At 38.6% G+C, this 140,047-nt stretch overlaps 7 protein-coding genes and 1 long non-coding RNA gene across 12 annotated transcripts; 2 read left to right on the top strand and 6 right to left on the bottom strand.

Moving 5' to 3' along the window:
- Positions 1 to 1,942: 1,942 nt before the first annotated feature.
- npm1a (nucleophosmin 1a) lies at positions 1,943 to 8,270 on the bottom strand. The gene is made up of 11 exons (XM_063014133.1): positions 8,168 to 8,270; positions 6,594 to 6,673; positions 6,361 to 6,480; positions 6,186 to 6,279; positions 5,683 to 5,786; positions 3,950 to 3,996; positions 3,758 to 3,824; positions 3,544 to 3,624; positions 2,766 to 2,894; positions 2,482 to 2,556; positions 1,943 to 2,396 (listed from the first exon to the last, which is right to left on the bottom strand). Exons 1-11 carry the CDS (start codon positions 8,202 to 8,204, stop codon positions 2,349 to 2,351), a joined length of 882 nt encoding a protein of 293 aa, XP_062870203.1. The 5' UTR covers positions 8,205 to 8,270; the 3' UTR covers positions 1,943 to 2,348.
- Positions 8,271 to 11,773: 3,503 nt separating this feature from the next.
- On the bottom strand, positions 11,774 to 28,939 carry kcnip1b (Kv channel interacting protein 1 b). Of its 2 annotated transcripts, none has more exons than XM_063013710.1 (8): positions 28,778 to 28,939; positions 16,232 to 16,356; positions 15,809 to 15,878; positions 15,549 to 15,619; positions 14,867 to 14,974; positions 14,391 to 14,495; positions 14,209 to 14,271; positions 11,774 to 13,538 (listed from the first exon to the last, which is right to left on the bottom strand). In XM_063013710.1, the coding sequence occupies exons 1-8, from the start codon at positions 28,842 to 28,844 to the stop codon at positions 13,491 to 13,493; spliced, it is 657 nt and encodes a 218-aa protein (XP_062869780.1). In that variant the 5' UTR covers positions 28,845 to 28,939; the 3' UTR covers positions 11,774 to 13,490. The 2 variants fall into 2 exon arrangements, with proteins under 2 accessions (XP_062869780.1, XP_062869781.1); XM_063013711.1 differs by lacking the exon at positions 28,778 to 28,939 and adding an exon at positions 22,124 to 22,284.
- A 25,546-nt stretch (positions 28,940 to 54,485) lies between these two features.
- Positions 54,486 to 70,166, top strand: LOC134332360 (protein mono-ADP-ribosyltransferase PARP14-like). 2 transcript variants are annotated; one of them, XM_063013983.1, is made up of 17 exons: positions 54,486 to 54,667; positions 55,961 to 56,082; positions 57,135 to 57,177; positions 58,661 to 58,876; positions 58,978 to 59,205; positions 59,303 to 61,734; positions 61,854 to 62,099; positions 62,500 to 62,721; positions 62,809 to 62,923; positions 65,833 to 65,982; positions 66,126 to 66,188; positions 66,274 to 66,456; positions 66,570 to 66,776; positions 66,864 to 67,490; positions 67,827 to 67,963; positions 68,554 to 68,728; positions 69,199 to 70,166. In XM_063013983.1, exons 1-17 carry the CDS (start codon positions 54,493 to 54,495, stop codon positions 69,480 to 69,482), a joined length of 5,625 nt encoding a protein of 1,874 aa, XP_062870053.1. In that variant the 5' UTR covers positions 54,486 to 54,492; the 3' UTR covers positions 69,483 to 70,166. The 2 variants fall into 2 exon arrangements, with proteins under 2 accessions (XP_062870053.1, XP_062870054.1); XM_063013984.1 differs by having other exon boundaries at positions 69,202 to 70,166.
- A 2,486-nt stretch (positions 70,167 to 72,652) lies between these two features.
- Positions 72,653 to 73,797, bottom strand: hrh2b (histamine receptor H2b). The gene is made up of 2 exons (XM_063014720.1): positions 73,177 to 73,797; positions 72,653 to 73,045 (listed from the first exon to the last, which is right to left on the bottom strand). The coding sequence occupies exons 1-2, from the start codon at positions 73,795 to 73,797 to the stop codon at positions 72,653 to 72,655; spliced, it is 1,014 nt and encodes a 337-aa protein (XP_062870790.1).
- A 14,825-nt stretch (positions 73,798 to 88,622) lies between these two features.
- LOC134332524 (uncharacterized) lies at positions 88,623 to 98,436 on the bottom strand. Of its 2 annotated transcripts, XM_063014202.1 has the most exons (3): positions 97,324 to 98,436; positions 92,377 to 92,451; positions 88,623 to 89,284 (listed from the first exon to the last, which is right to left on the bottom strand). In XM_063014202.1, exons 1-3 carry the CDS (start codon positions 98,367 to 98,369, stop codon positions 89,038 to 89,040), a joined length of 1,368 nt encoding a protein of 455 aa, XP_062870272.1. In that variant the 5' UTR covers positions 98,370 to 98,436; the 3' UTR covers positions 88,623 to 89,037. The 2 variants fall into 2 exon arrangements, 1 of the variants encoding a protein (XP_062870272.1); XR_010015259.1 differs by lacking the exons at positions 92,377 to 92,451; positions 97,324 to 98,436 and adding an exon at positions 91,425 to 91,673.
- Positions 98,372 to 104,250, bottom strand: LOC134332888 (uncharacterized). The gene is made up of 3 exons (XM_063014721.1): positions 103,909 to 104,250; positions 98,444 to 99,780; positions 98,372 to 98,400 (listed from the first exon to the last, which is right to left on the bottom strand). The coding sequence occupies exons 2-3, from the start codon at positions 99,702 to 99,704 to the stop codon at positions 98,372 to 98,374; spliced, it is 1,290 nt and encodes a 429-aa protein (XP_062870791.1). The 5' UTR covers positions 99,705 to 99,780; positions 103,909 to 104,250.
- Positions 104,251 to 108,739: 4,489 nt separating this feature from the next.
- Positions 108,740 to 110,064, bottom strand: LOC134332117 (uncharacterized). Its single transcript, XR_010015214.1, has 2 exons — positions 109,982 to 110,064; positions 108,740 to 108,919 (listed from the first exon to the last, which is right to left on the bottom strand). It is a non-coding gene; the product is annotated as an uncharacterized LOC134332117 (long non-coding RNA).
- Positions 110,065 to 111,088: 1,024 nt separating this feature from the next.
- Positions 111,089 to 114,287, top strand: cbln17 (cerebellin 17). 2 transcript variants are annotated; one of them, XM_063014181.1, is made up of 4 exons: positions 111,089 to 111,333; positions 112,329 to 112,391; positions 112,846 to 112,974; positions 113,765 to 114,287. In XM_063014181.1, the coding sequence occupies exons 1-4, from the start codon at positions 111,111 to 111,113 to the stop codon at positions 114,037 to 114,039; spliced, it is 690 nt and encodes a 229-aa protein (XP_062870251.1). In that variant the 5' UTR covers positions 111,089 to 111,110; the 3' UTR covers positions 114,040 to 114,287. The 2 variants fall into 2 exon arrangements, with proteins under 2 accessions (XP_062870251.1, XP_062870252.1); XM_063014182.1 differs by lacking the exon at positions 112,329 to 112,391.
- Positions 114,288 to 140,047: the final 25,760 nt, after the last annotated feature.

A 140,047-nucleotide genomic window follows, 5' to 3' on the forward strand; every position in this document is an offset into this window, starting at 1 on the left:
GGCCCTTGATCATGAGGGCCCCTGCTATGGGGCCCTTGACTTCCATAGAAGTCGTTTACCATGGCTCCTTGACTTTCTAGGGACCTACAAATTGCCAGGCAAGCTACCATATTTCATAACAGACGTTTTGTTGCAAATATGCGATTCAGCGATTCAACTCTTTGCCCAGGGGCCCAGACTATCCTTAATCCATCCTTGGTCAGAGGTCATTAAAAAATAAACAGTTTTCATGAATTGATTGCCACAGCCCCCTAAACTTTACATCCCCCTGGGATTATAAACTGCTGGCAAGAAAAAAAAAAAGCACCCAGTCCTGTGTTTGATCATAAATCTAGGCCGGATTAAGGGGCTGAATTTTAGACTAATCACAAACGCAGAGAATTTACCAGTTACAAGCAATCACCATGTAGGCTGGCCATTTAAGTGTCCCTATAGAATTTCCTACACCAACATATTAATGTTGTTGTCTGAATAATTAAAACAGCAATTTTTCACACACCAAAAAACTCTTTAAAGAGTTTTCAAAAATCATAGAAATCCCTAGATACGTCTCTGATAAGTGTACGTTATGTACACCTTTAATATACTGTATATTGGATTTAAAAAATGCCCCCACTTTCTTCACTATTAAGAAATAATGAGCCTCCCTTGATATTTACATTTTCGGCATTTAGTAGACGCTTTTATCCAAAGCGACTTACAATTATGAGTGAACACATTTTTTGAGCAATTGAGGGTTAAGGGCCTTGCTCAGGGGCCCAACAGTAGCAACCTGGTAGTCGTGGGGCTTGAACCGGCAATCTTCAGATTACTAGTCCACTACCTTAACCACTGAGCTACCAGCTCAGTGACCTCAGGATAAAAATAAAAAACACCTACCATACAAATGGTTTGAAATGTTTGAAAGCATTTAGACATTGAAATCTACAATTATTTATTATAAATGCTAGCTGATTACAAATTCAACGAATAGCATGGAGCATGAACTGAAGTGCTCTGAAGAGATATGTTGCTTATGAGCACAACATAAGACTTTAACTCTGCAAAATCAGGGTTTATGTTCTTTTAATTCATGCATTTCCTTTCATGTGAGACTCGTAAAATGACTGTACAGTGAGGAGGTTGTGATAGATTTGTAACTTATATAGATGGTTAATAAAACGTTGTTAATGCATCTACACGAGGGTGTGTTACACATTGTAATTCATATGTAAATAGCAAAAATGTAATTAAAACCTTTTTTGGATTCTAAACCTTTCTGCTCTTGTATTGTTCTTTATTCGTCACTTCTCTACAATGAGAACGGAGCCCAGAATGCACGCCGCAGCACAGAAGCACTTAAAGCCCAGCCCAGATAAACCAAAGCTCCTATGGGATCATAAACATGTCCGCCGATACCCCCATGCTGCCCCCGTCCGAGTGCTGACTCCTGAGGAACTCACCCACTCCAAAGGAGATGAGTGGAGGTAAATGGAAAACTGTCCATTACGAAACGATTTAATGTTAAAATCTTGACAAGGTGAATCTAGAGTCCCGCAGTAAAGCTCGCTGGACATTTAACAGCTGACAGACACCATTAATAAACACTCAGCAATCTGGCTAATCCATACCGGAAAACCTCTGACCCCCAACATCCCACCACTGATAGCCCAACTAGACCACGATGACATCATTTAGACGGGGTGCTGCCTTAGACTAAACAAGCATTGGTTTCAGCGCCATCTACTGGCAAACAAGTAGAACACCACACAACAAAACAAAAGCATAATTGTTAAAACTTTATCCCAAGCAGGATCTTCTGATAAATAAATTAACAGCACAATAAGAAAATTATTTCTTCTTTGCATTGTCCTAATTGGATATACTTAATTCACCTGTGCACTATGGAAACCATGGCTTCACCTCAAGGCTGGATACATAGTAGGCACTTTTAAAACCATAGTATTTTTTCAAAACACTTTAATTGTTGCACAGTAAAAGTTATATTGCAAAAACACAACAGACGAGCTGTATGTCAATACTTGGAAACAGAACACCTTTACTCAAAAGGACCTTCAAACAGGAGCATGTTACAGTTTACAAAGCCTCAGAAAAACTGGCTAGAGCTTTTAAAATAGAACCAAAAATTGGAATAAAAAGGGAAAACGTGCTCCAGCGCTCCCTCAGTGAGAAACATACTGATTCTGAGCTGCAGCAGGTCAGAACCAAAAAGGTGGAGACAGTTCGACAGAGTAGGCTCAATAATGTCATAACTCTAAAAGGAATGGCACGGATTGTACAGGCGAACTCAAAGGGTTATAAAACAAAAAAAAAAGGGGGGGGGGGATAATTTAACAAAATAAAATGCTTCATTTCTTCTCCACAGTCTGTTTCCACTTCCACAGCTCATCAACCACCTGTGGAGACGAAATGGTTAGAAGTGATGTAAACGGTCATCATGTAAATCGTAATCATCTCTATAGAATAAAGGTAAATAAATACCTTTGCATCAGTAACTTTGAAACCGTTTTTCACATAGTTCTCAAATTTAGGCTGAAGTTTGGGTAGCGTCACACCCTGCAAAAAATAACCAAAAAATTATCAACTCAATCTAGCCTCACATGTTGATTTTTACACTGAAAACAGAACCTAGATATGCCTACTGGTAGTCATGTTAGAATCACATGCTTAAACAAAACCAAGGCAGATTCCCTTTCAAAAGCTAAAAAAACAAAACTCCACATGAGACACCTCTACAATATTAAAAAAAAAAACGCAAAACAAACCTTTTCTATGCTCGCCATGAGTCTCGCCTTAATCTCAGTAATGCTGAGAGGTGCCTGTGGGGTTTTGGGCGTCTTCGGGCTCTTGGGCGTCTGTAATTTATTGTCCTTACCGGCAACTGGTGTCTTGTTCTGGCAGAACAGAAATTCATAGGCATTAATAAGCATTATACCCGAATGCTTCACATGATAAAGTGCTTAAAAATTCTATCCACAAAGTGAAGTCAGTGATGTTAAAGCAACACTAAGCTGAAAATTTCCCTGTAGTTATCTGTACTGTAGAACTTTGCTCTGATGGCGTTCACCTGTTGGCATGAATGGAGAATGTGTTTAATTGAAGCTCTTGATCCACAGAATGAGCAATTGGGGGCCTGGTCTCCTTTTAGCAAGTATGTATGGGTCAATTTGGTGCGTCCTATGTGTATATACATTGTTCATCATTTTTTGGGGTTTTTATGGTAGGGTGGATTTCGTAAAGTTTGTTGGTGGTATGAGTTTCCAGGCTGCTGAGGTGTATGCTTTTATAACTGATTGGATTATAATTAAAGATTGGATGGCGAATAGAAGCATTGTTGGATCAGGGATAATACGGCTTGCTTTGCTGTCAAGTCCACTTGCTCATTCCCTTTAAGGCCACAGTGTCCTGGGATTCAGCAGAAATTTATGTCGTGGCCAAGAGTTGAGAACCCCCAATTTAATATGAAAAAGCAGAACACACACATTGACATCAGCCCTTTCCTACACAAGGTTATGTCAACGGCGATGCTAGCTGTTTTTGTACCTGTTTAGCTGCTGGTGTGTTGGCTTTGGGTCCTTTGCCATTCTGAGCAGGAGTCTGAGGTTTGGCTGCAGGTTTCTTGGCCTGAGAAAAAAGAAAAAAAAAAATTTAATTAATTTTTTTTTAAACACCTTTAACTTTACAACAGCTGATGGCAGATTAGCTTCCACTACATGTAGCTCCACTAGTATAATGCACACTGCACTGAAGTCGTTACCTTCACAGGTGTCTCCTCTTCACTCTCTTCCTCATCCTCCTCCTCATCATCGTCATCCACATCCTCCCTGAAAGAGAAATCCAGATGTTTAGGCCTATTTATTTTAGGAGATCTAACATTAAGCTCAAGATCCCTGCCTGAAAATAACTTGATAAGTTACAAGATAACTACAAGTTCTGGAATCACACATACTCATCCTCATCCTCTTCATCATCCTCCTCTTCCATCTTTATCTTTTTCTGCACAATGGAAAAAAGAAAATTACACAATTTAAACATGTTATTTGACTGAGCCAGTTGTTCACAGTTTAGTAAGAACTTAATCTAGAAACACCTACATAGCAATTAAAAAAAAACATTCATTTTTCTCACACCCCCCTCTATGTCCATAAATAGTAAAATACGTAAGCGTAAAAAACGCTCACACCAGCTAGATGATCTCCTTTAGCCCTCATGACTGACTGAAATATGCTGATGCGTGTATGATATATTTTGGAATGTGAAAGCACCGCTTTTTCAGAGGTCAGAGCCAAGCAGCTCTGTAACTAAGCAAAGTGGCAAAAAAGTACAACAGTGCTACGTAGAAGTATGGTGCATTAGATTGGATCATATGATTCTAGATGATGATGCTGATGATAGCTGGGATTTATTGCCACGTCAGCACGATTACGGCTATATACGTGGCATGTCAAGTTTCTGGTTCATATAATGGTGACAATGTTTTTAAAGAGCAGGGTACGGCTTGGTACTCCCATCATTTCCTTTATTACATAAGGTGTACTAGTTTGACGTGTGTTAAGTAATTATGTATTTTCCCTGGTGAGGTCTTATCTAAGAAATCTTATCTGCACGGAAGTGTTGCTGTCTTTGTAGCTGCAGGGTAGGGCATTCGATCAGTATGTGTTTAATTGTCAGGGTCTCGTTGCAGTTTTGACAGGTAGGGGGTTCGTCTCCTGTATGCGTTTGTGCGTCAATTGGGAGAGTTGGGAGAGCCTATGCGCAACCTTGTGTGGATAACTTGATGATGTCAGTTCTCCATCTTGTAACCTATTGGTTTTATGTTAGGTTTGATATGATTCTAGAAGGTCAAATCTCATCCAACACTGATGCATGATTTAAAGCACAAATATAAGGGCAAGCCATAGCCTAGTGGTTAAGGCACAGGACTAGTAATCCAAAGGTTGCTGGTTCAAGCCCTACCACTGCTAGGTTGCTGCTGTTGGGCCCTTGAGCAAGGCCCTTAACCCTCAGTTGTAAGTCGCTTTGGATAAAGGCGTCTGCTAAATGCTGAAAATGTAAATGTATATGATGAGTATTAGGTGTCAGACTAGGATGGACCGTCAGAGTAGAACCACATTACAGCAAATGATGGAGCAGGAGCATGATGTGAATGATCCCTAATATTAATAATATAACAATCCTTAATTTAAATAAGATGCAGTGTAAAAATTCATACTAAAACTATTGCCAACTATGTACTCACTCACTGACTAGTTTACAATACTCAAAATGCACACAACAGTGCTAATCAATGCAAAACTCACAACAATTGGGCACTTGAAACATTCAGTGCTCCACAATTATCAGTAATCCAAAAGCAGTGGTTTGTTTAGGGGCAGATCTTTTTTTGTAAACAATCTGCTGCTCCAGCCAGTTCACTTCAGTTACAGTTAAAAATGTCCACACAGGGCAATCTGAATACGCATTTGCTTGGCCCACAGACCAAATCCACAACTCTGCTCAAACCCACTTGCATTTTAGCCACATGGTGTCACAAAGTTCTTGTCTAGAATTCTGAACACTAAGGCTACAGTAACGTGTGTCAAAACCCCTTTGTGCTGCTGTGCTATTGTTTCCAGGATACTTAAGATTTTAAGTTTGCCACTTAGTCACACAAACAGCAGAAAGCAGTGAAATTTGCCTTACTGATGGTTTTGCGCTGCCAGGTGCTGCCCTTTTAACAGATGTCCTCATATCCTCCTCTTCCACCTCCTCATCCTCTTCATCAAAAGACTGATCTCCACTCACCACTACACAGGAGGGGAAAAAAGTTCAGTCTGTAAGTGAAGCAAAGCCATGGAGCTTGATACAAACAGTCGTGTATAAGCATAGGTCTAAAAACATGTATGTTTACAAGCACTGAATTAGAAAAACAAGAAATTACTACAAAAATCTGAAGGTCGGGTTTAGCCAGTCAGTAATCTGAACTGGCAGTGTGAATCGTTACTTTTTCCTCTCTCAATGTATTAGTTAAGTTTATCCACTGCCTGCACCACCACCGTGCTGTTGAGAAGAGCCACAGACCATCACAAGCTTCCTCCAACATGCGGACAGTCACTGGCCCCTTCTTCTTGCGGGCCAGACCGCTTTATAGCATAAGATAGCCCCGCAATGCTATTCCATGAAACATCCACCCTGCAGGTACTTACTGATAAGGTGCTGCCCGCTGATGTAGACTGGACCAGAACCGGTTCTAAGACGGAAAACCACAGGAGGGCTGACCTCGAATCCACCCACACACACCTGAAACAGTAAACAATTGAATAAATCCAGTTCTGGCAGAGAGATATGATGCTGCTTCAGCAAAAAAAAACATGAACTTACACTGGGTAGAGAGGACGGCTTTAGTGTGGCCAGCACAGCTTTAACCTTCTGACCTTCTGAGTCCTGACCCTCAACTTCCACAACATTCAGCTCATCTTTGGTGGAGGGATCTACACATGCCTGAAAAGACAAAATGAGGTACAGGTTTTCTTTTTGCTACTTATGCTTGACATTTGTGAATATGATTTTATCTCCTATAACCGTAAATTGTTGTTCAAACACCAGACACTTACCATACGAATGGACAGCTGATGTTCGAAGTCATCATCCTCTGGGTTGAAGGTGACCTCCTTTCCTTGCTTCAGTTCACAGCCTGTGACATGGTTAGATACATTAAGCAATGTAAGTTACCTACTTAATGGACAGTAAAAATGGTCTCAAAGCTGATGCTTCACATGAAAATATCCACAGTTTGGTAATATGTCATGCTCTCACAGTGACAAGAAGATTGCAGAGTAATATTTGCAATAAAAAAAGCAAAATCTTGCCAAATAATGCTCACACAAATTTGAGGTTATGTTATTTAAAAATATTTTTTTCCCACGTCTTCTGGGTATTACGCTTCTCTCACATCTACCAAAAATAGACAAAGGTGGACTGGATGCTCAAAATGATCTCAACTTAAGTGGGTAAGTTTGTGTTGTCCCATCATGGACTGGCACCCTGTCCATAAAATATTGCTGCCTTGCATCCAGTGGTTTTGATGTGGCACCAGACACCGGCGAGGGGGGCGCAGTGGTAGCCTAGTGGGTAGGGCTTTGGGCTATCAACCGGAAGACAGGCAGTTCAAAACCAGGCTCTGCTATGCAGCCACTGTTGGGTCCTTGAGCAAGGCCCTTAACCCTAACTGCTCCAGGGGCACCGTACGATGGCTGACCCTGCGCTCTGACCCCAGCTCCCAAACAAGCTGGGATATGCGAAGAAAAAATTTCATTGTACTGTACATCTGTATAAGTATATATGACAAATAAAGCATATCTTTTTGAGGAGTCAGAGACCACTGATCATACTTAAAATAAGTTTTTTTTTTTTTTCCCTTGAGAAATCATCCCTGGTAAAAACAGCACCTTACAAATAGCTGCATGATTATTCTATTTCGCCAAAAATACATAATTTTATGACCTCTTTTTAAACAGCAATACCAAGGGTGCAAGTTCCTAAATCCTTCAGTGCATGCACCATAAAGTATAAAAATCAACACGTTATATTCATTGTTTTGTTTAATATAATATTTTTATAAACTAGCAATTTCGTGAGATGCCATTTGTCATCTTCGACCCAGCTTTAAAGGTGCCAATACCAATAAATTTATAATGAACAATAATGGTTCGTTTTGGCGAAACAGTCATTAATAAAGAAAGAAAACAGTAACTGGTGCCTCTGATGGAAGAGAAACATCTGGCCTCTAAAGCTACAGGAGAGATGAGATCAATGCTGCAGTGTTTTACTACCCAGGCCATGTGCGCCATTTTGGGCTTGTAGAGCACACGTGGGTACGCATGTAACCATACTAGCACAAGTTAACATGCAAACACAGCACACTTTAATACACAGACTTCTGAACATATTGATCATTCATATTTGTATATGTATTATTCACAATTATACACACGTGACGTAGCAATGCTGGCTAGTAACGTCAACCACTAAAGCTGTAATGTTATCCGGCTAAGCTAACGGTATCAGAGGAAAGACATGAACTTTCACCACGTTAATAAACTCATTATTTTACCACCTACGGTACACAACAGTCGGCCAATAAGACAGATTTAAGCATTATTTAAAGATAAAAACATCTAATAATCACCGTAAATGAAAGTCTGAGGACCCATCTGGTCTTCCATTTTCCCTCTTATTGTTGGAGGTGCGTGCAAACTGGACCTGCTATAGCGCGCGAGAAAGACCACGCGCTTCAGCGATGCACTATTCACGCGCAACCTCACGGGCGGGGCTGAGCGAGCCTAAGGTTTGACCAATCAGGAACCGGGAAGATAAGAAAGAGGCGGTACAGAAATGATGTCTGAAGTAATGGGGTTTCTCCTTATTCCTTTCTGCAGAAGAATATTGTTTATCAATTCATTAACTGATTCATTTACTTCTTTCACTTGTCCCTTGACCTGGTTAGGGTCGTGGGTGTCCGGGTCAACCTGGAAAAACTGGAATGTATTTTGAACTGGGCGCCAACCCATTGCAAAGTGACAGACTAATACATTTACCTTGTAACTAACTTACTCACCCAACTTGAGGCAACCAACAGAGTGGTTAAATAGTTCAATAATGTATAAATTGCAGTTCACCAAAAACTGGAAATAACGTCATATTTAAAGGAAAACAGTAGGGCTGGGTGATATGACCAAAAATTTGTATCACGGTATTTCTGACGGTTTCACGGTATGTTTTATATTTTTTTGTATGACTGGAACTTTTTATATGTCTGTGGCTTATTCTTCTGTCATAAGTACATAGAATATAAAAAGTTTATAATAAAGCAATAAGCCACGAGAGGCCGTGCGTTACTGCGATTTTATCACGGGGAAGGTTGTTTAAAATCATAGCAGTAACTCACGGTCTCGAGTGGCTTATTGCTTTTATAAAACGGCGGTCAACATAAAATATAATAAAATACAACAATGTTCAATTTATACATGTTTTTATTTACAAAAACACTTACAAAAAGCATTCTTCCGCGACGCAAGGTAGTTCGATTAACAGTGTTGCTAGGCAACATGAGGGCGAACATAACATTAACTTTTTCTTTTCAGTGGCGTATTAATATGGAATGATGTGAGGCGGTCATAGGTGTGCGTTTATCGGGGATTTTACAACGGCTTCGAACGCGGCTCAGCCAATCAGATTTTAGGACCGGAACTATCCGTTTTATAATGAAGGTTTTGAGTACTATAAGCTGTGCTTGGTCCCATGAAATGACACAATATAAGATGGAATCAATACACAAGAAACAGTTGCAATAAATAAAAATTTTATTGTTTATTTTGACTGGTCTGTTGTAGAAAAGTGGACAACTTTATATATATTCGCTTGCAGTTCACTTATAACGTTGATTTAGCAACTGACCTGAGATATTTTCACCCCGTAAAACACACCTAAATTTCACTGTTTTAATTATTGCTCTGAAAGCTTCTTTCTTGACTTCATTTCTTTGGCAGGTTCTTCAGGTGCACATTTGGTCTTCCTCTCTTCATCCTCCATCTGTTTTGTTTATTTTTTTCACCATATCGAGGAAACCACTGTCATGCTAACGGTACCTGGCTAACTCATGAGCTGTATCTAATCTGCACAGCGCTCCATAGTGCTTTTAGCAGCTAACAATTTTATATGAATTGCTGCCTACTGAAGCCTACAGCTGTTATATTAACTATGCTACGGTATTTTAAAAATCCATACAGTATGAGGAATTTGTCTGGAAAATCATGCCACCACGACAAACAAGAACAAACAGCATCAAAGTTTTCTTGTCTGGTGGAAATCTTTCGGTCCAGTAATTGCTTTGTCATATAACACTAACCAATAAGAGGAATTTTACCAGATGAACCCTGTGCCCTTACATTATTCCTTGCAACTTGTCTAAAATAATGTACAGTATACAGTGTATCACAGAAGTGAGTACACCCCTCACATTTCTGCAGATATTTAAGTATATCTTTTCATGGGACAACACTGACAAAATGACACTTTGACACAATGAAAAGTAGTCTGTGTGCAGCTTATATAACAGTGTAAATTTATTCTTCCCTCAAAATAACTCAATATACAGCCATTAATGTCTAAACCACTGGTAACAAAAGTGAGTACACCCCTTATTGAAAGTTCCTGAAGTGTCAATATTTTGTGTGGCCACCATTATTTCCCAGAACTGCCTTAACTCTCCTGGGCATGGAGTTTACCAGAGCTTCACAGGTTGCCACTGGAATGCTTTTCCACTCCTCCATGACGACATCACGGAGCTGGCGGATATTCGAGACTTTGTGCTCCTCCACCTTCCGCTTGAGGATGCCCCAAAGATGTTCTATTGGGTTTAGGTCTGGAGACATGCTTGGCCAGTCCATCACCTTTACCCTCAGCCTCTTCAATAAAGCAGTGGTCGTCTTAGAGGTGTGTTTGGGGTCATTATCATGCTGGAACACTGCCCTGCGACCCAGTTTCCGGAGGGAGGGGATCATGCTCTGCTTCAGTATTTCACAGTACATATTGGAGTTCATGTGTCCCTCAATGAAATGTAACTCCCCAACACCTGCTGCACTCATGCAGCCCCAGACCATGGCATTCCCACCACCATGCTTGACTGTAGGCATGACACACTTATCTTTGTACTCCTCACCTGATTGCCGCCACACATGCTTGAGACCATCTGAACCAAACAAATTAATCTTGGTCTCATCAGACCATAGGACATGGTTCCAGTAATCCATGTCCTTTGTTGACATGTCTTCAGCAAACTGTTTGCGGGCTTTCTTGTGTAGAGACTTCAGAAGAGGCTTCCTTCTGGGGTGACAGCCATGCAGACCAATTTGATGTAGTGTGCGGCGTATGGTCTGAGCACTGACAGGCTGACCCCCCACCTTTTCAATCTCTGCAGCAATGCTGACAGCACTCCTGCGCCTATCTTTCAAAGACAGCAGTTGGATGTGACGCTGAGCATGTGCACTCAGCTTCTTTGGACAACCAACGCAAGGTCTGTTCTGAGTGGATCCTGCTCTTTTAAAACGCTGGATGATCTTGGCCACTGTGCTGCAGCTCAGTTTCAGGGTGTTGGCAATCTTCTTGTAGTCTTGGCCATCTTCATGTAGCGCAACAATTCGTCTTTTAAGATCCTCAGAGAGTTATTTGCAATGAGGTGCCATGTTGGAACTTTCAGTGACCAGTATGAGAGAGTGTGAGAGCTGTACTACTAAATTGAACACACCTGCTCCCTATGCACACCTGAGACCTAGTAACACTAACAAATCACATGACATTTTGGAGGGAAAATGACAAGCAGTGCTCAATTTGGACATTTAGGGGTGTAATCTCTTAGGGGTGTACTCACTTTTGTTGCCGGTGGTTTAGACATTAATGGCTGTATATTGAGTTATTTTGAGGGAAGAATAAATTTACACTGTTATATAAGCTGCACACAGACTACTTTTCATTGTGTCAAAGTGTCATTTTGTCAGTGTTGTCCCATGAAAAGATATACTTAAATATCTGCAGAAATGTGAGGGGTGTACTCACTTTTGTGATACACTGTATATTGTTACACGTTTATGAAATTTAGTTGTAGGTACCAAAGACAGCCACTAGGAGTACAACTACAATTACTGACAAATGAGAGTTCTGCGAGAAAGCTTATACTAATAGTAATCAATGAGGCATACACTTCTACATAGTAAATGACCACAAAGAGAATCGGTAATGTTCTTGTATATTAATTTTAATAAATCAACAAGCATAAGTTAAGCACTGTACAAGAGTAGAAGTTTTTAAAGACCTGCTTCAGTCTGTCTGGTTCATTGTAGATTTTTTCCCCCTTTGAGTTATAATGGAAGTATTTCAGTATAAAATACTTATAACAATTCATATTTTAATTACATTTACACTGAGAGCTGGATTGTCACTTGGTAAAATTAAGCAAAGATTAATACACACATTTAAGATTAATGACACACTGAAACACATACATGTGAAGTCAAACATTAACATACACTAGTAAGGAACATGTATTTCATTGTGATCTTTTGGTTTCAGTAATTTCTGAAATTGTTTCTGTGACAATTCTTTAGTATGTTATAATGAAAGGTTTTGGCTCAAAAATATTCAAGCAACTTAACTTACTGATTAATTTGTTGGTGTAGAAAGTTACATAATGTCTTTTTTAGATAATTGTGGCAATTATCTATTTCTCAAAGTAAAAAACTGTCAGTTTATGCTATAAAAAAAATCACAAAAACAGGTCTGCTATAAATCAGAAGATGCTGGGACATGCTGATTCTCATCCAGTCAGGCCAGATTTACATTATTATGGCTTTAGAAGCTGCTGTGCAAGAATAAAGCCCCTAAAAATGTTCTTCAAGAATGAGATGACAGTTGACATAATCTCTTGCACAGGTGACCAGTTTTTTTATGAACCTGTCTGGGGATTATTTGTGGGTTATGGAAACAGTTGAAGTGTAGTTGAAGTAAATTTTTTATTTAAGTGTCATTTAATGATTTTGTCCCTGAGAACTTTAGAAGGTTCCTTCATTTTCACCATGACTAAACCAGGTGCACTTTTTATTTGCAGCATTTAAAACTTGACTTAGTGTATATTATAGTGTATTTTTAAATATATAATTGTTTCCACTTATGAATACTTTTTATTTTTGTGAATAAAAATTAAATAAGACTTAATAAAGGAAAAACTAAGAGTGGCTGATTACTTGTTTCCTCTTACTGTTACAGACAAACTGAGACAAACCAGACTAACCATACACAAACAACAACAAGACAAGTAGACAAAACATTTTCCACATATCCTAACTGTAATAAATACACTATTAATTAAAATATCAGGCTTTATATTACACACAATAATTCAAGTAAACTGAGAAAAGCAGATCGGCTGGTTAAACATGCAAATTGAGCAGGGTCCGGCTTCTGTGATGCAGTTCATGTTCTTTACCGCTAGATGGCAGCCTTCATTCTTATATCAAGAATCAATGCTAGCGTCTGCAGACTTTTTAATTAGATTCTATTTATATTATTATTAATATTTATATAACTCTTTATGTGCATTCTCGAAGAACTTCCTTTTAACCCAGAGTTTCACAGTTGGCACTCACTGGCACCCAGCAAATGGCTAAGTGCTATAGTGGCAGATAAAAGCAGAACTGTGTGTGATTACAAATATTTTAATTTAATAAAATATTTGTAAACTGTATTAATTTGCCAAAAATTAAGAAGTTGGCGTGTTGGTCTGATCTTCAGACTTTATGCAGTTATAGTAGAAGTTTGATATGCAGAAATCTAGGTAATCCTCAGGATGCTAGCTGTAATGGTGTTAGCTTGTGGCTAATTGAGTTTAAGCTTACATCCTTGTAAACATTTCAGAAATAATGAGCATATATTTATAGAGATTTGCTCTCTGTTAGGGTCTACATCACGTTTTCAAAGAGCTGCATGGAACTCATCATGGTTTCATCCTAAATGGAAATAAAGAAAGAAAATTAAGATTTCATTACATTAAAGAAATAATTTATTACATTGTACATACATTACAAATTGTAACAAGGTGTATTTACATCAACTGAGGGGAAATCAGTTAGCATGATCATTAGACAATAACCAGGATGTGTTAAAATCTCATTAAAAGTCAGTGTACCATTGTGGTAATGGTTGTTAATTCAGGCAGCACTGTGCATAGTTGGAGCTCGTAGAATAAAGCCTATCCAAATTGAACAACAGCTAGGGTTTTAAAACATTATCCAGCTTTCCCCATCAATCATTATCTATCTCCAGCCATCACTATCAAACACCAACATTTGGCATTAAATACCATTCAACACTGGTAGGTAAAAAGAATGGGCCTGTAACTGTATGCATATAAAATAAGACTTATGATTGTCTGCCACTCAAAGTCTACAGCTCATAGTCTGGAGTGGTGATGAAGGCAGAGGAGTTACAGTTGAGAAATTGAAAACAACTAGACTAGAACATTCACACTTATTTTTAAAATGTCTACAATTATTGACACATTTGAATGTCATAATAATTACAAACAAGATTAATAGATCAATAAATTTGTTCAGTTGAAAAACTTAAAAAAGTCTATGTGCTATGGCCTTAAGAATGCTAGTGTAAATTGGTATGTACCTCCTGGCATGCTAGGACGAACTCTTCCAACGTCACAACTCCATCTTTGTTCTTGTCCATTTTCTGTAGGATAAAAGCAATAGAATCATTAATAGTACACATTCTATGTTACAAGTTCATGGTATTTGTACAACAAACAGATGAGCAGTGAAGGCCCAGTGTTTTACGTAAATAATACAAACCTGGAAGAAAGTATCCACATGCTGCCTGGCTACATTTCCTTTTAGAGCAGGATACGTGTACTTTCCCATCATATCATAGATGGCCTGCACAATCTCTGTCATCTCCTGTTATATGAGCACAGAAAAGTAGAGCACAGGAGTTGAATCTTCAGTTGAATGTTATACTTTATTGTTAACCAAGGTTTGCCCCAAGGATCTGTTCTCAGTCCACTCATCTTTATTATAATTATAATAATAATTATTATTATATCTATAGTCATGATCTCAGCTTTAACTGATATGCTCTTTGACTGTAAATGTCAATTATGGAATTTAAAATTATTTTAACCTCTTCTCTCAGTGTTGATAGGAATAAACAATACTGATAAAAACAGAAGTCCAAAAGCCAACAGAGAAGCATTCTGTCTAAAGTTGTATAGTAAGAATAAATGATTTTTGATGCATCAAACATGAGGATCAAATACTTTATCACAAACCTCTTTGTTGATTAATCCATCTTTGTTGATGTCATATAGATGAAAGGTCCACTCAAGCTTGTCTCTGACTGATCCTCTCAGGAGAATGGACAGACCCATCACAAAATCCTAACACAGATCGTATAAACCAAAGATCGTATACACTCATATCAGTCATACAAGGTACAAACTGTAATCCAGAAAATCAATACAAAGTCAATACAAAAACATAATAATTGATATTTTTTATTATGTCTTATAAATTTTTAAGGCAAAAATCTTTGTCATTTATTTGTTTGTTTATTAGGATTTTAACACGGAGGGAACATGCAAACTCCACACAGAAAGGACCTGGACCGCCACACCTGGGGATCGAACCCAGGACCTTCTTGCTGTGAGGCTACAGTGCTACCCACTAAGCCACCATGCCGTGTCATTCATTTGCTATGCAAGTCTTTAGCTGAGCAACACTTTGGGAACATGTTGCAGACATCAGTTTCATAAAGGGGATGTATACACACAAAATATAATGAAGTTTATATGTAAAACAATAAACGTTGTCTTTGTACAGGTCAAAGTAAAGGTACCAGTCATTGGTTACTGTTTGTATTAGCATTTTATGTCCTATCCCACAACTGAGGATTGTACAGTATATATGAATAATAATGTGTACTATAATATAGTCTAATGTTTGTGTTTGTACCTCAAACTTTATGGAGCCGTTATTTGTTGTGTCGAATGCGTTGAACAGATAGTGTGCATATGTACTGGCATCTGGAATAAAGAGAACAAAAACATTTTTTTGGGGGGGGGGAGTGTGTATTCCAATCATTCAGTTACAGAAAAAGAACAGTTGCCAAAATCTTTTAAATCACAAGACTGCAATGCCATACATGTATCTTGCAACAGTATGTAAACTTTTGATCTCAATTGTACCATAGTTTGAATTTTTCTAGACTGTACCTCCATGAGGGAAGAACTGAGAATAGATGTGCTTAAACGTCTCCTCATTCACCACCCCACTCGGACACTCCTGCACATCAAACATGAAACAAAATATAGTGTATCATGCTGGGGTTTAAAGAAAACGCTAGTTTCCAAGGGTTGACTGTGTGAGTCTAAAAACAACATACTTCTGCAGGTGCTCATAGCATCAGATGACCTTGTGTATTAACTGTGTTAGTTACATAATGCAGTGTAGGTTAAAGGACTGTGAAAGTCTGTAAGTGTAGAAAGTCAGTCGATTTTTTGCTGTTACTAAGGTAAATGTAAAGTTCCAGACATTGTCTAACATCAAAATATCCATTAAATTTAAAAAAACAAAATAGTTTGTTTTTACTTTTTTTATGATCACATGGCCTTCAGGCCTGATGTGTCAGTGCTTACGTTCTTAAAGCCACGGTAGAGGACTTGCAGTTCCTGCTTGGTGAAGTTTGTTTGTGCTTCGAGCTGCTCAAGCCCCTCGGGGCGGTGACACACCATTGTCATCTCCAACTCATCGTCTAGCTTATCTGCAATGAGCAATTGAGAGAGAGAGAAAGCTGAAGTCAGTTCTGGTGGCACATGTACAAACTTTGACTATAACTAGATTCTTTCAACTGAAGCTGTTTACAACTACAGCAACTTGGCAGAGGTGGGGCTTAAACCAGCACCCTTCGGATCACTAGTCCCTAGTAGACATCTTAATCCAGAATCCCCCCAGAAACTCCCAAGCACAATGGCAGCAAAGGCAATTTTTTAAAATTATCTCTGAAAATAAAAGCAGAAGGAAGGTAATTGAATGAAAGATGGGAAAGTGAACACAAGTTTGTGCCTCAAGAAGTAAAACCGGTACGTCTCTTGTGTTATGAGGCCGTGTCTGTGGTAAAGGAGTACAATATAAATGTAGATATACGTTATAAATATACAGTATAAATTTAACACAGAATTTAGCCTCCAAGAAAAACAACAAATTGTCCAAGACTTAAAAGGCAGACTGCAGTCACAGCAGGATACATTACAGTCGGCTCTTTGAGGGCCACCTAATGCAGATGTGACCCTGTGTGAAAATGAGTTTGGCACCCCTGCTTTAAATGAAGTACTTAACATTTTGCAGACGCCTTTATCCAAAGCGACTTACATTGCAGTTATAGTATACAGTCTGAGCAACTGAGGGTAAAGGGTCTTGCTCAAGGACCCAACAACTGACACCTGGCAGTAGTGGGGCTTGAACCAGCAACCTTCTGATTACTAGTCCAGTACCTTAACCACTAGGCTACAGCTACAGTTACAGTTGCAAGATGCAGCGAATAAAACAGAAAAAAAAATTATGCAGGATTTTAAGGTAGCAGGATATTTTGTTAATTCAGAGGAAGGTGTTCAGGACAGGGAAAGATAGAGATGAATGATCTGCTGTGGCAACAAGAGCTGCCAAAAGAAGAAGAAGATTGATTTTTTAATGCTTCCTTCCACTACTTAGTTTAAATTGCTGCTTAGTTACTTTAGTTTTTGTAGCCACGAATATTGCTTCTTTTACTAGCTTTGTATTTTGGTAGCTCAGTGGTTACAGTTGCAATCAAAATTATTTAACTGTGATTGCAAACTAGGTTTATTAGCAAAAAATGTACAAACTTACAGCTGTTTGCAATAAACAAATCAATAAGAACAATTTAAATAGCTCAACACAACTAACATAACAAGTGATTTCTCCAAATTCAACACAAAATGGCACTTTAATGATTACCCTGAGCAAGATGATTTACCCCCAGCTGCATTCATTGTATCATAAACAATTTGAGTCACTTCAGGGGAAAGATGTGTGTGTTATAAATGTGAAAGATTTATCTTTGGAACATTTTCATTCCCTACAGCCAAAAACAGTCTTTACTGATTTCCCCACAGATTTCAACAGAAGTCATTGCTTCTTAGATGTAGTCCTTTTTCTCTGAGCAAGTCTTTCATTGAATCTTTTATTTTATTACACACACACACACACACACACACACACACACACACACACACACACACACACACACACACACACAAACACAATAGCCTGCAGGTTTGACAGTAGCTGTGTCAGCAGTGCTAAAATAAAGCAGAAAAAAAGAAGTACAGAAGAAAATCAGACTGAATTCAAACTGCTATCTGCTGTGAATCTAATAAAGATCTGATTTATTTATATATTAGGATTTTTTAAGATGCTGTTTTACACATTGGTTACAATACTGACAGGTTACACATGATTCATCAGTTCAAGTTCGAGGCCTTAGTTGCAGGCAATTTTTCATTCATTCATTCCTTCATTCCTTCATTGTCTATTTTACCTCAGTGGGTACAATTCACTGAGCAAAAGTTAGGAAACACAGTGGACAGGTTGACAGTCCATCACAGGGCAAACACGCACACACACACACACACACACACACACACACACACATTCACCCCTCCAACTGGGGATCAAACCCAGGACCTTCTGGCTGAAGCATAGTGACTGTCATTCTTTACAAATCACACTGTTACCTCTCTATCACCCTGTCTGAGTCTGCCAGTCTCACCCTGTACACATAATTCACTTTTATACATCATTCATGTATTTCTATTAACCGCTTTATCCAGCTCTGGACTGTGGTTAGTCTTGTGCCACCTATAAATACTGAAAGCAACTCAGGAAAACATCCCAGAAGACACACTTATAGGTAATCTGGGTCAGCAAATCTACCATCTTTATGTTTGTGAAGGACCTGAAGAAAACTCACACAGAATGTGGAAAAACTCCTCAAAGACAGTGACCTGACGTGAGGATCAAACCCTGTTCACAACACCTATGTTGCTGTGCGTAACCCACTCATTCAGATGTGACACCATGCCGTTATTAATAGTTAATACACATTATGCTTGTTTCTATTGGTTTCTTTATGGGTGGCCAGGGTTTTACCCTGTGACCAGGGTTCATGGCTGACCCTGAACAGGTTTGGGTTGCCACTGTGACTCTGCCCAGGAAGAAGAGATTAGTAAAAATAAATGAATGACTAAATAAATAAATGAATGATAATTTGTGCATAAGTGTGGTTTACCAGCTCTCAGTTCAATTAATACCAACATTTACATCTTTTCTCATCTCTGACAGTTCAAGTTTATTTCTGCTCTCATGTTTAATCCCTTCAACTGCATCTCTCAGCTTGTGTTTCCATAGAGACGATGCCGGCAACAGTGACATCCACAGTCAGTAAATAATCATCGCAAACACAGCTGGGAAAGTCAGTAATGAGGAGCAACACTGCAGGGGTCATGCTAAACCCCTAAATCATCATGTCTGATGTTCATCACTGATCAAAGTTCATTCATCATCTCAGATGTACAGTCATTTTTTTTCTATTACCAGATCATCATCATGATGAGTACATGATTTCTCCATTATCTGGATATGTTAACCCTGGGTATGTGGTTTTTTTTTATTATACATGACTACTGATGATTTATACATGACCGCTGATGTAACTGAAACAATAGGATGAGAATGTATTAGAAGAAAAGGTAAATTTATCGTGAGCTCAAAAATAATGGTCAAGGTTTCATTCATTTTATCATTTTTATCCACACTTTGTCAAGGTGGTGACAGGTCCAGTTCCACTGGGAAACAATGGGCACAAGACAGGAATAACCTGCACAAAGCACCAATTCATTGCAGGGCTTTGGCTAACCCTTTTGACATCAGCCAATTATGTCAGTGTAGATGCCTGGCCGGCCAGGTAAGAGATAGCACCGCTGAGATTTGAACCCAGATCTCAGTGGTGATGGGGTAATGTAGTAAAGCGCTGCACCACCCAAACGCCCAATTGGCAAGGCTTGTAGAATATATATTTCAATGATCCACTACCTTATCCATAAGTCTCCAAAGTAACATCATGCCATAATCTGGGGACATTTCTGTAAAGCTGGTAGAAAACATGTTGAAATAAAGCAGCCCTTAGCAGCAAATGAAAGAAAATTTGAAACAGTGGTAAATCTACCCAGTTGAAGACAACCTGCTAAAATGTTTCTTACAACTACATCAGAAGTAAAAATAAAATGCAGATGTCTTTAGCCCCAGCTAAGGTCAATACTCATGATTCAACAATGCAAGAGATCCACTATTAGGATGGTGACTGGTGAGTGTATACATGTACCATATGTCCAAAAGTACATGAACAAGAGTTAAATACAAAGTTTAAAAAAGGTTATAGAACTCAGTAGGTTCCTAAAATATTTTTACAAAACAACCCTGCTGCTGCTTGCTGTCAAAAGAAGGATAATTAATAATGCCTGTTCTGTTCATTAGCACGTCTACAGAACTGTTAAGACAGAGATAATGAAAGAGAAGGAGCAGAAGGAAGAAAAGAACTTGCTATAAACAGTGCTAATTATTTGTGATAGATGAACAAAAGTGAGAGAATCTGGGGGAAGGGCAAATACACTGTTGCTTTATGGAAAACCTGGGTAATAGGCTATATTTATAATATAAAAAGTATATGAACCTAGGGTGGCCATATTCATAGTCACAAAAAGGAGGACAAAAAGTTTACTTTTTCGCATTTTCACAGCGTTCCTGAGCATGAGAGCTGACTCAGGTAGAGGTGTATGCAGAACAGAGCGGGCGGGCGAAATTCAACCACCCAATCACAGACTAGCATTTTGAGGGCGGACCTTCTGCAATTGGCCAGTGGTAGCACTATAAGCAGTCAAATGAGGCTGTTAAACCAATGAAATGCAAAGCATTTGTTTTGACATGTACCTGAGCCAATGACAGATAATACTGATCAAAAATAAAACCAGTTCACTCCAAAAGGAGGATTTTTAAGTGTCCGTCCTAGCGTTGCGTGGATGGAGGACTGGCAGCTGAAAAGCCGGACTGTCCGACCTAAAACCGGACGTCTGGCCACCCTATATGGACCCCTTTTCCAACATGGTTGTGCTCATATGCACAAAGGTGGGTGTAATGAGTATTTTCTTAGGGAACTTTAAGGGCCTGAACTCAACACCATTGAATATCTTTGGGGTGAATTGGAATGTCGAATCACTAATCACCATTCATTAATTAACTTGTTGTCTGTTTTACCCCCATTTTATCCTATAAAGGGTTGTGGTGAGACTGATTCACTGTGTAAAACACCCCAAACAGGTTGCCAGTCCATCACAGAACAAACACACACACAGCAATTTTGGTATCTCCAATTAACTTGACTGTATGTCTTTGGACTGTGTGGGAAACCAGAGCTCCCAAAGGAAACCCACATAGACACAAGGAAAACATGCAAACTTCACACAAAAAAGACCCGAACCACTTCACCTGGGAATCAAACCCAGGACCTTTTTGCTGTAAGGCGACAGTGTTGTCCACTGAGCCACCATGCTGCCCCCTTATTCAACCATGCATAATACATTTCAGCCAATTCTCCTTAAGTTTTTGAGAGTGTATACTACAGTAAAATAGTAAATTGTAAACAAGAGGTGAACAAGCCAAACTCCTAATAGACTGTGACTGAAGTTTGAGGCAGCGTTTTGGCACAGTAGGTAGTGTGGGCACAAATCCCTTGGGTCCTGGTAATGTCTATAAGGAGTTTGGCATGTTTCCTCCAGGTCCTCAGTTTTCCTAAAGGTGGATTGGCTGCAATTTTATGTCCCTAGGTGTGATTGAATAAATGAAGACAAGTGAAGTTTGCTTTGCTGCTTTGTCCAGTGCAGGCTCCAGACCCACCTCGACCCTGACCAGGATAAGACAGCAAGTACAGCTAAATGAAATAGCTGTTCAGTACAAATGGAGTGACCATGTTGCATTTGTGTAGTGTGTGATTGTAGCATGCTCTGTCCATCCACACTTGTTACTCCATCAACATTATGCTCCTTAGAAACCTGTCTCCATGACAACCACACCAGGGTGCATGTGGATAGGAAGACAGCCAGGGTGCTAGCAGGATGTTAAAGCGTCCAATCACGTCCACACACTTACAAAACACACGTACACACCCATCCCCACAAGCCTGAAGGCTAACTTAATGCACCACGGATAATCATGGAGTGGTGACTACTGCTCCCTGTCTGCCCCCCCAAAAAAACACCTCTTATTCAACCCTCACATCCTTCTTCAGTGATGCTACTGTTATTATTTTGTTACACACAGAGTGGCATCGTGGCATCAATGTCAACATGATATGCGTTCATCTGTGTAGACCGTATAACTACATTGGTCCTGCAGTTCATGCTGTAGGCTTCACATACACATATGCATGTATTCGTGTGTGTGTGTGTGTGTGTGATTACCTCCCCTGCTGCTCTGTCTCTGTTTGGTTTGCATGGACAGCATGCCCACCACAGCTCCCATCTTCACCCCGTTCTCCAAAAACGTTCCAGTCTGTCCTCTGTCTCTCTGAATCTCACTCTTTCTCTCCTTCTCTTCTTTATACGTTTTTCTCTCTAGCTCTCTCTCTCTCACTCTCTCTCTCTTTTACTCTCTCTCTTTCACTCTCTGTGTTGATGTCTCCTTTCTTCTGTCGGAGTTGTGAATGAATGAGGAGCAGAATGAATTTTCTTCCCTTGGAAAGTGTAAATGTGTTGCACATTCCTCCCACACATCAATCCACCCCACTGTTTCCTCACCTCCCATTTCTCCAACTTGCTTCTATGCTCTCTCATTTCCCCAGCCTCTTTCCATTTTTCATTCCTTCGCATCTTTTCACTTTTGTCCCTATTATCTGTACAAACACAAAGTTAATTGATCAGTGGCATACTAGTCAAAGTCCAAAGCCATCACTTTATGCTGACACACATTTGTCTGGATGGTCAGATATTATCCATGAACCACTTGAAGTACAGCTCTGCCATAGATTAGAAACTCTTCAGGCAAATGAGTCACTGCCCACTGTCAAGCGAGCTTTACAGGTTTGTGGGCTTACATATGGGTAAGCATAAAAGAAGCCCCTATTTAAAATCTGCACATTAATGCTTGACTGATATTTTGTCCAATTACATTAAGGAAAAAAGCTTTCTAGAGGAAAAGCATATTTCTCAGGAGACAAGAAGAAGCATTTAAACCCAACATCTCTGTACCTACTATAAGGCATTGTGTTGTTTGTATTTTGGTGTTAGTATTTTATAGAAAGTGAACAGAATAAACAAATAACATTACCTAAAATTCTTGAATCATGGGCACATAAACACTAGTTTTGGAATGACCTTCCCAAGTTCTGACCTACCATATTGAGTATACACCAATCAGCCATAACATTAAAACCACCTTCTTGTTTCTACATACACTGTCCAGTTTATCGGCTTCACTTACCATATAGGAGCACTTTGTAGTTCTACAATTACTGACTGTAGTCCATCTGTTACTCTGCATACATGGTTAGCCCCCTTTCATGTTGTTCTTCAATGGTCAGGACCACTAAAGAGCAGGTATTATTTGGGTGGTGGGTCATTCTCAGCACTGCAGTGACACTGACATGGTGGAGGTGTGTTAGTGTGTGTTGTGCTGGTATGAGTAGATAAGACACAGCAGTGCTGCTGGAGTTTTTAAACACATCACTGTCACTGCTGGACTGAGAATAAGTCCACCAACCAAAAATATATCCAGCCAACAGCGCCCTGTGGGCAGTGTCCTGTGACCACTGATGAAGGTCTAGAAGATGACCAACTCAAACAGCAGCAATACATGAGCGATCGTCTCTGACTTTACATCTAAAATACAAGGTGGACCAACTAGGTAGGAGTGTCTAATAGAGTGGACAGTGAGTGGACACAGTATTTAAAAACTCCAGCAGCGCTGCTGTGTTTGATCCACTCATACTAGCATAACACACACTAACACACCACCACCATGTCATTGTCACTGTAGTGCTGAGAATAATCCACCACCTAAATAATACCTGCTCTGTGGTGGCCCTGTGGGGGTCCTGACCATTGAAGAACCGGGTAAAAGCAGGCGAAAAAGTATGTAGAGAAATAGATGAACTAGTCAGTAATTGTAGAACTTCAAAGTGGAGCTGATAAAATGGACAGTGAGTGTAGAAACAAGAAGGTGGTTTTAATGTTAACTGTCAACTTGGTGCTAGAAAAGCAACAAATGGATCTGGATTTTTAACAAGATATTAAGAAAAACCTTTTTTTAGGACACTCCACAAATGATCATTCTTGTCTGCATGTCTAATTTGGCACAGCTTCAAAGCCGGATGCCCTTCAAGATGCAAGCGTCCTTATTTTATCCAGACTTGTGACCAGCAGTGACAGCGCACTGACAAGTGCACCTGGGTCATTCCTGGGATTGGGTGCCTTTTGGACCTTAAAACTTTTTGAAAATGAAACACTGTTTTAATTAGTTTTTTTATGTTTTATTATAAAAAGGACATGTTATACTTTTTCAAACTAATATTGGTCAAGCTCAATTACACATGCACCTTATATACACTGTGACGTCCACCCTGTTACATATTAGGTCGTAACAGTGTGGACCATAACAGGGTGGACATTCTGACATAAAATTAGCCATTAGCTAGCGAGTGAGCAAAACCATGCTAGCATAAAAGTGAATCCAGACAAAAAATTATCTGTTTTTAGTATGATTATTTTAAAAATGATCAAATCATGTTGCGGTTTCTCATATATCCCATAACAGGGTGGACATGCTATGGTTGACCATATAAGACTTTTAGGATAAAATGTGAAAAAACAAAACAAAACATTAAAACGAGGAGTTAGCCACTCACCTTCCAGTTGTTTTCCCTCCAAAAAGATCATGTGAACGCCAGGAAATGATGTTAGTATGCAAAACAGCTCTTCATTTTAAGAGACAGTAGTAAGAAATAACAGGGTGGACAGCAACTTGAGGGACGTGTGAAAAACCCTTATAATCAGCAATAAAATGAAACTCAAAAAGAAAAAAAAATCTAGGTTTAGAAGGACTTAAACAAAGCTTTTATACAGTATTGAAAGACTGAGATATTTTCATGATTAAACCTCATATATCCATCACTAAATCAGAATGTACAGCACTGAGGACATGGGACACCCTCTGATATCTAAGAGATAAAACAGTATGTATACAGTCATTTTATTTTTTTTGCGTAGAAAACAGTGTTTAGTATTTGAAAGTGTTAATTATTTCAGTAAGATGTTTAGAAATTGTATTGTTTAAAATTTACTTAATAAATACAATGATCAGTACTGGGGACACAAAAGGCACCAAATTGTAGGAATGACCCACCTACCAATGGCTAGACTGTTCAGCCACTTCTCCAGCAATTCTTGAAAACAGCCAGTCATGTCTGTGTAGACTCAGACTAGCAGACTAGCCATTAACACCATTGAGATTTGAACCCTGGATCTCAGCCTTATTGGGCTTGCATATTTTACATTTGTACAACCCGAGCACATGCAAATAACTAAAATGAGAAAATGTGCAGTTGCCTTGTTTTGACAAGCACAAATATGACATTAAATAGTTAATGAAATTGAGTATACTTTTCCAGTCAGTCAAAATATACAGTAGGTTATACGCCATCCATACTCCTCTCTTATTTTCAGAATTTCTAGTTTGTGTAAAGTTGATAAGTTGCTGCACTAGTGACTTTATGTGACTGACAAATTTAAGATGTGTGTATATCGATTGCTCCTACACACCACATATTTTTATTATCTTCACTATTTTCATTTTGACCCCTCCCGACACGCAGCACCAGTGAGTCATGCCATCGACTGCTGAGTGCTAGCATCTGTTGTCCAATTCCAACCCTTTTATGTTGGTTATAAAACTGTATGCGCCCACACATGCCATACTTTCAATATGCACATCTACCATCCCTTCAAGCTCAGTCATGCAGAATCCTGCAGAGTGTAGAGAAAAGTTCAGCACCAAGGTGAACAGGTGAATAAATATATCAGCCACTTGATTGATTGTTTAATCAGTCAGTCATGTGGCAGCAGCTCATGGGTCAGGACTTGGGTCAGGAGATTTAACTCATGTTTACTTCAAAAGATGTAATTTGAGTGGCATAATTAAGCTGGTTTGAGAATGTCAGAAACAGTTGAACTTTTGGGATTTTCACCACAGCAGTATAGAGTTTATACAGAATGATGTGAAACAGTGGTCCCCAACTACAGACCGCTACCGGTCCATGGGTCATTTATTACCGGGCCGCACAGAAAGAATAAATAATTAGAGATTGCTACATCAGCATTGAAAACACTACGTTTTTTTTTTTACCAATGCTATTGTCTCCAATCACCCCTAGGTGGGAGCAGCGTCTCGTTGCAGCAGAAAAAGCTCATTTGTGAGTAGTACAGTTATTCTATTTTAAATCCCCCTGCCCCTTCCGGTCGTTGAAATTATATGTTATATGAAACCGGTCCGTGGTGCAAAAAAAGTTTGGGACAGCTGATGTAAAACATCCAGTGAGATGCAGTTCTGAGAGGTCAAAGGAAAATGGCTAGACTGAGTTGAGCAGACAGGATGGCAACAAATCAGTGGTCTCAGAACTCATCAACACATCAAACGCTAAGGTGAATGTTCTACTCCAGCACCCAATACACCCCTATACTGATTCCCTATACTGATTTAGTCAAGCTTTAATGTGCAGATTTGAAACAGGGGCTATTTTACTTCATAATAATGTAACGCTTTCCTGACTGTATACATTGTCACCCCTATTTCTTATTTGTGACAGACTTGTTTTTGGGTTGTTTTGGGTTACTTTAGTTGGGACAGTGGTAGTGGGTAGAGCTTTGGGCTTTCAACTAAAAGATTGAGAGTTTGCATCCCAGCTCTGCCATGCAGCCACTGTTGAGCCCTTGAGCAAGGCGCTTAACCCTCTTTGCTCTAGGGGCGCCGTACAATGGCTGTCCCTGCTCTCTGACCTCAGCTACCAAACAAGCTGGGATTCGAGAAGAAAAAATTTCGTTGTACTGTATGTCTGTATATATATAAATGACAAATAAAGGCATTTTATTCCATTCTTTTGACCATTTAGATACATTTGCTGTCAGCATAAGGTATACTTAAGCTTATTATATACCAAACCAAACATTTGTGTACACCTGATCATGAGCTTGTTGAACATCCCATGTCAAAACCATGGACATCAAAATGAAGCACTCCACCTCTTTTGCAGCTATAACAGCTTCAACTCTTATGGAAAAGCTTTGAGTGTTAATGGCACATTTATTTGAGAAGCTTGTATTAGCTACTGACTTTGGCAGGTAAAGAAGGAATTATATAAATGTCAGTTTTGTTGTTGCTTTGAGTGCTGTTGCGTAAGTTGGAGCTGATGTTACGTACAATATGTTTTACCTTGGGGAGAACACAAGACTTAGAAACAAACTTCCTGTGCAACCTGAATTTCAGGTCTATCTGTTATTCTTGTTATTTAAATTTTTTAAGTTTTTTATATATTTTAGCAGTGATGCTACTCAGCTTTTTTCTTTCTGTCTCTTTTATTTTTCCTATACAGTATCTTCTACTCTTATCATGTTCCAGCAACCTTATCCTCCTCCTCTTCATTTTCGCCCCCTCAGTATTACATCTCTTTTCATTTCAAATAAGCTTGCGGGCGATAGCAAGCATGAAAATATGATCTACTTGGAGGAGAATTTTGAGAAATTCAAACAAAGCTTAGAAGATGAAAATATAATGTGGAATATAACATGTAAAGAAATAATGCAAATACATATAATATACACATACAAAAGTAGGTTCCATAAATCTGTGTACCATTACGATCTGATTTAAATTTCCCATATATTTATGTACTGCTTGGATCCAGGGTTCGAATCCCTACTTGTGTTAGTGGCCAGTTAGGCATCAAGATACAGACATGATTGGCTATGTCTGAGGTTCCTCAAACTGTTGGCAATTTATTTTGTATCATTAATTTTCTACACATGTTAACAATAGGTGTGACTACACCACATGGTTTTAATATCTAGAACCAAGCTGCTTCTCCAAATTCAGCATCAATCACACAAGGTTATATTGAACACAGTCATGAACAATTTAGTATCTCCAATTTACCTCACTTGCATGTCTTTGGACTGTGGGAGGAAACCAGAGCACCCGGAATAAACCCATGCAGACAAGGGGAGAACATGCAAACTCCACACAGAAAGGACCAGGACTGCCCAACCTGGGGATCAAGTCCAGGACCTCCTTGCTGTGAGGCAACAGTGCTACCCACTTAGCCACCCCAGCTTCTATTTAAGTCAGATATTGTATTAAATGGTTCCTGGGTTAGACAATCACAAATTCATGTACTTTTTGATAGGTCCAGTCAAACAAACTCTATTATATGCGCACATCAAGTTCAACAGCTATAGTCAATCATAATCAGTAATGAGAAATGATGAGGAGGTCATGTCACAAAGCTAAAAGACATTATAGATCTTTTTACACCACCAAATGAATGACCTCGAAGTTGATGTGTTTTTCTGACCAGGCAATTTTTTTGAAAAACCCTTTAAGAAAGAAAACAATACAACAATTCAGGGGCATAAAAAGAATAGCTGAAAGTGGCAGCTCAAAAGCAAAGATATTGGACTAAGTTAAATAAATCTTGCTGGTTAAAGTGATGGTTCAATCCCCACCACTGCCAAGTTCCCGGTTGGGCTCCTCAGTGAAGCCATTAACCTTTAAATGCTTTAAAATGAATTGTATTTGCTCACGACTGGACATAAGTGTCCACTGAATGCCAAAAATGTAAACAGCAGAAATTTTTGAACCGCAATGACTGCAATGAAATGCACAAGAGCATTGAACCAAGTGTATGTAACCTTCATGGATTTCAATAGCTTCACACAAACACGAAGCAAAAAATATTGATTTAGCAAGTTTTTTTTACACCACACACAATCAGATGAAACAGAATTTTCTAAAATAAACTCAATAACACAAATCTTGAGACTTTATAAAGCACTGATAAAGTTTCATACCTCTTCTGTGGCGCAGTTCAGTTTGCATGGAAAAGGTTCCAAAAATCATACCCATCTTCACTGTCATCCAGAATCTGTCTGCCCACCTGTCTGTTATTCTGTTATGATGAGGAGCTGATGGATCTCTGAATTTTATTCAGTTTTTATTTCCTCTCTTCTCCACTTTCTGACCCAATTGAAAGATGTTCAACTCTCTCTTTCTCTCTCTCGCTCTCAAATGGATTTGTTCCTCCCTCGCTCCCTACGCCTCTTCACTTTCTCTTTTATCCTACCTTTTCTTTACTATTTATGCTTCTATATGAATGTTTATAAATGCTGTAAGTGTACAGACACTATAGAATATATAGATGACCTAAAATAATAAATAATATAAAAAGTACTTTAATTATAAAAGATAAAACATGACAATGAAACAAGGAGCAACAATGGTGATGGTGCTTTCTTAGAGACCAAATTATTTAACAATTACATTATAAAAAGCAACCCATTGTCTGAACAAACACCTCAGACATCCCTGTCAGTACAAGTCGTTCCTTTATCATCCAAAGGTGGAACTTAATAGAACCACAAAATCATCCTGGGACAGGTTCATCATGACTAATGAAAAACAGGGTATCTGAAGATCCAGATGTCGGGAATACTGCTGGAGTTAACACTCTGCAAACATTACTGGAGCATTACACATCACTGAAAAACTGAATTAAATGGAGCAAAAGTACCAGAATCTACAACAATACATTCATCTGTTATAGGTACTGATTACTTGTGACAGCAGCTTTTGAATCATGGAGCGTCACAATCAAGGTATTAGTTGCAATCTGAACCTCTGTAAACAACACAGCTAAGTTCAGATTGTGGATGCAACTAGGGTGTCCATACATTCAGTTTTAGGGTGGATAAACCACTTTTCCATGTGCCTCTCTGCAGTCCTGTGCAATGCCTGGACTAATGCATAACTGTCCTCCTTTGCACCACTTTCCATGAGGACATTCACCACTTTATTGTGGAATGTCCAGCCCTGAAATGCTAGTTAGTCTAATTACTAAGTTTTAATAACTGTTCAAGCTGTCAACATGCAACCATGTACAACTCTGAGTGGTCGGCTCACCACCCTTCCATTTTGAAGAGTAGTTAAGACACATTTTATTTTAAGTGGACCAACATTCATAATTATTGCAATTTTCTAGTTCATTTGGTTGCATCACTCAATCACTTTCTTAACCGCTTTTCCAATTAGGGTTGCATTGGGGTGCTGAAGCCTATCCCAGCTTTTCAATGGGCACAAGGCACACAGTAACACCCTGGACGGAGTGCCAGTCCATCGCAGGGCAGACTGCGTGTTTTTGGACTGTGGGAGGAAACCGGAACTCCCGAAGGAAACCCATGCAGACACAGGGAGAACATGCAAAGTCTGCACAAAAAGGACACGGACTGCCCTGCCTGGGGTTCAAAATGTGAGGCGACGGTGCTACCCACCGAGCCACCCCTGAATGCATCACAATTATATCAACTGAAATTTTGACTTTGTGTGCTGTAGACACTATCTTGACTACTCACTATCATGCCCTCCTTTTTAGGGTTATGAAAGTGGCCACCCTAGATGCAATACTGGTCATTTTCAGCGCCAGTGCGTTCAGTCTTTGATTAGCCGATTAACTGTTTTTAAAATAGAGTTCTTGAACAAACAATTTATTATTACATAATAAAAAGAAACAACCAATAATTAAAATAAAAGAATTAATACAAAACAGATTATTAAGAGACGTTTAGAAAACGTCGAGAGCAGCATGTACCTTACAGCCTATTTAACATGGTGCCTGATCAGGGCTGGAACGTAAAAGTGCGATTAAACAAACTATCAACAAAATAATTCTAATCAAATCCTTAAAATATGAGAACAGTGTTACAGGAATACAATATTTAATGAAATATTTAGGCAGAATATCCCAAACCCGCTAAAATAGTCTGCACACAGAGTATAGAGATCACTACTTTTGCGTCAGCTGGATGGCCGTGTCTCAATCTACACACAGAGCCCTACATAGTGTGCGCTATAATTAGTGGCTTTGCATTTGGTTGAAATCTACTTTAGCTCAATATTTATGTACTTTATAGGATGGTGTTTGAGACACAACAACAGCTTATTACTCCCTGTAAAAAGTATTTTCCCCTAACAAACGATTTATATTAGTGTTTCAGTTGTTTACTTTTCAAATCCCTGCAGCTCTGCGTTTGTTAAACAATGCTGAAGCTTCTCTAAAAAAAATAGAGTTAAAGCTCCATCTGCTGGTTTATCTCAGAAACTACATGAAATGTAAGGGGCCCTGTAAAGGTAGAGGAAGAGGGGATAAAGAGTCCTCATAAATAAATTCAGAATATAAGACTAACGTAGAATAACAGGTTTTCTCACCCCACCCCACCCTTTTTTTACACGATGTTGAAAATGACCATATTCGATATATCGAGTATGCGTACAATACACAGGTTACCATATGAGAACATTTAAAACAGCACAAAAGTGGTGCACAGAGCACAAACACACATGCAAACTGAATCACCGAGTAAAGAGTCAGAAACGACTCTTTTCAAACGAATTATTTATTGGAATCGAATGAGTGAGCCGTGCTCTTATGGTAAAGTTATTAGCACTTTTCCACCAAAAGAACCCTGGTTCTTGAACCAGTTCTGTTCAGGTTTCTTTGAACCTTGGTGTTTTGTAGAGAATGTCGTGCGTAAACAACTCCATGAATGAGCTCATTTGTTAAAGAGATTGAGTCGTGGTTCATGCCTTGAAAAACAGCTGTATAAATCTTTCAAATTCAGATTTTGGTGGAATTTCAATCTCTTTCTTTATTGGTTGTATAAATGACAGCTTAGTGAATGAATGACCAGTTTCAGCTTATTACTGCGAAAGCCGAGTAAATAAATGATCTAAAACGGTTTTTTTTAGTTAGATGGACAAACATTGTTGGATATTTTTTTTTTATATTCTGGAAATATTCTGGAAACATACAAGAAGACCTCCAAGAAGAAAAAACAAGAGTTTATCTGTTAAATTGCACAATTACTTTTGCCAAGTAGCCAGCATTATCCAATAGGCCAGTAGTAGCCTAGTGGGTAGAGCTTTGGGCTATTAATTTGGGATTTGCGAAAAAAAGAATTTCGTCCTACTGTACACCTGTATATGTATAATGACAAAAGCGTTCTTAATGTATCAGTTTGATATCTTTCACAAACACCTGGTCTTGAGACTTGCACCCTTCGCTACCAATACGCTTTCCAGTATTGTACAGTTAGACTTTATTTGACTCAATTACAGTCCAATCAGCTGCATTTTGTACACTCCCCCCAAAACTGCCCCCGTCCTCCCACGAATTTAGCCCCACCACCACCCATACCACTTCAAAGAAAGGGACAAGCTCCTCAACCACAAAAAGGCAGCTTTGCTCTCTGTCATTGTCAGCAGTGTTTCAAGAAAAGAAAACAGAAAGAACAGGGTGTACTGTAAATGTAGCCAATCTGCAGTCTGTAACATGTAAGTCAGAGCTTCTAGAGCAAAGTCCACAAATTACTAGTTAGCTCTTAGTAAATATTAGATGTCTCACAATTCTTGTTTTATTGATTTAATTACAAGGCATGGGCTTAATTTTATGCTTTTATTAGAAACATGGCTAAAACAATTTGCTGCAGCTATTAACTTTTTATTAATTTTTTTAATTAAATTTTTTATATATTTTTTTTTACTATAATTTATAATTTATAATTTATAATTGTAACTAATTCATTTTTTTATATGTGCATGCACAAACAGTTGCTCTGTTTCATGGCATGCAGTTTTCATTTGGTGACTAGACATCAAGACGTGTTTGTTTTAAGAGAAGGTTTATAAATGACAGCACAGCTACACTTATCATGGACAAAATATACACTGCACCATTCAATCCATCTTACTCTGTTGATGAACTGCTGGATAGCTTCAACTCAAAAGTCATTAATGTTATAGATGAGACTGCACCAGTTAAACTGTCATAACATCAGAAAGCACCATGGAGAAATGCCACTGCTGTTTAAAATCCAAAAGAGAGAATATCTTAAGTCTGTACACTTCAGATTCACAAAAAAAGCTTAAAAAAATGTGTGAGTACAATGATATGCAAATCTTGACAATCCTTTTTTCAACATAAACAATAACAGCAAAATACGCACCTTGGTTGAAAAACCTTACCTACTCTTTTGGCCCTTGACTTAAGTAATATCAATAAGCTTGCATCCTTTTTGCCATTAAAGTCTATATCATCAGACAAGCAATTAGTACATCCATATCCACCATAAACCTGTATCCACTTCATTACCATGTAAAGATGTCCCAGCTTAGTGTCAGTTTAATATTGTTATATATTAAATTTTGATACCGTGCATCATCTCAAATCATCCATTTGCAGTCTTGACATATTACCAAACGTCTTGAATAATGCGTCTCTTTTAATAGCATCAGATATACGTAAAGTAAATGCCTCATGGAACAGGGTGGGCTGGTACAACAGGGACTAGCCAAGGACTCAAGGTGCAGAGCAGGGGAAGAAGTGGAAAATGGGTAAAGAACCTAACTACAACTAATAAAAGGGAAAAGCTCTAGGTGGGACCCGTGACCGTGGTCAGCCAACCAGCTACTCAATCCACCAATCAGAGATCCTGAATGCTTTCCCCCAAAATCTAAAATGAGAGGAAAGAGAAAAAGGAAAAAAAGGCGTTAAAGATAGGAATCGACTCGCGAGTCAAATTCAGATGGAGAATCGAGTCGCGAAGTGATTCACTTAAATAAAAGTAATGGTTTCCCTACACCGAAGCAGCAGACGACTAGGAAGCGCTATTTTTTTTTTTTGCGTTAGATAAATGCGGAGAATACGCTACTTTTTCTTTCTTTCTTTCTTTCTTTCTTTCTTTCTTTCTTTCTTTCTTTCTTTCTTTCTTTCTTTCTTTCTTTCTTTCTTTCTTTCTTTCTTTCTTTCTTTCTTTCTTTCTTTCTTTCTTTCTTTCTTTCTTTCTTTCTTTCTTTCTTTCTTTCTTTCTTTCTTTCTTTCTTTCTTTCTTTCTTTCTTTCTTTCTTTCTTTCTTTCTTTCTTTCTTTCTTTCTTTCTTTCTTTCTTTCTTTCTTTCTTTCTTTCTTTCTTTCTTTCTTTCTTTCTTTCTTTCTTTCTTTCTTTCTTTCTTTCTTTCTTTCTTTCTTTCTTTCTTTCTTTCTTTCTTTCTTTCTTTCTTTCTTTCTTTCTTTCTTTCTTTCTTTCTTTCTTTCTTTCTTTCTTTCTTTCTTTCTTTCTTTCTTTCTTTCTTTCTTTCTTTCTTTCTTTCTTTCTTTCTTTCTTTCTTTCTTAATAAATCAAGAAGCGATTGACTATGCACCTGCGTTTAACTCAACACCGAGTAACGCGCGCGGTTCCCTTAAATCAGCGCTGTAGCTCCTGGGAACTGTAGTTCACTTGGTGTTGGTGTCAACGCTTCCTGCTGCGAGAAACGCTACTACTACTACTTGCTATTGAACGTGCTATTGACCTATGGCTTTGGTCCACTCCTATTTCATATAAACATGCTTCTGTCACGAGTGACTAAATTGGAGGGGTAGTGAGTTAATTGGTGACACCTGGGAAGGACCTGACTGTGGAGAGATGATAGGAATGGGCGGGCGGCGGAACGAATAAAAAAGGAGACGAGTGGACAAGTCGGGAGAGAGAGGACGGGACACAGGAAGCCGGGACGGGAGCTGCACGCGGAGAGCGACAAACGGACAGCGCAGAGAAAGGGGGAAGCTACGAGAAACCAATTGTTTTGTGAATCGGAGCTGGTTGGAATTCATATTGCTGGTTCGAGGGCGAGGTGCACCGACTTCGAGTGGCATAGGATTGGAGCCAATAGACTGTGACGCGTGTTTGGGATAAGGAAGGGTGAGAACGCTCACCCTTCCCAAAGTTAAGTGCTTGCTCTCTTATATGTGTAAAGAACTAAGCGCTGTGTTTGTGCAGTGTGCCTCCGTTCCCGTATTTTAAAGTTTTAACGTTAAGCCGCCTTATTTATGACTCTAGAGGTTTTACATGAACTTTTAGCCATAGTAGCTTATGTCTAATGAAGCTTGTACCAGTGGATAGGGTTTTTTTCTTTACATCGTTTTTGTGGTAGTGTGATTTATTATTTGTTTATTTGATAGATTGGAGAGTGTATTATTAATTACTTATTTTGCATATGATTTGAGTATATTTTTTGTGTGTTATAAAACTGATCCCAGTTGTATAGGTTTTTATGTAGACTCAGACTCCTATGTGCATATGCTAGTCCCTGACCTAAGTCATAGTGTAAGGTGGTAAATTCCTCTCTGTGATGGTAGAAAGTGTCGCCTTTAGGAAGGTAAATGTATACCCTTTTTCTTTCCTTTGTAGTGGCGGTTTTTACTGAATAAATTGGACTGAGTCTGTTGTCGTCGTGCAATAGGACTTTTGGACAAGCCCACTTTGCTCTACTCCCTCCACTGGCAGCTCTGGGACCCAAGGGATTGTGATGAACTTGATGTTTTAATTGTCTTTTATTTCTGTGGTAATAAAAATTGTAAACTTTGTAAATTCCTGATTCTGTGCATTACTGACCATTTCTGCTGCACCCCCGAGTATAACTATACCCTTGTTGTAAGGTGGTTAGTAGGTTTTTTCCCCCTACCACCTGGGTTACACTTCCTCTTGGCCAGATTCTGCAAGACTGTCCTATCATATACTGTATGTACAGATGATTTATTTGACCCTGTCCCCAAATAGCCATGGTCCCCTTGGCTCACATTGTAAATGAATAATGATAAAACAGATATTATTTTATTTGGGAACAGATATGAGAGATCTGAGGATCAGACAGCTAAATATCTTGATTTAAAAGCCCTTAAATCAAAAGAACTAGCTCGTAACCTTGGCATACTTATGGACTCAGGTCTCCGTTTCAGTAGTCATGGTAAAGCAGTTACTAAATAAGCATTTTATCACCCTAAAACCATTAATAAAATTAGATATACACTCCTTGATTTAGAGCAGAATTGATTACTGTAATGGTCTACTAACTAAAAGACAGTTAAATAGCTTCAACTGATTCAAAATACAGCTTATACGGTTCTCACTAGTAGCAAAAGAAGAGAACATATCATCCCCAGTCTTAAAAGACTGTTACAAAGTGTTACAGAATAGACTTCTAGGCACTGTTACTGGTCTATGAATCTCTAAATGGTGTAGAAGCAGCATATTTATCAGATATGAGCCAAGCAGAAATTTCAGTACACTAGAAACTAGTCAGTTAGTCCTGTGAAGACTAAACACAGAGAAGCAGCATTTAGCTACTATGCTGCTCTTAAATCAAACCAGTTGAAAGAATATATTAAAAGAGCCCCGGCTTTGTATACTTTTAAAGATCTTTTTTATGCATTTTTCTCCTGATTTAGCGCAATCAATTCTTTCTTCCGCTGCTGAGTGAGAGCATGTCGCTGCTCACGCCTCTTCTTGTCGACTTGTGCACAGCCCTCCTCTTCTCGGCCATGTATTCTGCACAGGTGTCTCTTCCGCCATTCAGGGTTCTTACACAGCGTATGAAGACCCACCCACCCACACATAGTCTGCCACCCCCCCATTCTGCAGATACGGTGGCCAATTAGTATCTGCTGCAGGCACTGCCAATTATGCCCGCCAGATGGCGCCCAGTCGACAAGAAGTGGCAACATCGAGTTTCGAACCGAGGAGTTCATAATCTCTGCTCTGGTGTGCTAGGGGAATATCCTGCTGCGCCACCTGGGCCTTTAAAAGATTTTTTTAAACCTTAATTATTACCGTTGCATTTTCTAATCTATAAAGCACTTTTAATAACTATGGTAAGTAAAAGATGATATATAAATAAATTTGCTTTGCCTGTTTTTTTCCATAGTTGCTGTGTAGCATGCTAATGTTAGTTTGAATATCTGTTGGACTATTGGATGTTAGGAACTTATTTTAACATTTTCCATTTTTTACACACCAGACTCGAATACATCTAAAACCTTCTGTAGCAGCAGCTTTGTAACAGCTTAAATGCTTTTCTGTATCTTACTTAAAGTGTTACATTTCTACAGGACTCTAATATTCAACCTGACACTGTAATCTGCATTTATTGTTTTTTGTCTTTACTGTTTTAGAATTGATATAAATGTGAATAACTATAGAATTGAGCTCTGTATGTTTGGACACCAGTTGTCTGATGTCATATAATAAACACTTTCCAATATGTAAATCTGCATATTAAAGTACTTGGATGTGAACAGGCTGGTGTACCAAGGGTTTTTAATAAAAACACCTGTGCAAGGCTACCATGGAAACGTCTGCAAGCTTCCCAAAAGAAGCTCAAATCCCACCACATCTATAATGTATGTTATTTAAATTAGAAATGGTGCATGAAGCAACAAAATAACCTGCTCAGATTTGGCCTGGAAATACCGGGAAATCTACCAGCAGACTATTGTCACCATGAAGCTGTTAAAGCAGGATTGTGTTGTGTTTGTGTTGATTCTTTGTTTTTTTTAATGATTTTTCAAATAAATAAATGCATATAAATAATTGCTGTGATTCATATTCCAATCTCAAATCTCATCTGCCAGCCAGGTGTCTACACAGACATGATCAGCTATATCTTGGAAAGGGGAGTGACCGAAGATGATGGAGAGAGGCAGATATGTGGATACCAGGTCACATCGCTTGACTAAGAAAGAGAACAAATGACTGAGTATATTAATGTTGGTGCGAGTGCAGCATTGCTAATGTTACATTTGCATATAAGAGTGTGAAAGCTGATTCAGAAAGAGAGGGATGAAGACATTATGACAGAGAGAGAGAGAGAGAGAGAGAGATCAAATGCATCTATTTTTACTAACTGTTGTACTCTGGCAATTGTCACAGTGGGTCCGATTGTACCTAAACACTGGGCAGGATGCAGGAATACACCATAGACAGGGTGCCGATCTATCATACATTCATCTATCCACACTCCACCACACCCCAACACTTCCCCTACTTCTCACCACAAACCCCCAAACCCCACCACAATCATTTACATACAACAGGGATTTACCAGAATGCACCACATGTCCCCTCATTGGCCACCACAGTCTACCACCTTTTAAAACAGTCCACTTAACTCCAAACCTTACCACAATCCTAATCCTATCATTATGCCTAACCATAACTCCAATGCCAACCCATTATAACCGCAAACCCTATCACAACCCTAACCATATCCTCTTGCCTTACCCTAACCCACCCCTTCATAACCCCACCCCCTAAAACCCAACCATAATCCAAACCACATTGCCAACCACAACCCCATCCCCAACCGTAGCCTAACCCCCAAAACACAACCCCAACCCTAATCTAAATTCTACCCCCAACCCTAACCCTAACCCCTGCTATAATGTTTCCAAATGTCAGTTTTGTTAAGTCTTTGTCTTATAGTTAAAAGTCGAAAGTTTACATACACTTGTAAAGAACATGTATTCCATGGCAGCATTTTATTGTTTATGCAACTGCTCTTGTCGTCTTGTGTATGATTAATGGAAACACATTCATAAAACTTTCATGAAAGTAAATTTATGTTTATTGTGGCTGTACCAATACATGAAGCATGTTCTCTTGTCAACATAGGAAAGAAAACCCACAATACCATGTCATCTGATCCTAACAGAAACCGGTGGGATGGCAGCCTCTAAGCCCATGTCAGTGTAAAGCTTGCATTATTTGAACAGTTGCTCTATTTTTTAGTGGTACTTAGATAACATCTGACCATCTGGACAAATTTCCTCTTTGCATAATGTGACAGTTTGAAGTTCTTTTTAACCTCTCTCTCTGTCCAATCACAGAAAACACTGCAGAAATCAACTCACATATTCCTTACAAGTGTATAACTGTTATCCTCATATTCTTTACAAAAAAACAAATTACAAACAATATGCAAAATCTCTTTCAACAATGTTTCCATGTGTTTTACCTTTTGTTAGCGTCCCTGAGAGGAGTCTTTGGAAAGACTGGAAGAGCTTGAGTACTCCCTGTCTGCAGCGGCAGGTACATCCGGCCATGGTAAGCTAGGAGTGTGTGGTGTCACGGTTGAGCGATCATACACACTGCAGAAATCTCTAAAGGAATTGCCATTGAGGATTTACTGCGTTCTTCCTTTCACAATTCCACAGTGCTGGTTTTAAATGTACCTCATTAATGATATCATCCATGCAGGTGCAAACATGATGTTCAAAATCAGAATCCGGGGGACTCCAAATTCTAGAAATGATTTCTCAAACAGACACACACACACACCTTACTGGTTCCTGAATTGTCAGTCCTCTCTGCACTGCCCTGTCTTGTCCTGTCCCGCAGCCGTCAGCTTGGTGGAAAGTTGGAGGTGGAAAAGTTGCTTGCTGCTGCAGAATGACACAGGTGTTGAATTATTGAACACGTGTGTACACTTCTGTGTGAGAATGTATACTGGTTCCCCCAGGTTTTTGGATGTAAGTTTGTAAGGTGTGCTGATGGATAATGGTTCCCTGTTTTTTGGATGCATTTGTCTTGCTGCAGAGGAGATGTTGCGCCTCTGAAAGATGCCTGCAGCACTGATGCACAGAGAACACTCACCTTCATCCTCCCTCTCTCTCTCACACCCTCTCTTTCTCTCTTCCTCTCTCTCTCTTTCTCTCTCTCTCGTCCACTCTTTCTCTCTATGTCTATATCTGTGCTGTGAAAAACTAATTACTCCATTTCCCCTGATTCCCTGTTGCTGTATATTTGTGATACATAATGATTTTAGATCATTAAACACCAAACCAAAAAAATGTTTATAAGAGATGACTCCTCAGCAATGAGAATCCACCACTGGCTGGTGTAAAAGAAGCAGCGATAATTGCATATTTAGACTTATGTATAGGTTTGTGTGTTCCTGTGAGAAGAGTTATTGGTTATACCTAGAGGTTCTTGTTTGATATGGGGTAGTAAAAAGTTTAAGAACCTCTGAACTAGAACAAGTACAACAAGCGGTATTTTATTAGTATGCAGAGTTAAATGTTTATGGACATGTTGTCTTTGGAAATAATTAAAGAAAGATTCAGATACACATTTCTGCCTCTGTTTAAACATACTACATATATGTGGACTTTGCTTATTAGGTTTTGGGTGTTTCAGCCATACTCATGGCTAACCAGCTATTTATGTAAAATACATTGTATGCTTTCAAATTTGTGGCAGCATTTTAGGGAAGGCCCTTTCAGCTTCCAGCATACGATGTTCATAAAGATATACAACCCCAAATCAGAAAAAGTTGGGACAGCATGGAAAATGCAAATAATAAAAAAAAAACACAGAGTTTCTTACAGGATGAACCTGAAATGTTTCATGTTTTGTCTGCTCAACTTCATTTCATTTGTTAATAAACATCCATTCCTGCATTTCAGGCCTGCAACACATTCCAATAAAAGTTGGGACAGTAAAGCATTTACCACTTTGTAATGTTGCCATTCCTTTTCACCACACTTAAAAGACGTTTTTTTTTTGGCATCGAGAATACCAAGTGATTAAGTGTCAAGATGTGCAACAGTATGGGGTCGTTGTTGTCGCATTTTTCGTTTCAGAGTTCTCCACACATTCTCTATTGGGGGCAGTTTAAATAAAGAGACTTAAATAAAGGTCTGCAGGCAGGCAAGTCCAGTACCTGTACCCTCTTTTTCCAAGTAATCCCTTGCCCGTGTGGTTATATCAGCTATTGTTGAGTGGCGGTTCTTGATGCAGTGTCGTCTGAGGGATCGAAGATCACAGGCATTCAGCTTAAGCTTGCGCTCTTGGCCTTTACGCACTGAAATTTATCCCGATTCCTTAAATCAGTGGTTCTCAAACTGTGGTACGCGTACCACTGGTGGTACGTGAAGCAGCACGAGGTGGTACGCCAGATAATCTCGGAAAAGTAATTACATGCACCGAAAAAATAAATAATTTAATAATTATAAATTTAAAAAAACTAAAAAAAAATTTGGAATTTACTAATGAAATCTGTTTCAAAGTTCTTATAATTCTGTTTTAATAAAATCAGTTTAATTAAAACGAATGTTTTTAAAAATATTCGGGGCTACGCAGCCACCGTACTTCATTACGTCTATACTTCACGTTCGCGGTTTCCATCTCGAAATTTCAGAAAAGTTATCAGTAAAGTCATCAGTAGGTCTCTCACTTTTATCAGAGCAGATCTGCGTTTGAATCTCACTGATCTCGTTCCTGACATCACGAGGCTGCTCCGCTAAACAGGCGCACTCACTGAAATGGTCAGTGGTAACTGCAGATATACTAGTGATGAGTCGTTCGCGAACGATCCGATTCTATTGAACGGATCTTTGAAATGAACGAAAGGAACCGAGTCTTTTATTTCTGCGCAGTTCTAGACTGTAATCCACCCATTCAGCTTCACATCAGTAGAGGAAATTAATCGTAAATTGTAATAAGAGCTGTTTATTGTCGATATTCAAATCCGAAACACTTTTAAGTATCACGGAGAGCGAGACACACACACACAGAGAGAGAGAGAGAGAGAGAGAGAGAGAGAGAGAGAGAGCTAGTAGTATAATGGCAAATAATTGAGAAATAAACTATAAACTTGTTTAATTGTGTTAAATCTGATTATTTCATGGCGCTTATGTTTTAAAGCAGAAACAAACACAGTCACATCTCTGCACAAGAGAGGATTGTTCTGAAACTTAATGCGATGCAACCACAGTACGTCTCTGTAGTTTTTTTCCTTTTGAAGTAACTTTTTTTTCTCGTTTAAGTGTTGTTTGAATTAGGAATACATTTAAGGCAAGGTAGCAAAATTTGATATTAATATCGGGGGTGTCTTATAGTTTACCCAGTAGCGCCTCCCGAAGAACGAAGAGCCATTTCTTTGAACGGCTCTTTAAAAGGAACCGAGCCAAAAGATCCGGCTCCCTTCAAGAAGCCATAATTCCCACCACTAATATATACACACACACCTAATTAATGTGTGCCATGATGAGAAACATAGGTGGTACTTGGAAGTTTTGGTTTGATAATGGGTGGTACTTGGTCTAAAAAGTTTGAGAACCACTGCCTTAAATCATTTAATGATATTATGCACTGTAGATGGAGAAATATGCAAATCCCTTCCAATCTTTCTTTGAGGTACATTGTATTTAAACATTTCAATAATTTTCTCACACATTTGTTGAAAAACTGGAGATCCTGTGGTCATCTTTGCTTATTAACGACTCAGCCTTTCCTGGATGCTGATTTTGTATCAAATCATGATTACAATCACCTGTTGACATCATCTGTTTGGAATCACATAATTATTTAGTTTTTTCACCTTATTACTAGCCCTAAATTGCCTCAGTCCCAGGCCTGAAATGCAGGAATGGATGTTTATTAATAAATGAAATAAAGTTGAGCAGATAAAACATGAAATATTTTGGGTTCAAACTGTCTGCAATCAAATAAAAGTCAAAGTAAATGTAAGGAACTCTGTGTTTTATTTTATTTGCATTCTCCATTCTGTCCCAACTTTTTCTGGTTTGGGTTTGTAGTTTGACGAGTTTGGGGTAAAGACTGTTTTAGCTATCAGTAGTCAGGTGTCCCCATAGTTTTGGCAATGTAGTGTGTGTTTTGATTTGCTTTTGCTTTTCCGGACTGTCTGTAATCTGACCTTTACCTTGGATAAAAACCATGATTATCAGATACATTTAAATAAAGAGACTTTACCTGCAGGATCTTTTCGGTCCCTCTTCATTACAGGAACACAATGCTCACAGAATATATAAACACCATGAACTGCTTTATTAAACACATAAAATCTTTGATCAGTCAAGGCATGTTTTGTATCTGGTATCACTCTGCTCTATATTGTTGGCAACATGTTGTTTTCCTATTAAAAAGTGTTAAAAATGCAACAGATTTTTTTTGTTCACTGCATTTCTCTCCCCCACACTGCACATGTTACATTGCTATATTTTATTATGTGTAGGAGGAGGTATGAAACTAACACATGCACTACAAAAAAAGAACGAGTTTAATTAAATACTGCTCTAATCGCTCCTGCTAACAGTTCCAGAGTATGAAATGTTCTTTTATCAACTGGAATAAATCAAATATATTTGACATTGTAGGCAGAAAGAGTATTTTGTGCATGAGAAATGATCAGGCCTGCATAGGGATGCAAATTAGCAGAGGTAAAGCAGGAGTGAGAAGAAAATGAAGTTTTATTAGACTGTAATCCCTGTACCTAGTGGGAAGAACAGATGATAAGTAGCTACACAACACCTTTATTACATGCTTTCTGTAATAGTAATGCAAATGATTTATTATTGTGGAAAGCACAGTAGAAATGAAATCAATATGCCATTTACGATGGTTAAACAAAGATAACAGCTGAACTGCTGCATAAAACTGCTGTTAGAACTGATGCTAATTGTAAATCCCACACTTTCCTTACGCAATATTTAATTTTTCAGCTAGACGCCGTGGTGGTGCAGCTGGTAGTCTGGGTACAGCAACCTGGGGACCTGGGTTTGATCCTTGAATGTTTGGAATGCTTGGAATGTTTTTTTCTTTGTTAATGTGAGTTTTTTTCAGGTACTTTCCTAACACCTTTCCGAAATGATATTCAGCAGTGGACTGGTTGATTGGAATAGACTCTTTTAGTTTTTACTGGGCAGAATGGACAATAATTCTGCTCAATTCTAAAAGGATGAGCATCCAGCTCTGCTGCTGAGGCATTTCATTTAATTATTGGTCGGTAATTATGGCTCAGCTTAAACATCTAAATAGATCACTTAAATACTGCATGATTTCTACCATTTTCATACCTACCAACTTTTTTTACTGAGCCACAATACAGCCCTGTAGATTAATATACTGTCATCCTGGAAGAAGCCACTCCCATCAGTAAAACAGTGATGATTTGCAGCCACCCTTCACATTAGGGACCAACCTCTACTGGCGAAAGCCTCCAAAAGCATTACAGAGCCGGTGGATCCTCTCACTACAGGGGCTAAGCATTCAGTCCTGTATTGTTCTCTTGGTGTACACCACATTTGCATTCGCCCAGTTGTTGGGAACATGGTAAAGCATGACAAATCTGACCAGTGGTAAGAATTTTGCACCAGTGCACCAGTTCTCACTGACGGAGTCAGATCACATAGTACATTCTCTGATTTTTTTTTTGGTTGGTCACACATCTGTATATAATGCTCGCTGAAACACAGTTTGCACATTATTTCAGTAAAGTATTTCATCCAGTCACTGTAACTATTAAAATCAGACACCAACATTCCCAGAGAGATGTTTCAATTAGAGCATGCAAATCTAAATGCAAATGAGTTTGCGCATTTCGCTGCATGTAAGCGTGTGCAGTATTTTTAATTGGGTTTTGTATTACATGTGAGCACTGTTTACTGCATCTTCATCTGGAACACAACGCTTTGGGGGGATGCAGGGGGTTTAGTTACACTAATGTAAACTGACTGCTCTCTGTGAATAAGCCTTAAATGTGCCTTAAATATCCAGCGAGTACCCAAGGGCAGGTCACACGGAGATACACTCACAGATGACACGGTTTTGACTAGACATACCCTAAATAGCATTTTGTGGAAAATAGGACACAGGTGATGAAAATGTTCAGACAGATCTCCTGAGGGTGCAAAGCAAAACCCCAAATATTAACTGAAGTTTTAAAGCTTCCCTCTACATGCTTATGGCCATTTTAAAATGTTCTTTTTCTTATCACATTAAAATCATTTTTAAAAATCTCTCCATCCACATAAAAACACTAACATTCCACTTGAATGTCCATTCTAACAAGTTATTTAAATACATGTCATCTTCCTCAGCTGTTTTATCCTGGACAGGGTTCCACAGGGAAATAATGGTCACAAGGCAGGAACACCACTCTTTTGCAGGGCTTCGGCCACACCCCCAAGACATAGCCAATCATGTGTGTGTAGGCTGCTGAGATTTAAACATGGATCCCAGTGGTGGTGCATTTTATTGCATTTTGCATTTGTAAAACGCAATAATAATAAGAATCTGTGACTTGTCAATTCTCTTGAATCTTTATTTAACTGTCAAAAGTAGAAAGAAGCTTTCTAGTGTTTTCACAGATCAACTTCATTATATTTTGTAAATATAAAAACATTTAGAATTTGATGCCGCAACACACTCAGAAAAGTTGGGACAAACACATTTCAGCTCTGTGTTACATCACCATTCCTATTAATGAAAATTTTTAATGGTCTGGGAACTAAGGACACTAATCATTGCAGTTTTGCAAGTGAGATTTCTCTCCATTCTTGTTTGCTGCTCAACAGCCTGTGGTCACTGCTGTCTAATTCTCCTCTTCATGACGCACCATACATTTTAAATAGGAGACAGATCTGGACTGCAGGCAGGCCAGTCAAGCACACACACTCTGTGTCTCTGAAGTCTTACTGTTGAAATAACCATAAACCTCTGGGAAAGGACATTACCTTGATGGCAGCATTTGTCTCTCCAAAATCCCAGTTCACGCCTCCTCATCAATGGTACCTTTACACATAAGCTCTGGGCACTGACGCACCCCCATTCAAAATGTCTGAACTTTTGTGGAAATGGGGTTTGTAGACTGCTGCGTCAATGTAGCGCTATTTGAATACGTTCAATGTTAAATGTTAAAGGGCGGTTAGGTCTGTTTGCTAACTCTAACTGAGACAGGTGTGGCAGATTAACAAATGTATGAACCTTAACACTTCTACTTTACAATAACAACATTTGGAATTGCGGAATCATATAGCAGTGGAATGTAGGAGCTCTTGCAATGTTTGCAATGGGTGTGGCTTAAATAACCAAATATATGAATTTAATTGATGTAAACAATATTTTAGCATTAAAATGTATATATAATTATTATTCTTTATGCAAAACTTTCCAATACTTAAGCCACAGACATAATTCATCAAACTCATGCAGTTCAGCTCAGGAGAAAAACTATGTATGTATGATACACAGGCCAGAATTCTGAAAATGAGAAGTGCATGACAGCAGGAAGTTGGTCTGGTTTGTTCCATGATTATTTAAATGGGTCACATTACAGGTAGCAAATGATTCACTGACAGGTACCAGAACAAAGCTGAGTGATGCAGCAGGTGTGTTTGATTAAGAGAACTGTGTGTGACACAACACAACCACTGAAGGTCAATTCACACATAGTCTGTCTACTACAGGTTGTTCACCTTCTACAGTAAGCGGCACATTATATGGCCAAAAGTGTGTGGACACCTGATCATTAGCTTCTTGGACATCCCATTCCAAAACCAGAAGCTGTCATGGTATGGGGGTGTATAAGCACCTGTAAGAGCATAATTAACACAAATAAATGTTTCCACATTTTGGAATTTTTTTTTCCCAATCTAGTCATATCCAATTACCAGATTGCATTTTGCTTCCTCTCTACTGTTGCTAACTTCCACTCCTGTAGCATCTTTTCTTTCATATGGGGCTCAGTCTCACACACGGAGAGTCACGCACCGATCTTCATTATCCCCCGTCTCTGCACAGGTGCCATTGATCAGCCAGCAGAGGCCGTAACTGCATCAGTTATGATAAATCCCCCTTCAATCATTGTCAGTGTAGGTGCCTAGACTGCAGGTAGCAGAGCTGAGATTCAAAATTGTAAGTTCGAGATGTTGGCTCTGGTGTGCTAGTGTGTTTTACCGCTGCAACATGCTACCTTGTAAATGTCATCTTTTAATTTAGGGACATATGTGCTAATTTTAGCATGACAATGCCCAGCTAACTTCCGCATGTGTTACAAAAGCATGGATGCATAATCTGCAGTCCAGACCTGTAATCCAGTCTGGAATTTAACACATGCTTTATGAAGAGCAGAATATAACAACAAAGCTTTGAAGGGTTCATCAAGAACTGAATAACAAAAGCCAGTCAACATTATTTCAACATGCTTTTGTCCTAACTGATTTGAAACATGTTGTAGGTATTATATTTAGACTGAGCCTAAAATATAGCATTAAATATTGTTTCCCCAATATTTTTAATTGAATACAGATTACATTTATTTTATAAATCACTGCCTGCTGTTCTTATTTGCATTTTACATCGTACCCCATCTGTATTTTTTACCGCACTTCTGTAATGGTTTTTCTCCTAAATGAAGTGAATTTAGAATATTAGTGTAATGGGTGCTTAATGGTTCCAGTTCAGCATCTCTGTGTGGATTGTGATGCTGATTGCTGATAATTAGATAGGACTCCATAAAGCCTCATTATGCAAAAAGCAATCAGAGTGCAATCTCAATTCCTCTAACTGTCCAGAGACGCTCACTCACACACACACACACACACACATACATGTGCAAACACACACAAACATACACATACACCTACATACACCTACACACATACACACAACTAGACACATCTACGCATACACCTACAAACAAGCACACACCTACACACACAAACCTAAAAATCTGCAGTCAAAACTATAACTAGGGCAACATGAATGATTCATTAGGTGTTGTAAAACAATTCTATAATGTTATGCAATTTTGAGGCATGGTCTTCAAATTCCTTGTTAGTGATTATGATTGGCTACAGTTTGTGAGTTCTCTGTGCCCATAAAAGGGCTAGTTGGGCTGCACTCATTACAAAGACATGGAACAGTAATCTCATATCAAAGATTAGGAGGAAAACCCAAACTGTCACCTTATGCTGAGTGAATATTGATTTAAGTGGTCAGATGTAATTCACAAACAGCAGCACCAACAACAAACACCAGGCAATACAAAGCTGTTGGAACACAGGTGACACTGTGCACCATTGAGCAAATTATAAAAGGATTTGGATTTATAGAAAGGGATGAGAAAACAAACATTCATTTAATAAAACTTTTCTTGACATCAGATTAGATTATAGAACATTTTACTGCTAAGGATAACCATGACCCAGAGCAAGTCATCTTTCCCTTCTTGGGTGAATCGTAAGCAGAATGGTGCAGTGGAAGCATGCTGGGCCCATAACTCACAAGAAAATAATTTCCTGTGGGTTTGATTGCTATCTAAATGGCATTAACCGTGCTTTTAGACCAGTGATAGGAACCACTGTCAAGTTGCCACTGTTGGGCCATTGAGCAAGGCTCTCAACCCCTGTTAATTTAAATGTCTAAAAGTTAGATTGAAATAAAAGAAGAACTTTGGTTGAATGGAGCTGAGAGAAGCTCTTTATTATCACTGTGAAGATCAGATTTTTGGTGCCAGTTTTGGTGCATTCACATTGCCAGCGCCTGAAACCATGAACGAATGGATCCTAAGTGAATCCGACAGGAGATGGGGTTTGCTGAGGATGATTGCAGACACATCAAGGGAGATTTTGTCAAGCTGTGTGGTAAGGTCAGTATGAGGTAAGATGATGTATTTTTTCAAGGAACTACAAACTGCCTCCGATTTTTTCTGCAGTAAGGGACAGAAGTAACGCAGCAGAGACTGAATATACAGTCCGTGAGATACACAGGCACTGCAACATCCAACACACACACACACACACACACACACAGGTTCTGCAGTGCAGTCTACAAACCTCTAATGCACCATTAAGCTTCCTTCAGAGGAGGAATTATTCAAACCTTACTGTCTGAGTCCACCTCCGTTCTTTTTTATTATCAGTTTTGTAACATGTGGGTGTAAAACTGAGTAGGCTTTCCACAAAATTTTGGAGTATGTATGTAGTAATGTGTGCCCATTTAGTTATTTGTAAGGGTAGGCACTGGTGTTTTGACAAGTCCTGGCTCAAAATGTTCTAATTCATCAAAAGAGTAATTAATGGGGTTGAGATCTGGGCTCTGTGCAGGTCACTGAGAGGCCTACAAACTAATCAAATTTGGTCTTTATGGAGCCGAAAGTACAGTTATAAAGTACAGATATGTTGAAACAGGATAGGGTGTTCTTAAAACTATTGCCACAAAGTTGGAGGTAGCCGATGTTAGCGATGAGTCTGGATGAAACTGCTGAATATAGTGTAAAAAAGTGTGTTAGCTCTTTGGATTCTTGCATTAGTTCCTTGATATACAAAATTTCAGTTCTATAGCAGTTCTATAACTGTACACAAACTAATTTGTCCTAGAAGTTTGATCCCAAGGGAAACAGTCATTCATGGTTACTCTCAGGGTCTCAGTGTATTTTTGGCATCATGCTACTCCAACATGGAGTAGCAACATTACTGACTTTTCTCCGTTTGTAGGCGACAGCTTTATGCATCTCAAATATTGTCTTTTAAAGCTCCAGTGAAACTTGATTTAATTTGTGTGTGTCATTATTAGATAAAATATGTTTGACTCTAATTATCTATACACCAATGAGGCATAACATTATGACCACCTCCCTGTTTCTACACTCACTGTCCATTTTATCAGCTTCACTTACCATATAGAAGCACTTTGTAGCTCTACAATTACTGACTGTAGCCCATCTGTTCTTCTGCATGCTTTGTTAGCCCCCTTTCATGCTGTTCTTCAATGGTCAGGACCCCCACAGGACCACTACAGAGTAGGTATTTTTTGGGTGGTGGATCATTCTCAGCACTGCAGTGACACTGACATGGTGGTGGTGTGTTAGTGTGTGTTGTGCTGGTATGAGTGGATAAGACACAGCAATGCTGATGGAGATAGATTTTAAACACCTCACTGTCCCTGCTGGACTGAGAATAGTCCACCAACCAAAAATATACAACCAACAGCGCCCTGTGGGCAGCGTCCTGTGACCCTTGATGAAGGTCTAGAAGATGACCAACTCAAACAGCAGCAATAGATGAGCGATCGTCTCTGACTTTACATCTACAAGGTGGACGAACTAGGTAGGAGTGTCTAATAAAGTGGACAGTGAGTGGACACGGTATTTAAAAACTCCAGCAGAGATTTTCAGGATTTTGGGGCTTTACATTTTAATCTTATTTGTTGCTGAACAGTAGTAGTGGATTATGCGTGTTTTGTTATTGGTCTTTAGAAAACCATCTGCACTAGCTAAATATTTTATCATCTAGTGTGGTTCACTATAAGAGACCTGTACAGGAACACCTGGGTCAGCAGTGCCTCCTCCTACCAAAAACCAGCCGACTAAAGACTTTTACACCCTTTAATAATAAATAACTGCATTTTAAATTATGATGAAGATGAACTGTTGGTTACGTTAGTGCAGAGTCACAGAGCTGAACCATCAATCAGCATGTGGTTATTTATAGGCGTGCCTTACACTGGACATCACACACACACACACACACACACACACACACACAGAGTTGTGTAAGTGAGAAAGCTTTTAAACTCATCACTGTGCAATTTGCAAGTGTCAGGCAAATTCTCTCTCATACACTCGGGTACTGAGTGTATATATACACACTTTTAATGAAGATGGAACTCTTTAGACAGTGGTAAGATGGGCACTTGAGTGGCAGAGCAATATGTCATACTACCCCATCACCACTGAGACCCAGGTTTGAATCCCAGCAGCACTGTCAGTCAACCGGGCATCTACAAAGACATGATTGGCTCTGTCTGAGGGAAATGATGCCCGAAGCCCTGAGATAGATTGGGTTTTTTTTTTTCTTGTGCCCAGTGTTTCCTAGAGGAGCCAGGTCCACTGCAACCCTGGCCAGGTTAAAATAGTTGATAACAATGAAAAAAATAAGCATATTTTTCAACCTAAAAATGCATAAACTAATTTCCAGCTATTTCAGAGACCCTGTGCCCCACGCTAAATCTTTTAGGGACCTTAAATATACACATAATTACAAATAATTATTATATCAATGGCTGCAAGGTTACATTAAAACTTGCACTACAAGGGGTAGGTTTACACCATGTTAAGCTGATTCATTATAGCCACTTAAAGTTATTCAAGACACATGACCCCCATTACCACCCCACATCCCAAAAACAACCTGAAAACAAAATGTATTGCCCAAAATTAACCACCAAAAATTAGAGGTTTACTGTGTGCTTATATACTGTAAACATTATATAACTGCTAGAGCAGCTTGTTTGTTTAGAATACTTTTTAATTGTCCTGCATCTAACTGGTGGAGATTCTTGATTAACAGATTTTCAGAAAGCTCAGACCCTTGGCTCACCACTTTATTTGGTTTCATGTTGATAAAACTTATAGAACAAATGTTATTTATTTTTTATCTGCTTCATTTTGAAAGACCTTCAAATGACCTTAAAGCAAAAGCGTGTGAGTAAATACTGAATGAGATCTTATAGATTCATAGCTGTAAGCTGAGCTTTTGTAGACCAGGATTTCCTGGGAGGCTTTTCTTTGGTTTGTGTTTTAGCAAGCTAAGTTGGATTGTGGGTAAAAATGTACAAAACCTTTTCAGATGAGGGGAGAGTGGGTGCTGCAGGAAAGAACTGCTCCATTCAATATTTGATGACGAAGGTTCACTGAAGCGTGTCAGAAAGGAGACTGCAGTGAGAAGTGGAGCTGCATGGTGTTAGGCTTTACATGGCCTTGAATGCTGGATCAGTATGTGTGTGTGTGTGTGTGTGTATAGGGGGATTGTTGGTGTGACCAGACTCATGGCACAAACCAAATCTTATATTTTTATTATAAACATAAACTAGAATTATTAAAATTTGCTTGCTTTGAAAATGCTTTAAAAATGCTCGCTGTAACTCTCTGTAACGCTAGCTTACCACTAATGAATTTCAGGTTTAAATCTCAGAGGTGCTTGCTCAGGGGTGTGATGTTAGCCCTGCAATGGATTGGCGCTCTGTCCAGGTTATTCCTGGCTTGTGCCTAGGGTTTCCTGGTGGAACCAAACCTGCTGCAGCTCTGACCAGGACAAAGCACTTGATGAAGATGAAACAAACTGGAAAACTTTTTCTGAATCTTTTTGTTAATTGTTATGGGAGAGGTTTGATGTCACTTGTTTTGTAGTTTCCATGTGCAATTAAATCTAGATGAAATACATAGGAAATACATTACTACAAATTCATTGTTCTAAAATAGTAGTTCCATGTAGAAAGAACCAATTATACAGATTTATAGCTTTATTTATCAAATTAGACCAAAGAACTCATACATCTATGCTCCATGTGGACATGTGCAGGCTAATTTGCTCTATTTGTTTTCCTGCCAAACATTATTGGTACCCACTTGTGCTGTAGGATCAAATGGCAAGAGGTTGCCCCTGTATGTGATGTTTTAGTTTTTCTATTAGTCTGTAATTGCTACATGGTCATAAAAAGCAGTCCCAATTATTTATCTAGTGCCAACTGGCTGTATTAAACCCCTGGCTGTATTACACTTGCTGTAATTGAAAAAGCAAAACCCATCTCCCACTATGCCTGAAAAATGAGTGTGAAAAAATGTCTAAATACTGTATCTCCCTCAAAGGACTTTTGAGGCGAGGCAAACACAGTGCAATGGTGCGCAAAAAACACAGAGCCTGAGGTGAAAGGAGATAAAAAGAAATAAGACCCTGAGGCATGAGTATGCACACAGAAGCAGATATATAATAAAGAGGAAGGAAGAAGAGAAGCAGAACAACATGGTGAATCAGGCATAAGAGAAAGGAGCGAAAAGCAATTTCAGTGCAAACCAGCTCAGCAAAAATCTGATATTGCTTTAAGGCATCTCTCAAGGACTCCATATCTCTTCCTTAACATCTTTCTTCATCTCTTACTATTTCTCTGTTCAAAGGTGGGCAGGGACACACTGCATGGACAAAATGAATGTAGACATCCCTTGTAATTATTGAGTTCAGATATTTCAGTCCCCCCTGTTGCTAAAATGTAAATAACATTAATGTAATAAAATTGATTAGGCCTATATACATGCTCCCTTTGGGGGGTGAGATTACATATAATGAATGCTTTTCTAAAAAAATGTACCACAAAGTCTAAACTGTGTCAGCAGTGTGTCTGTCTGAAAACGTATCCAGAAGAATTAATTTGCTGAATGAATCTGCTGGGTGTGTATTGGGTGCTTTCCATTCTTTAAAAAATGAGCAAAAATGGAATTTGACCAAGTGTATCAAACTGAAATCATTTTCATTTTGTGGAGAACAGATCACATAAACATGCCTGCACTGCTTTCGAAATTAAAATAGTTCAGATAAACTGTTAGAAAATCAAAAACCATACAAATAAGGAATTAGCTTTGTTAGTATTATTTTATTAACACTTTAGATATTTTAATATGAGGCACTCCGATAAAACAGCAAAAAAATTATGCTGGGATTCATGGATCAAATCCCTAGTGGTGCTATCGGCCAGCTTGGTGTCTACATACAGACATGGTTGACTATGTCTGGGGTATGGCTAAGCGCCTGTCCTGTCCATCGTGTGTTACTTCATTATGCCAAGTGATTCCTGAGAAACCCACTACAACCCTGACCAACACAAAGCAGTGATTTTCAAAAATATGACTTTAAACATTAATTAATAAATTAATACAAATAAAAAATATTATCTCCAAAACAGACAATTATTGTGATTCTTACTTACACACTTGACTCTTTCTCAAAATCTTCATTTTGCTGCTTACATCATGTCATGTATCCAGCCTGTCTGTGCTCCTGGAGTGCTCAGTGCATTTAAGAAGGCAGCGGTGAATCATTCGGTGGAGACTATTTTGATCTGGTTTGATTTTTGATCTTGCTCATGTCTGTTTGATATTCTTGCTCATGTCTGTTTGATATTCTTGCTCACGCTCTTGATATTCTTGCTTATGTTCTTGATATTCTTGCTTATGTTCGTTAGTTATTCTTGCTCATTGAAATTTGGTAGTCTTGCTCCTGTTCGCTTAGTTTGGTTTGTCATGTGTTTGGTTTCCACGTTCAGGTCATGGTTTTTTCTTAGTTTGCTTTACTTTGTTTGCTTATCTTGTTTATGTTTATGGTATCTTGTCTTGTCTGATTAATGTTTCTAGTTAGAAGTCTTGTTTAGTGATTCTGTCTTGTCTCATGCTGTAGTCTAATTCATGTTTAGCTTTAGCTTAGGGTTCATGTTTAGCATTAGCTTAGGGCTCAGGTTTAGCTTTAGCATTGTTTGTGTATGTTTAGATTAGTGTTAGCAGTTAGCTTACACATCAGGTGTGTCCTCTAAAATCCAACCACAAATTCATAGTTTTTTATAGGTATTTATCTGTGAAATTATCTTAAAACAGTTATAAGGAATTAAGTCCAACTTCTGCAGGGTAAAATCTCATACAATCACCTAGTTTCTTATTCACTCACCTATTTATAACCTCAAATAAAATTCGTAGAAGCGTCTGAATTATTTATGTATAACATTTTTGACGCACTTTTATTTTTTTTAAGAAATCGTGTAAAGTCTCACATTTACTTCATGTATAAGTTTAAGAGTTGATATTTTAATTTGTATGTTTATAAAATGGTCGTGTAAACAGTTACCAATAATACGTTCTTAGCGACATCTGCTGGTTTATTGTCTTTATATATATATATATATATTGTATATGTTCAATGCAGAGCTTCCTTGTGTAAATGTAAAGATTCTGACAGCTCTGTATTTTTAGGTTTCTGTTCATCACGCAGATAAAGTCGAAACGAAAGTGAAAGTAGTCGCTCTTAAAAGCTCGGGCTGTGTTTACCCGCAGCTCATTCGGGTTAACGTGGCTGGAGGATGGCGGAATACGCTCACGGAATCACCGTGGTGGGGGACTGGTCATCTATAAACCCCAAAACAGTCCAAACTAAACTACAGCTTTACTTTCAGAGTAAGAAGAAATCACAAGGAGGAGACTGCGAAGTTCAGTGTGGCGACCGGAAAGCGACTGTACTCTTCAAATGCCAACTCAGTAAGTGTGTGATCACTCAAAGTGTATGATATGTATGATATAAAGTTATTTCAAAAGCTTACTGACATCGACAGAACCACTAACATTCTGTAAAAATGTATTTTGAATGGTTTACATCGTAGGCCTATTTCAGTTGAATTTTACGTAGTTTTGTGATTATTGCTGTCTCACCGTATAACTACGTACAGGCCGGGCGGCTCAGAAACTGAATCATGATCATGAGGTTTACACCCCGATTAATACATTCTCAGTTCACAGCACATCTAATCACACTACTTTTTATATTTTGCATAACAAAGGCCCACCCACCTAATATGCTGCCAAAACAGATTTAACCTACTGAGGCATGGACTCCACAAGCCATCTTAGAGTCATGTGGAATCTGATACTAGGATATTACCAGCAGGTTCTTCTGGATCATCCAGCAGATGCCTGCGCGCCCAGTGTAGGTGCTTGTGCTGGTGAACAGGAGGTAACATGCCACTACGCAGCCCTATACACAAAAGGGTTCAATGCACTGTGTGTTGTTAAACATTTACGTCATCACCAGAATTAACATTATTGGCAATTTGAGCCACAGTAGATATTCTGTTTGTCCATACTAGACACCATAGCCTTCATGTCCTCTGGAGTCAATGAGTCTTGGCTGCCCAAAAGCCTGTCAGTGGTTTTTGGTTTGTTCCCTGGAACCACTGTCTGGAGAGTACCCAACATGACTGCCTCTAAGCACTCCACAATAATCTGTCCTTTATTAAAGTAACTCTTTATGCTAATCATATTTGCTGTATTCAACACGTGAACTTAAAGGAACTACCATCAGCCCAACATTTAAAAGGCACACAGTAACACCCTGGATGGGGCACCAGTCCATCGCAGGGCAGACACACAAACACACACATACACACCCATAAGGCAATTCAGTGTCTCCAGTTAACCTGAATGCATATTTTTGGACTGTGGGAGGAAACCGGAGCTCCCAGAGGAAACCCATGCAGGCACGGGGAGAACATGCAAATTCCACACAGAAATGACCCAGACCACCCTGCCTGGGGATCGAACACAGGACCTTCTTGCCGTGAGGCGACCGTGCTACCCACCGAGCCACCCATGTTAAATATCTTTATATGTTAAATTGTTTTCAATTAAAATGAAATACAATTCAAACATGATTTTCAAATAATTGCTGCCTGTTTATATTTACATTTCTTGAATGTCTGAATGTTTTTGGATTTTGGATTACTTTTCTACACAAATAATTCAGCTTTTTATGTCCATGTTATTTTTTTTTTCCAGCACGAGATAATGTTCTCTCTAAAAAAGAACATAACTTAACAATTGATAATCAGGTTTTGAAACTAAATGTGTTTGAACTATCCAGTGCAGCGGAGGGTCACACAGAACAGCCTGGAAAATCAGTAAGTTTTTTTCAAATGTTTATTTTTATTATACATATCATTTTTAAAGGTGTATTGTTTTATACCTCCCATGGTTAAAGGTTAAAAGTGTTCAAACCAATACGCTTTTTTTTCAGTAAAGCAGGAAGAGGTACAATTGAGGTTAAAAGTTGACATTTACTTTTAAACAACGTGTATGTCATAAAAGTTTTTGTTATTTGGTTTTTAATTATTTCTGCAACTGAACTTGTTTCTGTAACGATGATTGGTACACATACATTTGGATTTCTCCACAAAATCTTTAATTTCATTTTCTTTTGATATATTGTGGGTGTGTTTTGAAAAAATGTTGGGTAAAGTACACATAGAGCAACTGAGATGATCAGTTATTTGCAGTTCTATAATGTCATTTTCACTTTCTGTCACAGCCATTTTTAAACAACTTCTTGTTCCAAGAAATATCCAATAATTACGAAGTAGGTGGAGCGGTGGTTTTATTGCAGGGACTGGGAACAGAGCCCAGTTCACCACCTTGTGCTGTGAGGAAATTTGTTCAAATGTCAGATTTTGATTGATGGCTTGTTGGTTGCTATTGAAGACAGCTAAACAAGGTGCTTCTAATTAAGAGCTGTTTTTTGTTCATTCTTGTATTACATTTGACTATCCAAAATATTTTTCTTTTAGCATACGGTGACAGATTGGTCCTTTTAACCTAAAAAAACACTGTTTCATGTACTTTTTAAATGGGCTGACCAATTTTCATTTGCATGGACACAGAAAAATCACCAGCTGTAAACAAGCTTTATGACTAAAGCTAGTTTTATTTGTTTTTTCAATGATTTATTGATTTTATTTTACTTTCAGTCACAGAAAAACATTGCAGAAAGAATTACAATCTGTTATGGATTACATGTCCCTTATAAATAAATGTATACTGTATGTACTTTGACTTCAACTCTTTATTACACAGAAAGTTATACTGTATGTGTGATAAATGATTTGTGATGAATACACCCATGTTGTAAAGCCACTCGAGTGAGTCACGGTTGCTTAATATGCTTGTTTTTTAACAGACTGGAACAGGAAGTGATGTCGCGCAGGCCTCTCAGCAGACAGGTGAGTAGGTGTTGCAACTCTCATTTGGTTTGTTTTGTATGAATCAGTTTCTGTTCCTGACAAAAATAAATGAAACTTGCCTAATACCGATTTCAGATCTGATACAGATAATTAAAAAAACTGTATCTTCAATGATTGATTCAATGTACCATCTAGAAAATGTACCATCTAGATTCTACAAAAAAATGCAGAAAACATTGTGTTGAAAAGCAGGAAGGCCGCAGACTGTCATGTGCTTCCTCCAGCACAGTATTGGCTGACCACTTTTTTATTTACTGCCCAGTAATAAGGCCCTACACAGAGCTTAGAGAGTCACACTAACCACTCTGTGAGTGGTCACCCCCCCCCCCCCCCCACACACACACACACTAACCCCCCCCCCCACACACACACACACACACTAACCCCCCCCCCCAGTGGCATCCAGACCAATACATGTCAGCATTAGGTCACAGCTTGGGTGTTCATTTTAACCTTATTGAGAGACCACCAACCCATGTAGGTCTGCTTGCAGAAAAAGAATTGTGTTCCAGTTATGAGGGATCTTACAAAAGTTTCTGCACTTTAATATTTTTGCTGGAAAAGGTAAGGGTAGGAGGAGTAGTAATCGGTCGTGTCTGAGAGACTGAAAGAGTTTATAGTCTGTATTTAGCTCCATCTGATTTCCACCTTTTTGGACACTCAAAGAAGCTTTAAGGGGAAGAAGATTTTCACGTGATGATGATGTGAAAGCAGCGGTGCATCAGTGGCTATGTACTCAACCAAAAACATTTTTTGCTGATTTGGCATTAAAAAGTTGGAAAAATGCATCAAAAGGTGACACGTGCAGAAAAGTAATGTAATTGTTTTTTTTTTTCAATTTTCCCCCACTTCCCCCCCAGTTTTTCTCCCCTAATCTAGTCGTGTCCAATTACCCTGATTGCGTCCTCTATACTGATTCGACTGAGGACGCCTCTCAACTGACATACGCCTCGGCACGTACAGTCAGTACAGACTGCGTTTTTCACTTGCACCTGAGTCGAGTTCAAACACTGACGAGCACTGTGTATGGAGGGCCACACCCCCATCAGCATTATTCCTCAGCCCTGTGCAGGCTCCATCAGTCAGCCAGCAGGGGCTGCAGTTGCACCAGTTATGAGGACCTATGATCCGACTTTTTTACCCTCTAACCCTGAACAACAGCCAATCGTTGTTCATGCTGCCACCCAGCCCAGTCGGAAAGGCAGAGCTGAGATTCGATACGATGTATTCGAAACCCCAACTCTGATGTGTTAGCGTACTTTACCGCTGCACCACCTGGGCGGTGATGTAATTTGTTTTTAAAATGCTTTCACTTTTTGAAGAACTCTCGCATTTAGTCATAGAAATAAATATGTTGCAGAAATCATTGCAATATCACATATAAAAGTGCATGTTATTGTTGGTTTGCCTTTCTTATTGGCAAATAAGTAAAAAAGATCCTACCTTGTTTTTTTATCTCCAGCTGTTCAGAGTACAACCAATGAAGCAGCTTCCAAGGTTAGCTTGGGGGACCCTCCAAAGCCCAGTGCTGTGGTACTGGAGAATCTGCCAGATCACTTTACCAGAGAGTACCTTTTACTTTTTGTGGAAAACATCACTGACGTTTCAGAAGAAAACTGTTTTTTGGAGTTTATTCCAGAATCAAACACTGCTGTTATAACCTTTAATGACCCCAATGGTAAGTTTAAAATCACTAGTTTGATGAACAAGAATGTCTAGATACCTATAATGAGTTTGAGGTATGTACAGACAAAATGGAAATGTTTTCTCTATCTTCAGATGTAGAGATGTGTATTAAAGAGAGCAAAACTAAAAATAAGTTCCAGCAGAAAGGTATTACAATTCGGGTTCTGGAGCAAAGCAGAAGTGTTAAGGTAGAAAACCTGCCTCCTCAGTGCATCACTGAGTGGTTAGAACTTTACTTTGAAAAATGGGGTGGAGATGTGGAGAAAATCACCATTATTTCAGAGGAGCATGCTGCCATTGTTACTTTTAAAGAGCAAGAAGGTAAATCTTTAGTTTCGAATTATATGGTGTACCAAAAATTTGATTAAATTTGTGAATGTTTTTGTGGCATAATGTGTAATTTTCTTTTTTCTGCCAGCTGCTAAGAAAATTCTATCAAAAAAACATACTTTTTACAACACACTAGTCGATGTATACATATACTACCAGTCTTTGGGAACTGCTTTGTATGGCAGAGACAGACCAACATGGACACTTCCAACACCTTTCACAGAAAAGCTCCATCCTGCCATTAGGGAATTCCTTTTAAGGAAGGGGCTAATATCCTCCATCTGTAACCAGATGATGTTACAATACTGCCAGGTAAACATGGATAAAGATGAAGTCCTGCTCAGCCCTCTTCCTTCACTTCTGAAAAGAAAGGGTATAACCAAAAAACACATAGACGACTGGGAAGAAAACACCAAGTCTGCCTTCAAGAACATCCTTTCCAACTTTGCTCTATTTGAGTATTCAATTACTCCCTCTTTGTGGCCAGAAGTAGAGAAAGACATTCGGTCCACAGTCCAAGATAAAGCCCTCTTGGACATGAATACCTTAACAGGAAATTTGGCACTTGCAGGAACAGCTAATGACATTAACATTCTGAAACCAATTCTGGAGGATTTTTTAAAGAAAGCATCAAGTCAGTTGGAAAGAAAAATGACCTGTATCTCAGAGAGCATGAACATGTCTCCTGCAACGTTCTTCTTGCTTCAGCATGAGGGACTTACACATGCTGCATCGAAATATCCACAACTGGAACTTGACTACAAAAAAGACACAAATCAGTTAATATTCAAGGGCCTCAAATTCGAAATTATCGACATTAAGAATTGGATCTTGGAGAAGCAACATGAAATGAAAGATAAAACTATAAAAATGGACCCTTCATTACTGGAGTTCCTGAGATCAATGGACTGGGAGGAGATGTCAGGAGATTTGTTTACATCCCAAAAAATTGGTGCGGTTTACAAATTTGAAAATGGGGACTTGGTTTTGACTGGAAGTACAGACAAAGCCCTGACTGAGGCTGAGAAACGACTGGAAATGATGTTGACATTCCAAGACATCTCTCTAGATGACCCAGAAGTGGTTAAAAAACCTGAATGGCAAGTTCTTACGAATCAGATGTGCAACATTTACAACTCATCCAGGAACAAGACTGTTCTAATAAAATCCTCCAATCACAAAAACAAAATCATAGTTTGTGGCTTTAAGGATCCCGTCCTAGAAGTCAGCAAGAACCTGGAAACATTTATTAATACACACTCAAGAATCAATGAGGCCATTCGTGTTAAGTCACATGCAGTGGTGAAATTCATCAATGAGAAGAAGTCACAAGAGTGGCAGAAATTTGTGAAGTCTGCTGAAGTAAAAATAGAGTTTGAAACAAAAAAGCCCTTGATTCGAGTGTATGGAGAGCGAGTCCATGTTCAACCAGCTCTGAAATTTTTACAAAACTTGGCAGAAACTCTTCACTCTGAAAAAATGACAGTTAAAAAGGCAGGAGTCAAAAAGTTCTTTCAGGAGCAGGGAACCATGGTTTTGATGATGATGATGAAGGAGCATAGATTTCTGGTTTTGCTTGAAGAGGACTATATGGAAGATGATGATGAACTTGATTATAATGAAGGTAATACAGTGAAAGACTTTGGAAAGACTTTCTGTGAGGTTCGGACACCTAGCGGGATCGTCATTACAGTCAAGATGGCTGATATCTGTAAGCTAAAAGTAGATGCTGTAGTCAATGCTGCCAATGAGGAACTACATCATATTGGTGGCTTAGCATTAGCACTCCTAAAAGCTGCTGGACCATCTTTACAACAAATCAGTAATCAACATGTTGCTTTAAATGGGAAACTGAAACCAGGAGAAGCTATTGTTACAAAAGCAGGAAACCTTCCATGTAAATGTGTAGTGCATGCCGTAGGTCCACGATATTACAATATGGACAAATCTACTGCTGTGAAGACACTGAGAAAAGCTGTGAGGGAAAGTCTGAACCAGGCTGCTTCAAACAACTGCACCTCTATTGCGGTCCCTACCATCAGCTCGGGTATATTTGGCTTTCCTCTTGAGCTCTGCACTGAGACAATCGCTAAGGAACTACGTGATTATACCCAGAACCGCCAAGGTGGCAAAAATACACTGAATGAGATCCACTTGGTAGACAACAGTCCTAAAACTGTGAATGCCATGACTCAGGCTGTTAAGAAAGAATTTGCAGACTTAAATCCCAAAACGTCCTTTCCACAGCAAATGTCATCACATCAAGGCCATGGTAGACAGGGTCAGGAATATCAAGACCGAAGTAATAATCAACATGGAGCTCGAGGCAATAGTCCAAGAAGTGGTGATACACGAGTATACATGGACACAGAATCTGAGGGGTTTGAACCTATAGATACGCCAAAGAGACATAAGCCAAGCACATCACTCAGAACACAACATAAACAGGTTCTTCAAACTCAGAACACACAAGAGGGGCTAAAAATCCTTCTCCAGGAAGGGAATATCCAAGATGCAGTTGTAAGTGACCATTTTTTTTATTTGTAATATGGCTACACAAGACAAGAAATCAACACAGACATATTTGCATAGACTGCAAATGTAAATCATAACTTTTATCTTGGATGTTTATTTTACAGTCTGATGTGATTGTCAACACTGTCTCAAAAGACTTGGACCTTAGCCACGGTGCCGTATCCAGTGCTCTCCTACAGGCTGCTGGTCCTCAAATCCAGGTTGAAGCTTATTCTAATTTCAAGGCATCTGGATCTTCTGCTCTGACTTATGGAGCCATGTTGGTCACTGATGGTTATAATTTAAATTGCCAAAGAGTCTTTCATACTGTTTGTCCATACTGGAAAGGAGGGGCTGAATCAGGTGATGAGGTGATCAAGAATTTTTTTATTTTTTTATATTTGTCTTTGTTGTAATTAATATTATTCTGTTAGGATGAAAAGGGCATAGTGATGCAGAAGGTAGTGTGGCACCAGTGTCTTGGGAAAGGATGTTTAGTTCCTGCTGTCCATCACTGTCTATGAGGAGTTTGGCAGTTATTCTTGTCTCTGCCAGGGTGCTGCCAAAAACATGTCAATAGGTGGATTGGCTGTTCTATATTGTCCCTAAGTGTAAAAGAATGACTGCATCAGTGTGATGCTCTGTAAAAGATTGGTGTCCTGTCCAGAGTATATGTTTCTGTGGTGGTGTGGGATCTTCCACAACCCTGATGAGAATAAGAATCATGAATATTAATAATAACATGTTTGTCTTGTCTTCTTATTTGTTTAGATACTGAAAAGAATCATTCAAAACTGCCTTAAAAGAGCTGAGAACCAGAAAATGGCTTCCATTTCTTTTCCAGCCATTGGTACAGGGAACCTTGGCTTTCCCAAAGATCTTGTCTCCAACATTCTGCTCCGTGAGATTCATGCCTTTAGTTCCAGAGTCCAACCTCAGAACCTTAATGAGGTGACTGTGATTGTGCATCCTGCAGACAAGGAGACTGTACAGGTACTGTGTGGAGCTTGATGCCTTTTTGAAAGTTTCCAGTTATGTGGTTTTGTTTGACCTGTAATAATTTAGTTTTGTTTTCATTAGTGCTTCATTAAGAGCTTCAATGGTGGGTGGCAGCGTCCCATCACAACAGGAACAAGTGTTTTTCAGCAGCATTCAACCAAACAAGCACCAGCTGCATCTTCTGCACAGCCTACTGGTGAGTTTTTATTTAGCTGTTGATCAAAACGCACTTTGGTCTATTAAGTGATCATACAATATTCAGTGTTAAATACAGTGGACCCTTGACTTACGAATTTAATTGGTTCCGAAGGGCTGTTTTTAAGTCAAAATGTTCGTAAGTTAAACCTATTTTTCCCATTGGAAATAATGTAAATAGAATTAATCCGTGCCAGACCTTCCAAACCACCCCCCGTACCTAGCCTTTCTAATGTTTTAAATGGTCTTTTTAGTATATTTTCCCTTAATTTTTAATTATAGAATAGACATTACTGTAATAAACAATAATAAACAATACACAGTAGTACTGTACATAAAAACCACATCACATTTCGTGTACGTGTGCTGAACCATACACCATGATACATTTTCTTTTTTTTTATATAAAATGTATAACTCTATAATTTATAATTTATAAATGTATAACTCATATTTCTCTATTATTTCCTTCTTTATTTCAGTAGCGTTGTATTTTGTAGGTGTAATTTCACGAAAGAATAACTTTCTCTCTTACTCACTGTCCCCTCTGTCTGATACACAGTTACAGCTACTGGCAGGACTAATTATACAACAACAAAAAACGCTTTCTCTGCACCTTCTCTGGGGACATTTTAATATAGAATTTTACAAAAGAAACCCCCGGAAAAACAGCGTCTGCTGTCTGAATGTCTGCTCACTATATATATATATATATTTATACATACAGTGTATCACAAAAGTGAGTACACCCCTCACATTTCTGCAGATATTTAAGTATATCTTTTCATGGGACAACACTGACAAAATGACACTTTGACACAATGAAAAGTAGTCTGTGTGCAGCTTATATAACAGTGTAAATTTATTCTTCCCTCAAAATAACTCAATATACAGCCATTAATGTCTAAACCACCGGCAACAAAAGTGAGTACACCCCTTAGTGAAAGTTCCTGAAGTGTCAATATTTTGTGTGGCCACCATTATTTCCCAGAACTGCCTTAACTCTCCTGGGCATGGAGTTTACCAGAGCTTCACAGGTTGCCACTGGAATGCTTTTCCACTCCTCCATGACGACATCACGGAGCTGGCGGATATTCGAGACTTTGCGCTCCTCCACCTTCCGCTTGAGGATGCCCCAAAGATGTTCTATTGGGTTTAGGTCTGGAGACATGCTTGGCCAGTCCATCGCCTTTACCCTCAGCCTCTTCAATAAAGCAGTGGTCGTCTTAGAGGTGTGTTTGGGGTCATTATCATGCTTGAACACTGCCCTGCGACCCAGTTTCCGGAGGGAGGGGATCATGCTCTGCTTCAGTATTTCACAGTACATATTGGAGTTCATGTGTCCCTCAATGAAATGTAACTCCCCAACACCTGCTGCACTCATGCAGCCCCAGACCATGGCATTCCCACCACCATGCTTGACTGTAGGCATGACACACTTATCTTTGTACTCCTCACCTGATTGCCGCCACACATGCTTGAGACCATCTAAACCAAACAAATTAATCTTGGTCTCATCAGACCATAGGACATGGTTCCAGTTATCCATGTCCTTTGTTGACATGTCTTCAGCAAACTGTTTGCGGGCTTTCTTGTGTAGAGACTTCAGAAGAGGCTTCCTTCTGGGGTGACAGCCATGCAGACCAATTTGATGTAGTGTGCGGCGTATGGTCTGAGCACTGACAGGCTGACCCCCCACCTTTTCAATCTCTGCAGCAATGCTGACAGCACTCCTGCGCCTATCTTTCAAAGACAGCAGTTGGATGTGACGCTGAGCACGTGCACTCAGCTTCTTTGGATGACCAACGCGAGGTCTGTTCTGAGTGGACCCTGCTCTTTTAAAACGCTGGATGATCTTGGCCACTGTGCTGCAGCTCAGTTTCAGGGTGTTGGCAATCTTCTTGTAGCCTTGGCCATCTTCATGTAGCGCAACAATTCGTCTTTTAAGATCCTCAGAGAGTTCTTAGCCATGAGGTGCCATGTTGGAACTTTCAGTGACCAGTATGAGAGAGTGTGAGAGCTGTACTACTAAATTGAACACACCTGCTCCCTATGCACACCTGAGACCTAGTAACACTAACGAGTCACATGACATTTTGGAGGGAAAATGACAAGCAGTGCTCAATTTGGACATTTAGGGGTGTAGTCTCTTAGGGGTGTACTCACTTTTGTTGCCGGTGGTTTAGACATTAATGGCTGTAAATTGAGTTATTTTGAGGGAAGAATAAATTTACACTGTTATATAAGCTGCACACAGACTACTTTTCATTGTGTCAAAGTGTCATTTTGTCAGTGTTGTCCCATAAAAAGATATACTTAAATATCTGCAGAAATGTGAGGGGTGTACTCACTTTTGTGATACACTGTATATATATATATAGAGAGAGAGACATGCTCGGAGTCAACTTGTTTGTGACGTCACGTGTTTCGCGAATTTCGGTTCGTAATCCGAAATTTGTTCGTACGTTAAGTTCAAAAAGAGAAGATTTTTCTTCTATTTCTTCCTTCCTTCCTCCCTCCTTACTCATTTCCTCCCGTCCATCCATCCATCCATCCATCACTAATTTCAGAAGTAAAGAGTACTGACATGTATTTACTTTCATCTGTTGATAATTTTGGTATGTTCTCCCCATGTTGGTATTCTGGTTCAAGCTGGATATTTCAGTTTACATCCACCTTGTCTACTCTAAATTAAATCTAGGTGGGATTAAGTGAGTGCATGCGTGAGAATGTGACTGGCATGAGATGGACTGGCATGCTGTCAAGGGTTTGTTGCACAAAAGGTTTATGGGTAGCAGTCAACCATGACTTTAATCAGGATAAATAATAACAAAGTTAAATTAAACAAATGGATGAAGACTTATTTTAGTTTTAGAATACTAATACAGTTTTATTCATTGTTTTTACCAGGACTTTTTGGAGTGGTTTCTACACCTAATCTTGGAGTGCACAGAGTGCAGATTGGGCATCTGATCCTTGAGGTTTCATCAGGTGATATTACCCGAGAGAGATGTGATGCGATTGTTAATTCCTCCAATCAGTCATTCAGCTTGAAAGCAGGTAAACCAGTTTAACACTATTAAATGGTAAACTATACGCTATCGAAATCCCTTCTGGTAAGGTCCTGGCACCATACCACACATTAGGTCAGAGCTGTTTTGACAGAGTAAACTTGAAATGATAAAAATGCTTTTTTTATCCAGGGGTCTCCCAGGCCATTTTGAATGCTGCTGGTGCATCAGTGGAACAGGAATGTGCCCAGATGGGTGTGTAAACCTTCTTAATGTTCCTTTTTTCTGGAAGTGGAGGTAGATATAGCATTTAGATGTTTTGAATCTTATTTTTTTACAGTGGCAACATCACGTCAGCAGCAAGAAATGATTACGACCACAGCAGGACAGCTCCCATGCAGGCACATAATTCATGTCATAGGCCGAAATGCACCTGATGAAATCAAGAATGTTGTTTACTCGGTTTTAAAGCTTTGTGAGGAACAAAGGTTTTCCTCAGTTGCCTTTCCAGCACTTGGCACAGGTACAACATTATCATGTTTTAATTAGGTTCTTCATTATTGGCTATTTCATGTAAATGCTCTGTTATTACTTGCTAACAGTTTATGAGTTTGTTTTTTTATTCTAAATACGCAGGTCAAGGCCGAGCCAGTCCCTCAGCTGTTGCAGATGCAATGATTGATGCTGTAATTGACTTTGTGAAAAAGAAAAAAGGGACAAATTTGCAAAGTGTGAAGTTCTTGATATTCCAAGCGCCCATGGTAGCCGATTTTCACCGGAGCATGCTGATGAAGCAGCAGAAAGGTGTAGAGAATAGTGGTGGTGTGATAGATTGGGTAAAAGGTGAGTTTGCAGGTGAAATAAAAATAAGCTACTAAATATGCAATGAATCAGTTAGTCTAATTGTTATTATGTATCTTTTTTAAACAGGAAAAATTAACACTTTCACCAGCCTTTTTGGAATTGGTGGTACAGAACCAGGTGTAATGCAGGAAGAATTCATGATGGTGAGCGAGGATTTTGAGCCTGTTGTGTTTCAGCTGTGTGGAGAAAGCAAAGAGGACCTGATTGAAGCACGAAAGCTGATCAACAGCATCATCTTAAGAGAACACATAAGCTCGAACGTCCAGGACTCGGCCATTAACTTTTTAAGTCAAGAGGAAGCAGATGTCCTGCTTGAGCTGCAGAGGGAGCTTACGGTTAGCATCCACCTCTCAAAAAAAGGCCCAGAGCCAGAGATCACCCTGGAGGGCCTAACACGAGATGTGATGAAAGCTGAGAATCGCGTTCGTGACATGATCCGCAAAGCGGAGAAACGAGTAACGCGCAGACGTGAGGCCATTTTGCTGAGACCCAAGGTGGAGTGGCAGTATGAGGACATCAGTAAGAACTTCGTCCCTTTCGACATTTTAACCAACTTTGATCTGGAGGAAGCATACAAACTGAAGATTTGTGCTGACATTGTTATCAATAATAAACCATTTAAAGCCATTTTAGACCAAAACGTGGCAATTGGAGAGTCAAGACAGATTACTTTAAGAAGGACTGAACCTACAGGTAAGATACTACACCTTAAATAAAACCAATTTATTACATAAAACCCCATTTGTGAATAGATGGGACATGCATGGGACATGGGAACAGTAATTTCATTCTTTGCATGTTCTCCCTGTGTCCACATGGGTTTCTTTTGAATGCTCCGGTTTCCTCCCACAGTCCAAAGACATGCAAGTGAGGTGAATTGGAATTGGAATTATCCATGACTGTGTTTGATTTAAACTTGTAAACTGATGAAACTTGTGTAATGAGTAACTACCGTTTCTGTCATGATTGTAACCAAAGTGTAAAACATGATGTTAATCCTAATAAACAAACATTCTTTGCTTTTTCTAGATCAAACTTTGCCTCAGAACTGGACTGACATGAAAGGAGCGTTGGTTCTACAGGTCCCAATTCAACAAAGCACACAGGAATATACATTTGTGGAAAAGGAGTTCAGAAAGACAGGACTGACATCGACTATCCTAACTGTAAGTTTATTTTAAAGAAAGCGTTATGCTATTAGACCTACAGTATATTGGATATTTTCATCTAGTTGGCTTATAGTTGGGAGGTAAAAGCAATTAGTCTTCGACCTGTTGAAGCTTAATTTTCATTTTCACTTAATTTTTATTTTTATAATGGTTACTATCTGAATATTATCATGATTACTCAAGACACATGAAACAACTAAGTGTAATTGGTTTCTTTATGCACATTAACACAATTGGAGGAGCAGCAATGCCTAAAGAAAGGATGGACAATAAATGTACATCATCTCTGACTAAGTCTACAAACATGCTCACTTTTGATTACATTTACATTTTCAGCATTTAACAGACGGACTTAACCAGAGCGACTTACAGAAGTGCTTTCACAGTAAACAGTTCCCCACTCTAGTTAAAGTAGACAACAGTCCAAAGATACAAATCTGCTGAAACCCTGTTAGAACAAAGTTTTTTTAAAGAAATAAATAAGAAATAGATGAGTGTTAGTGATTATTAAATATTTGTGTACAGCCAAACCCAATAAAACTAAGTAAACAGTCACATTTCATGATGTCATATTGTAAAATGTATAGATTGACAGAATCCAGAATGAAACTCTGTGGAGGAACTACATGAACCAGAAAGCATTCCTGGAGAGAAAGAACAACCACCAGAAAAATGAGAAGTTGCTTTTCCATGGCACCGGTTCTAAAAATATTGAAAAGATCAATGACCGAGGTTTTAATCGCAGCTTCGCTGGCACGCACGGTAGGTGCAATAATTGCTAAACCATTTTATAGTTTACTGATAATGTATTTAGCAGCCTGTATTCAGAAGAAGGGTCTATCTTACTTTGTATATTTCATCAATAGAGCATTTGTGGGTCAGGTTAAAATAGAACATCTTTTCCAGCTAAGAGCACAGTTAGTTCTACATTTCCAGCCACAGGAACCCAACTTTAATCTCCAGACAATATACAAATGTACTGAAAAGAGTAGAGCCTTAGCTGCAAACTCCATGTTAATTCCCATGATGTAGAATGGAATATTCAACCAGCTCAGGGTTAGGTGTCCACGTACTTGTGGTATGTGGCGTCCACATACATATAGTATAAATAATGGTGTAGTTGACTGTCAGCAACTGAATTGTTAAAAAATAAATAAATCAAATGTCAGTATTAAGTCAGTATTGTACTTTTTAAAATGCAGTTATTAATACTCATGTTTTTGTTCTCCCAGTAGGGGCCATGATTGGGAATGGTGTATATTTTGCTGTTGATCCAGCTTACTCAGCCCAGGGCTATGCCAGCCCAGATAATCTGGGTCATAAGCGCATGTATTTGGCTCGAGTGTTGGTTGGCGATTACACCACAGGGAAACAAGGTCTTCTTGCACCTCCAGCTAAAAGCTCCTCAACATCGGACTTGTACGACAGTGTCACCAATAATCTCATAACTCCAACTATGTTTGTGATCTTTCACGATGTGCACGCCTACCCTGAATATTTAATCACGTTCCAGTAAAAATGCTACCACTTCTAATCTATGCAAACTATTTGTGATTTCTGTCAAATGAAATGTCTTTTTGTGGCTGTAAAAGGCCAACCTGGGTTAAACAAGTAAGCACATGTAAATCACACTTTATGCAAAAAAAGAAAATTGCAAATGCTGTCATATTTAACTAAATAATGCAACTTTATGCAACCAAAATGCAGCAATTGTAGGGTTAAATCTTACATATTCAGGTTTACTCAGGTAATAACCAGATATATTGTGTATGTCCGCTGCAATTCTGTGGTAATGTAGTTGGACGTAGGATGTCTATCTAGTTCTGCACCAAGTTAAGCATGTTTTATATGTTCCTTTTGTGTCCTTGTGAGCTTTGTCCAGGCCCTGTAATGGATTGGCACCCTGTACGGGGTATTTCTGCCTTGCGCCCAGTGCTGATGGAAATATGCATTATTATTATTATTATTATTATTGATCATGGTGGTGGACAAAACTTACTCCTTCTGCTATGCAAAACTTCATGTTTCCACAAGAGGGCAGACAGGTTAAAAACACAAGCTTAAATAATAACCCTGAATTTTGTATATATGAAACAAATGATTAAAATCTGAATGTCTTTTCTGCCTATTATTGTTGTAATGTTCCACTTTTTAGAGACAGTTAACAATAAAAACTGCACAATAAACTAATCTCAATGTATTGTGTACTTCATGTAAGACAGAGTGATGTGGAATTTGTAATCTTGTTTTTTTTTTTCATTATTTTGGCAAATGCTAGACATATGTTTTCTTTCTTTCTTTCTTTTTTTCTTTTCTTGACTGACATTTAAGTTTTCTTCTTGGCCATGGCAAAGAGACCACTGTTCCATGCACTTTGCATTAAGAAAAATAATTGTTTTTACAGATGATTGTAGGACCTGTCACATTTCTTAGTACTGTAGTAAGAATACCCAGCTGCACAGACTTTCCCATTTAATCAGTTTAATGAGTGCTAGCACTATTTATACAAACACAGAAGTTACCAGCTATAGTCATTTATTACTAACAAGAAATTGGTAGCCATGCCATAAAGTGAAATGAAATTATAGAACTTTCCACACCACCACATTAATCATCTAACTTGTTGTATGTATGCTTTTCTCCCAGCAGATTTTGTCCTATTTTCAGATAACACACAACACACTCGTAAAAAAGCAAAAAATGTATTTTCACTAACAGAAAACTGAAATTTGTGTCCCTTGGAAGTGTTCCTACTGTTTTTATCATTGTTTCACACTGTATAACGTGCTGCATTATCAGAGCTGCAGAAACCACTGCATTATCTTAAAATATCAGTTGTAAACATTACTACTCACCTCGAATAGCACTGATACAGTGGTCTACTTGGTCTATGGCAGCAAAATTTACAGTGTGACTACCTATAATTTAGAATTTAATCAGTACATAACTTAAAGTTTTCCAATGTTCCTCTTTTCTGCAATACATCCACATTCTTTGTGAAAACCATTCATGTGAAGTGATTGGTCTCCGGGAAAGCTCACCAAAAGAATTCAAATCTTAAGCAGAGCAACCTGGCTGGTCATCTAACAGGTACAATAGGCCGTGTCTGAGAAAGGAAGGGGTTTCATTGCCACTGCACAAGTGTGACCTCTAGTGTCTGGTCAAAACCCCTGCACTGAAAATTTACACTAAACTAACAAAGGGTTGAAGTATAGAACATTTCAGGCGGCACGGTGGCTCGGTGGGTAGCACAGTTGCCTTACAGCAAGAAGGTCCTGGGTTCGATCTCTAGGTGGAACGGTCTGGGTCCTTTCTGTTTGGAGTTTGCATGTTCTCCACATGTCTGTGTGGATTTCCTCAGAGAGCTCCGGTTTCCTCCCACAGACCACAAAGACATGCAGTCAGGTTAATTGTCCTTGACCGTGTTTGACATTGAACTTGAACTGATGCATCTTGTGTAACCAGTAACTACCTGTTGTCATGAATGTAACCAAAGACTTTGTTTTTAGTTCTTAAGTCTACACAAAAGTGGGCTTACAAGCAGCTATGGCTGTGCACCAATCCATCTTATACTACACTAGATACATGACACATACGTACACATGTCTAAGTGTTGTTACTGTTGTATATACTGTTTATTATGAAGTATGAAGTTTAAGACACAAGTTTTCCAGTAATGTGAATAAAACAAACTATGGCCACAAACTGCAGCAGCACACATTAAAATGTCTACGTGAAGGCAGCCAACAGCGCTGCTTATACACCATGTACCCTCATAAATGTGCAAATGAGGGAGGATAGCACGGATTTCATCTGATGGCTTTTCCAAACTCAATTGTTTTATGATTCACAGTGGCTTTTACATTTTGTGCCTATTTGAAGAGTGCAGGTGATTTAGATCATCCAAATTGGATGAACAGGTTCAGCTTTGGTACATAAACTGTTAACAGTAAGGCCTCAACCAGTGTGCTCAGCCCGAACAGTTCGAACTTTGTCACCTTCATAATTCAAGCAATAGTTGTGCATGTAAAAGAGAAATTAAGCTTGCAGTCTCTCTTTTCTCGTTTATTTGCACTCCTGTTTTTTTATTTTTTAATGATTTTCCTTCGTTTAGTTTTTCACTATCATTTGTTTACTGATTCATCCACTCACTTTTTTTATTGTCTGTTTTACCACTGCTTTATCCTGGTCAAGATTGTGGTAGGTCCAGTTAAGTGGACAAAAGACTTTTGGAAACACTCCAGACAGGTCACCAGTCCAACAGAGTGCAGACACACAAACACACTCACACTTAGAGCAAATCTGGCCTGACTGCAAGTCTTTGGGCTGGTTGGTGGAATCAAACCGAGGCCCCTCTTGCTGTGAGGTAACTGCACTACCCACTGCAACACTGTGCCACCTCTTTTAGTTTTTGTTAAATTTTTTTAAAATTCCTATCTACACTTTTCAACAATGTGTATCCTCTTTCATCTTCCAGGATTATTCCTGTATTATTTTATTCTATTCCTCTCACACATTTTCATTCTTTTTTAGTTTCCTATTTGTATTTCCTTTTTTTGTTCATTGTCCAGTAGCCTTTATTGTCAGTCATTTTGAGCTAAGCCTTCTTGAAACCTTGAAACTCAAAGAATACAACATTGCAAATACAACATTTGCTGGTGTGTTCTGGAGGGAATCCACTCTCATTCAATGATTAAGATGTGTCTGCAGCACTAATTTGTTTAGCGTTACAATATTACTTGTTTCTTTTAGTGAGCTTCTTAGATGGTTCTGTATGTTCTTGCAGTGCAGCAGCTGAGAGTAGGCACGTCTGAAGTCACGGTTCAGGGTCGGGTACAGAATGGGGTTCAGGGCCGAGTTAAAATAACCCAGCCAGAGCACGACAGAATGGGCCAGCTCAGGGGGCCTGACCTCACGTCTCAGACCCATGTAGATGAGGTAGAGGAAGTATGGCATCCAGCAAATGATGAAGGCACCGAGCACTGAAGCCAGGGTCACTGTGGCTTTGTGCTCTCTCAGTGTGGTCAATGCAGATGATGACCGAGTGAATGTAGGGGTAGCAGCACGGATACGATTTACCTGAGAGAGAGAAGGAGTCGTAGAGTTAGAATAAAGTATCATGGTTTACATGCATTTGCATTATGGTAGCTTAATGTATGTATAACGTATGTATTATAGTTACTTTTTCAAGGCACTATAAAATAAGGTACCTGCTCACGTGCCACCCAGAATATACGACGGTACATTCCGCACATGACCAGCAGGGGGAGAAAGAAAATCCCAAAAGCGGTCAGCAGCACAAAGTTATTGTTCCATTCATAACGGCAGGTCGGTCCTTCTCCTCCCACACCCTCCAAGCTCCAGTCCTGGTTCGGCACCTTAAACTCTGCAGTGTTCCATCCCATGTGAATGGGTACAAAGGCTATACTCAGTGAGATGATCCAAATAAACCCGATAGCAGCTGCTGCTCGTCTCGGAGTGAGTCTGCTGGTGTAGCTGAGTGGTGCTGAGATGGCCAGGTAACGATCCACGCTGATAGCCAGCAAGGTGAAAATGGACGATGCGCACAGTGTGACGTCAAAAGAAAGATAGATGTTGCAAAACGTGCCTCCAAGTGGCCAATGCCCACTATTCAGCTCGAGTATAGCCGAGAGAGGAAGGACCAGCAAGCCAAGCAGCAGATCTGTTACAGCCAGAGACACCACAAAGCAGTTACTGATGCGATGGAGGCGACGACTGGTGCATACTGCCAAACACACCAGCACATTTCCTCCAATGGTGAATGAGATGAAGGCAATGAGCACCATCCAGAGGAGAACCGTGGAGATCATGACTCTCTGCTTTCACATCAAACTGTCCTCTCTCATTAATGCTTAGGCTCTGTTCAAGTAAAAATGACACATACAGTTGAAGTTAAAAGTTAACGTACCCTTGTAAAGACGTGTAAAGACTGTATGTCAAGTGTTGGGATTTTAAATATGTTATTCAGCTTTTTTTTTTTTTTTTATCTCTGCCTGAATTATTGGTCAAATGACTGAAAAGTACATGTAAGTTTTGCCCAGGTTCTGTAAAAGAACCTAAAGTGAATAATTTAAAAGCTATAAAACTAAAAGATACTGGAACAAATATGACACTGCCCACAGTCAAGCTGGTTTACAACAAGAAGCATGTACTTAGTGACTGTCATGCAAGAATTTAACTCTCAGTTATATTTTTGTCCATTAGAACAGCAACAAACATTATTCAAGCTTTAAGTAACTGAATTTGAGTCACTTTTTTCTTGCACAACAATTTTCAGCTATGCAGATGTACAGCCATATAAATGTACTTGACTGCAAACAGTGTCACTTATGTTCCAGATGATTCAAATTTTCTTTGCAGACCTGTTTTCTGGTAATTGTCAAAAACATCTGGAGTTTCTTCTTGTCAGCATATAGTGGCACCAATTGTTTAAGCTTTGCCAGATGCAAGAACCTGCATTATTCTGTTTACTTTTCTTTTTTTTCTTTCCTTTTTAAACATGTAACATTTGGCAAATTTGCAGCAACATTGTTTTGTCCTGAAATTAGCTACCTGCAAAACAGGTTTGCACTAAATGAGAAACTAAGAGTTGATTATAGAGATGTTGCAGTTCATTTGTGGACAACACACTCACCTGCGAGAATATGAGAATTCCAAAGGGCAGATGAAAGTAAGATAAATTAGATGCCTTGACATAAATGCTGCACTTGTATTGCTACAGCATCTAAAGGGACATTAATTCCTAAATAGTGACAAGAACAGGGAATTTAACCTTTCCATCCAGGACATTTTAGCACCAAGTAAAAAGTCACAGTTATGGATTAACCCATGCAATAAACCCATGTGCATACACAAACGTTTTACGGCCCAAAGTATGTGAACCATAAGCTAGTTGAACATCCCAAGCTAATACCATAACCTTTAACGTGGAGCTGCCTGTGGGAATTCCTGCCACTTCAGTCAAAAGAGCATTTGTGAGCTCATCCATTAGTGTTGGACAGAAAGAAGCTCATGAGCAGTGTTATAGTTTATACCAGAGATGTTGATCTAAAGCCCACTGAACACTTTTGTATGAATTGGCACATTTATTGTGAGCCAGGTTTTCTGTGCCCGACCTGTCAAATGTTTTTTAATTTAATGGAATGTGCACAAGTTTACACACACCCATACACACAGATACTCCAAAATCTTGTACAAAGCCATGTCAGACAAGTTGATGTTGTTAAAGCCATAAATTAAAAAAAGGGTAAGAAACCTCAAGTAAAACCAACAAGAGCATGGGTCAGGTGTCAACACGTCACCAAAAATGTTAGATTTTTATTGATATATTTGTTTGGTTCAGTGCTTGAAACTTAAGGGACAAAAAAGTTAATGAATGCGCTTTCTGCTGATGTGATGCAGCATTGTTTTTTCTGGAAGGTCACCAAAAGAAATATAATGCATACAGAGCAAACTGAATTTCAGCATACTGGATGTCATACTGCAGAGGCCAAAAATAATTGTACTGAAATAGCTTGTGATATTGTTAAATGCTGAATTTTAATGAAGGTTAGGGATAATCAAGATGTTCTCAAGTCCTTTTGTACCAGGATTTGATCTGCAGTAACAAACATGATATAGATTCCAAACCATTAGCTCAAAGATTTCATTCAATTTCATTAGCTCAGGTCTAATGATGCCAGAGTACAGATGTAAGAGTTGGAGACATATGCATTGGGCAATGAGTATGGCAGCTATTAAGACAGATCGGAGGGGCACAGGGACACTAAGTACCACTCCATCACAAACTGAGACACAGAATGTAATGAGATCAGAACTTCAATCAGATTACACACAATGTTACACTGATATGAAAGCAGATCAGCACATCCAATCCTAAGTACAAAGACTATGCCATGAAAGAAAAATTAGCTACCACTTCAAGTCGTTTTCTGTGACATTCACATACATTTTGCCCCCGCCTGACCCATCTCCCCCAAAAAACTGTCACACTTGGTCAAAAATATATACTACATAGACAAAATGTTGTGGACACCTGACCATCATGACATGGCATTCCAAACTCTTGGACATCTGGAGCCCCCCTACCATCCCAATTTGAAGCTGTAACAACTTTCACTTTTGTTTTTCAAATATTATTAGAGATGTCTGTTAGAATTTGTGTCAATTTAGTCAAAGTAGTATTTTTAAGGTCAGGTAATAATATTGGGCATGAGGGCTTAGCTTGCAAATATATACAGACCAAAAGGTGTATAATGGGGTAAAGGTCAGGGCTATGTGCAGGCCACCGGAGCTCCTTTATGGAACTCTCTTAAACATGGGGCACATTCATGCTTGTTGTTCAACTTGCAAAGTTAAAAGCTTATGATTTATTTTATATAATTGATTTTATATGCCTGTTATTGATGGGTAGGCTGAGGTTTTTATGTAATTATTTTCATGTATCCCTCTCCCCAATATGTCTCTCATCTAAAATAACATGTTTTACATGTGGACCCTTATCCTGTGGTTTATGGAGAGGACCCTTTAGTGTGTGCCGGGCACAGAACACAGCGGGATAGAAAGTGCAGCAGCAGCGAACTGCATTTAATGTTGAGAGAAAAAAATCCTTAACAATTTGATCAGAAAATGCTGCCATCAGCTGCACTGTGTATTCAAATCTCCCAGCTGCAGATTCAGACAACTTCTGCCTCGACTGAACCACAATACATACAAATGGACACACTGATGGAAACACCACATAAAAAGGAGTTAGGCTTTAAAGTGAATAAATTATACTTGCGAACAGCTGTGCAGGTGAGTCCAAAAGGCTCATTACAAATTAGAGCATCAGATAAATGAAGTTTATAAAGTTTAATCATGAACATTTGGAAGATTTAAAATGCAAATTTCCCCAATGCACAGTGCAAGGTCCATTACATTATGGTTTGACCATTTTGGTGTAAAGAAACACAAGTGACCTGATCCCCTATTAAACACATTCGTGATATATTGGAATGTAAATCTGGGCATTCCCAGCCAGCAATATTGCCCAATCTCACAAATGCCCTTTTGACTGAAAAGGCACAAATTTCCACAAACACACTTGTCTTGTCTGTGTGTATATTATTGCACATGCATCTGGAATGTGATGTCCAATTAATGCATGGCTAAATGTCCAAAGGGTTTATGCAACCATTCACCAAATTTTTCTCTATCTGTACAGATTTGTTTTTGGAATAAGCCAACAGATGCCAGGTATAGTGAGGAATACTTAATTGCACAGGAAGCATCTTATAGAAATCATGATCCAGTAGTTGCTTCGCATGGTCATATAAGAGCCAGAAAATCTAGAGGCAATTATATAGGACAATGTGCACCCTCTCATTGCTGAAGATGTTCTTTATCTAGAAAGAACTAGAGGAATTCCATCCTGACCACCCTGTATCCTCCTAGCTCTGGTTTACCCACCACAGCAGTCATATATCTTGCAAGTTTACATCCTTTTAAACTTACAGGCCTTCTGAAATGAGTCCTTGTCTGTATTAGTAAACAGTGCTGGGTTATTTACATGTGCCATTTAGAACTGAGCGTCAGAGGGCCTGAATGTAATACAACTGCATGTCATGATCTACATTATATATTATTCTGATGTCTTGTAAAACACAGTGTTGTGCGATCGTGTCTGTCTTGTGGCTTCATCCTGGAGAAAACCATTTAAGGCTACAATAAGCAGCACATGCAATACAGTTTACTTCATGTAAAGTCATATATTTATACAGTATATTTTGAATCTGATGAATAGATAGTATTGTATTATTGGACTTTAGGTTCCTGATTCATTTTTTAAGTGTGTTACATCAAACAATATTTTTACTGACTGGTTTGTAAAGGGGTGGTACATCTCACAAACAATGGGCACATGACAAAAATACAAACAATTTTCTGAAAAAAATGGGACCTTTTGAAAAATGCAAAAAAAAAAAAATCCTAAATCTTAATTTTTAATGATTTTACTGATCAGTTTAACACAATACCCACAGTAAGGGTAAAAAAAATAAAGGACGTTAAAGAAGGTAAAATTGTAAAGTCCATCAGGACCTTTAATGTTGGGGGTTCCAAAGTGTCAGAAATATACACTGATCAGCCATAACATTAAAACCACCTCCTTGTTTCTACACTCACTTAGTAGTTCTACAATTACTGACTGTATTCCATCTGTTTCTCGGCATAATTTGTTAGCCCCCTTTCATGCTGTTCTTTAATGGTCAGGACTCTCCCAGGATCACCACAGAGTAGGTAGTATTTGGTTGGTGGAACATTCAGAGCACTGCAGTGACACTGACATGGTGGTGGTGTGTTAGTGTGTGTTGTGCTGGTATGAGTGGATAAGACACAGCAATGCTGATGGAGTTTTTAAACACCTCACTAACCAAAAATATATCCAGCCAACAGTGCCCTGTGGGCAGCATCCTGTGACCACTGATGAAGGTTTAGAACATGGCCAACTCAAACAGCAGCAATAGATGAGTGGTTGTCTCTGACTTTACATCTACAAGGTGGACCAACTAGGTAGGAGTGTCTAATTGAGTGGACAGTGAGTGGACACGGTATTTAAAAACTCCAGCAGTGCTGGTGTGTCTGATCCACTCATACCAGCACAACACACTCACCACCACCAATGACTGATAAAATAGACAGTGAGTGTAGAAACAAGGAGGTGGTTTTAATGTTATGGCTGATCAGTGTATATAACATATACAATGCTGCAAAAAATATTTTTTACTCCAGACCAGTGGTACTCATCCAAAAGAGCATGTATTGTTTATAATGTATTCTATATACTTTGCCCCATGCCAACTTTTCTAACTGTGTTGCAGGCATTACATTTAAAATGTGTTCATATTTACAATCTGCAATTGAGCTGGCTCGCCAAACCATTAAGTTTTTTTTTGTTGTATTTTTCTCAGTTAAATCAAATACAAATCACAAGAATTAACAAATCACAGATTCAGGTTTTATTGCATTTTGTTCTTGTGGTGTTTGTAGCTTTTGCTTTCATGTTTGTAGACAAACAGAGGAACATTTACATATAGTGCATATACTGTAGTATAAATTTAAAAATGCTTATTGATTATTCATGCACTATCATACAGCTAGTTTTCAATAGTGAATTAAAACCAGTATTGTACAGTACACCTCGTTATCTAAGTCAACTTTACTCACAGGCTTTTTGCAGATCTCAGGATCTGTTTGTCTCTCCTGGGGCTAAGATGAGATCCTCCATCATTCTGTCTGTTTGTTTGTCTTCTCCCCTTTTGATGTTCTCATTCTATTTTACCCCTCTCTTTTTCTCTCTCCATTTTCCTTCTTACTGACAATTTATTAACCTCTCTCATCTTTCAACCTCATCCTAATCTTACTCTTACTGTTTCCTTGTGTTTCCCTCCCAGCATTTACCTCCCTCAAACTCTCACTTCTGAATTCCCTCCCTCTTCCTTCCATTCTTTTTTCCTCATTCAATTTTCCTAAGCACACTTGTCCCATTGGAGTCGTTGGTGGTCTACTTTATATCCAGCCGAGTCTGAAATCATAACTGCAAACGTAACAAGAACAAACACAAATATGAACAGAAATGAGCACACAGTTGAGTCATCACTGTAATATTCATTTACACTACACAGCTGGAGAAACATAAGGATGAATTAACTACTGAAGGATAGATATTTGTTGTTTGCACTGTAAAGAAAAGAGTCACACATACAAAAATCACCTCAGGTCTTTTGTAGAACATTTAAACTAGGATTTAAAGAGCATCTTTTGTAGAACATTTAAAGTATGGAGGGTGAACAGTGATGATGCTGAGGAAAATAAAATTAGATTTTGAAATCAAGCGTGTAAACATAAAAAAAAAAAACTGTAATACAAAAATGTGGGGTGGCACAACCTTAACGTGAAGTTTTCCTCCTAAATGACCACACAAATAATCTGTATTACTTCTCACACAGTTGTAAATGGGACAACCCCTTATACTCTTCTAGACTTCATGACTACAGAAGACAATCCTCAGGAATCAAACTTACCTACAATCTTCCAATATCATTTTCTTACAGCAGTTATGAAGAGCCATGCTTACTACCAAACTCTGACCTTGACATGTTGATTCAGCAGGTAGTGTTGCATTGCAGAGCTACCTCCTTGTTTCTACACTCACTGTCCATTTAATCAGCTCCACTGACCATATAGGAGCACTTTGTAGTTCTACAATTACTGACTGTAGTCCATCTGTTTCTCTGCATGCTTTGTTAGCCCCCTTTCATGCTGTTCTTCAGTGGTCAGGACACTCTTAGGACCACTACAGAGCAGGTATTATTTGGGTGGTGGGTCATTCTCAGCACTGCAGTGACACTGACATGGTGGTGATGTGTAAGTGTGTGTTGTGCTGGTTTGAGTGGATAAGACACAGCAGCGCTGCTGGAGTTTTTAAACACCTCATTGACACTGCTGGACTGAGAATAGTCCACCAACCAAAAATATCCAGCCAACAGCGCCCCGTGGGCAGCGTCCTGTGACCACTGATGAAGGTCTAGAAGATGACCAACTCAAACACAGCAATAGATGAGCGACCGTCTCTGACTTTACATCTACAAGGTGGACCAACTAGGTAGGAGTGTCTAATAGAGTGGACAGTGAGTGAACATGGTATTTAAAGTCCAGCAGCACTGCTGTGTCTGATCCACTCAACACACACTAACACACCACCACTGCACTGCAGTGCTGAGAATGATCCACCACCTAAATAATACCTGCTCTGTGGTGGTGGTTCTGTGGGGGCCCTGACCATTTAAGAACAGGGTGAAAACAGGCTAAAACAGTATGTAGAGAAACAGATGGACTACAGTCAGTAATTGTAGAACTACAAAGTGCTTCTCTATGGTAAGTGGAGGTGATAAAATGGACAGTGAGTGTAAAATCAGTTGAGTAAAATTTGGTGTGGAGGAACCCCAGAGCCCTGACCTCAATCCTACGGAACACATTTGAGATGAATTGAAAAGTTGATTATAAGCCAGGTCATTACTGCCTTATCTCACAAATGCACTTTTGACTGAATGGACACAAATTTCCTATCAAACTTCTAGTAGAAAACCATTCAGTGCATATGTGATTTCCATTTTTGGTATTATTATAATTTGTATATAAGTTGTAAGATTTTTACATATTGTGGTGGTTATCTGTCACCCCTTGATGAAATAATGTGTGATTTGTATGTGTGTGTACTATATGTGGGTGTACTTTGTTTACTTATACGGAATTTTATGAGACGGGATGCAAGTTGTACTGATAATGAAGTGCAAACATTTTCTTTATCTCCACGTTATTTAGCCAATAATGAGCAAAGAAATTACAGCTAATATGAAGTGTTTATACTGTATATAACGCTCTATAGATAATCCAATGGAAAAACCAATAGGAACGGTGTTATTGCATTTATTTAAAATAATCATGGCCGAGCCTAAAGAACGTCATGTTACTTTATTAATGTTGGTAATTCCATAGGTTATAAGGACACACATAGTCCTGTATGAAAAAGCTTTGGCATGCTTGGGTAAATTAAATTGTTGATTTTTAATTGAAAAAAAAAGTTGATTCGATGTTAGATGAGATATTTATAACAGTTCTTTGTGAACCACATGTTGGACAGTAAAAAATAAACACCAAACATTTTTGCATTTTAATAGCATTCCCATCACTAATTTTACCAGATTATGTTTTCATGAGCCATCTTTAGCAACTTTATTAGTATAGAAAATGATTTTATGTAAGCAAACATGTAGACATCTTATTAAAAGATTGTTGGACAACCAATTACCAAAACATGCTCATTAATATGGAGTTGCACGTTTAAGGCCGTAACTGCCTCCTATCATTATTACTTTTCTTTGATAGATTGTGGCCATTTAATTAAAAGAGCACCTGTAGGACCAGGCACTGATATTGGATGAAAAGGTCTGGGTCACAAATAACGTTTTAATTTGATGCAGTTTCACCACATCAAAGTAGACAAACTATGTCTTTATAGACTAGCATATAGGACAGGTTGTTGCACTCACTCATTCACTTTCTTAAGCGCTAATCCAATTAGGGTCGTGGGGGAAGGGGGGGTGGAGCCTATCCCAGCTTTTCAATGGGCACAAGGCACACAGTAACACCCTGGACAGGGCGCCAGTCCATCGCAAGGCAGACACACACATACATACACACACCCATTCACCTATAGGGCAATTCAGTGTCTCCAATTAACCTGACCATGTTTTTGAACTGTGGGAGGAAACCGGAGCTCCCGGAGTAAGGCAGGTTGTTGTATATAATTAATTTTATATACTCATTAGCAATGAGTGTTGTCAATAATTTTTTCTTCAGGGGTTAATAAAGTGTTAAATCTTAAAACATCTGAACTTGAAATAAATGAGGGGTGTCCACATCCCTGTGGTGTACTAGACTAAGGTCTAACTACAATATAATACAATTTAGGACTGAGATGTGCTTTTGATTTTGCAAATATGCATTGTCCTCTGTTGTTATAATTAGAAGCAGTAAAATTAGGCTTTAATTGAACGCTGGTTATGAAGAATTAAATAATAAAAAAATCTAAAAAAAGACACCAACATCTGAAAGAAAATCAGTCCAGTTAGTTATAAAACAAACAGAACTATTCATCAAGCAATATGTCCCACAGAGACTCACATGATCTCCAAGTCCATTCCCCAGCTCATCGTTTATAGCTGCTGGTATTAATACTTGCACACTGAGTTTAAATGCTGTTGTGCTTGCATGCTGCATGTATGTCATCCTGCAGAAGGACGTTTTCCATCAGCACAATTACTCTCGCATGGTGGCACTTCTGGGCCAATTAGAGAATATTACAAACATCTCCTGGCACTAAGATCCTGTCTCTGTCTATCATTTCCATCTGAGCTAATGAGCTGTGAGGAGCCTCTGCTCTCATCACCTTACGTCCTGGTTTGTCTCAGAGCTTATAGGGCTTGATACCGATGCTAACAGAGATGTGTTTTTTAGAAAACATGTGCCATGATCTTGCGTAAGGGCAGAACTGAAACCCTGCATAAGATATAAGACTTTTCTTTTATTGTACATACATGTAGAGTTTATTTTGGATTTTCACATTGTTTTGAAAATTATACAGTGAATAATAAACACTAAATGGTTATGTGTTTGGACCCCATTCTACCAATTTTTAAGTTCAGGTGTTTAGCCCCATCTATTGCATAAAATACATTCTAATAAAATAAAGTCCTGACCTCAACTTCACTAAACACCTTTTTGTTCAGCATTAATACCTAACTTTGGAAATGCTCTTTTGACCGAATGGGCACAAATTTCTACAGGCACACAAGATTTTGTGAAAAGGCTTCCCAGTAGATGCTAAGAATAGTGGTAGGGGCATGTTATTCACTATCAGTTCATTTAACATATAACAGCTGGGATGTGCCAAAACTTGCCAAAAAATCAATTATAGGCACCCAGGTGGCACAGCGGAATATTCCGCTAGCGCACCAGCTTCTGAAGGAGATTCTGAACTCCTCAGTTCGAAACTCTGCATTGCCACCGATTGGCTGCGTGCCATCTAGCGGGCATAATTGGCAGTGCCTGCAGGGAGGGATGACCAGACTATGTGGGTGGGGTCTTCAAACGCTGTGTAAGGAGCATATCCATTTAATTAATTAAACATAATCTTTCCCCCTTTTTGCATGGGACACAACTCCTTTGCACCAACTCCTTAACCAGTAGGAATCACAGTAGCTGCAAATACATGGAACAGTGCTCACAGTGGTAGGCTTGGGAAAATATTTTAAAATATTTGAAACCCTAACCCTATTGCACAGCAGCCTGTAAGCCCATGGTGATGTAAAGCTTGCTTGACTGTGAACATTGACACCTGTGTCCCAGCAGCTTCTTTATCTTTCCTCTCAGTATAAAATGACTCGTCTTTATATATATATATATAGATATGTGTGTGTGTGTGTGTATCCCTGTCTGATCACATTTTTGTTGTGGTAAATGTTGACCTTCTATTTGAGAACACTAAACCCCACACTGTCGATGAAGAGGACGGCACCCCACAGAGACAAATGCTTTGAAATTGTTGGCGTGAGATGGGGTTACGGAGTGTGTTTCCTCAGTGTGTATTGTGTATTACTTTGCCCACGCTGTCTCTTAGGGGGAGCACTCTGTATCTCCAAATTACATTGTGTCACTCCAGAGTACTTCTGCTGTCTGAAACGCTCACAACTGATTCCATTTATAGAGACGATGAGAAAGAGAGAGAGCTTTGTGGGGTCCAAATGACCTCATGATGACAGCAATACATGACAACTTGACAACATTTATTTTTTTAAGGACAAGGGTTAGTCCACACTAACAATTTTTAAAACAGTTTTCATGTTATGGCTACACTGACATATTCAGTCCATTTTCAGAGGATGAATGCAAAAATAATAGAAAATGTCATGTAGAAAGTATGTGGACACCCCTCTAAATTATTGAGTTCAGGCGTTTTGACCACACTCATAGCTAAAATCAATTACATAAATAAATAGCTCAGTCTTTGGGGCAATCATTTGGGAAGGGCCTTTTCTGTTCCAACCTGACTGTGTTGTTGTGCACAATGTGAGGACCACAAGGACATGATTTTATGAAGTTTTATGATGACATGAAGTTTAGAACATCACCAAACTTACCTTTTGTATGTCCCAAACAAACGAAGCATAATCTAAACATCTAAATGATATAATACTCTGGTGTACCTACAGTGTTGTTCAGCTGAGAAACCTTGCATTAAGCTTCCATTCCTTTCTGCTTACATTCACAAAGATTTTCAATCCTTATTTGATGCTTATTTAAACATCTGGAGCTGGAAAACAGCTGCACTGATGAATTTTCTAAATGTGCACATGCTCAGAAAGTGCACCACCGCAAATTTGAATGTAATGTTTTGTTGGTGGGTGCACGGGTGGTACAGCAGTAAATTGGGCTAGCCCACTGCAGCAGGGATTTGGGGTTTAAATCCACAGCAGTGCTATAGGTCAGTCGGGCTTGTGTCTAACAGGAAGCCCTGTGATGGATGGTAGTGGTCTGTGGTCTGTGGTGTGTTTCTGGATTGCACCCTGTGATTCCGGGGAAACAAGGCCCACCGTGATCCAGACCAGTATAAAGCAGTAGTAAAATACAAACATGAAATGAAAAACATTTGTGGCATGTCTAAAAATGTTTTGTTATAATTATTAATTATGTTTGACCAAATCTGGTGACTTCTCTGTGGCCGTATAAAAAGAATTAAATTGATGACACCCATTAGACTGGACCACAAGCATTGCATTGGAAGAGTTTTCAGAGCTCTGTACACACCTCACAGCTTCATTCTGTTAAATAATGATTTAAATATGAGCTTTTATTTCATGTTGCAGAGTTTTCCAGTCTTCAGAGTTGAGCAATAGTGCTAAAATTTGAAAGATATTAGTCTGTAAAAACAACCCTGTAATGCTGCTGCTCTCCCTCAAACAGACCCAGAATCAATACTGGATATGGACTCAAGTCAGATACGTGCCAATATCAGATGACTTGATTAAATCTAGTGTCAATAAGACACACAAACGTGAAATAAAACCTCCTACAACCGCACACACAGATTTAGCCCGATCAGTACCTATTGCTTCTCTGGGCTTGTTGTAGCTTTTGATTGTTAGAGAATAATCTTACTGGTCATTAGCTTACCAGTTTTCTTTATTGATTTAGGAACCACAACATGTCAGCAAGTCAATTTTATTTTATATTAATAAATCTCTGCACTCAGGTACCACACTGGTATTTACGCTAACCTACAGGCTATTGGCCAGCTGTTGGGTCTACAATGATTGGCTATGTCTGGGGGCTGTCAAATCTCTGTGATGGATTGATGCTCTGTCCAGGGTATTTCTGCCTTGTAGAACTAACTAGCTTATTAGGTTCTGAGATATAACACCTGGAGGTGTGTCCAATATTTTGCACATTATGATTATTTTTTAAAAACTCCATCAGCTCTGCTGTGTCTTATCCACTCATACCAGCACAACACACACTAACACACCACCACCATGTCATTGTCACTGCAGTGCTGAGAATGACCCACCACCCAAATAATACTTGCTCTGTAGAGGTCCTGTGGGGGTCCATATATATATAGTACTGTAGATTAAAGCTGCAATAGTTGTGTTTACATTTTTACATTAAAAATTGACAAAATGTGAAATTGTCCAGAAGTGCCAAAACTATTTCATACAACTTTAAGATAAGCTGTGTTTCTCTAGTCTTTTTTTCTCTCCTGTTGTTGTTATTAGCGAGTTAACGTTTGTCATGAATTCTGTATTAAAGCGGTCTATTGCTTTTTATCATCAAGCCTGAGGTGCAGTTGAACCCAGATCCTGACATTTTCAGTTCCCATGAGATTACACTCACTGAACATTCTCACTTTCTTCTTTTCTTTTCTTTTTATTATTTTTATCTTTTAAAATCTAAGCTAATCTCCAAAATAGCACATTACCCCTAGTGCTGGCTTATTCATCACAGAAGGTTAGTAGGGCATGAATGGGGTCTGAGTTATCTTAGTGTGTGTGTTAGTGATTCAGTGAAGGTACAGACAGACAGTGAGGAAACATGAATGTGTAAGGACAGTCAGAGATAAGTTGATAGGAATTCAGGGCAGGGTTCCTCACGCTTCACTGAGTTCCTCCAGGCTTTGTTTTAATTCCAAAACCCTTTCAGAAAGCCCACAAGGCTTCAGATTGGTTTGGGCCTTTGAGACCTGCAGTGTGCCTGCACTTCTTCTAAAAATCCACCAGCAACAGCAATCTGATTCTACTTCAGAATACCTCAGCACCAGAAGCAGCTGATAAAAATCACGATTGTGGGTTACATCAAATTTCTAAACCCAATTTAAGACCAGCTTTAGGTTTTCAGAAGCCAGGTTTTGGTGCTCTTATGAAATCATTTTCACACAATGGACTCAGTAATATATTGTCTGATTTTATATGACACACTGTGATATCATTTGTACTCAGTGTCAAACTGTACGATCAGATTCTCTCTCTCTTTTTTTTCCACCTGCCAGTAGTGGACTCTAATAGAGAACCCTATTGTATATGGAGAGTCACGCTGTATTTTCAGTGAATCATCCACCACTCTTGCAGGCACCTTTACATATGCAGCAGCACTAAGGAACATTGTTGACCTCTCTTCCTTAGCAATAGTGGGCTAGCGCATTAAACCACTGCGCCAGCTGAGCACCCAAGTAAGACTTTTCAACGTCAGACCTGTGAACCTGTGTCACATCATCAGCCATCAAGCATTACCAAAATTGTGATAAGAAAGGGGGGAAGAGGAAACTTTGTAGTGTTCATGGCTGGTGAAGGAGAACACGGAAAGTCACTCTTTAAAGGCAAATTAAAGTACAGAGAATATTGTTCCATTTATATGTACTATATTAGTATTGGTATAAATAAATGTATGTATTTTAAGCGAACACTTGTATTAATGATACAACCCATAGAAAAGTCAGTGTTCCGTACATTAGTTTTGAATCCTCCTCTGCCATTTTCTAATTGGTGGATTTTAGATTATTCTCATAGCAGCTGCTTCTGCCAGAAGTTTTCTGTCGGCTGTCTCTAAGATCGCAGCAGTACTAAATCAGCCTCCACTGAGCGTATCACATGTTCCAAGACTACTGATCCTCCTGACCAAATAAAATATGTAGCAATTGTGTCTGTGACAGGAAAATTTGGCTGATTATCACACAGTACTGAGTCACAGAGTACTGTTGACTTACTGTGAGTACTAATGTCAGCTATTCATCTTTAGCATATCAAAGACATCAATTACGGGCGCCCAGGTGGCGCAGCGGGATATTCCACTTGCACACTAACAACGAGTTTCTGAACTCCTCGGTTCAAAACTCAGTGTTGCCTCCAGTCGGCTGGGCACCATCTAGCGGGCATAATTGGCAGTGCCTGCAGCAGATACTAATTGGCCACCGTATCTGCAGGATGGGGGCCGGACTATGTGTGGGTGGATGGGTCTTCATATGCTGTGTAAGGACCCTGATTGGTGGAAGAGACGCCTGTGCAGAATGCAGGAGTGAGAAGAGGATGGCTGTACACGTGTCGGAAGAGGCGTGTACAGTGACGTGCTCTCCTCGGATGCAATCTAGTATCTCGCAGCAGACAAAATTGAGTGTGCTAAATCGGGAGGAAAATAGGGTGAAAATGCATATAAAAAAAAAATAATTTTATATATTTTGGATTTTCAAATTCTTCCACCAAAATTCAGCCCCTCAGTTAGGTTGCATAGTTTATGCCAAGTCATGGCGTAACAGGTAGTGACAGCTGATGATAATCCAGTCTTAACAAAAACTATATGCCATAAGCTTCACAAGGCTGCAATTTCTGGCAGGAACTATAATGTAGTGTGATGAACACACACACAGACCAGTGAGCAATAAATAACACTCCTCTGAGTTCTAACGATCCATATACCATTCTGACTCAGCCTTATAGAAATCTATCAGCAATAATACAAACATTAATATAACCAACCTTATCAATAATCAAATCTTCAAATGTGGTTTATTGTTGGAGTTTAAATGCATATAATAAACAAAGGGGTGTAGGGTCACTCAGGCCACATTTGGTCTGCTTAGCTGCTTCCATTCTTTTAAAATGTCCAACAATTCTCAAAAGCTGCATCATTTATGTTTGTCTACTTCTAAAATGCACAAATAAGATTGGTTAATATAAGCATCAAGCTCTAGAAGAAGCCACTACCCAGTAAAGGAACTAAAGGATTAAGGAAGAAAGTTATGCGGTTTACAGATTTGGCATGGAAGATCTGGTCATGTCGTGCAATTTCACTTAAATAGTCCATCTTTAAGCTCCACCAGACTCATTTAAGCACATGAAAGATCATACTGGCATTTATCTCTGGAGTGACGATATACAGAGAAGAACCATAGCTGAACTGATTTACTTCCTCTGCACCTTGCGAGGTAACCAGCTAAACAACTTCCTGCATAGTTTCTTTTTCTTACATTTCATCCTGGTCTCTGGCTCAGTGTGAATGGATGTAGATGGTGCTCGGTCCTGATTTAAATATGTAAAGAACGAGAAGGAGTCCATGTTAACCCCCTGCCAGATCTCTCTGACAGGAGAGTCCAGAGTCTCTAGGACATTCCTGAATCGCCGCTCCTGCTGCCGGAAGTCATACTCCACACTACGAGTGAGAAAAGAAGGGCAACAATTATTGTCCTGTAATTTACTGGATTTAAATGAATAAATACAATGAAAAATATGTAGTCACTAGGTGTGTCAGTGGAACAGTCATACAATAAAAACAAACAGACAATAAAATATTTCTGTAATTATTTGGCTCCTTTAGTAAAATAAATCTGTATTTAGACAGAAAAAGAAATTAATTCTAACATTTTGTGGTAGTTGTAGATTTTCTGGACTGAGCCTTGGGTATCTGGGTATCTTAGGTATTAGGAGGGAAGGCTGGATTAGGTATAACCTTCCTGTCACTGTAACAGTGACTCTAACCCTACTGTCTAATCAAGGCAACAGCACATCAGCTTCACACATCAAAGAGGGCATGAGCTAGCCTGCAGCCCTTTTCGGCTAGTGAAAGAGAAAACCGTATCCCCGACATGGGAATAAAGAATAAAAAAAGAACTGTTTTATAGTAAAATATCCTTTTTCCATTTCCAAGACCTTTGCATTGATAATCAGTGCATCACCTATATTTGAACTGGAATGTTTACTTGTATTTAGCATTTCAGGTTGTTCCAGTTGTTTTCATGATGTGCTTTCTATCAGTGTGAATAAAGTCTTTATACCAATCAGACACAAATAAAATAAACATTCCAAATCCAACCAGGCTGCTCCTAAAGTATTTACATAAGCATAAACTGAACCTTTTGGGGTAAATAAAGCAGTTATATAAATTGTTTGGCAGCTAGCCATTGGCTACAGGATTTGTTTACACAATATCAAGGTGAGAATGTTAAAAGGATGTGAAGAATGTACAAGGTGAATTTATCATTTGTATAAGTCAGTTAGTAATTGGATTTGTTTTAGTAGCTTCTCAACAAGTAGCAAAGCTATAAGCATAATTAAATCCTCATGTAGCCATCCTGTATGTAGTTAAGTAGTTAAGTGCCACTCAGATTCTTGTGCAGTCACTTGTAATCTCACGGTTGGACTACTGCAACTCCCTCCTGGCAGGTGCTCCTATGTCCACTGTTAAACCCTTGCAGCTCATTCAAAATGCAGCTGCCCGTCTGGTTTTTAACCAACCTAAACGCTGCCACGTCACCCCACTGCTGCGTTTAGAACACTGATGCTCGCCTACAAAGTCAAAAATGGACCAGCCCCAAGCTACCTTCAAGGTCTAAACAAATCCCGCTCTGTACCACGCAACCTCCGAGCCCCTTGTCTCGCTCAACTTGATCCTTCACCCAGGACTAGAGGAAGACAAGCATCAGGGCTCTTCTCTGTACTTGCACCCAAATGGAACAAACTTCCCTTGTCTGTCCGAACATCTGAGTCTCTTGTTGTCTTTAAAAAACGATTAAAAACCTTCATCACCTCTTTACTAAACACTTAAGCTGACTTGTACTTACTTATTAACGCTCTTATTCATTTCTTGCAAAAAAAAGAAAAAAACAGGGTTCTTGCAGATTTGTGTTCTTGTACGGTTGTCTACTTAAACCAGAGTAAGATAATGTTCACCAAGGAAGCACTTCTGTAAGTTGCTCTGGATAAGAGCGTCTGCTAAATGCCAAAAATGTAAATGTAGGAGTCTTTATGCTACGGTTTTATCTACCAGCGAAGGCTGCTCTCTGCTAATTTTTTTTAAAAACTGCACTCTGTTCAGCACAACGATATCTGCAACCTCACCTGTAGACCAGTTTGGCTATATAAAGCAATACAGAAATCAGATGTTTAATGTTTTAGGGGAAACTACGTCAAAAGTCACAGCAGCAGTAATAAATATGGACAATCACCAAAAAAGGGACAGTGGAAAGGAGTAGAAACTAGGCCTCCGCATACTTCCTGCGAAACTAAGTTTGCGAACGTTGCACAAAGCAGAACGCGCCATCGCGAGCTTACAAGCTGCCATACTTTCAGTGGTTTCGTTTTGCCTGTCGCATCTGCTCCACAGCTGCAGGTCACGCTGTGACATTTATGATGTTAAGTTCCATGACTACCGAATAATGATGATCGCAGTTATGACGACGAGCGAGTTATTAGAAGCGTATGAAAAATGCTACAAGAAGAAGCAGAGAAAGAACAATTTGAGTGTCTTTATAACCTCTCAGCGAGGAATCATAAAGGTGACGATACTGCCGTACTTGCTCTGAGAGACGCTCCTCAAAATCGTGCATGTCTGTTTTCATCGCACGCCTCTTTTTTACCAACCAATCACAGGCATTGTCGCGGAGTGTTGTTTGTCAGCGGAGTTCGCCCAGCTTCCATGTGCGCGAGGCGAGCGAAGCCTCTGCGTGACGTCCATGGTTGTTCACTTTCTCCGCAATTACGTCACACTGGTCGCCGAAGCCAGGCGAACGTCGTCTCTGCATGAAGTATGCTGAGGCCTTTAGTGACAAGGATAAGCTGGACCACAAGCACATAAAAACAGCACCTATAAAATATCACCATACGTCTTAAAATAGTCACCTTTGTTTTTGTGGCCATGTACAATCCAAGCAATTGAGGGTTAATTAAGGGCCTTGCTCAAGGGTTCAACAGCAAAAAACAGGTGGTAATAGCGAACCAGGGAACTTTAGATTGCTAGTCCAGTACGTTTACCACTGAGCTATCACTAAGACTTAAATGACCAGATTTTTAAATGTTATTTAACTGATTTTAAAATCACAGCAAAAGGTTTTAATTAATTTCCATTTTAGACTGCAATGTGATAAATTAAGAATTTTAATATGCACAGTAAATACAATCTGATATGAGCACGTACAACATACATTACAGTTAGGAGAAGGACCATCCTAGAAGATGTTCTTACTTTATATTGTCTTTATTCCAACCATTCTGCCTATAATACTGCTTGACATAGCTTTCATATCCCATCACCTCCCTACTCTTTAAAATCTATGTCTCTCCTCTATGGCTGTCTAGCATAAAACAGATGCAAGAAGGTTCTAAGTGTTCTTCCCTCCTGTGGATCTCAGAACACTTTCTATATTGTTATTGTTATTTTAAAGGCAAAGGATTCTTGTGAATACTCTACACTGTGCACTTTAACAGTCTTTTCTGTTGGAAGCTGCTTGTTGGAGAGCTGTCACTCACCTGTAGATAATGCACGCTGTTTCCTGGCAGGTGGAGCAATCACTTAAATCCTGGCCCGTCCTGAAACATCGTCGCCTGCAGAGAAAAGCAACAGACGATTGAGCGGAGCAAAATCAACCAAATAACGCTGCATCTCCAACCTTTAAATCATTTTTCTAATTGCTCTCAGGAGATGGTTAGAAAGTGCTGAACTTTATCATGAAGAGAACGAGATTGCACTGCAGAAAAAAGCTCCCGACAAGCAATTTTTTAAGCTCCTCTGCTCCTAATATTACATTCCATCACGTTTGCACTTTCAGCTTCCCTCTTACACCTCAATATAAATCTTTTTCAATCCTCTCATATACACTCTCTAGCCTATTTTACAACCAAAACCAGCAACAACACTGTGATACTTTTACTGGTGTACGCCATTAAACTTGCAGCCTTCACATAGTAATTTGCAGTGATGGACCATTCACATTTGCCACGAAAAGCCCTGGTATACGACAAAACCACCTTTAAAATATATTTAGTCAAAAGTTTACATACAATTGTAATGGACTTGTGTGTTACAGCAGATTTAAGATTTTAAACAGCACACCTAATATTTGGTTATACAAAAATAGAGTTGGGATCAGGCTAATTAGATGTGGCTGATTAAGATGAAATGAGCTATGGCATGTACAATATATAAACACAAGTATTGGACAATATATAAACAAAAGTATACATACAATATATAGTATAGGAGCACTTTGTAGTTCTGCAATTATTGACTGTTTCTTCAATGGTCAGGTTCTTCAATGGTCAAGACCCCCACAGGACCACTACAGAGTAGGTGTTATTTAGGTGGTGGGTCATTCTCAGCACTGCAGTGACACTGACTTGGTGGTGGTGTGTTAGTGTGTGTTGTGCTGGTATGAGTGGATCAGACACAGCAGCGCTGCTGGAGTTTTTAAATACCGTGTCCACTCACTGTCCATTCTATTAGACACTCCTACCTAGTTGGTCCACCTTGTAGATGTAAAGTCAGTTGCAGACAATTGCTCATCTTTTGCTGCCGTTTGAGTTGGTCATTTTCTAGACCTTACTCTACTCATACCAGCACAAAACACTCTAACACACCACCACCATGTCAGTGTCACTGCAGTGCTGAGAATGACCCACCACCTAAATAACACCTACTCTGTAGTGGTCCTGTGGGGGTCCTGACCATTGAAGAACAGGGTGAAAGCAGACTAAAAAGGTATGTAGAGAAATAGGTGGACTACAGTCAATAATTGCAGAACTACAAAGTGCTCCTACAGTGTATCACAAAAGTGAGTACACCCCTCACATTTCTGCAGATATTTAAGTATATCTTTTCATGGGACAACACTGACAAAATGACACTTTGACACAATGAAAAGTAGTCTGTGTGCAGCTTATATAAGAGTGTAAATTTATTCTTCCCTCAAAATAACTCAATATACAGCCATTAATGTCTAAACCACCGGCAACAAAAGTGAGTACACCCCTAAGAGACTACACCCCTAAATGTCCAAATTGAGCACTGCTTGTCATTTTCCCTCCAAAATGTCCTGTGATTTGTTAGTGTTACTAGGTCTCAGGTGTGCATAGGGAGCAGGTGTGTTCAATTTAGTAGTACAGCTCTCACACTCTCTCATACTGGTCACTGAAAGTTCCAACATGGCACCTCATGGCAAAGAACTCTCTGAGGATCTTAAAAGACGAATTGTTGCGCTACAAGAAGATTGCCAACACCCTGAAACTGAGCTGCAGCACAGTGGCCAAGATCATCCAGCGTTTTAAAAGAGTCATCCAGCGTTTTAAAAGAGCAGGGTCCACTCAGAACAGACCTCGTGTTGGTCGTCCAAAGAAGCTGAGTGCACGTGCTCAGCGTCACATCCAACTGCTGTCTTTGAAAGATAGGCGCAGGAGTGCTGTCAGCATTGCTGCAGAGATTGAAAAGGTGGGGGGTCAGCCTGTCAGTGCTCAGACCATACGCCGCACACTACATCAAATTGGTCTGCATGGCTGTCACCCCAGAAGGAAGCCTCTTCTGAAGTCTCTACACAAGAAAGCCTGCAAACAGTTTGCTGAAGACGTCAACAAAAGACATGGATTACTGGAACCATGTCCTATGGTCTGATGAGACCAAGATTAATTTGTTTGGTTCAGATGGTCTCAAGCATGTGTGGCAGCAATCAGGTGAGGAGTACAAAGATAAGTGTGTCATGCCTACAGTCAAGCATGGTGGTGGGAATGCCATGGTCTGGGGCTGCATGAGTGCAGCAGGTGTTGGGGAGTTACATTTCATTGAGGGACACATGAACTCCAATATGTACTGTGAAATACTGAAGCAGAGCATGATCCCCTCCCTCCGGAAACTGGGTCGCAGGGCAGTGTTCCAGCATGATAATGACCCCAAACACACCTCTAAGACGACCACTGCTTTATTGAAGAGGCTGAGGGTAAAGGTGATGGACTGGCCAAGCATGTCTCCAGACCTAAACCCAATAGAACATCTTTGGGGCATCCTCAAGTGGAAGGTGGAGGAGCGCAAAGTCTCGAATATCCGCCAGGAGTGGAAAAGCATTCCAGTGGCAACCTGTGAAGCTCTGGTAAACTCCATGCCCAGGAGAGTTAAGGCAGTTCTGGGAAATAATGGTGGCCACACAAAATATTGACACTTCAGGAACTTTCACTAAGGGGTGTACTCACTTTTGTTGCCGGTGGTTTAGACATTAATGGCTGTATATTGAGTTATTTTGAGGGAAGAATAAATTTACACTGTTATATAAGCTGCACACAGACTACTTTTCATTGTGTCAAAGTGTCATTTTGTCAGTGTTGTCCCATGAAAAGATATACTTAAATATCTGCAGAAATGTAAGGGGTGTACTCACTTTTGTGATACACTGTATATATACAGTGTATCACAAAAGTGAGTACACCCCTCCCATTTCTGCAAATATTTCATTATATCTTTTCATGGGACAACACTATAGAAATAAAACTTGGATATAACTTAGAGTAGTCAGTGTACAGCTTGTATAGCAGTGTAGATTTACTGTCTTCTGAAAATAACTCAACACACAGCCATTAATGTCTAAATAGCTGCAACATAAGTGAGTACACCCCACAGTGAACATGTCCAAATTGTGCCCAAAGTGTCAATATTTTGTGTGACCACCATTATTATCCAGCACTGCCTTAACCCTCCTGGGCATGGAATTCACCAGAGCTGCACAGGTTGCTACTGGAATCCTCTTCCACTCCTCCATGATGACATCACGGAGCTGGTGGATGTTAGACACCTTGAACTCCTCCACCTTCCACTTGAGGATGCGCCACAGGTGCTCAATTGGGTTTAGTCCATCACCTTTACCTTCAGCTTCCTCAGCAAGGCAGTTGTCATCTTGGAGGTTGTGTTTGGGGTCGTTATCCTGTTGGAAAACTGCCATGAGGCCCAGTTTTCGAAGGGAGGGGATCATGCTCTGTTTCAGAATGTCACAGTACATGTTGGAATTCATGTTTCCCTCAATGAACTGCAGCTCCCCAGTGCCAGCAACACTCATGCAGCCCAAGACCATGATGCTACCACCACCATGCTTGACTGTAGGCAAGATACAGTTGTCTCGGTACTTCTCACCAGGGCGCCGCCACACATGCTGGACACCATCTGAGCCAAACAAGTTTATCTTGGTCTCATCAGACCACAGGGCATTCCAGTAATCCATGTTCTTGGACTGCTTGTCTTCAGCAAACTGTTTGCGGGCTTTCTTGTGCGTCAGCTTCCTTCTGGGATGACGACCATGCAGACCGAGTTGATGCGGTGTGCGGCGTATGGTCTGAGCACTGACAGGCTGACCTCCCACGTCTTCAACCTCTGCAGCAATGCTGGCAGCACTCATGTGTCTATTTTTTAAAGCCAACCTCTGGATATGACGCCGAACACGTGGACTCGACTTCTTTGGTCGACCCTGGTGAAGCCTGTTCCTAGTGGAACCTGTCCTGGAAAACCGCTGTATGACCTTGGCCACCATGCTGTAGCTCAGTTTCAGGGTGTTAGCAATCTTCTTATAGCCCAGGCCACCTTTGTGGAGAGCAACAATTCTATTTCTCACATCCTCAGAGAGTTCTTTGCCATGAGGTGCCATGTTGAATATCCAGTGGCCAGTATGAGAGAATTGTACCCAAAACACCAAATTTAACAGCCCTGCTCCCCATTTACACCTGGGACCTTGACACATGACACCAGGGAGGGACGACGACACATTTGGGCACAATTTGGACATGTTCACTGTGGGGTGTACTCACTTATGTTGCAGCTATTTAGACATTAATGGCTGTGTGTTGAGTTATTTTCAGAAGACAGTAAATCTACACTGCTATACAAGCTGTACACTGACTACTCTAAGTTATATCCAAGTTTCATGTCTATAGTGTTGTCCCATGAAAAGATATAATGAAATATTTGCAGAAATGTGAGGGGTGTACTTACTTTTGTGATACACTGTATATGCCTGAAACACACTGAAAAAAGTTGGGGAAAAACAATGTACCTTAAACATCCTAAAACAATCTTATTATTTCATTTTTTATTCAGATTCTTCATTTTAATTCATTTATACAATGTCCCAACTGGTCTACCACTGCTGAGATTTGGGTTAGAATTGCAGCTGGGCCACCGGCTGGCCGGGCATCCCCACGGACATGATTGGCTGTCAGAGGGATGGGGGTAAAAAGACCCTGCAATGGACTGTCCAGGGTAATCCTGCCTTGTGCTTAGTATTTTTCAGTGTAACCGAACCGGCTGCTACTCTGACCCGAATAAAGCGGTTAATAAATATGGAGCTGGAATAAAGCTGGAACCAGGTCTCGGCCCAGTAAATTGCATCTGTATCAATCTTTTCAGGTTTTAAAGCACCCCTTCCCAATTAATTAGGGTTGAATTCTCACCCTCTGCTGAGTGCATGGCTCATCTCCAGATCCTGGATGATGTTAAGCAGAGTTGTGACTCGCTCCTGCTTGGCATGTAGATTGGCCTCAATGGTCTCCAGTCTCTTCTGAGGGTCCTGATTCCTGCTGAGTTCTGGGGTGGTGTGGGACAGCAGAACCAAAGATGGAGGATGGTAGTGGGTAAGTAAGCAGTTGCCATTTGGAACAGGCCAGCTTACAGGTAGTATGTTGCTTGTCTGGGGTTTTGTGGTTTGCACTCGGTCTTGATTTGTCCGTTTGTTTCTGGTAACCTGGATTAGTAATTGAATTGCTGGATTGAGTCTGGGTGCATGTGAAGTTTTGTACAGTTTGCATTTTTGGGGACTGAAAATGTTGGGTATTTTATGTGGTGTGGTTGCAGCAGGTGTGGTGGAAATTTGAGCTGGCGATTGCTGACGCGATTCTGACGTTGCGACAAGTTCACAGTTTTCTGCACCGGTGAGAAATGTGGAATCTGTGTTTGTCTCCATTGGTGAAGAGTCCATAGGTGCTGATGACAATTTAAAAACCTTGTCGTTCAGTTTTTCAGAAGTGGGCATAGGATTAGATCGAGTGTGCATGGGTGTTAGGCTTGATTTAGGATCACCGTGACCATGTGGAGTACACAAGTCTTGTGTAGCTGTGTGAAGGTTCAGTGTTGCGCGAGATGCATCTACGGCATGGATAGGTGTCTGAGCGGGCTGTAAAGGCAGATCATTTTGATTTGTTACTATGCTATGGTTTTTGGAGTGTGGCTCAGTATCTGGAAGAGATGATGCGTTAACACAAGCATTGGAGGAGCTGTCTGGTGGATCTTTCGATGACATATTGAGATCCAAGGTTGTATGATGCAATATGCATGAGGATACATTAGTTGGCGAATGTCGTTGCTTGGAAGTGGACGTGTCATGAGGTTTGGAGCATTTAGAATTTGTGGTGGGTGAGGATTTAGCATCTACACTTTGATGTTTAACACTTGGTTTTGTATTTGAGCAGCCCGCAGGCATGTTGCATGTGTTCTGCACCATCTCTAATCCATTTGAGATGTCTTTGACTTCTCTGCAAGGGTGTGAAGTCCTCAAAGGTTCTGTGCAGTTCTGGCCAAAGCTTTGATCCTTGGAAACTGTGGGTGAATATGGGGTGGCTAAAGAATTTGAATGGCTTTTGGCATAGCTTGAGATGCCTGTGAGATGGACATTGGTAGTTTGTGATCCAGTCTTTGGTGTGGACTGCTGGTTTGTGCCTTTAAGAAGGAGTGATTGGGAGTTTACAGTGGTTGAAGGTTTTGAGTGGTTTAATAAGGTACTGCTCGTTTTGGGTGTGTGTGCAGAAGGGGTGGGAATTAGTCTGGGTTCCTGAGGAGCCTGTGAATCTGGGTAAACGCTTGTCTTTTTAATAACACTCACTGCAACTGTATGTGTGTATGAAGATGATGCGTGACTAACTTGATTGTCAATATGTGTATGTGGAAGGTCAGCGCCAGGGTATCTTCTGGCTGATTGATGTCTAGTTAATTTTAATGCCTCGCTGTCCTGTGAAGATGCTAATAGCTGGGTTGCATTTATATTTAGATTAGGACGAGGCCACGTCTCTGCCGTTCTTCTGTCTGCTTGCATAGCTCCACACTTGAGGTTCTTCTCAGAATCAGCCTTTTCAGTGTTTCGAGAAGAAATTGGGGGTATGGTGAGTTTTCCAGAGTCTAGAGGCATCGCTGGGCTTGATCTGAGACTGTCAGAACCAGCAGAACATGGTGATACAGCATCCCTGGTGGAGGTGTAGAGTACTGCAGCCACAGGATTTTTCCTCCCTCCACATTTGGTACAAATTCTTAAAGGAAATCGGTGTGGAGGGGAACATGGTGGGTGAACCTTTAAGGTTTTCATTGAGTGCACTGCAGATTTAAGCCTCGGAGTTGACTCCTCCCCTTCACTGATGTCACTGCTAATACCGCCAATTGCTTCCGAGTCAACCACACTGCCATTGGTGAATCGAAAATCCCTCTTCCCTTTACGGGTGCTATGCGAGTTAGAGTTGGTTTGGATGTCATTGTCAATTTTACTGTCTACTCCTTGAAACGTCACACCCTTCTTCACTTTGCTCTCAAGACTCCTGTGTTTAAACAAAGCACTTCTTTTTTGTCCTTTCCTGCCCACCGGGTCACTCGAGATGTACCCGTTAGGTGCCATGGTCATTCTCTTTCCTGATTGGCAGCCCTGTATGGCTGGTGATGTTTGTACTCCAACGTTACAGTGATGAGCACAGGTAAGCCCCACCTCTCCACTCTGCCACTCACGGACTCCCACCAGAGCAGGCACTTCAGACACCGGCACAGGGGTGGCTAGGTCAGCCGCCCGTCTTCCCATTGCCACAGCAACCAGCTTAGACCTGCTCAGCAGGACACCAAGAGGGAAACCATGGCATTTGGCTGTGCCATTCCATCTGAAAGAAAAAGACAAGGTCACTTTGAGAGGTGGCGTCTGATTACGTAACTCTCAAGGGCAGCGTATAATGTGACGGGTGCACTTTGTTTCGGGAAACACATTCACCCTGGGCATGAATGAACAGCTTGGCTCCTGCTGCAGATAAGCGATTGTGTGAATACTGATCAGTAAGCTTCCTTGCAGAATGAAAAATTACTGAAGCGTAATAATTAGATGCGCCCATATCAGAAGGGCTGTACCGGCCTAGGTGAAAGTGCCAAGTGATTCTGATGAGTGCGGTTGTTTCGGGAAACACATTGGTCCGATGTATGAATAAATAGCTTGGCCTGTGCTGTAGCGAAATACATGAATACTGATCAACAACTTGCTTCCAGATGAAAAATCTATGTAGCATAAAAATTAAATGACCATATATCAAGCTGTACTGGTCTCATAAATAATTAGCAGGTACAGTTGGAGTCGAAAAACAATATATGAATTTGACTTTTCTTATAAATGTAATAATTGTGTTTTTGTGGGATATGACAAGACGCACACATACACTGAGCAGCCATAACATTAAAACCACCTCCTTGTTTCTACACACATTGTCCATTTTATCGGCTTCACTTACCATAAAGAAGCACTTTGTAGTTCTACAATTACTGACTGTAGTCCATCTGTTTCTCTGCATGCTTTGTTAGCCCCCTTTCATGCTGTTCTTCAATGGTCAGGACTCTCTTAGGACCACTACAGAGCAGGTGTTATTTGGGTGGTGGGTCATTCTCAGCACTGCAGTGACAATGACAAGGTGTTGGTGTGTTAGTGTGTGTTGTGCTGGTATGAGTGGATCAGACACAGCAATGCTGATGGAGTTTGTAAACACCTCACTGTCCCTGCTGGAAAGGGAATAGTTTACCAACCAAAAATATCCAGCCAACAGCGCCCCGTGGGCAGTGTCCTGTAACCACTGATGAAGGTCTAGAAGATGACCAACTCTAAAAGCAGCAATAGATGAGCAATTGTCTCTGACTTTACATCTACAAGGTGAACCAACTAGGTAGGAGTGTCTAATAAAGTCAATATGAGTGGACACTTTATTTAAAAACTCCAGCAGCGCTGCTGTGTCTAATCCACTCATACCAGCACAACACACACTAACACACCACCACCATGTCATTGTCACTGCAGTGCTGAGAATGATTCACCACCAAAATAATACCTGCTCTGTGGTGGTCCTGACCATTGAAGAACAGGGTGGAAGCAGGCTAAAAAGGTATGTAGAGAAACAGATGGACTACAGTAAGTAATTGTAGAACTACAAAGTGCTTCTATATGGTAAGTGGAGCTGATAAAATGGACAGTGAGTGTAGAAACAAGGAGGTGGTTTTAATGTTATGGATGATCAGTGTACACCAAATCATTATTGAAAGTTCTATAGCTTTATTTAGCTTTTTAGAAAGGCCTACTAATTCCACATAACTTCTCTGTGCCCAAATAAAGTGTGCTTGTTTGACTGCACCCATTAAAATGCAGGAAGAATGGTCTTTAGGTTTTTAGGGGTACTGGGAAGAAATTATTACCTTATGCTAAGTGAAAATCAATCCAGAGAGTTAGATATATTTAAAGATGTCTATTTAAGACACGTGTTATCAATTAAAAGCTAATGGAACATTAGTAACACTGTCCACAGCCAAGTGAGCTTTATAACACCATGGGCTTAAGCAAAATCGTGTCAGAAAGAAGTCCCTGCACATGCTTTTTTTTTTTTTACATGTAATCAACAACAAACTTCAGTTCAGCTTTATTGTGCCGGTTTTATAGGAGGGTCTTTCAGGTGTTGCAGCTTTTTTAGTAATTGCTCGGAATTCTTTTAGCATTTTGTAGCATTTGTTGAGAGTTTTTGTTTCTTTTTTGGCCTTGGATAATATACCACTGTTCCATGTACTTTGTATTAAGAGCAGTCAATGTCTCACTTTTTATATGGGCCTTGAAATGTCCCTGGCTCTTGTCAATCATGATCTCTAATAAACATTCAGGAGGTCATGTTACTAAGTTAAATGACATTACAGAACTTTCTCCACCACCTAATGAAACTTTTAAGTTGCTGTGTGTGTTACTTTAACCATCAGATATCTGCTATATTTTGTGACCCTAAAATAAACTAATGAAGAACCTATTTGTAGTCTTCGGATTAAGATGTATGTTTTTAATTTTCAGCCACGTAAACAAAACAGTTGCAGGTTTGTGCATTTGGTTTTATTGTATTTTTTATGTGCCAAGAAAATCTAACACTAGTTAAATTCTAATTAATTTAATGAGAGACAAACTGATCCTATTTATTCCCTTTTTAAAGACTGATATTAAAGCTCTGGGTTTTGGCCGATACTCAAAACACTTAAAAACAGACTTGCTTTCAATACCCAGACTAACTTTCTACAGGCTACAGGCTTGGATTTTAGGTGTGATGAAATTTGTCCTTATACATCTGTAACGTTAGTCATACATAAACATTCAAAATATAAAATATGACAAGAAATCATACCTATACCAAAATCAATTCTGATCTGATACCAGGCTAATACATGGCACTGCTAGTAGTGTCAACACTGTGCAGTGGGCCTAGGTTCAAACCTTGCATCTTACATGTCCTGTGTTGAACTGCATTCTTTTAACTCCCGAAAATATGCAATAGGTGGACTGGACAGTGCTGGGGAACTATTGCAACATAATACTGAGGTATGAGGAAGTGAAGCATTAAATTGTATCATGTTTAGTCACAAAGCAGAGGTATACATGGTGCAAAAAGTAGTATGGGAGCAGCACAGCAGCCCCATACTTTATTATTGGGAGGACTTAATATTCCTCCTCCACATGTGTGACAGACATTACCAGAGAGACTACTATCAAGTCCTGGTTGAAACCTTGGGCTAATGTTCTTACAAACCAAGTTTTTACTCTAATCTGCAAAATGTGAGCCAATGCTTCATCGGTAGGTTCAGAGGCTAAATTAGGATCCAAACATTACCATAGGCCACATGTTTATGTCTGTTGCATTCAGTGAAAGCTTGCCTATGCAGAGCTTATCGCTTGTGCTGTTTGTTTTATTATATATTACCATTTATAATCTCACTGGTTTAGTCCTGGTGGACAATGTGACGATGCAGCTGGTAATGTGGGTGCCTCACTGAAACATGGAGCCTTTCGTCAATCTAATTTGCGTGTAGGTTTTCCTAAAAACAGAAGGTGCTGAAATTACCCATAGATGTAATCGAGTATGCCATTATTAACTGTGGTGCACTGTTATGGACTGGTGTACATTTACAGTCCAGGGTGTATTTATGACCTGCACCCATTGTTTACAGGTGGCTCTGGACCCATGGCAGTCCTGATTAGGATAAAGCTGTTACTGAAGTTGAATAAGTGAAATTAAATTAAAGACAACTGATCTGAAAGGCATGTTTCATTTTGCAGAGTTTACTGAGGAAGCTGCATAAGTGCTAGTGATCCAGATTGATGACTCTATTTACACAGTGTGGCAGGTAAATGGTGTGGGTGTTCGGATGTAAACGACACTGGTCCTATGTATGGCACTCTTTGGCCCAGTGCCCAGTCATCTGGCTGTCTGCCTGCTGTCCTAAACTCAATTTAACTCACCTTAGACAGGTGGGTAATTAATGCTTTCATTTTAATGACTTAATTAATTTCAGGAAAAGTGCAAATTAATCAGTGATGGTGAAATTTACTGACGCATAAGATATTTGGCCATGCATAATGCAGTGTCAAAACAAAAAAATCAAGATGCTCATTGTCAGTTGTGGATAACATGCATGTAGGATTTTGAGTTGTATAGCTGCAGTGGGACAGCATCCTGCCTTTACAGACTTTCTCCAATAACCACCTCAACCAAACCTTGCTTCATTACCACCCCCCACCCCCCAGCTCTGCAAAGCACCACAGATCAGTCTGTGCTCATAGATACTACCTTCTTGATCCAAAAGTCATGAGGTTAGAAGTCAGTTTAAATGTCATCAAGAGCTCCAAACTCTTAATATGGAATCTGAATTAGCTGCACCTCATCAGGCAGTCTACCCCTGGAACTTTGCATCATATCTAATATGCAGGTGGGCATTTTTCCAGATCTTACCTCTGTACATCTGCATAAGCATCCTCTTTCTCTTGACATGCATCTGTTTTTTCAAGGCTGGAGAACGAGACAACCCCAGTCAAATGATCAGAAGCCGATAGCCGTCCCACAACATCGGTACCTGCAGTAAAGAGCGATGGATCCAGAATCCATGCCCGAGCAACTGATTCTGCCTTTCCTCGCCTCTCCTCCTTTCTCCTCTCCTGGTTTGTTTTGATTCGCTCGCTGTTTTACATGCTGAAGCAGCATAAGATATCGATCCGCATTCTCCTGCCTGACGCACTCGCACTCTCTCACACTCTTTCACCTCACTCTCGATCTCTGGTTCTCTCTCTCATTTATCAGCGCTCTTACCTGCCCTCCCTCATACCCTCACACCCTCATACCCTCATTTCAGCTGAATTTAGGATGCCAACGATCCAAAACTGGATGTGTGTGTGCAAGAGGACAGAAAGAGAAAGAAGGAGAAGTGAACTGAGTAAAAGAGAGAGAGGTAGGATAAGGGACCGTCTCCAAAGTACCAATGATCAAAGGACGTTTAGGGACGTTCAGCTTTTGTTGTTGACTTAAAAGACAAAAACCATCACATCGGTTTTTCTGTTAGGCAACCAAATTTCCTTTATCCTAACATTTACTAGAATACTTATGTTGCACGAGCATAAGGACCTGTTTCTTTTGATAAACCTTTATGACTACCATAGATTGCTGAGTTTTTAAAAGAAGCATAAATACACTCATCCCATGGTAAATAATGCTAAGAACAAATCAACCAACCTCAATCCACGTATAAAATGACAGCTGATGGCTTATTAGGGTAACCATATGTTCTCTTTTTGGGAACTAAAAAATATGTCTGGCTGGGACTTCTAAACTTGCTAAAATCTCTGGGATTTAAATGAGCTTTTATGTTGACATGTGCTTCATTATCTATGCATTCTTGTGCACTTGTGCAAGATTAATTAATATCACTGACATGGAAATTATTGAAAATTCTTCTAGCCAGGTGAGGTGCATAATAATCAGCTGACCTCAATTTCAGATCTAGATGGAAAGAGGAGATCTAATTAAAAGGGGTTTTAATTGGGGCTTGAAGACTTGTGAACTCTAAGACCTGTGGCCCGACAGCTTCTTATTTATGGCATGGTAAAATATTTTCCCATGACCTTGGTGAAAGTGATGACCGTTTCATGTACACTGATCAGCCATAACATTAAAACCACCTCCTTGTTTCTACACTCACTGTCCAGTTTATCAGCTCCACTTACCATATAGAAGCACTTTGTAGTTCTACAATTACTGACTGTAGTCCATCTGTTTCTCTACATACTTTTTAAACCTGCTTCCACCCTGTTCATCAATGGTCAGGACCTCCACAGGACCACCACAGAGCAGGTATTATTTAGGTAGTGGATCATTCTCAGCACTGCAGTGACACTGACATGGTGGTGTTGTGTTAGTGTGTGTTGTGCTGGTATGAGTGGATCAGACACAGCAGCGCTGCTGGAGTTTTTAAATACCATGTCCACACTGTCCACTTTATCAGACACTCCTACCTAGTTGGTCCACCTTGTAGATGTAAAGTCAGAGATGATCGCTCATCTATTGCTGCTGTTTGAGTTGGTCTTTCCAGCAGGGACAGTGAGGTGTTTAAAAACTCCATCAGCGCTGCTGTGTCTTATCCACTCATACCAGCACAAAACACACTAAAACACCACCACCATGTCAGTGTCACTTCAGTGCTGAGAATGGTCCACCACCTAAATAATACCTGCTCTGTAGTGGTCCTGTGGGGGTCCTGACCATTAAAGAAAAGCATGATAGGGAGCTAACACAGTATGTAGAGAAACAGATGGACTACAGTCAGTAATTGTAGAACTACAAAGTGCTTCTATATGGTAAGTGGAGCTGATAAAATGGACAGTGAGTGTAGAAACAAGGAGGTGGTTTTAATGTTATGGCTGATCAGTGTATATCATACTTAAAGATAATTAATTGTCGTGGCACATGGAGCTGCTTAGAAACAGCTGTTTTATTTCCTGGTGCAGTTTGTGAGATCTATACAGAGCATCCTTACTGTAGTGGATGCATTTAAACTAACCTGATGTATATGGGCACAGAGATGCCATCAGCTGTACTTATTCATAATTACTAATAACTTGCAATGCCACAAACTTAAATGACATTCTAGATCTTTATATTTTCAGAAAAGCACAAACAACTTATGAAAGAAATTAAATGAAGTTTGTTCCAATCATTTTGTAACAGAAAAAAAAACACTTGCAGAAATATGACTGCCATGTTCTGACAATTTGGAACTTCAGCTTTATATTAAACCCACTTAAATCCTTAATACACCAGTATGGTTGGTGTGATGCAATGCTAGCTATGCTATGATTTTCACTGGCTATGTAGCAGGATTTGTTGTGTTTTGAACACAAATCCAGCTTTAATCTTTATAACCCAGCAAAAGTCTACATTTCGCAAATTCCAAATACCAGCTTAGGCTAGCAAAAACCTAGGGTTACTGTTGGCTGTTTGAAATCTGGCAATGAAATAATTTTTAAAAACACCATGCCAACACTGACAATGGACTAACATTGAAAACAGGCCAAAAGAATTGCTGATATTTGCCAAACGGACAAAAATGTGCATCCAACATTGGTCACATTCCAGTTTGTTACCTGGGGATGCCCATTTAAATGGAACAATGGCAATAAACACTTTTCATTACAGCCTTGCCAGTACTGACTCAACGTTTATCCAACATTGGAAATGAAACAGTGTTAAAAACTGCCCACGAGAACTGCCGACAGTATAGCTATTGTTAACCCAGTGAAGAAAGTAATGTTAATTTAACATTTTTATAACAATTTTTTGTTACAGTAAGTGTTGTGTATGTCAGTTTGGAATCAGAAATAGATTAATCAATAGATTTCCCCATTCAAATTTACTAATTTTCTAACATTGATTTTTATTTTCATTTTAATTCACCTTTATTCATTATGATTTCAGCTTTAAAAGTAAAATTGGCATTAGTCAGGAATGGTGCAGCGTTATTAAATGAAGGAAGTGCAAATAAGTAGCTCTACACCTTGACAAAAACCCATAATGCATGTAGTTTGCACTTCTTTATAATAAAATACAACATTTGACAAAATACAATATGTTCAGATGGATGTGGACACCCGACATTACTGAGTTCTTGTGTTTGTCACACTCATTCCTAAGTATATACTGTATAAAATAAACATACTTTCAACTTTGTGCCTTTTTCCTTTAAGGATGATCCTGCCCCTGTACATAAAACAGGGTTGATAATTGTATTCTCACAATTGCTAAGGAGTGTGCATGTTCTAATATTGCTTATGTCGGTTCACTGCAGATACGGCAGTTATCATACAGAACTTGCACTGTTTGCTCTAAAATTGACTCTAGGTGTAAAAAAAAGCTAAACTGCATTAAAATACAGCCATCCCTGTCCAGGGTGCATTTTTGCCTCATGCCCAGTTGTTTTTGGTGATGTCAGACCCATTGTGATTCTGACCAGGATTAAGAGGTTGGTGAAAATAATTGGAAAACCTGGGATGTATGTATCTAGGAAAGTTTTTAGTAAAGAGAGAAAACTGCCATACGGCTATCATAAAAAAAAAAAGCCACAATGCATATTGACCTCTTGTTTAGTACTCGGCTAATCCACTTTGGCAGCTTTCACAGCCAGTAGTTTGAAAAGTCTCAACAAATTTTGCACAACATGATAGAACATGGTTTAGTGGCTGAATAGTTTGTTGAAACGCTGCAAACATTTATGCTTCAATATTTTGAATTCACATTGGTTTTCAGGGCACTGTTGCAATATCTCTACCATGTTTTATTTAATGTCAAAATGTGAGTGGATATGTTATGCTTCTACTGGAGCCACGTGATGAGAATTATATGAAACATCTGCAGTACCGAGCAGCTTTATGTAAAGTAGAAAAGACACCCACTAATTACTGATAGTGGGAAGAAAGGTGAGTGGACCTACAACTACAAGTGGAAATACAAGTGTACATTAGCTACTCTGTGATGTAACAGACAGGCACAGACCTATATCTCTTTCTCAACCCTAACTAATAAGAGAAGCTCATATATTTGAGCAAAAGCACTTTTAAGTTTAGCAAACTAGTTTTAGAGTTCATTTGTGAAAGTACTTTTTAGCAAAACTGCTAAATCATAGGAAGCACTTCACCACCAACCAGATACCTTACCAGCTGTGTCCGGCACAATGCAAAGACTCAGCACTGAACCCAAATCAAAGCTGGTTTATATAAAGCTGGATTCAGCTGCAGAGCATTAGCGCCGATGAAAACCTGAGGGCCTGGGATCTGTAGTTTGTCTGTTGGTATGTGCTTCCCCCTGCTGGTTGTAGAGGGTGTCACAGATTGACTCGTTACATTTAAGCACATCTACTAACGTCTCAACAAATATTTTACACAAATATATATATATATATAAATAAAAAGACATAAATAAGTGCTAGGTGCTATATCTAACTACAATCTCTACAGCTCTACAGTGTGTAAACAATTGGAAGTTCCATAAAGAGCGAACACATATACTACTACACTCTTAAAAGTCATGTGTTAAAAACGACACACTGTGTGGAATTTCAACACATGTACGGAGTGTGCTCAGGGACGACACATACTGTGTTGATTTAAACACAGTAAATGTGTCATCCTGTTTTTGCACACCCACCGTGTTAGGGTACTTAACACACACAATGTGTTGTTCTCACACAATGTGTGTTGATTATGTGTAATCAAGAAAATGGGTAAAATAAAGACGAATACACATGTAGCCATTTTATTTTACTGTATAATATTACAAATGTTTAAATAACATTCTTTTTTTGTGACAATACATTAAAACAAGATTACAAACAGTTTAACAGTAAATGTATCTTCCTTGAACTTTCTTTTCCATTCTTAAAGATGGTTGCAAAAACTCGTAAAACGTCTGTTCCTCTGTCCTAAAAGAAAGACAAAAAAAATCATTACAAGGTACTGTGTAATCACATTACAAAATATTAACTGAGACGTTTACAACATTTAATATTTTGAATAACATTCTGATTAGTCAACCAACCAAATGAGTAATCAGCTAACAACTAATATTCCTCCAAATTTGTCATCAGATGTCTCTGATTATTCACATAGGCTGTTTAACAAATTATTAAACAAGTCACCTGAAAACTACAGTTACAGAATACAAGCTAAAATGTTTACTTTACCAGAATAAAGTAAATCGGATGATGAATTTTGGAAGAGTTGTGCTTTACCCTAAATACGTATATCCACCACTACTACTTTAATGCTAATAACAATAAGCAATGTTTCTAACGATTCGATTTAAAAAACCGATTCTTCCGAACCGATTCTGCACTTCGAAACCAACTGCATTAGGACCACTAATGAATCAATCGATTCAGTTTTTCGATTCGTTTAAACGGATGATTTAAAAGAACCGATTCGGTAAAACGAACTGAGCTAAACTAAGCTAAAACACATGTTAAAATGATTAAAATGCGCTTCTCATAATGAGATTTAACTTACATAATGTTACTCAATCACTGTAATCACACAGTCCCAATAGGTCAGTTAAGTAAGTTACCTTGAGAAAACTGAAAACACAGAGGGTTGCTATGGTAACCTTATCCACAATCATTCTGTTGTGGCGCCATTTTGACCAAACTAAAAGTCCAATTTACGGTTAGCCAGTTAGCTAACGATAAATAATACCAATAAAAAGAAAGACTAGTCAGGTTTAACAGAACATTTATTACTGAATAGTAACAGAAAAGCAAACTTAGGTTTATATTAATGTAATTCAGTGCCTCATTTCTTACTTAACTAAGTCAATTGTGAGTCTATTGTAAGTTAAAACAGGTCACAAGGTTAAAACCTACTTTTTATAGCTTTGCTTGACTTCATAAAACACACAACAAAACACTGATAAACATGAACTAAATAAAGATTAATAAAACATACTCAATACTAGACTATTTTGAAACCCCACTGCTTTTGCAACTTACCAATAAGGATGAGTCCTGCTCCTTTCCTTGCTTGGTCCAAAAAGAGGGAATCAAACGTGAAACACAGATATACTTGATAGGAGAAATGTGATTGGTTAACGCATATTTTTTTATTTATTAATTTATTTTTAATCTTCCATGGGAAATAATCTATGTTTCTAGTCAGAAATGCCATTATTTTATCCAACAAATTTAAGTAAAATTGAATAAATATATATTTTTAAACAATGTATTTTCTCACAGTTCTACACATATATGTGTAGACTAACTATTAGAGTTACTTTACACGTGTCTGTGTAAGAAGTGGCCAGAAATGACACAAAACATGTTACAGACCACAGGACACAGTAGTTGTGTAGAAAAAATGACACATTACTTTTTAGAGTGTACTTCTACTACTAATACTACTACTAACACTACTACTACTTTTACTACTACTAATAATAAGCAACGTCAGATGCCAAGATCATTTTTACAAACAGCTGTGTTTTACAAACAGTGGTCTTTTGCCAAGGTCAGAAATAAAACCAGAGCAACTGTCACATGCAGTTAAAAAAAACATTGGTCACTGTCCACATTTAAGTTACATCTCCATGAGCTTAGAAATAAGCTGTAGTCAAATTTTAAGACAGTAATTTTAGACAGTGGGCTTATTTTCATAGCTGTCCCTAAGTATATGGCAATAGAAAGCTTGATTGACTGTCGGCAGTGCCACCTATGTTTAAGCAGTTTCTTATGACAGGTGACAGTTTTATTTATTAGGCCTTATTCTGACCTTGGCAAAAAGTACTTTTTAAATAGCAGTAGTCAAGCATAAGCAGTTATTCAGTTATGAGGAATTAAAATTTGAAATGACATTACACAACTTCCACTAAATTTATAATCTTGTTGATGTATATATACATTTAGACACAGTAGATTTGGACAATTTGGTCAAAATAATAACGATAAACTAAAATAAACTTAAAAAATGCAAACAAAATACAGGTGAATACAAACTTTTTAGTGACTTTATACCAAACATACTGGGTAGTGCTTTACCCGGACAGCCTATTGAATTCTATTAATAATTAACATGAAGGAAAAACAGAAAGTTGGACTTGTTGGACTGGTGTTTCATGTGGAAAAAATGAGAAACGTTGCTGCAGTGTTGCTTCTCTTTGCGTTTATATCCCGAGCTCAAACTCAAGATCACGATGAAGTTCAAACAGACAAAGTGACTGAAAATAAGAAATGTGATCAACCTGATGTATTGGAGAAGCTAAAAGAGCTAAGAGATGTCATGGTGGAGCAGAAAGTTCAGGTGCAAAACCTTCAAAACCAGATAGAACAACTTAATATTGAGAATAACGGTAAATATTCGACATCTGTGCTGAAAAATGTCATTTTAAAACTAAACATGACGAAGTTTGATATTTTTCAATAAGCAACGTGTCATGTTATTATACTGTGTGTGTGTGTGTGTGTGTTATTTTAGCCAAAAAATATTTAAGAATGATTTATTTGAAGTTAGCAGTACAAGTTCAATATGGCTATGCTAACTACACAAACAAGCTAGCTCATGAACTAACCCAGCATAATTTTGAGCCAAGTAGATTACAAAAGACAGGGACAAGGTGTGTGTGTGTGACTGACTGACACTGACTAGCCAAAACATACACTGTTAAAACCACTCTGACCCACCAAGACATGGACTCCACAGGACATCTGAAGGAGTCCTGTGGTATATGGTACCACGACATTACCAGCAGTTCATTTTACCTATTTACTTTGTAAGGTGGGTTGTCATACAGTACATCCAGGTGCCATCTTTTCCACAGGTAAACGATGCATACATGCATGTTTGTCCACGTTTGTCCACATGATCCTGTTTTCGCATGGGCACTTTGACTGGCTTGTGACCACCCTGTACACAGAAAGGTTTGATGCACTGTGTGTATTACAATGATTCATGCCTTCTAGCATCAGAGTGTCTTGGCCGCCCAAAAACCTGCTGCCAATTTGAGGTTTGCCCCTCTTCAAACCACTGTCTGTGGGTACTCATCATGACTGCCTGTAAGCACCACTTGTTGTTTTGGAGAGACTTCAACCCAAGTCGTTTGGCCACAACGATTCTGCCTTTATCAAAGTCACTCAGGTCTTTATTCTGATCCGATCTAATGCATTCAGCACATGAACTACAAGGGACTACCATCATTCCAACTTATAATACATGCCTTAATCTTACATGCACCATTGCTGCCAAATAAGGCAAATTTTGGGAGGTGGATGGTATGTAACATATTATTTCTGTTTATTTTTATCCACTGGTGCTTACTGACAATTTGTTTGTTTGTTCTGATTTTAGCTTTGAAAATGAGATTGATATCTTCAGAATATGCTGTTGCATCAATAAAAGAAGAAAATGCGAGTAAGGAACATGCAACTTGAGGAAAAAAAACCTCGAAGTACACACAGTGCTAGATGTACTAAGCTCATCAGGTGCAATTCTGCAACATTCTGCACATGACAAAATGTGCATGTTTGGAATAAAAGCATAAAATATTCCCATGTTGGGTGAACCACTCTTCCTCACACACTCTTCCTTTTAACTTTTTTATTAGCTAGACTGTGACAGTCTTTAAGGCTGCACTGACATGTGTCACATCCTACCAGATGGTAAAGCATTGTTTATCATTCTAGAGGATGTCTTTACTGCTCCAGAGTCCAATGATTATGGGCTTTGCACAAATACATCAATTGGAATTGCACATGGTGATCTTAGGTTGGCGTTTAGAAAAATGTGATGCGATTAGACAGTAATTTTTTAGCTCATGCATTTACAGTATGTAGTAAATAGTTCTGATCATGTTTTATGTTTGTAGGCAGACCCAAAGTGGCCTTCCAAGCTGGATCTGGATACCAAGGGGAGCATGGACCCTTTAACGCAGATGTCATTCTGGCCTTTAGCAATGTCTTAACAAATGTCGGAAATGCTTACAGTCCAAACACAGGTATGTCCTTATAAAAATAAAGAAAGCTGTACATTGTGTAACATGTAATAAACATAGTAAACATACAGCAATTTCAATGTCATTCTACTTTGTCCTATGGCCTACTAATTCATCTTGATTAATCATGATTAAATATGCCCTTGTTTGAAAGTACCCATTAAAAAGTACATGGAACAATGGTCTAAGGTCAGAAGGAAAACCCAAACTGTCACCTTATTAATGTTTCTATCAAAGAGGAACCAGAAAACAAGTTGAAGCTTCAGTGCCAGAAAATAGCATCTGCTCCAAAATTGGGATCTTAAAGTTCAACTAAACTTCAAAGCTTTTTTCTTTAGTTAAACTAAAGTCCATGACAATGCCAAGATTGCTTGACTGTGCACACCTGTCACCTCTCTTCCAGCTTAAATTTTGCCTGTTTTTTGAAGGTTCTCTTTGATCATCTGGACAAATTTCCAGTTTGCATAAAGTGACAGCTGTTTTTCCTACCTTGACAAAGAGGCCACTGTTCCATGTTCTTTTTAATGGGTGCAATCAACTAGTTGTATTTTTAAACAGTTTTAGTCAACTATAATCACTGGCAAGAAACTAGAAGGTCGTTTCACAAAGGTCATTATGGCTGTTTTTACACCAAACTATTAAGTTCCAATCATTCAGTCATGGAAAAAGGACAGATGCAGTTAAAAAATCTATTTATGTCCTTATGTCCCCCACATATTTGCTGTAAAACTGTTAAGTATTGATTTTAACAGTACCTGTGAACCTGTATAATTTTGTTCTGATCTCTCTACAGGTGTTTTCAGAGCACCAGTTCGAGGCGTCTATCACTTCTCAATGAGTGTTTTTGGATTAACTAACTGGATCGGAGTGAAGTTTTTTAAAAATGGGCAGTCAGTGTTTGCAATGTATGATGCCCCCAGAGGAACACATGAAACTGTGAGCAGATCTGTCACTATGTCACTGAATTCGGGTGATGAAGTTTATTCAAAGCTTTCAGCTAAGAATCAGATTTATGATGATGGAAACATGTACAACTCATTCAGTGGCTTTCTGCTTTTCCAAATATAAAGTCTGAAACTGACCATGGCGAACAATGTTGTATCAGTCAGTGGCTGGTGGTCAGAACTGAGGCCCATAAGTCTGTTAAAAGAGCCAGTAACATTACACCATTTTGTTCTTTAAATATTAGATGGAAGGTAACAAATGGTAAAAAATCATTCATCATTATTCATTTTATTTACAGTATGCAGGTTTTTGCTGCATTTTTACTGTATTTCAAAGTTTCTAATGATCACAATTAAACCACTGTTTCTTGACTTGTTTGTGTAAAATCCTTTTTTACAGTTAACAGACATTGGTACATTTAATCAGAAGATATAATATTTGGATAGTGAAATATGAAATTATCTACTGTGTCTTACATAATCTCAATCTTTCCTCACATTCAACATTTCATCTTAACCCCAACTTCACATATGTGTTATAGAATGTACTATTTTTAAACATTACAATAGGTAGGTATTACATTTCTTGTTGATTTAGTTTTGCAGATGTATTTTTTTTATTAATAATCAATTAATTAAAAGCTTGGAAGCTGGACGTTTATTAATCAGTTTAATAAAAGTCTTGGAAGAAGACCTTAATTCAGATGAGTTGTGTTTTGACACTTATAGAGGAACGGGTTCTCCATGACGAGTGAGAAACAAAACAGAATTCCTATTTGATTTATACTAGCACAGGTAAACTAACTTCTGTTTGTACAGAAGGCAGTTTTATTATTTTAAATCGTGTTTAATTTTTCGAAGTCTATTCATAAACATTCCGTCTGTTCCACCACTAGAGGTCAGTAATACACCACAAGACACCATTTAGTTCAGCATGAGGAGGGAAGGGACTGGCTAGAGGCATCTATAAAAATAAATAAATAAAAATAAAAAATAAAAACAAGCAAATTAATAATAATGATGCCATGATTGTAATTATTTAATGTAATTAAAAAATAACAGGTATCAAAAATATCCAGTTGTGGTGAGACTATTCATTACTATTCATTTATTTATTTTCAATTACACTTAAAAATAAATAAATGAAAAAATAAAAATAATGTATTATACATCTTTAATGCAGATATAATTGTAAAAATTGAAGTTGTCATGAAACTATTAAATAGCATGTAAAAATGTGTTATTGAATAAACTTGTTATATATTACTATGATATTGGACATATAATTTAGCCTTTTTTTTCAAGAAAGGTTTTCCTTTTGTATTGTACACCTTTTGGTAAAAACCAGGAAAAAGCAAGGGAAATTCAGAATTATTTAATTTTAATATATGTTATATTATCTTAAATACTATGTAACAATTATATTCCACATGAAAAAAGTTATATAAAATATTATAATAAAGTAAAAAAAACCATTTAAATAAATACATAATTTGCAAATATAGCATATATATTTTATATGTTATGTTTTGTTTAAATCAAAATAAAATAATAATTATACAATTTAATAATAAAATAAAATATAATTATAAAAACACAAAATTTAATAAAATATAATATAATAAACAAATAATTAAAACAATATTTTATTAAACATTTTTTTCTATATTGTTTATGTTTAATATGTTTTAATGAAGTTATATGTAATAAAAAATAATGTAATGATTGTGTAGTTGCACAATTTAAACACCAGATGTGCGCAAGTGAGCAACACTAAACTCCGCCTCTAATCCCTCCCATTTCCCATGGTAAAGTCCTCCCCTAATTTTCCCCATTTCCTGGGCCCCACCCGACCATCTGGCACTGAGGAGATATTTTCCATCTGCTCAGCAACTTCCTGCTTTATTTAAACAAAACAGGGTGAAAGAATCTATTGTGTCAGTGCACCCCCCCCCCCCCCCCCCCCCCCCCCCCCCCCCCCATCCTGCCATTTCACCATCCACCCTCCCAAATCCTCCTCCCTCCCTCCTCTCTGCTTCATTGTGGTAAACATGAGGTTCTTTTCAGCATGGAGCACATGGTGTTAGTTCTTCATGCTGAGGCTTTTGTTAGGGATTTTAAACTTTAAAAAGACGTGACTGGCAACTTTTACTGCACCCACACTTGGAATGAGTCCACCTGTTAGTCTTACAATTACAGAAACAACAACAAAAATATAGTTATATACATTTAAGTCTTTTCAAAACATTGTTATGCCCCAAACTAAGCTGACCTAAATAACCTAGTATTGCAGTTTCACCAACCTGAATACAGTTAATAAAGAATATTATTCTAATCATTACATCATGTGTAATGATTACAACTATTTTATATAATTGCTTAGGTATACAGCTATATGATGCTGCTCAGAAGGAATGTGCCAAAACATTTGCCACATGTTTTAATGTGTAAAAAAGACTAAAGAATTTTGAACTGGTTTAAATCAGTAAGTCTTTACTGTGAGTTGTTTACCAGAATATATACAAGCCCCATGTAAAATGACTAAATCCAATGCATCTTGAAATATTTCATTATTCTGTGAGCAATCCATAGTGGAACTGGCACAAAGTTTATACATTACAGTTAGTAGATGAGAAGCACGTTTATACATTTAGATTGAAAGTAAAGTTTAAACGGGATCTTTTCTAATGCTGGCTCAAAGAAGTGTGGATCTGAATCTGTTTGTGGTACTTTTTGTGTACTTTTCTAATTTAAAAAACTTTCACATCACACCAAACCACCTTTCAAGCACACACACACACACACACACACACACACACACAGTTTCCTACCCTCTTTTTCCTGCTGGGTTTTAGCAGTGCAGGCCATTTAAGGAAAGAATTTAGGAGGCGAGGGAGGCGAGAGGAAGGCGAGAGACAGAAATGAAAATGTTACACATTAACATGGGAGAGGAAAACTTTATCACGATGGCATTTACTAAGCAGTTTTGGGAAAAATCAAGGCCACTGTTTAACTAAAACAGCTGGTGTGTGAGTCATGATTGGGTTCTCATGGTCCCCAGCCTTGACTAAGGCCTTGTGTGTGTGTTCCAGTTAGGTAGTTACTCAAAAACAACCTACAACAACACATTGTATTTCCCTGCTTTGTTTTATTGCCTTTGTGTTAAGTTATTTTCAGTTTGTAAAATGAATGAATGTGGAACTTATTCAGTGTTTGTTCTGGTTATTCCTGTATTATCAGTACATTTAGCTTTTTGTTTGCTTTCATAGAAAAGCTGTTAAAGAGCTATTTAAATTGAAATCCTCTTTTGGGTTTGGTTATTCTACAGCTTTAGAAATTATCTGAGAAACTAACAATACTGTTGGCACAAAACAGATGTGTCCTTAAAGAGCCATCCATTACAAAATTCTTAAACAACCCAAAGTGGTTCATCTATAGTATACAGATTTTATTATTTTTGCTGCACTTCTTTTTCACTTGTGCACATTAATACTTCCTTACAGTTCTTTACTAAACAAATGTGTATTTGCACCATGCCATGGGTCCTGCTTATGTAGGTACCACTATAAACAAACTTATCTGCCGTGTAAAGTAAATGATTCAATACTCACTATTAAAAACTTTAGAAATTGACAACTGAGTGTATTATAAAATGCCTATACTTATTAAACAACAGTTTCAAAGGTGGATGAACTACAATGAATACATTTTGTATTATAAGTATTATCTTTTTTTTATGTCTCTGTAGTACACAGGATTCAGGCTTGTTTTCTGCTTTGTTCATGGCTTTGAGTAGCAGTACCTACAAATTTTCAAATCACATGACCTTTTAATTGTATAGAACATAATTACAACCTATTCTGTTATCTTCATGTGCTTTTAATTAAATCCTATGTTTAAAATGTTTTTCTTTCTTCATTCTCCTCTGCTGGTCAGTCAGTAGGGGGAGATGTTGAGCTATAAATAAGACCCTGCATGCCTGGGAAAACAATCAGCCATTTTAAAGCCGTTTCATCTCTTTCCATTCTGTCCTCCATTTTACCACGAAATGCCAAGTGATCTGTAAGCTTTCTCACATGTGCCATGATGCCAGTTAGCCTTTGATTACTATCCATGTACCATGTAGAGATTCCTGATCTGTAGTGTGTAATATATGCAAGTGTGTCTTGCACAGTAAGGCTGAGTGTGTGATGCTTAGTCATTCAGACACACTGACACAGATTTGGCCTGGAACTGGAAAAAAGGGAGGGCTGACCCCCCATTTAAAGGGACATGCTGCATGTTAGGGTGGGGGTTGTGTGAAGAAGCTATGAATTACTGGAATTCACCATCTGTTCCACTTGTTTATGTGTGTAGGGACTAATGTCCCTTCACTATGTGTACATAAGCATATAGGTCCACGTCTTGTAGATTTCCACAATCCTCTTGACAAATATTACCAACCTTCAATAATACAAAATGTACATGAACAGAATGCAGGTGTATTTAACACAAATATTACAAATAGACATAATAATAAATGGTAAAAGAAATGTTGACATGGTAGCACATATGGTGCCTGAGAAGGGTCCTGAGAACCTGGGTTTGATCATCACTTCTGGTGTCTTTATATTTTTGGTTGAAGTGCAATTCTCCTCCCAGCATTCACAGTGAGCCTGAGGTGTTTAAAAATCACTGATGCACATGATACATTAATACCAGAATAACTCATGTACTTGTGTTATTACTATAATAATGCTTAGATTGATGTACCACTCAAATCATATTCAAAAAAGCTTAATTAAAAAAAGCTTTATAATGTACATAAATATTGAATCTGGATGATGTGACACAAAAATACTGTCACGTGGAGTTCAATAAACAAGCCTGGATGCTTTGGCCTGGTTTTACACATCCTGGTCACATGGACACAAACACACATACACACATTAATGGCACACACAGACACATATACTGTACACAGGCACACAGTGTGTGTGTGTGTGTGTGTGTGTGTGTAGGAATGCCCAACTTCTTTTTTGACCCTTTGAGGTTTAGGGTAATTCCAGCAGCAGCTGCTTGCTTGAATGTGACTGTGACAGCAAGTAAATGAATGGGAGCAGATGTGGGGAATATGATGGACATCCCAACTGCTGCCATCCCAACAACAAACATTTGATCAAATATTCTCTCATCGTTTCTTTTAGTTTCTTAAAAATGTTAATATTTAGAAAATTATGTTTTGAAAATTTTACCATTCTGATCCTGAAATGTTCATTACATTATTGGCTGGACCCTGAGAATGTTCAATCATACAGGGAAAATAAATGAATAAATGATAAAATGTCAGTAGATGGCCATCAGTACATATTCATGCTGGGAAAATTCCTTCTAAAACTATGGGTATTAATGTGGAGTGGATTTTGGAGTGGGTCTGTAGGGACTTTGATTCAAAAGATTTTATGTGGCTGGAGTCAGGGCTGACCTTTGCCCACATCCTTGTACACCTCGCTATGTGCACAGGGACAGAGGCATACTTAAAAAGAGACCTTTCCCAAACTGTTGTCACAATGTTGGGAGTATATTACTCATTTTATATATAATGTATATTGATTTTATACATTAGCAATAGTTGTGGCTAAAACACCTGAAATCAAAAGGGTGAAGGCCATATGTTCATATACTGGGTGTTTTTAAACAGTTGGTACCTGATTCATAGGTAGCTCTATAGACAATCTGGTGCAGGTGGGACAAGGTTCAGTTCACGACCTGTTACCTCTGACAAAAATGACTTGGATACAAGAGTCACTCCCTGTCTTTTTTATTTTTTTTTAACCTTTATAACAAATTATGCAAAGATCAGTATTGTATGAAGGTGTGTGCACATCCAGCAGCCTATCGTTTTTTCTGTTATGCAAATGACTTCATTATTTGTTTGTGATGAACAGCATCTGTGGACATGGCGGTTACATTTGCATACCAATATTCAAAACCTTTGTTGTTTGTTAACAGAAGAAAATGTTTGTCCTGGTAGCTCAGCCTTTTATTCCAGGGTTTTTATTCTTGTACAAGCCTTTTATTTCATTGTGTTCTGAAAACCCTGTAATTACAGTCGGAGGAAGTGAGGCACTTTGATCTATACATTAAACGATTCTGAAAAATAGGACTCTGAGCTCAGGTCACCTGCCATGCTTTAACAAAACAAATTTGCATTTGGCCTCATCTAGTTTGCAAACTGGCAAATGAATTAAATGTGTGTGCAGAGAAAAACAGGCAGAATAAATCTGACATTCCTCTGTATGATGCTCATGACAGTAATACATGTAATTTTAATGAGCATCATACAAAGGAAGGTCAGCAACTTCATTTCTATATTTGGTAGTGTAGAAAGTTCTATAATGTGATTTAATTTTGTGGCGTGACCTTCTAAATAATTATTAATAATTATGACTGACTAGTGAAGTTTGTGGCTTCTCTATGTCCACATTGTTTACATAAATAGGTTGAGTTTGACTGTACTAATGCAAATGACAGCAGGATTTGCAAAATTTGAGAAGAAAACAAACATTTACTTTTTTTTCTTTGCCCATGTGAGTATCAACAAACTTCAGTCAAGCTTTAAGGTTCCTTAAACTACACCTGACCATCCTTACAAATTTTTAGCCAGCATGAAGTAAACATCTGGGCCAACCCTGACAGAAGACCACAGTTCCTGTACTTGTCAAAGGGTGCAGTGCAACTTACTCTCTTTATACTTTGTATATGCACACCGAGAATGTAGTTAAACATGATTAAAAGTAAGGCACTGAGAGGCAATCACCCCCAAATGAATCATCAGAGTTGCTGTCTGCATGTTTTTGACCCAGCAGAGTTTGTTATATGTTCATTTAAATTCACGAAAGTGATTTTGGACAAAGAAATGTGTGTTCCAGTCATTCAGTCACAGAAAATGATCTGTTGCAGAATTATATACAGTATTATAGATTTAATGACTAGTACATTTTCACTTTACATCTTCTGATTTGCTTTATTTGCAGTTCTATTTTAAGGACATGTGGTGGCAGTCCAACACCATAGAACAGCCAGGCCGCCTGCGTGTGTGTGTGTGTGTGTGTGTGTGAGAGAGAGAGAGTGAGTGTGTGTGTGTGTGTGTGAGTGTGTGTGTGTGTGTGTGTGTGTCAGTGTGTGAGTGTGTGTGTGTGTGTGTCAGTGTGTGTGTGTGTGTGTGTCAGTGTGTGAGTGTGTGTGTGTGTGAGTGTGTATGTTCTTGTGGTGTAACATGGAATGGCAGGAATGGCCTTGCAGTAATCTGACTCCTCTTTAGAAACTTTTAAGCATGTGTCCCACTGGGACTGCCTGAACTCCCATAATAAGAAACTTATTCTCTGCTCCTCCTCATGTCCTCTGCTTAATTTTCCATGGTCTGGTCATTGAATGCTGTTTGTGGGGAAAGATGAACATAAGGGAATATAAAGCTTCTTATCTGAAACAGTCATGGTTGTGTGCAAATGTAGGCTGGACATTTACCGCAGCTCTTGGGATGAATGTTTCGACTGTTATGCTACATGCTAATATGCTATGCCACAGTTTATGGGTTTAATTCAGTTTTTAAAGAAGGTCATGCAGATACAGTACACACTAGTCTAATCCTGAAACCTGAGAGAAATGGAGTATTAGAGCTACTGGAATGAGAGTCAGGCTTTTATTCAGTCTTACGCAAATGAACAAAAAGTAGGTGTTTAAATTTTAAATGCTTGTGAAAGGATACCACATGAACAGCTAGCTCTTGGGATACTCAAAGCTTAATCTCTTTATTAGTTTATTTATCTTTTTAAATCAGTTTCTTTGTACTAATCAGGGTCGTAATGGGTACTGCACCATCACTGATCTTAAGCAAGAAATAAATCCTGGACCGGGCGCCAATCCATTTAATTGGTTCACCACTTACACAATGTTTCTAAAACATGGTAAAAAACTGGAGTACAGAGAGGAGACAAACGTGAACATGGAAGGAACATGCCAAAACCCTTACAAACAGTGAGCAGCAGTTAAAATTGGCCCCAGATTTGTGACAGCCACCCTCTACACCTTTGTGTTATCTCTAAAACTTTAAAACCGTTTACTTGAGTAGATGATTCATGACTTCCTTTTTCATTTGAGTCTCAGAAAGGTACCATTACTTTCACCCAGTTACAAAGATGATCACATTTATACAACATTACCATTTGAACTCTTTACTATAATTAAATAACAAATAGTTGCAGGCAGACTGTAGTGCAGTTTAATTTGATACACAAACACACACACACACACACACACACACATTTTTCCACTATTTTTTTGAGCTCAACTATGCACATCTGTTTTTTATTGGAGTCCCCCAGTCTGAGCTCACTGTCTCCAGAACTCCTTCTCCTGACTCATGCACTACATTCCTCTGTGTGTGTGTGTCTGTGTGTATGTGTGTGTGTCTGTGTGTATGTGTGTATCAAGTGAAACTGCACTACAGTCTGTCTGCAACCAGTTGTGATTTAATAATAGTAAAAGTTTAAATAAAAATACTGATTACTAACAAATACAAGTTCATATTTTTAATACTTTCCCAGTCTTCCACAGATTTATACAGATGTTTACTGCATGTGTAATTCTGGAGACACAGAAAGTACCAGAGATAAGGATTACAACCAAGAACCCATATGCAGTCCACCAATAATAATAATAATAATAATAATAATAATAATAATAATAATAATAATAATAATAATAATAATAAGAGGGCTCAATAATAATAATACCAACAATAATAGGTCACTCTTGTGCAAAGTGCTAAACTGAGCTAGTCCACTAACTCTGGGATTCAGGGTTTGAATCACCAATGGTGCTATCAGCCGATCTGGCATCTACATACAGACATGATTGGCTACACCACCATATCAATGGTGCTAATTACTAAATGCTTTCAATACCGGATTGGGGGAAAATACATAACCAGTGCTTTTCTTTTAAAACAGGAAGGCTATGAGTGATATCTGCTTTTTTTTAAATAGTCTACTAGACTGCTACATTTTGGACCAGCCACAGAAGGATAGCTGTTTTTGGGAATCCCAGGAAAGAAAATTCTTCCTAAAGATCATGCATAAAACTGGCCCAGTTTACACTTAGTACAAATTTCTGTTTAAAGCCAAGCAACTGAGGCTTCAGGGCCTTATTCATTGGTCCAAGAGATGAAGCTTGATTGTGCTGGAGACCATGTGTTTATTAATAACATCCTTAATAATTGTTAAATAAGTTCTGAGCATGAATCAGTCATTACATTTTGTAGTGCCTTATTCATGATTATATCCTTACTGGGTCAGAATTTATTTTAGTATCAGATCATATAGGGAAATGGATTATTAGTGCTACTGGAATGAGAGTCAGGCTTTTATTCAAAAGCAATTGAACAAAAAGTAGGTGCCCTCAAATAAAGTTTAAATGCTTATGAGAGGATACCACATCCTGTAGGCAGACATGATTTCAGACAGGACTGAAATCCTGTCTGTGCTTCACTATCTTTCTATTCTTAGTGTTTCCTCTCTCTCTCTTTGAGCTCTGACACATTGGGATCAGGAAACACAGACAATGTGACCATTTCCTTTGACCACCTTAAACATATCTGAGTGCAAAAGTTTTATTACAATAGAACTAAATAAATAGTGTCTACTTTTACTGATGTTTGTTTTTTATGATTCATTTATTCTTTAAATTTGGTAATGACTTAATTCTGATCAGGACTGCAGTATCAAAGCAACCTGAAAACAACCTGAAAACCTGAAAACAGAAATGCACCTTGAACAGGATGTCAGATTAACTATAGGAAATAATTCAAGGTGGTACCTCAGCGTGGAAACTCAGTCAGTTGGATCTGGGAGTGGCGTTGAGGATGTATGGGAAACCTGTTCATGTGTTCATGTCCGTGGAACTGCATATATTTAATTATATGATTATTATATTATATATATTAATAATAATAATATTACAATATTATATTCCATTACCAACAATTTATTCCTGTGGCAAATGTTGTTTACAATCACCATACCAATTTTTTAGCTTTTACCTAATTCTGATCTGGAGTTATTGAAGTTGGAGTCCATGTTGGTCTCCAAAGCTTTCCAACACACACAAAAAGATTATATTGCAGAAAAATATGTAAGATGAATTATTTGTACTTACTAGTGTCATTACTTAATACATGTGTGCCTTTTTGGCTCTAAAGCACTGTCAGGCTCTGTCTATACACATGAAATTTATCTCTCCCCCATTTCTTTACATCAGTTTGTGCAAAAGGATCACTGAATCACTGAGTAAAACGAGTCCGAAATGACTCTTTTCAAACGAATTATTAATTCAAATCGAATCAAAGAGCTGTGCTATTATTTATGGTAAAGATTCATTCGTTTTGCTCGCTCTGTTTCATTATGGTGTCGCGAGTAAACAACTCAATGAATCAGAATGAATCAGTGTATTTGATTCAGAGATTCAGTCATGAATCAGGCCTTGAAAAACACCTGTGTTAACCAATAAGAGCTTCGGAATTCATATTTTGGGCGGAATTTTAGTTGTTCCACCAATCCAAAGCAATTTTTTTTTAATTAATAATAATAATAATAATAATAATACATTTAATTTGTAATGCACTTTACATTTGTGTACAAATCTCAAAGTGCCACAAGATTAATTAATTAATTCTCCAATGTGTGTCATTCATGTGAGCTGGCAATGAAAAACTCTCTCTTCATTGGTTGAAGATTTATAAGTGACAGCGTAGATAACGAATGACCAAGCTAATTCCTGCATGTGACATAGTACAGAAATACATAGATAGATATTCCTCAAACTTTATGCTCGTGTTTACAGATGGTTCCAAAGACCCAAACACAGGAATTACAGGTGTGGCAGTGCATATACCAATAAATAATATACATATTAAGAAAAGGACATCAGACCATCTGGCAGTATACTCCATAGAATTATTGGCCATATTTTTAGCACTACAATGGATAGAAAAAAGGGAAATAAATAATACAGTTATTCTTTCGGACAGTTTTTCAGCTCTGATAAGCATAAAGTATGGTAAATCCTCAGTCAGGACAGATATTGTTAACAAAATATTATACAGTATATGTTACACAATTTGAAAGATAAAGGTATATCCACCAGCTTTCTGTGGGTTCCTGCCCATGTAGGAGTGGAGGGAAATGAAACAGTGGATATCCTAGCCAAAAAAACCCTTAGATTAAAACAAATAAATCTACCGGTACCTTTGAGCAAAAATGAAGTTAAGGCCATAATTAGAACATGTACACATGCAATGTGGCAGGAGCATTGGGATTTTGTTGAAACTGGAAGACATATGTACAATATTCAAAAACAGGTTGGAGCTGGGAGGATGGCAGGTTCTAGAAGGAGAGAAGAAAACATCATCACCCGTCTAAGAATAGGTCACACAGGACTTAACTATACTTTATGGAAAATTGGCAAACACCCAACCGGAATGTGTAGCTATATAGTATATATAGTATCATATATAGTATATATATAGTAATATAGTATCAATAGAACACAACTGTTTGAATCAGTACAGCGGGCAAAACATAATGATCTTTCATTATCAGGACTCTTAGGAAAAGAGGTAGGGAGGATAAGTTGTTACATCAACAAGTTCTTAACAGAAACAGGTCTAGCGGAAAGAATCTAACAGAAATGTAGTATATAATTTATTTTTTCCCCTCTCCTTGCTTCTGTACAATCTCCTGTTCCAAACACAAAACAGTAAGTAATGCGCCTTTAAGCTGGTATGCCAACCGCCAATAAACACAAAAGAAGATGAAGAAGAATGACCAGCTTTTTATTACTGCGAAAGCAGAGAGAATAAATGATCTGAAGGTTTTGTTAGTAAGGTGGACTAACACAGCTGACTGTAGATATTTATATTTTGTGAATATTCTGGAAACATACAAGATGGCCGCCGAGAAGAAAAACAAGTGGATTATACCCCTAATGGAAAAGCACACGGATATAGATTTAAAAGTGACAGCGTAGATAACGAATGACTAGTTTCAGCTTTTTACTGCTAAAGCAGAGAGAATAAATGAGCTGACGGTTTTGTTAGTTAGGCGGACAAACACAGCTGACTGTAGATATTTATATTCTGGAAACATACAAGATGGCCACCGAGAAGAAAAACAAGTGGATTATACCTCTAATGGAGAAACACACGGATATAGAAGCGCAGGTAAGGGGCATTTATGATGTTATGCAGGTGTGTGGTTAATCTTGTTTGAAGTAAAACAGACAGCATAAATATGATTGTGAGATTCTGCTGGTTTGTTCAATATAAATATTGTCAATATTAATACTTGATGACGTTTTTCTGCGAGTTTAAGGTTACATATTTCTCGACCAAGGGCGTGGAGTTTCAAAGATTTTGAATTTAGGGGACGTCGAGTTAGAAGGTCCCACTGTAACAGTTAATGTAAATTCTTTATGGTTTGTAAGGTAGGGCAAAAAACAGGGTAACCTGTGTAAAAATATTTGGGCGTGTGGAGAACAGCTATACACTTTAAAGCCATTGACCAGAGAAGAGGCTTTGGGCCAAGGACCCACATTGCTGTGTTGGCTCACAGACTACTTGCTGCACCATTGTGTCCCCCAGTAATTGTTACAAATAACAAATTAAAACATTAATACATTTTGAAATAATATTAGTAAAGATTCACAACAAAGGTTTAAGGTTTGCATTTTCCTTTGTGTGTAAAAAATGATTAGCTTGATGTTTTACTGTTTTTTTTTTTTTTACTTGAACATTAGTACTTACTTTAATATAACTGCCATGTACTAAACTATTCATGTTTTAAGGACTAATCCATCATGTGATGTTTAGTAGGTCAGAATGCAGTAGTGACTATGTCCTGTTGGTGGCAGTGTTGTATTAGGGTAGATGTCCCTAGTGGCGGGAGTGTTATAGATGTTATGGTTAGTAGGTCAGTCTGCAGGAGTGACTCCGTCCTTTTTGAGATAGTGTTGTAGATGTGGGGATTAGTGGTCAGACTGCATGAGTGACTCTGACCTAGTTGAGTGAGATAGATGTTATGGTTAGTAGGTCAGATTGCAGTGGTGACTCTGTCCTTTGGGTGGCAGTGTTGTAGATGTTATGGGAGTAGGTCAACCTGCAGGAGTGACTCCATCCTGTTGGTGGCAGCCTTGTAAATGTTATGGTGAGTAGGTCAGAATGCAGGATTGACTCAGTCCTTGTGGTGGCAGTGTAGGAGACGTTATGGTTAATAGAGTCAGCCTGTAGGAATGACTCAGTCCTTGTGGTGGCAGTGTTGTAGATGTTATGGTGAGTAGGTCAGACTGCAGTAATGACTCTGCCCTGGTGGAGGGAGTGTTTTAAATATAATGTTGAATAGGCCAGACTGCAGTAATGACTCTGCCCTGGTGGAGGGAGTGTTTTAAATATAATGTTGAATAGGCCAGACTGCAGTAATGACTCTGCCCTGGTGGAGGGAGTGTTTTATATGTTATGGTTAGTAGATCAGTCTGCAGGAGTGACTAGATGTGTATTTGGTATTAGTGAATTGGGATTTATTGGATTAAATTTTTAGCCATGTTTAGCAATCTTTGCTGGTCCAAGAGATAAATATGGTACACCAGACTTCAGCACAAACCCTAACACACACACACACACACACACACACACACACACACGGCTGGGCTGCAGCGATGCAATGCCTTATAAGTAAACTCTTTTACTGGACTCAGTAAATATGCAGAACTAAATATACTGCAATATACACTGTTCTTGTGATGTGTTGAATTTTACCTCGTCTAGAGGTGCTGCTAAGTCCATCAAAAAGTCAGCTATAGGATTGTATTTGATTCATTCTCATTTTTAGGTGTATGTGTTGCCATATTATTTTGTAGAGATATTTTGTATTCATTTTGTCATTCGTTAATTTATTTTATTTGTATTATTTTTAAAAACCTTTTAATAGATGCAATAAGAGCATTTAATAAAGATGTGACTCATCTCTGACCACATGGTGGTGCATGGGAGCTATGCTCTGGTACAGCGGGTTCGCGAGCGAGCTCATCTGGAAGAGACCATCATCCACATTTTACGGGGGTGCCACAGGAAAGTGTGTCAGTGAGAAGGGAATGGTGTCAGACAATGCTGAAGAGGCTGATGCAACGCTGGACAAAGATAGAGAAGCTGTCATATTTATACATGCTGCTTCATGTTTGAAAACCACACTAATAAAACTAGAGGTTTAACACACAGACAAGTGACTGAGAAACCTAATATTGATCCATCTGATCATAACCAAAATCAAATTTCTTTTGTTTCCAAGATTCTATAAAAAGGCTAGTTTCTAAAGATGTTTCCCAATCATGTTTTAATTTTTTTCTACACAGAAATAGTAGATTAAACCTTTGAATCATGGATTCCAACCATTGAACTAAAACTGCAACAATTAGGGGAGTTAATGATTTCTTAATGATTTCTGATAGTGGATGCATTTCTTGTTCTGTTAGATCTCAGTGCAGTTTGATACTATAGATTATATTGTTTTACATGACAGGCTAGAAAACATGTTAGACCGACACACTTTTGGTTTAAATTTGACTGATCCTACCAATTTGTCTACATAAAAATAGTTCTGGTTCAGGTGTGCAGGTTCTCTCTATTTATTTATTTTGTCTCATTTATGTCTCACTTTTTTTCTTCTCTCTTTTTTCTTCTCTTCTATCCAACATCTGATCATTGTGCTCTTGCTTGATGCTGCTATTAAAACTTTCTCATAGGATAATCTGATTATGATTCAGATTTTAGTGTTTATCTGAAGAAAAGAGGAAGTTTAATGAGTATCAGTCAGAATCTTGTCACTGAATTGCTGAGGAGGTTGGAATATCTACAACAGTTAGTATTAATCTTTTAATCCTGATCAGGCCGGCCCACCAAACACGTCTCCTCTGTAAAGTACTACACAAAAAAGGTAACTTTACAGATGAACATTTTGTAAATTTTTGTGGAAGTGAAACATTTGATACTGGGTCTAAAACATAGGCCCTAAAAGTATTATCACAATAAATAGCTTTTGTACCTTAAAAGAGACTTTTTTCTAAAATGATTTTTAAAAAGCTGTACATAGGAATGGCTCATTTCTGATCATCGTAGTCCATTAGGTTTTGTAACATGTCCTACTTCCTTTCTACTGTGTAGCTGTATGCAGAGCACTAAAAGTTTCAGGCTTGGCTTACTTTATTCTGGGTCATTGGTGCAGAATTCAATTTGCAAAAGATGTTTTTTCCTCCCTTGCTGGTGTTGCCTGAGTGTACCTCTGAGGCACAGGGTGATAATGGAAGTCTTTTTGTGTGAGTGCTGGTAATGAAACAACTCCTGCAGTCAATCTGGAGTTTTTTAGGAATGCACCAACAGGACACAGAATATCCAGTATTCTTTTTTTTGTACATCTACTACAAATCTAAAAATGAATGAATGAAATAAATGAAGAAACAAAAGAAGAAATGAAAAATGAATAAAGAAATAAAAGAAAAAAATGAATATATGAAAGTTAAATGAAAGAATAAATGCATGCCTTTCACAGTACTTTGTTTATATTGCTGCTTGTCCAGCTGTTTAATGCTATTACATTAAATTAGTAACTACTTGTTTTACTAAATATCTACTGAATTATGTTTTAGCATGCACCTGCTCTTGATTTGGTAAAGTGCATGTTGGTAAAGTTAGTAGGATGGATATAGCATGTTAAACATGGGTCTTATGAAACTGGGTTTGATTCTGACCTTAGCTACTTTCTTTAAGGGGCTTTTCATGTTTCCCCATTATCTGTGACAGCTTCTTTCAAAATATGCAGCTCTAAATTGCTTTTTTCTGTGAGTGAGTGAATAAAGGAGTGAGTGTTGTCCTTTTAAAATAAGTGCACTGTATGAATTGTTTTCCTTTATTGTGTTTAAGTTGGAACATACCTGAATTGAGGACATAACATACTCTATAAAGATGCATATCTAATGCATGTATATTGTGTATAGTTATTAGAGTAATAGTAATGCACTGCAGTGGCACAAGTTGGCAACACCTGCTCTCTTCATTTATCATGGTATTATTTAAGATATGTATATAGTAGTATTTATATGTTGTTGTGTGTTTATTATTTAGAGCACACATCACATTAATGTCCTCTAATTCAAAGCTTATGTATAAATTTATAAACAGATGGCTGTTGTGTCTCTCTCGCCCTCATGGTTATAGGCAGGGTTAATGAATCTCTCAGTGACCTACATAATCCAACAGTGCCTCCACAAAACTTCATCTCATTACTCTAATTCTTACCATCTGTTTTGTGCACAAAATACATTAAAAAAGATTACAATTTATTTAATCAAGTTTATTAGGACATTCTTTTATAGTTAAAAATTTTTCTTTTCAGATTCATCACATGTACACAATAATTTTAGACTTACGTTTAGAAATGCAACTCTCTGACTCTTCACTGTCTCATATTTGCCTTTTTCAAATTAAGTTGGACTGTACTTTCTAAGTATTATTTATTATTATTATTATTTTTTTTTTTTTTTACTGAAAATAGCTAGTAAAATGTTTTTGTACTGGAACTCTAACCCTTAGTATTAGACTTTATGCAGCTTTAGTACTGTCACTGAAACTTTTGTGCTCTGTATTTCACTGGGATCTTCATTGTTAGTAATTTTATTCTTAGTACTAGTACCTTTAGGTTCTTGAACTTTTGGTTCTTGAGCAGCTGCAAATAGGAGATAATATTGTTAATAGTATACTTTTGACACTAAAATTGGTGTTCCTGTTACTGGAACAACAGTGTTTAGTAAAGTTTTGTACTGGACAGCTGACAAAGAAAATGAGTCTGGACATTTGAAGAAAACCATTTATTCAAATTCTCATATTTCCCATATTAGTTCTGAACAGTCCTTTGTTGCCTGTGGTTTATATTGGAAGAGTAAAACATAATTAAACAAGACTTGGAAAAGGAATGTTTTAGAAATCAGCTTACCATTTTGTTCTTAACATTTATTACTTAATTTACTACGGTATTAATAAAGTATCCATCTACTCTTTCTCTTGGTGAGTGTCTATGCACCATTGTGTTTGCATTTTTTTTATTAATGCGCTATAATGCACCACTGCTCAACTTTAGCTCCTGTTTAGAGATTTATTTCAGATGCTTGCACAAGACAATATTAATTTTAAAGTGTGATATACTTACTTACTTACTTACTTAACACAACTTTACAAGTAGCTGACATTTAGTGATTTCAGACATAGTAGCTCGCACTTCTGGTTACCAAAATCAGACATTGTTTACACATCACACTTCCTACTGAACCGCTTCCTATGTCCACATAGTGTGTAACTTTACTGTTAGTTGTGCATTTATTAGACACGATATAGTAGCAGTCAGAGCCACAGCCTGGTCCTGTTCTATCAAAACCTTTCCCCTAGTTTCTTTAGGGGTCAGATCTTGTTAGAAAACATTAGCCATACCTTAATCTGCTTTGCAATGGCGAAGGCTCCTACGGATTACACAGTATGTAGCATGCTGCTGACAGCAGGAGGGTTGGTTGGGGTTGGCACATGCTCTGTGTGTGTGTCTGTATGTATTTGTTGTGTATCAGTGTGTGTTTCTCTGCAGGGGAAGCACGTGTGTAATCCTGCAGTTCAGGGAAGATCAAAGTGAGCCTCAGTCTTTATATGAAGCATGTGTACAGTTCTACTGTGCATCAGTTCACTTCAGGTTAGCTGCTTTTCTGGAATGTGTTGACATACAGCTGTTGCTATGCATAATACAGTTTTAATTAGCATCTGTCGATGCAGCAACAAAACAACTTACTTGTCATTTCTTTGCCTTGCCCTTTAAGCAGGATGTTTTTTTATACACCGAACAATAGTGGTAGTTCTAAACGTCCTCTCACAATAGACTTGCAAATCTTAACAAAGGGACATTTTGATGTAGTAATCACAAATTGAAATGTACTAATATTACAAGTGTAATTCATTAGTTTATTATTATATTTGAAATAAGTGGTACATCCAACTAGGTGAATCCAGTGTGTTTTCTTGATTTTATTGATGCTTTCTAAATCAAACCATAAATCCTTAACTAAAACAACAATGTGGCTAATAAAAACATGCATGTTTTATTACATTTAGAATTATGATTAAAGAATTCTTACAAATAAATTGTGAAAGGTTCAAAAAATGCCCAGTGACCCCCACCCCTTCCTCATGCCCTTTCGTGTGAGCCTGCTGTGTTGTTTTCTATTTGTGTCTGGTGTAGCTCTGTCTGCAATGCCAACACACATTTCTATTTCTGCTTTTTTTTCTTTAGCAGTTACCAAAAGGCCAAAACAAATTCCTGTAATAAATTCTGATTGTAATTTCAACGGACATATAATGTAAACAGAATGAATTTTGCTTTAATAGAGAAACAAACATTTGATTTTTAAATGTCTAAGGTCAGAGCCAGGTTGGACTTTATTGCATCCCCTTACCCCTTACAACCCTTCATCCCTCTCTGTATACTTCAGTGATAACATCAGCCAAAGTTCAGCCTGAATATGGCCAATCAGTGTTTAGAACTGAATGCCTGTGGGAGCTGATTGGATATAACTGGAGGGAGTCTCCAGGTAGAACAAGTCAGTCTTGAGAGGCAAACCTCCTTTTACTAAATTCAACATTACAGTAAATCACGATTAGCCTGGAAATGAGTTTGTCAGTGATGTTGTGCCAGTAAATTATATGCATTTTTTAAGCAACATAAACACAAGCGTAAATTATTATAAAACAATAAGACTGTTTTCTGTGGCATGTTGTTGCACAGTGGTGGCACCGTGAGATCTTCATTCCTGTCAGATGTGTCACACTGATTTAGTCTTTATGAGTCCAATATCTAACATCCTGCGCTGATTTAATGCCTGTATGTAAAACACTGAGTGTGGAATCACCCTGCCATGCCCATTTTCTGCTGATCTGGAGATGTAAGGCTCATCTTCTCATCCTGTCACTCATGTGTCAGCATGTCACATCTCAATTACCAGCCAGGCAAAGGCTTTAAAATGGCTGCTGGTATCATTTCCTGTACATGTATTAGACAGAGCATGGCAACCTTAATTGACCCAGGAGGCTATATGTTATATTACTGTATTTCTCTGTTCTGCTCTATTAGTTCCACTGCACACATGGTCGAGGTCCAGCCCTGGGGTGAATAGCAGTGTGAGGACAAATTGAATTTTATGAAATACATTCATTAATTGATACCAACACTAAGGCACCACAAAATGGTGGGTGATGATGGGTCTGGTTTTGCCAGCATCACTGGCCACAATGCAATAGCACACCCCAGACCAGATTTGAAACCTGGATCCCAGCATTAATGGGCTAGCACAATTTACCACTGCACCAACCGAGCACCACTGCAATGCTACAAAATAAAAAAAAAAGGATAAAATTAATAGTTTCAAATATGCAGTATTTTACTTTTATGTATTGATGTGACCACAGATAGATAACATAGCATTTACGTAATAATAAAAAATATGTGATACATCCATGTGTGCTTCTGAAATCATGTACATTATTAAGAGCAGTAGAGGTGTCAGACTGATGTCTTTGAAAAGATTATTTCCTGTTCCAGCATTAATTTGCCTCTGCAAAGATCAGAGATACGAGGCCTAATCTTAAACCTAATGTACACATTTGGTACAAAGTGTGAAGTTGATTGCAAGCTAAGCCTTTTCATCCAACATCAATACCTGACCTCATAAATGCTCTTTTGACTGAATGACCATAAATCCACACAGACACACTCCATAAATCTTGTGGAAAGCCTTCCCAAAAAGTGAAGGCAGTTAAAACTGAATATTTAATATCTGGATTATTGATGGGATGTGGTAACATTGAATTGTTCTGCATAGAACTAAACCACTTCTTGCAATACAAAATCTAAACAATTATCTTGTAGCAAAAGCAAAGCATAAAATTTGGTTGCTCATAGACATTATGTTAAAAGACAAAAAGCTCTTAAGTGTAACAATGACATCATCTATTTATGCATTTTAATTTACCACTTCATTAACCAGTGTTTTTTAATGTTTTTTATTTTTTTGGATGCGTTTGTTTTTTTTCCTATAATTTAGATGTAGTGTGCAATATTCCATGATAAAACTGCTAATTAAAAATATTCCTAATTTTTTATTTGTCATAAAATCTGTGCAAGGAATATTAAATCATATCATGCTTCATTAGTATTAAACATGAGGGGAAAGAGAGAGTGAGATTCCACACTGCAGCATATGAATGCGAACCTTGTTCTCCGTCACTAAAGCATGTCGTCATCCCTTCCGTCTGTTGCCATGGTTACCTGGCTCCTTGCTCTTAGATCAACTGGCCAGCCTATAGGTCTGTATGTGAGAGATCATCCTACTGCGTGATCTGAAAAAGAGTGTCAGCGGGCAGGAGTGAATGTGTTGAACGAACAAAGAACCACTAAAAATAAAGGGAGAAGAGAGGAAGCAGAATATGAGGGGGGTGTAAAATGAGGAGAATGAAACAGAAATATGCATCTTTTAATGCTGGTGTTTAACAGTGTGTATGCTTGAGAAGAAAAAACAGTAGGAATGTTGTCCTGTATGTTCAGCTTATATAATGTTGTATACTATGGCATTTATATTTGTATATTATTTTATGTACTAAGAGAATCGGAATGAAACTGGCTGAAAGCTATACATTGTTGGAACGATAAGACGGGAAAGGAGACCGGTTTCAGCACTACTGAAATGGACAGCTCCATTACACTCTCCTGCTGTATTAAAGGTCTTGCAAACATGATCCTGGACGAAAGGATGGAACACGGAGGATTTGAAGCATGGGTAGTTTGATTAGATTATACAAAAATAAAGTGAAACAAAAACTTACCCCATACCAGCACTAGTCTGGACTAACCTAAGGGTTTGGAACACAATGTTTATACACACATTCCTTTAGCTATGCAAAATCAATAACACGTTGTCACGTTCCAAAATGTGTCACAATTTAAACACAAAGTAAGCGCCTGTCTTTCTGTACACTTAGAGTGTTCGTGTGTTTAGTCTGTTGTGGAATAACAAACAGTATTATACTGTTTCATACGGTGGCCGAGAAGTGCAAAACAAATTTACATTTCAGAAAACAAAATTACAAAAAAACAAAAACAAATTTACAACAAAAGCAAAAACAAATTTACAAGTGCTCGGGTACCCAGTGTTTGTAAATTTGTTTTGGCATATGTAAAAGTGTTTCAGCACTTGTAAATTTATTTTCGGCATATGTAATTTTGTTTTCTAAAATGTATATTTGTTTTGCACTTCCCGGCCGCACATATTTGACGGAAAAGGCAGGGACAATAAACCGGAAGTGCGTGTTGCTTACCTGCTGTCAATCAAACTGTTTCTCAGCGATAAAGTGAACGGAGTTTGTGATGGTGACGATAAACAAGGTTTTGTCTAGTTTGTGGAAATCATTTTATCCAGTTGACCCGCTATTGTTTTTCTTGTGGAAAGTTTTGTGCAGATGTTTAGACGTGGCGTGTGCATCTCTATCTACCGTCCGCTCTTCTAAACATCTAAGGAATTCCCACAAGAACAACAAAAGCGAAATAATGAAAATAATTAACACAAAATGGACAAAACATTGTTTATTAGGGACGGAACATTTGATACCGAGGCTTTAAAGCTTGTTTCACTTTTGTAACACTGGACTCAGTGTATCGGAGCTTATATTAAAGCAGCATGTGCGGGACTGATGAAGCTTTGTGCTGTGTTTTATCTCACTCACTATATAAGAGACAATCAAACCAGGGTTACCCACCGTCCTGTAACATCACAATCCTTCTTTATCTGGAGACTAAACACCGCGTTCAGTACTGAACTGATACAGGACGCTTTGTTCTGTATTTTTATCAATGGGAGACTGAGGGAATTATATTAAGTAGTGTTCACTTTTATTCTTAGTAACGGTGTGTGTGCGCTGGTTATAGCAGCAGGGGGGGACCTTACACAGTCATGAGAACAAAGGTTTTATTTATGGTGTTTAACATTTATTATTTTCATTCTTTATAATAATAAGTCAGAACCATATTTTAGGCAAAACAACGCACTCCGCCCACTGTGCTACACATACAGCGGTTTATTAAACAGGTTATGTCACGTTACTAAGAATAAAAGTGAACACTATTTAATATAATGAATTAAGCAGCAGTTTCCTTCTGTTTCATACACCACACCGTCTCCCATTGATAAAAATACGGAACAAAGCGTCCTGTATCAGTTCAGTACTGAACGCGGTGTTTAGTCTCCAGATAAAGAAGGATTCTGTATGTTACAGGACGGTGGGTAACCCTGGTTTGATTGTCTCTTATATAGTGAGTGAGATAAAACACAGCACAAAGCTTCATCAGTCCCGCACATGCTGCTTTAATATAAGCTCCGATACACTGAGTCCAGTGTTACAAAAGTGAAACAAGCTTTAAAGCCTCGGTATCAAATGTTCCGTCCCTAATAAACAATGTTTTGTCCATTTTGTGTTAATTATTTTCATTATTTCGCTTTTGTTGTTCTTGTGGGAATTCCTTAGATGTTTAGAAGAGCGGACGGTAGATAGAGATGCACACGCCACGTCTAAACATCTGCACAAAACTTTCCACAAGAAAAACAATAGCGGGTCAACTGGATAAAATGATTTCCACAAACTAGACAAAACCTTGTTTATCGTCACCATCACAAACTCCGTTCACTTTATCGCTGAGAAACAGTTTGATTGACAGCAGGTAAGCAACACGCACTTCCGGTTTATTGTCCCTGCCTTTTCCGTCAAATATGTGCGGCCGGGAAGTGCAAAACAAATATACATTTTAGAAAACAAAATTACATATGCCGAAAATAAATTTACAAGTGCTGAAACACTTTTACATATGCCAAAACAAATTTACAAACACTGGGTACCCGAGCACTTGTAAATTTGTTTTTGCTTTTGTTGTAAATTTGTTTTTGTTTTTTTGTAATTTTGTTTTCTGAAATGTAAATTTGTTTTGCACTTCTCGGCCACCGTAGTTTCAGGACTTAATCATCCTCCACTGCAACATGATTATAATTTTATTTTCATGTATTTATATTTATCAGGCACCTAATCCTGAGGCAGGTTCCATTAAGAAACACTAGGTATACAACCTAGACAGGGTCAAACCGTGGAAGGACATCAATTTTGAATTTGAAAAACCAAGAGAGAAAAGTGGGATGAAACACACAGATGCAAAGCTGAAAAGCACTGTTAGCTTGTGCTGCATAAAGGATTATTACATCCAACAGGGTCTGTGTGGTTCTTGGACACAAAGACAAATGAACAACTCTCTCTCTCTCTCTCTCTCTCTCTCTCTCTCTCCATTTCCATTTGTCTCTCACTCTCCTTCCCTCTTTTTGAATCACCATTCCTTTACATTCAAGATGTCTAATTCTAAACCCTCTGCTCTGGCTCACACTGCAGCTGTGTAAGTAAATTGAGCATTGACCAGATCAGCAAGCTCAGCTCCCTGAGAATGCTCTCAAATGCAGGCTAAAGGATGCAGGGTTGCTATGGCAACTGCTAGAGAAAATGTGATGGTTAGGCTTGGGTAGGAGGGTAACAGACATGTTTTATGAACTGTGGTTCCACTGAATGCCTTGGGCCCATAAATATTAGAGCACCCACCTGCACCCAGCACTGAGATAGACTTATAAATATGGACCGGCTTCAGAAAGGAGCAAATAGAAAGAACAAGAACAAGCAGGCAAAGCAGAGGACATAGTAGCTGGTTAAAACGAGACATTGTGCTCTGATTCTGTGACAAGTGGAGCATCAAAGCTGAGCTTTTCTTAGAAGACTTCATTAATATTTTACTCCCTGTGTCTTTGCCAAAGAGGAACAGCTGACACTTATTTATCTTTTCTATGACCCACTCAACTCGGAGCCTCTCAATATTCTAACATTTCCTGCCTGAAATTGCATAGACATCTTTTTTTAATGCGGAAAGAAATGAGTCGGTATGGTAAAAAAGAGGTAAACTATGTTAATGCTCAGGAATAATTACATATTGACCACAAAAAAGAGGAGTTGGTGTAGGTGTGTGTACTGTTTGATGTTTGACAAGTGGTGAAGCTTTACCTTCACAGGGTTTAGCTGATGCTTTTATTCAAAGTGACACAATTGTGACTGAATACAGTCAAGTGAGAATTAGGCCTTATTCAAGGGCTTAACTTGGTTTGGTGTGGTTTTACCCAGTAACCTTTTGACCAGTACCTTAACCACTGAACTACCACTGCCCTGTTTGGTGTTAACTAGTGTTTTACGGTCATTTTGGATGCTGGCATCTATCTTAGTCTTGGTTGGTATGAGCCTTGATCTGTTTTTTTGTCTCGTGTGGTTTGGCTGTAAGTAAGCTTTATAAGCTATATTTTGGTAAATTGAATGTGGACAAACAACCTGCATTCTAACCCTAATCAACAGATTAAGAATAAATAGGAACTGCAAGCAGGCATTATTGCTGAACGCCAATGCCAGATGTTACTTATGGTCTTAGGCAGGATAGGCATAAATATTCATAGTATGTTCCTAAATCTACTAGAAAGCCTTTGTGGAAAAGCGGAGACTCATGAAACAGAGAAACTGACCCAAAAATGAATGTTCTATTTAGCTATGCAGTGAAAGGAATGACATGAAATGTTCTTAATAACTGAGATGTAGAATTTTATTGATGACCTGGTGCTCTGTGTTTGGTAAGTACCAGTGTCTGTGTGTCATTTTTGGATGATGTAAATCCTCTGTACTGTGAGGGATACAGCTGCATTGACAGCCTTGTTTCCATGACTACAGCAGCTGCAATGGGGCTTTTTCCTCCTTTTTAAGAAGCAGCCAGGATGACGGAAATGAGGAAGCTGGGGGAGGGGAACTCTGGTTCACACAGCAGATGGAGTTTTTTATTCCACAAGAATACTTCGTTGTATCTCACTCACTCAGACGTGAATTACAAAACAGCCTTAAAACAACAAAAGCAAGAAAAATGGAACCAATCAAAAAACTTCAGAACAAAACAAACTAATAAAAATGCTATTTTTACTACTACATTTACTATTCTTACCACTCAAATATTTGTTTACTTTATCCTGGTCAGAGAAATACTTTGACTTGATCTATTAAAAAAAATTAAATGATTTTGCTATGAATGTAACCAATGTTTTAACATGGCGCTAAACCAAAAAATAAAATAACGGTAAAAACAACCTCATATTAATAGATAATTCTTTCATTTATTCATTCATTCATTGTTTGTTTTATCCTGGTCTGTGTCGTGGTCGGTCCAATTCATTAGGGCGAAAGACAGGAAACACCCTGAACAGGTTGCCAGTATATCACAGAGCAGACACATACATACATACATACCCACTTAAAACAATTTAGTAGCTTCAATTAACCTGACTTAATGTCTTGGACTTGTGGGAGGAAACCAGAGCACCAGGAGAAAACCCAGGTGAACACAGTGCAAACATGAAAACTCCACACAGACATGAACTGCCTGGCCCGTAAATCTAACCAAGACTCTTTTTGCTGTGAGGCAGCTGCACTACCCACTGAATCACCTTCCTGTCCTTAACTGATCATTTTACAGTTACATGTTTTACCATTTAACTGATTTTATTCAGGCAAATTACAATTGTGGCTGAATTAATTTTAACCAGTTTAGGATTATATGATTTGCCAAAGAGTCCAACTTTGACAACACTGCAATGGTGGGGCTTGAATCTGTAACCCTCCAATTATTAGTCCAGTACCTACCAAATGGCCATTGTTTTAACCATTTCATTTTGCAATAAAAAAATGACACAATAAAGAACAAATAGGATTATTACATACACTTTTGCCATTTGTCATTTAAATGAGCAGTGTTCCACCCCTGAGTCAGCCTATATGTGACAAGAATATAATTCAGTGTTCATGGCCAGCTGGAGCTTTCCTAATCAGTGTTAGCATAGGGAAGAGACTGGTAAAT

The sequence above is a fragment of the Trichomycterus rosablanca genome, chromosome 18, assembly GCF_030014385.1.
Source record: "Trichomycterus rosablanca isolate fTriRos1 chromosome 18, fTriRos1.hap1, whole genome shotgun sequence".
Taxonomy (NCBI): domain Eukaryota; kingdom Metazoa; phylum Chordata; class Actinopteri; order Siluriformes; family Trichomycteridae; genus Trichomycterus; species Trichomycterus rosablanca.

What these genes read in the sequence shown, in the direction of transcription:
- hrh2b (XM_063014720.1), bottom strand. Translation starts at nt 73,797, where the DNA reads ATGATCTCCACGGTTCTCCTCTGGATGGTGCTCATTGCCTTCATCTCA. An exon ending in TCTGGGTGGCACGTGAGCAG is followed by an intron (nt 73,046 to 73,176) that starts GTACCTTATTTT and finishes TCTCTCTCTCAG; the next exon opens with GTAAATCGTATCCGTGCTGC.
- LOC134332360 (XM_063013983.1), top strand. Translation starts at nt 54,493, where the DNA reads ATGGCGGAATACGCTCACGGAATCACCGTGGTGGGGGACTGGTCATCT. An exon ending in ACTCTTCAAATGCCAACTCA is followed by an intron (nt 54,668 to 55,960) that starts GTAAGTGTGTGA and finishes TTTTTTTTCCAG; the next exon opens with CACGAGATAATGTTCTCTCT. An exon ending in GCAGGCCTCTCAGCAGACAG is followed by an intron (nt 57,178 to 58,660) that starts GTGAGTAGGTGT and finishes TTTTATCTCCAG; the next exon opens with CTGTTCAGAGTACAACCAAT.
- LOC134332888 (XM_063014721.1), bottom strand. Translation starts at nt 99,704, where the DNA reads ATGGGAAGACGGGCGGCTGACCTAGCCACCCCTGTGCCGGTGTCTGAA. An exon ending in TTCCAAGGATCAAAGCTTTG is followed by an intron (nt 98,401 to 98,443) that starts GCCAGAACTGCA and finishes ACACCCTTGCAG; the next exon opens with AGAAGTCAAAGACATCTCAA.
- kcnip1b (XM_063013710.1), bottom strand. Translation starts at nt 28,844, where the DNA reads ATGACAGTGAAGATGGGTATGATTTTTGGAACCTTTTCCATGCAAACT. An exon ending in ATGGATTAATCAACAAAGAG is followed by an intron (nt 14,496 to 14,866) that starts GTTTGTGATAAA and finishes CTCATATAACAG; the next exon opens with GAGATGACAGAGATTGTGCA. An exon ending in ATGTGGATACTTTCTTCCAG is followed by an intron (nt 14,272 to 14,390) that starts GTTTGTATTATT and finishes TTTATCCTACAG; the next exon opens with AAAATGGACAAGAACAAAGA.
- LOC134332524 (XM_063014202.1), bottom strand. Translation starts at nt 98,369, where the DNA reads ATGGTGCAGAACACATGCAACATGCCTGCGGGCTGCTCAAATACAAAA. An exon ending in AGCCATGCACTCAGCAGAGG is followed by an intron (nt 92,452 to 97,323) that starts GTGAGAATTCAA and finishes TTTTCTCTGCAG; the next exon opens with GCGACGATGTTTCAGGACGG. An exon ending in ACAGCGTGCATTATCTACAG is followed by an intron (nt 89,285 to 92,376) that starts GTGAGTGACAGC and finishes TCTCACTCGTAG; the next exon opens with TGTGGAGTATGACTTCCGGC.
- npm1a (XM_063014133.1), bottom strand. Translation starts at nt 8,204, where the DNA reads ATGGAAGACCAGATGGGTCCTCAGACTTTCATTTACG. An exon ending in AGCCGTCCTCTCTACCCAGT is followed by an intron (nt 6,280 to 6,360) that starts GTAAGTTCATGT and finishes TTACTGTTTCAG; the next exon opens with GTGTGTGTGGGTGGATTCGA. An exon ending in CTGGCAGCGCAAAACCATCA is followed by an intron (nt 3,997 to 5,682) that starts GTAAGGCAAATT and finishes TCCATTGTGCAG; the next exon opens with AAAAAGATAAAGATGGAAGA.
- cbln17 (XM_063014181.1), top strand. Translation starts at nt 111,111, where the DNA reads ATGAGAAACGTTGCTGCAGTGTTGCTTCTCTTTGCGTTTATATCCCGA. An exon ending in AATAAAAGAAGAAAATGCGA is followed by an intron (nt 112,392 to 112,845) that starts GTAAGGAACATG and finishes TTATGTTTGTAG; the next exon opens with GCAGACCCAAAGTGGCCTTC. An exon ending in TGCTTACAGTCCAAACACAG is followed by an intron (nt 112,975 to 113,764) that starts GTATGTCCTTAT and finishes ATCTCTCTACAG; the next exon opens with GTGTTTTCAGAGCACCAGTT.